Source organism: Diabrotica virgifera, chromosome 6 (assembly GCF_917563875.1).
Source record: "Diabrotica virgifera virgifera chromosome 6, PGI_DIABVI_V3a".
NCBI classification, from domain to species: domain Eukaryota; kingdom Metazoa; phylum Arthropoda; class Insecta; order Coleoptera; family Chrysomelidae; genus Diabrotica; species Diabrotica virgifera.
In genome coordinates, this window is record NC_065448.1 from 220,472,585 (window position 1) to 220,584,740 (window position 112,156).

The 112,156-nt window shown below is 33.3% G+C and overlaps 4 protein-coding genes across 4 annotated transcripts; 2 read left to right on the forward strand and 2 right to left on the reverse strand.

Moving 5' to 3' along the window:
• The first annotated feature begins 3,206 nt into the window (after window positions 1–3,206).
• LOC126886713 (abscission/NoCut checkpoint regulator) lies at window positions 3,207–26,986 on the forward strand. Its single transcript, XM_050653716.1, has 5 exons — window positions 3,207–3,352; window positions 3,404–3,573; window positions 5,108–5,342; window positions 12,396–12,620; window positions 18,415–26,986. The coding sequence occupies exons 1-5, from the start codon at window positions 3,305–3,307 to the stop codon at window positions 18,673–18,675; spliced, it is 939 nt and encodes a 312-aa protein (XP_050509673.1). The 5' UTR covers window positions 3,207–3,304; the 3' UTR covers window positions 18,676–26,986.
• Window positions 26,987–31,289: 4,303 nt separating this feature from the next.
• LOC126886714 (ubiquitin thioesterase OTU1) lies at window positions 31,290–46,732 on the reverse strand. Its single transcript, XM_050653717.1, has 4 exons — window positions 46,219–46,732; window positions 40,495–40,818; window positions 38,239–38,411; window positions 31,290–35,453 (listed from the first exon to the last, which is right to left on the reverse strand). The coding sequence occupies exons 1-4, from the start codon at window positions 46,430–46,432 to the stop codon at window positions 35,241–35,243; spliced, it is 924 nt and encodes a 307-aa protein (XP_050509674.1). The 5' UTR covers window positions 46,433–46,732; the 3' UTR covers window positions 31,290–35,240.
• A 9,133-nt stretch (window positions 46,733–55,865) lies between these two features.
• Window positions 55,866–89,285, forward strand: LOC126886715 (uncharacterized). Its single transcript, XM_050653718.1, has 5 exons — window positions 55,866–57,961; window positions 70,266–70,547; window positions 76,158–76,423; window positions 78,491–78,822; window positions 88,799–89,285. The coding sequence occupies exons 1-5, from the start codon at window positions 56,007–56,009 to the stop codon at window positions 89,198–89,200; spliced, it is 3,237 nt and encodes a 1,078-aa protein (XP_050509675.1). The 5' UTR covers window positions 55,866–56,006; the 3' UTR covers window positions 89,201–89,285.
• A 4,455-nt stretch (window positions 89,286–93,740) lies between these two features.
• On the reverse strand, window positions 93,741–94,185 carry LOC126886716 (drosomycin-like). The gene has a single exon (XM_050653720.1). The coding sequence runs from the start codon at window positions 93,974–93,976 to the stop codon at window positions 93,776–93,778; it is 201 nt and encodes a 66-aa protein (XP_050509677.1). The 5' UTR covers window positions 93,977–94,185; the 3' UTR covers window positions 93,741–93,775.
• Between the last annotated feature and the right edge of the window lie 17,971 nt (window positions 94,186–112,156).

Below are 112,156 nucleotides of genomic sequence, written 5' to 3' on the forward strand. Positions count from 1 at the left end.
TCCCATATATCAAAGTTTAGATTCAGATTCGTTTATTCATGTCAATAACACAAGTGTTTAACACATGTCAAATAAAATTACACAAAGATTTGGACGCAATACAAATTAAAAAGATGCACAATACGACTAAGAGTATTAATAACATTAAATACTAACATTAAAATCACATTAAATTTGATTACATTAACAATGGACATTGCTTAAAGTCATAAAATCCTAAAATTTAAATGCAAGAAATTCCTCATTACTATAAAAAACATTTTCTAACAAAATATCTTTAATTGTACTCTTAAATTGATTTAATGGAAGACACTTTAAACTATCTGGAAGTTTGTTGAAAAATTTAATAGCCCAGTATCCTGGCCCAGTTTGACACCTCCTCAATCTCCAGTAGGCTGGCACGAGATGGTGTTTATATCAGGTGTCATGTTGGTGTATGTTCTCATGGGTTTCAAAGTGCGCCCCTCCCCTCTTGATAAACATTAGGTTGTCAAGTATATATAGAGATGGAACAGTGAGAATTCTTAGGGACCTATATGCTTGCCAACAATCATCCCTATACCAAAGACCAGCAAGAACTCTAACTGCCTTACGCTGCCAACCAAAGACTGTCAACATTTCTGCTGAATGACCCCAGACTAAAATGGCATAGGCTAGATGAGACTGAAAAATTGCATGGTACACTGTTATTAAGACTTTATGTGAAACATTAGATGCCAGATTCCTGAGTACAAACAGATTTTTTGCTAGCTTTTTACTTAGACTGTTGATATGTTCACCCCATTGAAGCTTGGGATCTAATAATACACCCAGAAATCTGACACTGCTCATACCATCATTTACATTCTGTGTGTCTCTGAGAGAAAAAACAACTCTGTTGGTTTTTGCTGCATTGAGCAGTAATCGGTTTACGCAAAACCATTCATTGGTCACTGACTGTGCAGACATAGAACCCTCAAGCGACTCCCCAAGTGTATCAGTTGTAAAAGACACTGTGGTGTCATCGGCGAAGAGTGTGTACTTTGCATTTGTGTTAATGCTCGTAAGGTCATTAATATAAATTAGAAAGAGAATGGGTCCCAGAACAGAGCCCTGGGGAACCCCAATATTAACAACACTCTTTTCCGATAACACCCCAGAGACCCTCACAACCTGTGTTCTGTTTTCTAAGTAAGATTGAACTAGTTTTACACTGTAAGGACAGAAGTTGTATTTTTTGAGTTTTTGCAAGAGCATTCCATGATCTACACAGTCAAATGCCTTGCTCAAGTCACAAAACAGAACAGTATTAAACTGCAACCTATGAAAGGAGTTTATCCGACTAGACACCCTTAAGCTATTAACAAATTTTCAGCTTGCTATTAATCAACTTTTTTTTCATATGCGGAATCCAGACCTATATGGTATACAGCCAGCTACTGGGATTTTCCCACTGATTTTATAGTAATTACTTTATTCCTATGCACATAAAAATTATTGAACATGCTTTTGTAATAAAAATTTTATTACCACATACATTTTTTATACAGTTTTAACATCCCACCACACATATTAACTATTAACACAACACACAGATATATCTACAATAATATGGAATTCTACAACTTCTATTAACTGATTACCTAAGAGAAAAACAAATAAAACCAATGGAACTTTTTTTTATTACAAAATAAGATTTTATACTAACTTTGCTCTGAGGGGAATTCTTTAGTAGGTACATAAACAGGAGGTCTTTTGGACGACGTCCTGTTGTTATTATCGACTTGGAATTTGGTAAAATTGTTCTCATTATATGAAGGTAAACCTTCTAAAAATTGGGATACAGACTGAAAATAAATTAATTAAAATGTGTTTAGTATAAAATGAAAAATAGCTTACCATATTGAACGAGTAGATAAGGATATTAATTCTAAACTAGTTTACAATTAACTTAATAACAATAAATTATTTATTTATGATAGAGGATCCTAATCAAAATCAACAAATATTTGGGTTACAGCCCCTCTCACAACCAAAACTAGTGAATGACTGAGACAGTTGGTTATTACAATGAATTTCTTAATGTTGGCTACAGGATATAGTCCTTTTAATTCGATATGGCAACACTGTCGAACTGTCAAATAGATCATTTTAGTGGTCCTGTAATTGGAAGAATACAATTTTAATTTACATATTTGATTGAAATAACACAAGATTAAAGACACAGTCATTAGTAACCAAAATAAACTTATTATAAATGTGATACAACAAAATATTTTAAAGGAAATAGTAGCTGTTCATAAACTGGTTAATATTAAAAAATGTCTGGCACTTTGAAGTTTAGATATTTTTCTTTTTATCATTTTTATCTCTGAGAAAAATCTCAATTTGAGGTTGATAAGATGAACATATTATATCTCTCATAAATTTTATCTTTGTTTTGATTTAAATATTATTTGATGATTTTAATTATAATTAAATTTTATAAATTGTTTTCCACAGTCTTCAGAAATAATATTAGTGTTTTTATAGTGTTTGCAATGTATAGTAGTTTGAACACCCCTATTTAAAATTTCAAAATAACTTTGTTTTTCTAAACCTTAACCAACTTAACCGGTCAACAAAAATTACAGTGTGGTTCATTAAAACTAAAGATTATAGACTATACTAGATTGTGTGAATCATCCTGTATATTTATGTTTGTGAAGCGCACAGCGCACGTTTGAATTTAAAAGTTGACGGGTCCCAGTATTTTTTATTATAATTTTCCAAAATAAGGACACAAACAATTTTTTTTGTAAGTGCTTTTTTATAATTTCAAAATTTCACCTCGTATTATTCATAATACACCCTACACCCTACATTATATTTCGTTGACATCCGGATGTTAAGAAGCTTTTAAAAATGTAAAAATATGCAGGGTGTTCCATTAAAAATAAAGCTTATGGACTCTCTTAAGGCTTGTGTGAATCGCCCTGTACATTTAAATTTATATTTAAAAAATGCACATATGGGTTTCAAATTTTTATATTTTTTTTAAACAAGGATAGAAATAATTTATTCCATATAAATGCCTTACACACTGACCACACTGTATGTAAACAAACATAAAAAGATATTTTTATAGGACCTCTATTCACTGATGCCAAATTTCAATGTTCTGGATTTGTGTTAGGAAGCTATGTCGACTTAAATTACAGTTGGTAGTTAATTGACACCAATGGCATTTTGACTTTGACACATATGACATTTACAGGTTAACAATAAATGTTTTTATTATAGTCTACCACAAAATATAGGTCTTTAAAATTACTAATAAACAAAAATGTCGTGCAATCAGTGTAATACGAAATTCAACTTTTTCCACAAAGAAGTAAGTTTACCAACTCGTCACTCTGATATACTATTGATTTAAACATTTCAGATGGGTTGTGGCTGCTGTGGTTTGGCCTTTTGTAGTAAATGTATCAAGCAAAAATCCAAAGTTCCTTCGAAAGGCGACGAAGAATTAAATGTTTGTAAGAAGTGTTATCTGAGAATAAACTCAGGAGCAACTCAAACTGTGAACAGGCCGCCACCTGATGTATTTATTAAGTAAGGACACAATTTTATATCCATGCAAATATTTAAACAAATTCATTATAGTGAATAGCTGATATTCTTGTAGTTTTTATATTATTTTAGTTGAGAAAATTATACAGTGGAACCTCGATAAGTCGGATTAATCGAGACCGCGGCCGATCCGGGTTAGCCAGAGAATATGGTATAACTGAATAAAATACAGTATACTTACAGATAAACTCCATTATAATTGCAAAAACATGAAATACATATGTACAATACATCTAAATTACGTAAAGTTGTACATATACAGTATTAGTAATTATTTATTTCTTGGTAAAAAACTCAGTTAAAGTGAAAAAAGAATGTGTGTGTACTTTGTACGCACGTAAGAAGTTATACTTCTATTATAATATAATTTCAACGAAATAAATATACCTACTTAACAGTTACAATACAAAAAATTAACAATAATTACCAAAAATGAACCAAAATTAATGCGAAAGTTATGCCAAATATTAAAAAAAAGAAAAAATATGAATCGTCCGGGATTTGAACCCGCAATCTCGCGATTTTTTGATCTCTGGTCCAATGCTCTACCAACAAGGCCATCAAGCCGCATGCTACTTACCTTTCAGTTATACCTAATTATACATCACGGTGACAAGTGAAATATAAAAATAGATGTTTTATTATTTTACGCCCAAGGAAGACAAATCCAAAGACACAAAATTATAATAAAAAACCTTTTAAACCACCTTTTTCAAATTGCGCAAGTTGTATTATTAATATTAATGTTAATAAATGAAATATAAATATTTTGAAAACCACCTTTTTCAAATTGCGCAAGTTGTATTATTAATATTAATGTTAATAAATGAAATATAAATATTTTGACGTTTCACAATTTGACAATTCACTTTTAACTGCAGTGCCTTAAAAATCTTAAAGCACTAGTGCCTTAAAGTAGCATTTTTAACGCTCCTATGGAGTCCTAAAAATTGCATTTTTAACACGTTTGTAGAAAAATATATTTAAAAACACTAATATATTCTTTCCACACCTTTTCTGGACTGATACATACATAAATTAAAACATTTTGAAGTATAACTTCAAAAATATAATATGAAAACTATTTAAAAAGGCAGTATAACTATTAACTAACCTTTGTTGTTTCTCTTCCCACAAATTTTAAAACGCAACAACCATACATAACCAAACCGTCAACCGTCCAAACCACAGCTGCGCTACAGCTGCCATATTGGATACTTTTTGACATGTCATTTGAACATCCAATCAGAACAAAGTTATAATGCGCATGCGCCGGGATCGTAGGTTTTAACATATAAAAATTCACTGTCATATCGCGCGAAAAGAAGTATAACTTCAAAAATGTTTACTTTGTATGATGAAAATCATTCCTGGTTAGCCGGACTTCCGGGTTATCGAAGGCCGACTTATTGGGGTTCCACTGTACTTGGTTGGTTTTCATATAGGTATCAGTGAAGTCTTAAAATTTACAGAATTATAAAAAAATATCTCACAATTTACAACTTTATGTTTCCAGGAGACTAGAAACTTTGGAAAACCCAGCTGCACCTCCTATAACTGTATATAAAAAAGCAGATCCAAAAATGGAATCATTACGTAGTGGCCTCTCCGCTGCTGATCAGAAGCTGTTGGAAAGATTGGAGAAACTGAAGGATGATGGAAAAGGACCGCCGCCAACCGAATCTGAGATTAGGGAGAGATTAAGGAATCTTAAAGGAGAAAATGAGTATGTAGAGGGACCTAGTAAAGCAGTAAGTATCTGAAGAGGAAAAGTATTTATTTTCTAATATGAGTAATGGTTTTCATACTTGAATCTTCTAATTTCGTCATTCATCAATTAACCTATATTTTTTGTCCACTGTTGAATGTAGGCCTCCCGTAAAATTTTCCACCTATTTCTGTCTTAAGCTTCTTGCATCCAATTTGTGGTGATGAGCTTTAGATCATCTGTCCATCTAGTTGGTGGTCATCCTCTGCTTCGATATGCCTCTGGTCTTTTGTTGCCATCTATCATCCGTCAATCTGGCAGCCTGTCTGCAATATGCCATTTAGGCATGGCTATTTTATTTCTATGTTTGGAACTTGATGGTAAAGCCTTTGATCTTTTCATAGCATGTTGGGTAACTCATATTTTATTTATTGTTCTTTTGTCAGAGTTAGTGTTTCTACACCATCAGGGCCGCGTTTAGGTCAATTGATGCCCTAGGCAATTCTCTAGTAGCTGCCCTTCAAACATACCATTTTTGCGAAAAAAAAAATTGCAGAAATTTTTAATTAAATAACAATACACTAAAAATGGATTTAAACTACGATGTTTATATACCTATAATAGAAAAAATTGTCATTCCAGTCCAATCACATCAGAGACTTCTTTTCAAAAAAAGACTTTTCAAAAAAAAATTGTTCTTGACAAAATCGACAAATTGTTAACAAGTTCTTGCGTCATACTTGATGGGAAATTATTTTTAATTCTTGACATTTTCGAAAATGACCTTTCAGCGGACACGTTGGTTGGCAACTGGGAAGCACAAATAAATTTACAAACCAAAGTCAAAATTAAGGAAAAATTCCTTTCAATCCAGTTAGCGCAGTCACTGAAGGTTTTCACCTCCGATTCCGTTGAACCTCCATCGATTTTCATGAAAATTGGTGAGTAGTAAGAGAATATGTCAAGCAACAAAGGTGACATGATGCTAACTTGCGCTTTTACCCTGGAGGTAGATGCCACCCCTTTTCGGGGGTGAAAAATTATTTTATTAAAAATAATACCAGAAATCCATAGAGGGACAAATTCTAAGCAAAATTTGTTATATTAAGTTATTAATATAAATCAATACTTTTTGAGTTATTAAAGATCAAAGGTTTTATTTTTTTCGTAAAAAATGCATGTTTTAAAGCTGTTTTTCAGGTATAACTCGAAAACTGTAAGCTTTTACAAGAAAGTTATTATTACCAAAATTGAAGATAATAAAAAGCTGAATACACTCCTCACTTAAAGAACTAAACTAATGTTAATTCAAAGTGAGTTATGGGTAATTAAATGTATATTTTTTCGACAAGTACCCAAATCTAAGTATTCAAGCTTAAATAACGGGAAAACAAGGCATTTTATAAAATATACCTGCAAAGCACTTGTCAAAGTACTTCGGAGTACCTATCAAATGAGCTCCAGTAGAAGTTAATAGCATCACAATTAAGCAAGTTATGATAAAAATAAAAGAACCCTTTAGAACTTTTTAGGAAAAAGTGAAAAATAAAACATACGCCATTTCCACAAAAATCAAAATTTTTAGTAATCCTTAGAAGACTTTCTTTATATTAGCATAAGTAATGATTTGAACAATTTTGACCAGTTTAGAATGCATATTTTTGAAAAAAGATGTAATTTAAAAAAATCAGAATTTTTAAAATTATCTTAATTTTCATTTTCTTTTGATAATAACTCCAAAAATACTCAGTATACGTAAAAAGTGATATATGTATAACCAAATTTTAGTTTTTTCTGAATCAAATATTTTACGTTTTTGCTATTTCTGTAGGGTAAAAAATAACCGAGATAGAAACGTTTAAAGCTTAAATTTTGCTGCGAGAACCATGTAACCGGGACCATTTAACCTTTTATTTTTAAAAAAGTATGGGGTTTAAAAGATTAAATTAAACTTAATTTAATATCCATTAAAATTAACTTTCAAATGGTTTTTAGGCAAACCTGATATCGTAAAAATTAACGGAGTTATTTAAAAAAAACAATAACTTTTTTGGAAAAATTTTTAAAAGATAAATTTTAAACAATATTTGGTGCAATAATTTTAATGCTATCAACTTGTTCGGGGGCTCATTTGATAGATATTTCTAAGTACTTTGACAAATAAGGTTATGTTATAAAATGCATCATTTTCACGTTATTTAAGCTTGAATACATACTTAGATTTGGGTGCTCGCAGAAAAAATATACATTCAGGTAAGTACCTATAACTCACTTTTAGTTAACATTAAAAGGTTTTTCCAGTAAGGAGTTTATATTGTTTTATAATAGCTTCAATTTTGGTAAACTTTTATAACGTTTTAACTTTTTTGTAAAATCTTATAGTTTTTGAGTTATTTATGAAAAATCGGTAAAAAACATGCATTTTTCTCACGAAAAATTAAAATTTTTGATCTTTAATAACTCAAAAAGTATTGATTTATTTTAATAACTTTATGCAACAAATTTTGCTTAGAAGGTCTCTCTATCGAATACTGGGATATTTCTAATAAAATAATTTTCAGCCCCGAGAAGGGGTGGCATCCACCCCCAGGGTAAAAGCGCAAGTTGACACCATGTCACCTTTGTTCCTTGAGATATCCTCTAACCACTCACCAATTTTCATGCAAATCAATGGAGATTCAACGAAATCGGAGGTAATAGCTCATATCCATCTTCGGTGACTGCACTAACTCTTCTTTAAATATTAAGATATGTCAATTGGTGATTTTATTGTGGTATCCAAATGACCCTTTAAGTGAATGCATTCATGTATGAAAGATGTATCTTGGTCGTCTTTATTTTGTATCAGATTTTCAGCTTCTTTAAAATTTCTTCATTGCTTAATTTTGGCTAATCTGTTAATAACACGAAAACGTTGATAAATAAGTCGATAAGATTCCAGACGTCTATTCAGGTCTCTTATCAGAGTGTCGATTATAACATAGAATGTGTGGATTTTCATCTCATCACTAGCTGAAAAGTTTAGTTCATCATCGGCCCCCTCGTCAAATTGAATTTCTCTTTCTTATTTCTTTACTTGTTTTATTTGGGCACAATTTTTTTGCTTCCTTGCGGTAAAGTCATTTGAAAGAGCTTCATATTCTTTAATGACAGAACCTAGATCCATAATTTTTATATACAAATATTTTTTGTACAGTATTTTTGCCGCTCTCTCATAATGTACCGCCCTAGGCAACTGCCTATATTGCCTAATGGATAAAGCGGTCCTGTGCACCATATGTAAGAACCGGTAAACCACATTGGTCATAATCCTTCCTTTTCAAACAAACTGGAATATTAGACTTAAAAATGTTGTTCAATCTACTAAAGGCAGCCCATGTGAGACATATGCTTCTTTGTATTTCAGTTGTCTGATTATCTCAGCCTAAGCGAATCCCATGCCCTATATATGTAGGCTATTACTTGGTTGATGCTATAGTTTTCAATTTGAATTTTATGGCTGACTACAAGGTTGATCATAAATGGTCTTTAATCAATTGGTCTTTTAAGACCAATTGTTTTTGACGCTTCATACAGCGTTTTCAGCATTAGTGTAGCTTTATCAACTCTATCAGATGTTAAAACGATGTCATTAGCAAATCTTAGGTGGTTCAGATCCTCCCCATTTATATCAATTCCCATAGTATTCTCTTGTTCCTTTCGTTTAAACATGTATTCGAGTACAGCTGTAAATAATTTCGGGGAGATAGTATCACCCTGTCTAATTCCACATTAAATTCGGAACTTTTTGGTATCTTCTTGAAGTCGAGACACAATATGTAGCAGCATATATCAGTAGTCATTGGGGCAGTCAGCCATGCTCGAAGCATTTTATGATGATCTATAGTGTCAAACGTGATGATCTATAGTCTATGAATACAGGAAAGAGGTTTGTTGTATTCTGTGCACTTTTGTATTAGCGTTTTAATAACTTGTGATGATCATTTGTTCCGTATCTGGAGCGGAACCTAGTTTGTTCACAAGGTTGTTAACTATCCAGTTTGTTCACAAGCCTTTTTGTTATTATCCTAATGAATAGTTTTTATGTATAGTCTTGTCTCAACATAGGGGGTCCCGTGTACACTTTAGGTCGCCGTGATTTGATGGTGGTATTATAGGTTTTTTGGGTCGCTGAATTCCATGGAAGTGGTATGGAAGCCCAAATGTGGTGCGTTTAATTGTTATTAACAAATTATGGTAAAATTAGGTATTTTTCAGGAATTATTAGAAGTCCTGTAAATAAATTGATAGTGTTAAGGTCTTCTCTGGTGTATTTTTGGCCGCTGAATTGAATGCGACTAGTCGCGATTACTCAAAATGTGTTCTTATTTTGTTAATAACAAAATAATTGTTTATTCGCCGAAAAGCTCGAAATGCGTTATCTACAGCAAGTTTGTAGTCTTTTTCATAGTATTTTTATAAGCTAAATCGATTGTCACTAGTCGTAATAGCTTAAACCACGTTCCGACTTTGTTATTAATAAATTATTGCAATAATAACGGTTTATAGTACGTTTACTCACGGTTTTTGCTTTAAATTTTAAAAAACCACTTGGAATGACATGAAATTTGACATGCACGTAGCTAACATGTTAAACAAAATAAGTGATATTATGCCGATGTGTGCTTTTACTCTGGGGGTGAGTGTCACCCCGTTTCGGGGGCGAAATAAGAAACCTTTCAAATAAGTCCGGAATTGGATAAACTGATTAATTCTAAGCAACTTTTATTCCATACAGTTTTTTCACTAAGTCAATACTTTTTGAGTTATTTGCGAGTGAATATGTTCATTTTTCGACAAAAAAAACCAATTAACTCGAAAAGTATTAACTTAGTGAAAAAACTGTGTAGAACAAGAGTTGCTTAGAATTAATCAGTTTATCCACTTCCGGACTTATTTTAAAGGTTTCTTTTTTCACCCCCGAAAAGGGGTGAAACTCACCCCCAGGGTAAAAGCAGACATCGGCACAACATCACTTGTTTTGTTTGACATGTTAGCTACGTGTATGCCCAATTTCATGTCAATCCAAGTGATTTTTTAAAATTTAGAGCAAAAACCGTGAGTGAACGTACTATAAACTGTTATTTTTGCAATAATTTATTAATAATAAAGTCGTAACGTGGTTTAAACTATCAGTACTAGTGGCAATCGATTTAGGGTATAAAAATACTATGAAAAAGACTACAAACTTGCTGTAGATAGCACATTTCGAGCTTTTTGGCGAATAAACAATTATTTTGTTATTAATGAAATAATAACATATTTTGAGTAATCGCGACTAGTCGCATTAGATTCAGCGACCAAAAATACACCAGAGAAGACCTTAACACTATCAATTTATTTACAGGGCTTTAATTAATTCCTGAAAAATACCTAATGTTACCATAATTTGTTAATAACAATTAAACGCACCATATTTGGGCTTCCAGGCCACTTTCATTGGATTCAGCGACCCAAAAAACCTATAAGACCACTATCAAATCGCGGCGACCTAAAAGTGTGCACGGGACCCCCTATGTTGCGACTAGACTAGTATGGGAGAGCAAATTAATAGGTCTGTAGTTTTTTAAATCTGAAATGTCACCTTTTTTGTGCATTATGGTTAGGATCCTCTTCCATCTCGTCAGCTTCCAGCTCGTCAGAGGAGGCAAGGGAGGCTTAGCCTCCCCATAATTTTTTTACACACGCTACACTGTTTTGTTTATCTTGAATCGCGAAAAACAACAAGCACTCTCACTATTATACAACGTGTAAATTCCATATTATCACTAAATATCCATTCGCACGGAGCATTAGCATTAGAACGCATGATTGCGTCCAGTTTTTTTTATTATTATTGTAGGCAGGACTCTGGGTTATCCCGAGATGCATGAATGGAGCCGAAAATCCGGCCAGCCTCCGTTGCTAATGCTCCGCGCAGCGCAGCAGGCGTTTAAGGAGACCCGGTCTCCTAACAGTGGCATCTACGGTGCCACCACACGCTGCCCGGAGATTTACCAACTGAGGCTAACTAACTTCTCGGCTCCGTTGCCGTTGCGTACATCTCGGGAAAACGAATTTTAGGGTCCTGACTCCTAACTAAAAATAATGAAAAAACTAAAAGTGCGAATTTTGTTATGAAATTTGGTATTTGGGGTTAGAATAATATTTGGAACAACTTGTTCAAATAACTTTTTCCGATATTTGTAACTCAAAGCAAAATATCGGTAATTTATCATGTTTTTGGATTCGCAGTAGGCCGCGTTTAGAATTAAAAAAATTCAGTTGAGTATCTTAAAAAATGTGAACCGTCAACCTGTATGGACTGCAAAACTTCTAATCTGTAGGTATTTATTTTGATATGCATATCTACTTACAAAGATGGAATTGTTAACAAATAAACGACACACACTTTGGTATTAAACTTTTACAATTAGACTAATTATTTTTAAAATGATGTGATATTATGAAATTATGAATTATGATGATATTATGAAATGTAAATAAAAAATGGTCAAAAAATGAGGCCTTACATTACATTTTTTGGCGCATTTTTTTGTTAGTGCAAATTTTTCTAAATATTTTAGAGTTAGGTATAGCCTCCCCTATTGTAAAAATCACGAGCCGCCACTGGTGGTGTCATGTAATTTGTTTGACTATTTCAGTCCAATTATCTCTCTCCTGTGCGTATTGTTTTGCTTCGGAGAATAAGTAACCAGTCATGTTCTTTATTTGGTCCGACCATTGTGCTGGAGATCTTCCTCTGGATCATTTACCTGCTACACTTCCCTCAACTATCATTCGCTCCATGCCTTCTCTTCTTGTTCTTATATTATGGTTATTATCTTTTTTTTAATGGCATGGACTTTATGCCATTCAGCCAGTCACAACATGAGGTATCTAGTGTCGTGTGTAGTGTGTGTGTTGAGTAAGTGTCTTGTTACTTTGCAAACTCGACGTCATTGTCGTTGCAAAGAGACGCTAATGGTTATTATCTTCTAATTTGATTTAATCTAATTATTAGTGCTAGTCACTTTTCTTGATTTTTTAACACACATTATCTCATTTTAAAATTTAGGTTTACACAGTGGACACACGAACAGACCAAGAAAAAACTGATTCTCTGCTGGAGCAATTTATGAATGAGCGAGATATCGAACTGTCTCACCAAAACCTTGATGGCATAGAAGCCAGAGTGGCAGCCTTAAGGGAACAAGGGGTAAGGCCAAACGAGGGACCATATATGCAGAATTTACATGATTCCAGTGGATCTGAAGAAGAAGTTGATAAAGTTACAAAAAAGGTTAGTAACATTATTTTTCTACTTGTATATTAGAAAGGACTATATTGGAACTGCTTTATTATTATGATAGTTAAAAGTTACTATAGAATCAAAATTTATATCCAAATCGTTAATATTATTATGTGCCCCTAAATGTACATTATTTATATAATAACAATAATTTACAAACTCCACAAAAATTGCAAAATACGATTTTTTTAACTCCATAATCCTAACCTCTGATGAACAAAGACCAGAACAATAAGTATCTTTGTGAACTGGTTGCGCACAGCTATCTTAATAAAGCATTTCTTTTTCAGATTAACCAATTATTACACAATCAAAGACACTTTGACAAACTATTGCTTTTCACAATCATTTCACCATCCAAAGATACCATTTTATTTGTAGTAACTCCATCTTTAAATGAACATTCCAAATTCCAAATACTCTGTTTTTATCCTACTAAGTTTTAAACCTTTTTCCTCCAGAGCTTGTTTCCACTCCACTGTTCCAGTTTTTGTTCTAAGTCTCTTTCACTATGTCCTATTAACACTACATCATCAGCATACATTAGGCACCATGGAATGCTACCCTGTAGTTTTGCTGTTATCTGGTCCAAAACTAATGAGAATAAATAAGGACTAAGCACCGAGCCTTGGTGCAATCTTACTTTCAACAGAAATTTATCAGTCTCTCCCACACCTGTCCTAACACTAGTCGTTACTCCCACATACATATCTCTCACAATCTTTACATATTCGACAGGGACCCCTTTCTTATTGAGTGCCCACCACAGAATCTCTCGAGGAACTCTATCATATGCTTTCTCAAGATCAATGAATACCATATGAGCGTTGGTCTCTTTATTCCTGTATTTTCCATCAGTTGCCTTACAATGAAAATTGCATCTGTTGTTGATCTGCCCTGCATAAAGCCAAATTGATTATCGGATATTTCGGTTTCTTCACGTATCCGTCTATCAATTGCTCTCTCCCATATTTTCATGGTGTGGCTAAATAGTTTTATAGCTCTGTAGTTTGTACATTGTTGTATGTCTCCCTTGTTTTTGTAGACAGGTACTAATATACTGCTTTTCCATTCGTCTGACATTTGTCCAACTTCTATAATTCTATTAATGAGCGTATATAGTTTTGAAGCTCTATGTCCGATCTGGTTTCTTGCCACTTTTTATATATAATTTTCCCTTCTCTTTTATTTTTCCTTGTACTTCATTTGACCACCACCAAGTCTCTTTATCCTCAAAATTCTTTCCTGACGTTTTCCCAAGTATTTCAATAGCCGTCTAATAATATTGGCAATTTTTCTCCAAATTGTGTTAGGGCTTCCTTTCATGTTCCAACATATTTTTTCTACTATTCTTTCCTTGAATATACCTTCTTTCTAATCTTTTAGCATCCACCACTTGATTTTTTGTGGTCCTCTCCGATATTTTTGTTTAGTTTCGCTTTTTACTTCGATGTCCAGAACAAGCAGCTTATGTTGTTGGCTTACTGTCTCACTATTACCTTGCAGTCCTTGCATTCACATATGTCTTCTTTCCTTATCATGAAGTAGTCTATTTGGGATTGATGTTCTCCACTTTTGTAGGCAATAAGTTTAGTTTCTCTCTTTTTAAAGAATGTGTTAACAATCGCCATATCCAATGCTGTTGCTAATTCAAGCATGTCATCTCCAGCTTCATTTCTAGTTCCATAAAGCCTAACCCCCCATGTATTGTTTCATATCCTGTCTTGGCTTGGCCCCATATGTGCATTGAAATCCCTCCTATTATAACTTTCTCCTCTGCTGGGATATCACTCAGTACATCTCCTAATTGGTCATAGAAAGCTCTTCTTTCATTCTCACCCAGACCTGTTTGAGGAGCATACACACCCACAGGGCCGTAGCTAGGTGTTTTCCATAGGGGGGGTTTAGGTAGTACGAACATTTTTTGCCAGAATAAGTTAAGAAGGACCGCTTAAAGCAAAAATTTTTTGGAGCCACGCCCAATTTTTTTCATCAATTAAACCAAGAATCGTTAAGCAAGTTTACAAAACTTATCTGCAACTGTCCACAATGTTTTAGCAATGCATTTTGTTCAAGAACTAGTTCAGAGAGGAAACCTCTTCGCTTCAGACCATTTTTTATTTTAAAACAGTAGATATGTAGGTAACAGGTATACTTACTTGAATAAAAGAAATTGTTATTTATTTATTTATTTATTAATTATAAAGGTATGTTGCGGTTTTTAAGACAAAATCTTTCTATTACGTTTTCAGAACTTATTCGAATATCTCTATGTACCGACATTAGTGCTAATCCGTTTAATCTTTCATTAAGGGTGGAATTTCTTAACCAAGATTTTAAACGTCTTAGCGTTGAAAATGTCCTTTCTGGAGTTGCCGTAGAGCAAGGCAAAGTTGCCAGTATTTGTAGTAGGTCCTTAATATTGGGGAAAAACGAGCCATCTGCATTAAGAAAAGCCTCAATGGCAGTTCTCGGGAGATTATCATTATTACAATTGGCATTAATCCACTTGTTCTGCCACACATGAAATTCTGCCGAGAATGAACAAAAATTTTTGTCATATAATTCACAAATTTGTTTAAAAGTTTCGAGTTTAGCTTTAGCGATTACACATTTTTCTGGTATAAGTAACTGCAAGTGGGAAATTAATTTGTGATGTTCAGAAAAACGATCTTTTAGTTCAACTAAAATGTGATCGATAAATGGAATATACAGATTTCTAAGATAGTATTGCTCAGCATCTTCAGCCGGAATGTTTCCACGCTGAGTTTGACGACTTACAGTTCTTGGTTTTGCAATCTGGCCACCAATATTCAAAACAAGCTTTTCTGCTTCTTTATAAATATTATTAAAAGATCTGTCGCAAGTGTCTCTAGATGACTGGATCGACTGTACTAATAAATCGACGTATTCAACACACGCTACCAAATCTACATTAATTTTCTGAAGATTTTTTGTTAAGTTTACGGTAAAAGAGAATAAGTTATTCAGTGTTAAAAGAGTGATAATAAATTCTGAATTCATAATAGTGGAAGATAGTTGTAAAGCCTGAACTGAAGTCTCTCTGTTAGGTTTCTCTTGAAGAACCTCAAGAGCTTCAACTATGTATTCATAGAGCTCTACAAATCGAGCAATCGATTCATGTTTTTCGATCCAGCGTGTTTCGCACAGACCAAGTAAAGTTTTGTGGTGTTTGCTCTTACATCGATTTTTTATAATACCGTCTAATACATCTGTTCGCAACGATGATATTTTAAAAAAAAATTACAACGGATTTGACGGTTCCTATACAATTTCTAATCATCGGAATTTCACATGAATGTGCAATGACTAAATTTAATGTATGAGCACTACAATGAACAAATTGTGCTCGTGGATACTTTTCAGAAATAAGGCTTCGTACCCCTTTGTACTGGCCACTCATGACGGCGGCACCGTCATATCCTTGACCTACAAGACAATCTAAATTTAAGTCAAATTTTTTTAAAATAGACAAAATGGTATTGGTTAAACCCACTGCTGTTACATCATTAACTATGACAAAACATAAAAAATCTTCCCTAACTACTTCTTTTCTGCTGTCCACATATCTAACGCACAATGAAAGCTGTTGCTTTCGAGATATGTCCTGGGTTTCATCGACTAAAATTGAAAAATACCCAGCCAATTTTATTCGTGATAAGATTTCGTGTTGGACTAAGTCACCACATATTTGAATCAGTTCATTTTGAATGGTGGGACTTGTGTACATACTCCTAGAACCACAAGACTGTGACTGTAGATGGTTTAAAAGAATGACATCGCCACTTTTTGCCCTATATCTTAACAGAGACCTAAAATTTCCATCATTATGTTCAGGCTCCTCCAGCTCAATGGGACCAGCATCATTTGTACCTCGTAAAGCCAGTTCTTGCCGTCCACACAACAAAATTGTTTCAACTATAGGTTTAAGTTTTTTACGATTTTCTTTTGCTTGTTGTTCCTGCTTTGAGTCCAGCATGTTGACAATATCTGTGGCCCTTCCTTTCATTACAGACGAAAAATTTTCAGCTTTAACTGCTGCGTTTTTATGGTAATCCTTTGTCTGATGTGCCTCATAAGTCTCCTTCGCTTTTTTCCAGTTAGAAAACGGTTTAACCACTAAAGTTCCAAGGTCTTGCCTGCCTTTTCCACCCACGCGTTGACCAAATAAAACACAAACTTTACATAAAGCACCTTCTACTTTTTCAGAATATGTCAACCAACTATAAAGTTTTAACCAACTTCTTTGAAAAGATAGGTGTCTCTTTTCAGAAAGGGGAAATACATAATTTTCCGGGGGAGTCCAACAGTTGGCCAAAGCTTCTAATTTTAAAAAATCATCTGAAGAAGCACTGTCTATAAAATTTCCAATATCCAGTAAACTATAATCGTTTTTCTTTAACGAAGACTCAAGCTCAGCCTCAGGTTCAGCCAATTTAGGTGTATCAATGTTAAAGGTCGAACTACAAGCTGGTGCTGAAGGTGGATCATTACTTGTTGATTCTGGAATACTACTTTCATTGATAACACTTGACTTACTTTTTTTGTTGACGGTCCCGATAAAACTGTCAATAGAAGTCTGCTGAAGTCGCTTCATATTTTTGCTGTAATAAAAAAATGCAGACGTTTTACCGAGCGTAATGCCGAAGCAGCCGAAGCTGAATAATAAAAAAATTATAGATTGTCGAAAAAACTGTAAAAAAAGGTAAATCTGACGTGGCAATGTGGCATAGAAGTTTTTATTTAATTAGTATAGAAATGTTAACGAAACTACACAAATCAAATACTATTCGCTGTAAAGGTTTAAACCACAACGTCCATGATTTGACAGCTTATTGGGTTTATTTTTACTATAAATTAATCATTCGAACATATTTACATAGGTACTCAACCTAAACTTTTTAACCACCATGTAATAGCCACATATACTTTATAAAATAAAAAAATCTATTCCACCAAATTAGCTAACGTCACCAAACTGTTTTAACAAATATGAAGAAAATAACCGCATTTTGGTATTTTTATTTATCGGAAATAAAAATATATACATAAACCTGTATTCTATATATTAAAAACTTAATAGCACATAGCACTTACCTAAATATTATGTTTTTAGTATTTTCGTAATCGTAACCCGTTTTGTCGATTAAATAACACTCACACTCACAAACAAATTGCAACTGCAAACTGCAAGCAAATTACGCATGCCAGCGGCGCGATCGGCAAGCGTCGACATAGCGTCGGATCAGCTCGCCAGGCGACTGCAGCCAGGACACGACACGTCAGCAGTGCAGAATAATATTTAATCTCAATGCATAATAAGCATAACTTTTATCTTTGTTCTATGCATAAAAGTGGTAAATATTTAGCCGCACCGTCGCACAGCGTTGAGCTTTAATATCAGCACGTTTATTAGACAATTCGTAATTCGTACAAACAATCTCTGGAATTTAAATAGGTACCTGTAACTTATTTGAATTTTTATTAGCACGGTATGTTGAGTTTAGTATGTACTTTTTGTCTCGTCCTCGTCTCATGGGGGAGGGGGGGGGGGTTTGAACCCCCTAAACCCCCCCCTTATCTACGGCCCTGCACACACACACACACACACACAAAATTCAATACCTCTTTATCAATTACAAATTTCACTGTGTAAATCCTTAGTATAATATTAAAAGTTTAACTCAGGATATTTTTATTTCTTTGCTGAAAAGTTAATTAACATCTATGTGCTTTGAATAATGTAGCTTCTGATTTATTTCAGATAATGGACGAAGTAGCCTTAGACGAACGCCTACCCTCAAGTATACTTTCCAAAACCAAATCTTCTTCAAGAGAATCCAAAGAGGAAGAAGAAGTAGAGGACGGCTCGCCCGAGTTGCCGTGGTGCGTTCTGTGCAACAATGACGCCAAGTACAGGTGCATGGACTGTAGTGGCGATTTGTACTGTAGTTCCTGCAATACCGAAGTCCACAAAAATTGGGGCGACACCGATCACCACGTTGTTCCATACAAACCGCGCTAAGTTGTAGAAATGTTTTATTTATAGGTTTATTAATAGCACGGGATCAGAATCTAGGTCGATCTTCATCCATTTATTTATGTGATGAAACATTTTGAAGTGAATACTTCTTATCGCTCGGTATGGAATTTTGACGGGACTAAAATCGTATTTGGCGTCATTCAAAAATCGTGAAGCAAGTGGTAGCCTTGCGGTATAGCATGATATAAATTATACACTTATACAGTATTGCCCAAAATAAACAGTACTGAAACTGAAACACAGATGTCTCTTTGTGCGCGCTGTCATATTCAAATTAACTAGTATAGACCTGTCAAGTAATCCTTAAACAATTAATTATTAAGGCCTAATTGTTAAACATGGTGTTAAGTACAGAGGCGAAAGTGTTTCTTGTGGAGCATTATTTTCTCTCATACGGAACGTAATAGTGCAAGTCTGCAATAAGTGTGTGATCAATTCACACAACGGTTTAATAAGCATTCTCCAAGTAATGCTGTAACTTTCAACAACCTTCAAAATTACAGCATTACTTGGAAAACGTTTATTAAACCGTCGGTCGTGTGAATTGATCACACACGTATTGTAGACTTGCACTATTACGTCGGCCGCTCCCGTATGAGCGAAAATAATGCTCCACAAGAAACACTTTATCCTCTGTACTTAACACCATTTTTAACAATTAGGCCTTAATAATTAATTGTTTAAGGATTACTTGACAGGTCTATACTAGTTAATTTGAATATGACAGCGCGCACAAAGAGACATCTGTGTTTCAGTTTCAGTACTGTTTATTTTGGGCAATACTGTATTAACTTTTTTAGTAATTTAAGTACAGATCCCGAATTTTAAATTATTGACTGACTTTGGGTTGGTTTCAAACCTACAGTGGTGATTTGCTTAATTTTCTCAAAAAAAAATGTGTTACATGTTTTTTCGGTAAAACTAAGTATGGATCCCGAATTTGATATTATTGACTGGGTTCGGGGTGGTTTCAACCCTATAGGGTTGATTTGTTCAGTTTTTCGAAAAAAGGAGCAGCACATGTTTTTATACTAAACCTAAATATAGATTCCGAATTATTGACTGGCTTCGGGTAGTTTCAACCCTATAGGTGTTGATTAAACAAAATTAAATAAAATCAAATAAAATTAGTAAAATTAAATAAAAATAATAAAAAATTAAATTTAAAAAAATCAACAAAATTAAATAAAAAAAAATAAAGTTAATGAAAAATAAATACAATTATTAGTAAAATTAAATAAAATTATATAAAGTAAAATAAAAATAAATAAAATTATTTAAAATTACATAAGAATAATAAAATTAAATAAAATTGTATAAAATAAAATATGTAAAATAAATCGAATCTATAAGAATTATTCACCTCTGTCGGCACACCGCAAGGGCCGCGCTCTTTTTTTTATTAAATTTCATACATAGACAAAGACGATTTGCATGGGTTGCTATCGAAAATATGGTCATAGCTTTGCTTAAGGGGGGCGTAGGGTTTGAAATCAACATTTCAAGCACATTTTTGCGAATTTTTTTAAAGTATAGTAGAATTATTTTATTTTTAAACTAAATAAACATATTCAGTATAATTCATAGAATATTCGAAAAAAAATTCATGGAAAAATATTGAAAAATAAGCCAATGGTGGCAAATTTTTAAAGACACCTCAAAAAACTTGAGTTGAGTTTTTTTAGTAGTCTTAGAATTGTACTGAATATGCATATTTAATTTAAAAATAAAATAGTTCTACAATACGTTCAAAAAAAATTCACAAAAATATGCTTGAAATGTTGATTTCAAACTCTACGCCCCCAAGGATAACTATGAAAATATTTTGATAGGCAACCCATGCAAGTCGTATTTGTCTATGTATGAAATTTAATAAAAAAAAATGTTTCATCCTGCAAACAGATGGGTGAAGGTCGGCCTAAATTCGGGCCTTAGACTATAAATAGTTCCAAGAAATTAATGCACTATGGAGAAATTTATCAGGGTAAACAAAAGTACATTGAATATTGATTTAATAAAAGAGATTTCTAAAAGAGGTACATAGTTTTCTCATGGTCTAAGTTTCTTCTTAAATAAGAATCTTCAGAGCTCTTTCCATAATAGAATTTGGATATCTTATCTAATTTGGTTTGCTATTAAATAATGCATTGTTACAATATTACTAAATATAGATTTCATCATGCAAGCTAGTGGTAGAGGGAGAGGGGAAACCCATAGAACAGCTAAACCAGTTCAAATATCTAGGTGTAGAGTTATCAGTTATCATGACCCAGCCAGAGACCTAAGAGGACAAATTAACAAGGCCGCTGTCTTGTCCGGATGTTTGAGAGATGTGGTCTGGAATAACCCATATATGAGAATGGACAGCAAAGTTAGAATTTATAAAACTTGCATCGGACCTGTTATGACCTATGGCATTGAATCAAATGAAGACACCAATAAAACCAAAAGCATGCTACGAACAGCCGAAATGAAGACACTAAGAGCAATAGCAGGGAAGACAAAAAGAGATAGAATACGAAACAACATCATCAGGGAACAATGTGACGTGCAAGATGTAGTCAGATGGGGCAGGCAAAGACGAAGAGCATGGATCAGTCATGTAAAAAGAATGGAAGCACAGACTACCAAGAATTGCGCTAGAAGGAAAACCAGCAGGCAAGCGTCCACCGGGGAGACCACCAAAAAGATGGAGAGATAGCTGGCAGTCTACCTCTCAAGAAATACTTCAACGTCGGAAAGATCGATCTATCATTCTCATGTTACTTTTCTTCAGGTCTTCGTACACACTGTCTTTCCATCTTTTTCTTGGCCTACCCTTCCTTCTCTTTTGTATTTGCTTTCGTGAGAGTACTATTTTTGGCATTCTTTTACTTCTCATTAGGGAGTTTTTGTTGCTACGTAACGTAACGCATCTCCGTATACGTAAAGCGATAACGTGTCGTAGAGGAAGAACGTTAAAATAGGTAGTTTTTGTAACTGCCTTAACGTAACGTAAAGCAAATCGTAAAGTCATTTTTAAATTCCGTTGACATTAAAAAAATAAAACAATGTTCACACAATATACAGTTAATATACAAATGCAAAAAAAGATAAATGAATGATGAAATTGTATGGTTTTAATTGCTTCTATTTAAATATAAAAATATTATTTTTCCTTAGGTTAAAATTTTTTTATTTTTTGTTTATACCTACTTTTTAGTTGTAAATTATTGTACTACATCAGAATTCCAGTATAATGTAAATAGTTTGTTCATATTTATTTGAAAATTTTACTGAAATTGGGTCATTTGTTTATCAAGTTATTAATTGTGGTGATCACTGTATTTCTTACATTAATACAAGATTTGTTTGTTTTGCTTTATGCATTATGAATTATCTATTATTATTGATTATCTATTATGAAGTTCCAATTTCCAATTACAAATACAGAATAATTTTACTCAAATAGATTAAACCAATAACCAATATAACCTTAAATGTTTATAAACGGGTAGTACGCTGATGAAATGTTCATTTGGTAGGTAATCGGGCAAGATCCTCGTGTGCATTCGGTGACTTTCGGCTCGATAGGGATGCGTATGAACCTAACGTACCAGCCCGTAACCTTAGGTAATACGTATCGCGATACGGGAGTTCAACCATTAATGCGCAAGCATATATGTCAAAAAGATGCGTTACGTTTACGTATTTGTGTGCACAAAAACTCCCTATTCTCTCGATGTGCCCCAAATATCGTATTCTCTATGCTTTGATCGTTGGCTCTTTATACAGGGTGTCCCGAAAAGATTGGTCATAGTGTGACCAACTAGCCCGAAAAATCCGGGACATGGCCCGAATTACGAAGTCGTGTCCCGACGTCCCGGACAAGGCTTCCGGGCCATCCGAATTTTCAACGTTTTGGTAAAATTCTGTTTTGAAATTTTGAATACATTATTCTTGTAGGAATTCAAACGACATCAAATTGAATTGGTTGGACGAAAAAAAGTCAACAATTTCTAGAGTGTAATACTAATACCACATTTTATATCGTGGTACTATAGTTCTACGAAAACTCAAACTCTGGACTTTTTCCCGTTTCTGTATTTTAATTATCGTTTTCTGAAAAGGAGATTCAAAAAGATGAATATCAAATAATGATAATTATATTTTTTATATTAACCTAAGGTTCTATTTACATGGAAATTCAACATCAGTTGGTTTTCTAAATTTGTCCTTTTTGAGAACAATTTCCGTGTTGCAGTCGAAACGTCAAAAATTAACAAAAATGTAATTATCATTACAACCCATCCTGTCATCCTGTTAAAAAAAATTTAATGTTGTTTAAAAATAATAATTATAAAAATGTTAAATAATATAATCAATAAAATGATGATATCAATCAGTACTATCAATGGAAAGTCCCGGATTTTAGGTATTTTTTTTTTCAGCATTGTCCCGAATTCGACTGAATTGGAGTTGGTCACACTAGTCATAAATTATACCAGACATTCTGGAGTCAAAAATAATTCGACTGAACCTAACTTACCTTAGTACAAATGTGCTCATAAAAAGTTACAGCCCTTTGAAGTTACAAAATGAAAGATTTTTTTTCAATATATCGAAAACTATCAGATTTTTTATTGAAAATGGACATGTATCATTCTCATGAGAGGAGCGTCTTAAAACAAAATTATAGTGAGATTTGTCCACCCCACAAAAATTTTATGGGGGTTTTGTTCCCTTAAACCCCCCAAACTTTTGTGTACGTTCCAATTAATTCATTATTGTGGTACCATTAGTTAAACACAACGTTTTTAAAACTGTTTTGCTTCTTAGTATTTTTTCTATAAGCGAGTTTTTATCGAGATGCGGCTTCTTTTTTAATATATTTACATACAAATTTTATGGGGGTTTTGTTCATTTAAACCCCACTAATGTTTGTGTACGTTCCAATTAAACTGTTATTGTGGTACCATTAGTTAAACACAGTGTTTTTAAAACTTTTTTGCCTTTTAGTCTTTTTTTTTTGATGTCACTTTTTATCGAGATATGGCTTCTTTTTAAAAATATCCCCAAAAATGTACATTATAAATAAATTTTCAGATTATAACAGGTCTCTATAATCGTACTTAACCATATGTGGTGGATTCGACAAAGATTCAAAATATCTCGATAAACACTGGCTTATCGAAAAAGTACTAAGAGGCAAAAAAGTTTTAAAAACACTGTGTTTAACTAATGGTGCCACAATAATAATTTAATTGGAACGTACACAAAAGTTTGGGGGGGTTTAAGGGAACAAAACCCCCATAAAATTTTTATGGGGTGCACAAATTTCACTTTAATTTTTTTTAAGATATTGCTGTCATGAGAATGCCACATGTGCATTTTCAATAAAAAATCTCTAAGAGTTTTCGATATATGAAAAAAAAATCGATTTTCATTTTCTAACTTCAAAGGACTGCAACTTTTTTTGTGTGCACTATTGTATATAGGTAAGTGAGGTTCAATCAACCTATTTTTGACTCCAGAATCTGTGGTATAATGTATGACCAATCTTTTCGGGACACCCTGTATATTTCTTCCAATTCTTTATTGATTCTTCTTCACTGACCTTCTATTTTCACACCTCCATATATTGCTCTTTGCATGTTTCTCTCCCACCTTTCTAAAAGATCTGTTTCTGACTTTTTCAGCACCCATGTTTCGCATGCGTATGTTACTGTAGGTCTGATAACAGTGTAATAAATTCTGATTTTGGTTTTTCTTGATACGTATTTGGATTTGATTAATGTGTGTAATGCTTCATACTTTTTATTTCCTTTAGCTATTCTTGCCTTTATCTCCCCTTCCTCATAACCATTTCATCTATTTTGGCTCCCAGGTAATTAACTTCTTTGGCTCTTTTGAACGAGTATGTTTTTTGTCCTTCTATTTGTATTACGATGTTATTTTCTTTTTGGATCTCTCCCATTATCATAATACTTTGTCTTTTCTTCATTTATTTTAGGTCCCAATTTTTTGGCTTCTGTTATTATGTTTTTCAACTTTTGTAGTTCTTTCTTGCTTGTTGCTAATAGTGTCAGATCGTCTGCAAATGCTAGTGGCCGTTTTTAAATATCGTTTCTTGTACGTTTATTCTGCTTTTCCTGATTATTCTTTCCAATACGGCTTTTCATTGGCAGTCATTTGTTTCGAGCTTCTGTCATATGTCGTATAATCCGTGTATATTAATATTATACACAGATTATACAACATATGACAGAAGCTCGAAACAAATGACAATCGATGAAAAGCCCTATGCCTGCGATATCGTAAGTAATAAAAGCATCAAGATTGAGATTGTTGAGACATTTAGAAAGAATGAAAGAATACTAAAAACATTGGTCAATAAACTGACGACAAAAGAAGAGTAGGTCGACCAAGAAAGACATGGTAAGATGAAGCAGAAAAGTACCTTAAAGAGAAAGGTGTTGAAATTTGAGGGGGAAAATTAACTTATCTCCTTTTTGAATAGTAGAATTAGTTCGCTAATTCTCCATCATTCGTATTTTGTTCTTTTATAATTTGTTAATTGTTCTGTCATTGCTGCTCCAGTCTGGAAGATATTATGTAGTAATGAAATTGTATGATTTCCTGTCATCGCTTACTTATGACTTTTGGATACGTAGTGTATAATGGAAATATTGCAATAAATTACTTTTAATGGGAAATAAGCCACAATTTTACATAAAAAAAATTATTTTATTAACGTTTCGAAGCCCAAATCGGGTTTCGTTGTCAAAATACAAAACACTACTAAAATAAACAAAAATGTTGTTACTAAGTAAAAAAATTCTTCTAATAATTTATTTAATCTGACTCATTTATATTGGCAATTCATACGTATATTATACATTTTAAAGTAGAAGACTTTAAAATTATATCGCCAATATTTATGAGTTGCGTTCCAAGGACGACTTTACTAAAAGATAGTTCATTCGATTACATGAAATCAATCCCAACTCAAGAATATCCGTCACAAAAAAATATAGCATTTGATCTGTCTTTAAAAAGACAACCAAATGCAACGATGACAGTAAAATTCTCGCGTTAGAGATTCCATAGTAAATCACGAGGGAAAACCAGGAAAAAACCTCGTGATACTATCCCGACATCGTAAGTATTTGGTCTTACATTTAATTTACTTTCAAAAAACTAATACCAAATTCTGACTTTAATATGTTTAAATTATAAATAATATTAATAATACATAGATATACAATAAGTAATACTAAAATATAAAATTTGTACTAACTCGATATGTTATTGGCTTACTAATCTTATATAATATTAGTTTTTTGAAAGTAAATTAAATGTAAGACCAAATACTTACGATGTCGGGATAGTATCACGAGGTTTTTTTCCTGGTTTTCCCTCGTGATTTACTATGGAATCTCTAACGCGAGAATTTTACTGTCATCGTTGCATTTGGTTGTCTTTTTTAAGACAGATCAAATGTTACGATTTTTTTTGTGACGGATATTCTTGAGTTGGAATTGATTTCATGTAATCGAATGAACTGTCTTTTAGTAAAGTCGTCCCAGGAACGCAACTCATAAATATTGGCGATATTATTTTAAAGTCTTCTACTTTAAAATGTAATATATACGTATGAATTGCCAATATAAATGAGTCATATCAAATAAATTATTACAAGAATTTTTTTACTTAGCAACAACATTTTTGTTTATTTTAGTAGTGTTTTGTATTTTGACAACGAAACCCGATTTGGGCTTCGAAACGTTAATAAAATCATTTTTTTTTGGTAAAATTGTGGCTTATTTCCCATTAAAAGTAATTTATTATAAAAATGCCACAAGAAAATAGCTTCAGAACAACATTAGGAAATATTGCATTTCAGTTTTAACAGTATTGCAACAAAACTTTCTATTAGTGTTACTTTGTTCTTTATTTTCTTTTCTATAACTTCTTGTATTTCCGTTTTTCTGTCGTCTTAATTCCTTTTATTAGAACTCAATTAATCAATAAATTAAAGTAAGGGTCAAAACATGAAAAACTAAACTACCGACATCGAAGTAATTCCGTCAGCCATCTGAACCACCAATCCGACTCTTTTAACTTCTAGTGAACTAAAAAAATGTGCACTGGGCAGTAATCTAATCTCCAATACTTTTGGAGTGTAATAATTTTTTGGAGTACACTAGTTGAGGTTATGAGGTTTATATAGTTTAAATAATAATGTATATACTTGTACAGATGTATTTTTAGTTTAATTGACATTAAATAATAAACGATTTTGTTATTCTAATGGTTTTATTATTGTTGAACGAGGGAGCGCAGCGTTCAAGTATTACGTAACGCAGCTTGGGGGGAAGGGAGTCTTGTAAAACGTTACGGCGCATTACATGGGGGGGGAGGGGGGCTCGAACAGCGCGTTACGTAACATTGTTTTTTAACTTATGTAAATAAAAAAGACTACGGAATCAAAATCTCCCAGCTTTGCAACTTTCATTTATATTTTACGTAGAACCCCTAGATTGTATTATATCGCCCCTTATGATCCGCTCATGTTTCGGCCCTTCTACAACCACAATAGGACAATATAGTATCTATTCAAGTGAAAAATCTTCAAATTTGTCACCAGATCAAGAACAGTAACACATGTTTGCAATAATTAGCTCGACCTTTTTGGAGAACAAAAGCTGAAAAGATACAGATTACAGATGGGATTCAGACCAAAGAAATTTTAAGAGAGAGTCATAAATCGTTTGTCTACTCGTTTCTGAAGTCCATATGCAGTCTAGTTTTCTCAGTGTTCTGCAGTATTCATTAGTGTTTTAAATACGTAATACAGAGAAACGTATTGCTCTTGTCAGTGTTGTTAAAGTGAATTAATTCATACTTTAATTAATTAAATGTCGTTTTTATCATTACCGCAAAAAGTCTAAAAAGTTTTTATTACCGCAAATGCGGTTAAATTATTTAAAAATGTCTTTAAATAAAAAGCATTAAATACAAAACCCACTATATTGATACTTAGTTTAGAAAATTGATAGATATTTAAAAAAATAATACCCTTACTTTAAGGTGTAATTCCTGAATTATTAATTTCAAAGTTTTATGTGAAATATCTTGACGAAAATTATACATTTCAAAATTTCACTTGCATTATTCATAATATACCTTACGTAATACACACTTTTGAGATGAGGTTGTTAAGCAGCTTCTAAAAACAAAAATATACAGGGTGTTTAATTACAATTAAAGATAATGGACTATGCTAGACTTGAGTGAATCACCCTGTATATTCAAATTTATGTTTAAATAGTCCATAGTTGAATTTAAAAGTTGACGTATCCTAGCGTTTTTATGAGTTTCTAAAATAATGACACAAGCAATTTTATTCCATAAGTGGTTTCCATACATTATAATTTTAAATGATCACCCTGTATTATTCATAAAAACCATGAAATCAGATTGTTAAGCAGCTTTTAAAAATATAAAACTATACAGGGTGTTCCATTAAAAATAAAGCTTATGAACTACGGTAGGCTTGTGTGAATCACCCTGTACATTTAAATTTATGTTTAAAAAGCACACATTTTGATATATGAAAATCTGCGGGTCTCAGCGTTTTTTAAAATTGTTTAAAACAAGTACAGAAATAATTTTATTCCATAACTGCCTTCTTATATATACAGGGCGTTTCAGAAAAAGGTAACACGATCTCCAGGATAAGTGAAAAATTAAAAAATAATTGGGGTTTGCTTACTAATTCATTTTTATAACGGTATGCTTTTTCACGATACAGGGCGTTGAACAACAAAAAGTTTTACACATTTTTTTCACTATTTTTCCGAAACTACTGGCAACATCGTATATTATTCGTTATACAAAAATTTTTACTAAGCAAAATAAAATGTTGAAATAATAAATATGTTATTTTATTTTACGCTTTTATTAAAAAAGATAAAATAGAAAAATGCATGAGAAGAACAATAAAGGATGAAGCCAAAAATGTATGTAAGGATGGGGCCAAGTAGGGAAAATGTAAATGTAAAATTAGTAATAAAAGATTAGTATTGTAAGTTTTGGACATGTTTCATGTCATGGAACATGAAATTACGATTAGCAGGGATAACCAGACACATGAACTGAATAGAAGAATCGTTCTTGAGTGGGCAGCATTTGGAAAACAGAGAAACTTTTAAAAGTGAGTGAGTTGTCCACATGCCTAAAGAGAAAGGTATTGGATCAGTGCGTCCGTGCGTCCTCCCAGTCTTGACGTACGGATCAGAAACACTTACTTAACTAAAGCCTCGGCTACCAAACTAAGAGTAACGCAGAGAAGAATGGAGCGGTCAATGTTAGGAATAACTCTGCAAGACAAAATCAAAAACGAAGAAATCAGGAAAAGAACAAAGGTGACTGACGTCATCGAAAGAATAGCCAGGTTGAAGTGGAGATGGGCAGGACACATAGCCAGAATGACAGATGGGCGATGGACAAAAAGATTATTGGAATGGAGGTTAAGAGAAGACAAGCGAAGCGTTGGTCGACCGCCTACAAGATGGACTGACGACGTAAGAAAGCTAAATAAAAACTGGATGAGAGCGGCGCAGGATAGACGTGGTTGGAAACAAGGGAAGGAAGCCTATGTTCAGCAGTGGACATTTGAGGCTGGATGATGATTGTAATTAGTTAACGATAAGTTTTTATTATTACCTCAAATGCGATTAAAATAATAAAGAAAGTTTTTTTACCGAGTTTCCGGTACTTTTCGCAACCTAGTTTTTTATTTAGGTTCAAATGGTCACTTGGCTGTTACGTAACATTTAGGTAGGGGGAGGGGGGTACAGAAAAACGTTACGGTGCGTTACATGGGGGAGGGTCAAAAATCTTCAAAAATTGCGTTACGTAATACTTGAATGCTCCCTGATCTCGTTTTGGGGTATTTTGCTCATCAGAACGTACAATCTAAGTATAACGAGCCATAATAAACGAATACAACAGCTAGAAATATCGCTTATTTTTGGAAAATGGACCTTGATCAAGATATGTATAAAAAAAATCCGGTTCGAAGGACCAATTCTTCGAAAATACTCCTACTATAGAAGCTGTATTTTTTAAACGCTTTTATTTCGTTCAATCGTTCGCGTCAAATCTTTAAACGTTAATTTGACTGCATTTTCTTCAATGGAAATGAATGAAATTTTGCAGACATGGATTCGCGGGAACAATACACGAATAGTCTATCAAATATTTTTTTATGTTTATGAATTGTTTAAATAAAAAAAAAACGATTTTAATGGAAAATGCTTAAATTCTCTTGTTTTTTACAATGTAGAAACTTGAAACTTTTACAGATTGTAGCTAATTATATGAACTATACATAATTTCACTTTTTACGTTATGCTTCATATATAAACAATAAAGTTTCAAATTTATCCAGTTTCTGTCCGATTTCTATCCAGTTTTCAGCGAAAAAAAGTTATGGCACCGCAGTTATGGCTGCAAAAAGTTATGGATGCCCTTAGTATTGTCGTGGGCTTCGACTGTCCATAAAACGCAAGGTTCGACTGTTGACTACGCTGCGCTGTCGTGAACTTGGGCCCGAAAGTGATTGCATAAGGACATGCTTAAAAGCCTGCAAAGCTTACGTTTCATTGAGCCGAGTGCGATCATTAAGGTACGTATCCATACAAGGGTGAACCCCGCTCGGTGTAGCTGGTCAAATGGATACAGCATGCGCTCCCTTACATATAAACCCTAAACCGGTTGAAACGAAGAGTGTAAGCGTCAAGCGGCGATCACCGACGTATCCACTAAGTGGAGCTACTACACCGAGCGAGGTTTACCCTTGTATGGATACGTACAATAGACGGCTTGCGCATCGAAGAACTGCATTGCGAGAAATTAACAGCGTCTACACCGTGCAATAGTAAAGTATTACAAGAGATGGAAATACTGCGAAAACTATAATAGTCGTAAATAATGATTTTGATTTAAGAAGTGTATGAAGAAATTACAGAAAATGTACAATGTATGTATCAAAAGTTAAAATAAATGCAAAAAAGGTATCTGTCATATACCTACATCCTTTTTTTTTAACATGACGATATATATTAATGTTTAAAAAGTGTAAGACTAAAAAGTGAAAAATAAAACAATATGAAAAAAATTTTTAAGAAACTCTTTTATTTAGTTATGAGTGACTAAAAGTTAAAATATAAAAAAATCAACTAAAAAGCAAAAAATAAAAAAAATCAAACTTGACGGATTATTCGAAAAAAACGTTCGTTAAAAAAATGAAAAAATGTAACACATTCATTAAAGAAAAGCGTGGGGCGCGTCTTCATCGAATAAACGGTTTTCGCCCCACGCTTTTCTTTAACGAATGTGTTAGATTTTTTCATTTTTTTCGAATAATCCGTCGAGTTTGATTTTTTTTTATTTTTTGCTTTTTAGTTGATTTTTTTATATGTTAACTTTTAGTCACTCATAACTAAATAAAAGCGTTTCTTTAAAAAATTTTTTTCATATTGTTTTATTTGAATTTTCATTTCGAGTATTCGAGAGTTGTCTTCCAGGTATGAATTAAAACACAATAGAACTATTAACTCTTTAATTGATTCAAAAAAGTCGGCGTTATTTCTTTGTTACAAATTTTTATCATTAACTTGTGAGGTAGAGGGCAGAATTTGAAAACACCAAAATAGAAAAATTGATATTGTCCTATTAAAAATCTAGCTACAAATTATATAAAAAATTCTTTTAAAAATATCTACGACCCATTAATCATGTAAAAAAGTGACTTATGGAAAAAATTACAACAAAAACAATAGATAATATACACGACAGTAGTACGAAAGGTAAGAAACATGTATAGTATACTGTGTGTATAAAAAGTATGGAACAATCCCAATTAATATTTTTATTTTAAAACATGAAGAGAAGTATCCATACTTACTCAAATGTGGTCTCGAGGTAAACCAATTACAAAAAACTCGAAGATGTACCACAAGGTTATTTATTATTGTTAAAAAACATATGAAAGGACGCGTTTCGGCTTTACACAAGCCATCATCAGCTTAAATACAGGACAAAAACAATGGACTGACCAGAAAAACAGGAAGGAGGAAGAATCAGCTAGTTTACATTATAAAATATATAGATGTACACATTTCTTCATTAATAATTAGCTATTAATAGCATTAATAATTAGCTATTAATAACAAAATGCTATTAATAGCTAATTATTAATGAAGAAATGTGTACATCTATATATTTTATAATGTAAACTAGCTGATTCTTCCTCCTTCCTGTTTTTCTGGTCAGTCCATTGTTTTTGTCCTGTATTTAAGCTGATGATGGCTTGTGTAAAGCCGAAACGCGTCCTTTCATATGTTTTTTAACAATAATAAATAACCTTGTGGTACATCTTCGAGTTTTTTGTAATTGATTTTTATTTTACATATGTCAATCAAAATAATACAGACTGTTTTATTACTTCAATGCATTGTAGATATATGATTGAGCATTTGCTCAATCGTCTGCGTTTTGCCGAGGATGTAGTACTTCTCACCGAATATTTGGGCGAAGCACAACAAATGCTACAAGAATTAGAAAACGTATGTTCAACAATAAGTCTAAAAATGAACCTCAGTAAGACCAAATCTATGACAAATTTAATTCCCAGCGAACACCTAACCATCCAAAATCAAGAGTCGAATTGACAGAACAGTACATATATCTCGTTCATGAAATCAGAATAAGCAAGGATTATTCAATGAAATCAGACCTGAGAATTTCAACGACGAGTAACACTTGCATGGGCGCCGTATGGTTCACTAAGAGACATCTTTAAGAGCAACATCCCGATAGCTATGAAACGGAAGACATTTGACCAATGCGTTCTTCCTATTATGCCATACGTAGCAGAAACTCTCACGCTCACAAGAACAACACTAAAAATGTGAGTGGCACAAAGGCGCATGGAAAAATCAAGAATTTTGATAGCCCAAAATGAAGACAGCCCTCAAGACTAGTTCACAGATATATAAGAGCAAAAGGATTTAACACGACACATAACTATTTCAGCTCAAAAACCAGAACAATAGTAATCAGTACAGGACCAATAAGTTGTAAACTGGAAATCAAGTCGATGGAGTTAGCATTGCATGGGAATAAAGTAACTAGGGATTACACCGTCCAGCAAGAACATCTCTATATCTGACCACCGCTGGTTGACCTATCCGATTAGTCTGGAAAAAGCCGTATCAAATCTCGGAACCCTTGGAGGACGGATATAGAACTCTACAACCAACTCTTCGAAGGTGCTCTGAGGAATGAATTACAACCAACTCTTAGAAGATGCTCTGAGAAATGAAAAGGCTTTAACTCCGGGAACTAATTCACAATTGGAAAGGTACTATACGTTATCTATCCAAACCAAAATAAGCTACGCTTATAAAAAATCCTGTCTGATAAGGATGGTTTAAGAAAGTCGCAAAATCAACTCTTGGTGGTGCACTGAACAGGAAGACAGGAGGAACAGCTTTTAATAGAGCAATACGCACCAAACTCAGAGAGGGTTGGGATTCTTATCAATCAAACCTCACAGAGTTTAAGAAAGTCTGCAGACAAAAACAAAGAGCTGCTTGGAGAGCCTACTCTGAGGGAACCGAAGATTTCCCGCAATCTTCTAGCAACAAGCATATTAACACATTGCGAGCCACGCTTTAAGGTACTAGTACACTTTAAAAGACCAAAAATAAGCATTTTTTCAAGATTTTTTTTCTCAGAACCTTTATTAAAAATGAACATAAAACTTTTTAAATATTAATATCTAACTCTTGCACGTACACTAATATTGTAGAGGGCGCTAAAGTCGAGGCCTCGAAAAAAAGTAGTTCCGATGGCGGACAGTTAACCTCAGAATTCGGATCTCTGAAACAAAAAAATCGTACGGCATTTGAAAAAGGAAGGTTTCATACGTGACAATTTACCACCGTTAGTAAAAAATTTCGCAAAAAAAAGATTTAACGGAAATTTAAAAAAAATTTGTGAGAAAATCGCATTTTTCTTCAGTTTTTCATGGTTAAAACATATTTATTTTTTATTTTTTGGTCAAATTGTGGTAAATTGTCACGTAAGAAACCTTCTCTTTCAAATGCAGTACGTTTTTTTTGTTTCAGATATCCCAATCCTGAGATTAACTGTCAGCCATCAGATTAACATAGCCAAAGGCTATGTGAAAATCGATAAAAACCAGAACTAGAGGTTTATTGTATTCCACTACTTTATTGTAACTGTCGAGCATGTTCCTGTGAATATCCAGAGTTATCGTCAATACGAGAGTACTCGTTCGGTGAGTCCTGGCCTACCCCTACCCCCATAAGAGACATATCCCCTCGCGACTTGTCCATCCTCCTGGAAATGGCAGGATGGACAATGAGGTAAAGACACAGCTCCCTGGGAGGATCCACAATGGGTCAAATGTGGCCTAAGTACTGTGGTATTTGACTCGCCCTCCCTACTGTACAGACACAGAAGAATTGCCCAATCACATTAGTAAAATGGTGGACACAAGAGTCATTGAAATAGAAAGGGACAAATCAGCAGTGCTAGGAGTAACGGCCAACCGCGCAAGAGATGGAGTGACAATTTTTTATAGAGGCAACATCCCCCAATGAACAAGCAAAATTGTGGAAAATTTTTTGTATCCCACAATGAAAAATTATGGAAAAATGTAAAGTAAATTTAATTCACTAATTTAATTAAATTGATTAAAAATTTGACATTGAAAATGAAAGAACCACTTGATGCTTATGTGGATCTATTCACAAAGCAGATTCAAGAAGCAGTATGGCATAATATGCTTCTTTTCATGAGCATTTTTCAGTGCGTCACAAATGATAGAAAAAAAGGTAAGTCCGTGATAATATACATTTTAGTGACATGACATTTTAGTTAAATCTGACAGTTGTCACATTTTATTTGCAATTCGGCGTAAAATCAAATCAATTGTGTTTATTGCATTTATAAAATGGTATTTTCTTTGATTTGTATAGTCTTATAAATTGAACAGATTATATTCGTAGATATATTATATAATTCGTAAATAATTTATTTTTTTTTCGATTATTGCGCCATCTATTGACAACTTGAATAAATGTTATAAATATCACCGACGAAATGTAATCACCGACGTGCGTTTTTTACTGTCACATGCAATTTAATGCGTTAGAAAGAAATCGAAAAACTGTGACGCACTGAAAGATCCTCGTGAGAAAAAGCATACTCATGTGATTAATCAGAATAAAAAGAAAAATAAATAAAAAATACATTTTCAGAAAATAAAAAGTTATCGCAAGACAGAAGACCCATAAAGATATTTTGAACTATTCGAGAAATGTTTTATAATAGATTTTTTACTAATAAAAGTAACTTAAGTAATAACAGACCCTGACTATAAGAAAACAATCTTAACATAGGTCACTTTTTTATATTCCAAGTTTTATATTCCTTATTTTCGTAGTTAAAATTATTTTCTCTAAAAATTAAACTTCTCCGAAATTTGCGTGCCCGGTAGTCTGCGCATGCTGTTGTGCCGCTACTTGCCCCGTCAGCATTATGTTGCAAATCATACATTTCAAGGTGAATTTATTTACGTCTGTAAATTGCCTACTGGATTTGGCTTCTCTGGCTAATTCCTCGGCCTGTTTGAGCAGTCTATCGTCGTCTGTCATGAAGATCGTTTGAATTTTACCTCCCTAGAAAGAGAAATTTATTTATTTTTAATCCATGATTTCAGAATTCATCATTATTTCACTATTAGAGAAGTCAAACAAACATTTATGGAAGAAATTAACATAAAAAAGCTCCTGGTTTCGGTTTGGTATCTGGAAAAATTCTTCAAGAACTATCCGAAAAGTGCTAGACTTACGACTTACTTACATTTTTAATTCTATACTACGACTAAATTATTTCCCTAGCATCTGGGCCCAGATCGTTATGATAGCCAAGCCCGGGAAGAAAACAGAAGAGTTGTCTTCCTACAGACCGATAAGTCTACTGCCAATTCTTTCCAAGGTTTCTGAGAAGCTATATGTTAAAAGGCTAAAAACTATAATAGACGAAAAGAAGATAATTCCAGATTACCAATTCGGATTCCGCAATAAACACGGGACAATAGAACAAGTTCATAGAGTGGTAAATCAAATCAATAAGGACCTGAATAGTAAAAGATATTGTTAAGCAGCTTTCCTCGATATATCTCAGGCTTTCGACAAGATGTGGCATGAAGGATTGCAAGTTAAACTAAAGAAGCTACTGCCCCATCCCCACTTTCAACTTCTAAAATCATACCTGACAGATAGGCACTTCCAAATAAAACATGGAAGTGAATATACATAGCTGCATCCAATAAATTCAGGAGTTCCACAAGGTAGCGTACTTGGACCGATGCTGTACTTATGGTATACTGCAGACGTGCCATCAACACGACTTACCATTGTTGCGACATTTGCCGACGACACAGCCATTTTGGCGTCCCACACTGACCCAACATCAGCCTCTAGGAACCTGCAAACTAGTCTAAGCGACGTCCAAAACTGGCTAAAAAGATGGCGTATTAAAGCAAATGGATTGAAATCAACACATGTGACGTTTACCCTCCGCAGAGAAACGTGCCCACCTGTTCAATTTATTGATTGTCAACTTCCACAATCTGATAGCGCCAAATACCTCGGAATGCACCTGGATCGAGAACTGACTTGGACAAAACACATATTCACTAAGCGCAAGCAACTTGGCCTCAAATTAAGCAACATGTATGGGGTCATCGGTCGCAGATCAAAACTCTCCATAGACAATAAAATATTATACAAAACAATCTTAAAACCTGTGCGGACCTATGGCATCCAGCTGTGGGGAACTGCTAGCAACTCCAACATATCCATCTTGCAGAGTTTCCACAATAAAGTACTACGAACTATTGTTGATGCTCCCTACTACGTCAGTAACGAAATCATTCAGCATGATATCTCTTTAGAATCCATCAAAGATGCCATACATCATTTTAGTGTCAACTATAGTCAAAAAGTGTCAGTGCACCCGAATCGGTTAGCGGACCAACTAAACGTGCGCGATGCCAATGAAATCCGAAGGCTAAAACGTCTACTGCCATCCGATCTATCACACATACTTTAGTTTAGTTTTTTTAAGGCAAATTATTGTAAATTCATACCAACAATGTTTAACTTGGGTTTAGATATATTTAAAAGAGATTATTCATTGGAAAAATACTCTACATGTCATCAGCTTCATTGTCAGAAGAAACGCTTATTGTTAGTTAATAAAAAAAATCATTATTTAAACATTCAACAGCAACATAATTCTGCAAAGCATCTTATTAATCAGTAACAATATTAACATGTCAGGTTCGAGAAGGAAGCACAGAAAAGGGGGGCTCCTAATCAATGACAATAAAATTAAATACATGTACAGTGTGTCAATTTGAAAAGTTGCCACCCCCTATAATTTGTTCCCTATAGAAATCTAAAAATATGCAAAAACACGTCAAATTTATTTGTGAGGGGAACATTTTGTAGACCAGTTTTCAACTAAATTACATCAATCCTCTAGCGGGGGAGGACACAACCCCCAAAAACTTTAATGGAAAGGGGGGTTGAGTGATACCTCATTTTGAAGGTCATTCAATTACCTTTTCAAAAATACCACATACCTTATATTTCTTTTTAGTACTTTTGAAAAAATCTTGGACACAATACTCTAAAAAATTTTGGAGTCCTGAACTCGATACTTAATATCTTTACGGTTTTACTTGATTTTTCCAAAAATACTTCAAAAAAATCCTCTAAATACTCCAACACCCAAAAAAAATTCAATTTGGAGTTCAATACCCCAAAAAAAATTTGGAGTTCTGAACTCGATAGTTAATATCTGTACGGTTTCACTTGATTTTTCCAAATGTACTGAAAACAAATATAATGTATGTGGTATTTTTGAAAAGGTAATCGAACGATCTTTAAAATGAGGTATCACTCAACCCCCCTTTCCATTAAAGATTTTGGGGGTTGTGTCCGCCCCCGCTCGAGGGTTAATGGAATTTAGTTGAAAACTGGTGTTTAAAATGTCCCCCTCACAAATAAATTTATCTTATACGATAAGAACTAACAAATAGTTAGACGAACTATACCCATATGGCAACATAATAAAAGAAATAAAGTCCATAAGACTCCAATGGGCAAGACACCTCGGAAGACATACTGGCAAAAAAGAACAATAAGAGTGGTATGGGAAGAAGTCCCAACTGGAAGAAGGAAGAAGAACACGTTGACGCCCTCGACTCCGGTGGTGAGATAATATAGCAGGAGACCTGAAAGCTATGGACGTCGAGAACTGGATAGACTGCTCAAGACAGAAAAGAGTGGAGGCAAGTTGTTGAGTCGGCTAAAACCAACGAAGGGTTGTAATGCCACGGAGTAAGTAAGTAATATTAACACAATTTTTAACTTCCTAAAAAATCATACTTACATCTAATGGTTCTAAAAAGATAGGATCATAGTGTATACCATCGAATAGGAGAAAAACTCTTAGAGGATATTGCCGGTCTTCTCCAAATTTATTGATAATGGCATTAATGGTGTCAATCACAGCTATTTCGATGCCATAGTGGTTGGCTAATATCGATAGTTCTATTGCTCCACCTAAAATAAAAAGAGATACCACCTAAGATATCACAATTTTACTAAAAAAATGATTTTATTAACGTTTCATTAAAATCATTTAAAAATAATTTTATTTTTAAATGATTTTATTAATTTTATTTTATTAATTATTTTATTTTAATGTTATAAATTTTTTTATTTTTACTTTTTTTATTTTATTATTTATTTTGATTTTTAACAATGTTCTTGAGAGCTAACCAACCATTCTTTCCAATGGCTGGCATTGATCTAGCAGAACAATGCCAGAAATTGTTTCATTTAAGAAGCTGCCGAATCTGAGGACCATCAAAAACACTGGCCTTTATTTTTTTAAAAATGACAGGCTAGTTATATGTGGATGTGGACGTTGAAATATAATGTTCTCTTAGTTAAAAAATTGTTGATGTACAATCATGCCTATTCTGTAACTCATTTCGATGATAGAAGTAAGGAAAATCGAATAGAAGTGGCCAAGTCGAATAGAAATAGGCAAAATCGGTATTCCATAACTCCCTCGGAATCTCTACAATCGGAATAGTGAATAGAAATGACTTCGACAACATTTACCCTGTCGAAATTAGATTTCGATAATCGGAATTGTGCTTGACGCAAGCGCATTGTATTTTGTTTTGATGTTTATATTTTATATCTACTAAAAATAGTTTATTACTACTTATTTACAGTATTTTTACATTTTGTATCTGCTTAATTTTTTAGTCTGTATGTGGAGTTATTTACTTAGGAAATTGTATATTTAATTTTAGTCATGTTGTACGAGTATGCATTGAACCTAACCCTATTTTCTCTGGCATCTGAATCTGAATGCTGAATGTTTGCCAGTCATAGTTCACAGTGTTGCCATATATTTTTTGTATATTTCTTGTACAATTTCAATCAATGGTATAATGATTGTTGTACAAGACCGTTTAAAATTATAAAGATAGACTTATAGCGTTGATTGATAAATAATATATTATACAAGTTTACTTGTATTTTTATCAATCAACGCTTATAGAAAAGAAAATAATTATAAAAAAGACGCCATTTTTGGGAAAAGTTGTTTATCAGTTATTTTAGCTGGAATCAAATCTTAAGATTGTATATTATTAGTAATATTTTACATCATACATCTTATCTTCATTTATCTTTTTTATTTATCAGTTGATCTTTTTTTTATAACAATTTTAATTAACTTTGATTTAAAACCATTTATCACCTTTTGAGTTTTTTGTGTAGAATATTTACACTAATATTTTGTTTACTTTTCAACAGTAACAAGCAGGCCACAGAACACTAATTTCGCTTGACAATGCGGGGTTGCCACCCCCTCCTTACCACGTGAAATAGAAATTGCCGATTTCGATTTACCTTTATTTCGATGTGAGTTACAGAATGCCAATCCACACACGAAAATGACGCGATAGATATCAAACATTCCGATTTTGGGTAATTACGATTCGACTTGGTCATTTCTATTCGATTTGTTAAAAGTTACAGAATAGGGCTGAATGTTTAGAGCACTAGGTTTCAGGTCAAATCTTGGTAGCCAATTCGAGACTGCATCTGATGTTTCTCATGAGTCCTGCTGTTCCGCATACACAAAAAGCAGGGATATTGTAATTAAATCAAATAAAGTATGACAATATACAAATCTACCATTATTTAGATACAAAAAAATAGTGTTGTAGAAACACACATTCTCTCAATCCAAAATAGCTCCCTTTTCAATCAAAATTCTCTCACGCTGTCTCAATGCTAGAGGCTCAAAAGCCCCTAGCTTTTTTAGATAGCCCTAAATCTAGTACTAAATCATTCAACACTTGCTAATTAAATCCTATCTATTGGCGAAGATTAGTGGCAGCCAATAGGAGAGCAATAATGCTTCCTATGATCCATGCTAGATTCTGGGGTAGAGAAAAAAGTTGATGTGGTAGAGAAAAAATTATTACAGTTTTGAAACCAATATGCCTCAATACCTGAAATGGTTCCCCAATGTAGTGAATACTGATCACCCAATCAAATAAAGACATTCACTTATTCAATGCTATTACTGAGTGGAAATTTTATTAAAAACAATACTGACCCCATGATTTTTCATCCTGAATCCAGGCACAATAGTCATCTATTGGCTTTCCAAGTACAGCTTCATTGTAGTTATCCTTATCACTCCGTATAGACTCTGCTACCAGCTTCCTCAAATATGGATTGACTGTACCGCTTTTATCAATTTTGCCATTTAGTACAAATTGAAAACTGGTGAACAAGCAGGAATTATCTGAAGGCACAACATGTTTTAAGAGGATATCAGGTGTATGGAATGGAATTTCTGCATCATTTTCTGCCATGGCTACATCTTGATCTTGGGTTTCCTCTACCATGGGTTTTTCTTCTAATATTAGAGTATCACCTGAAAAATGACTTCCACATTTAAATTTGAACAATAATAAAGCAGCTGACGATTATAGATAATACCCTGATCATGCTAAGTTGTTATTTTTTCCTTTGACCCCTTTTCCAATTGTTTATATTAACTTCATTTGAACACATCTTTGTAGTTTCAACTGTCTCTTCTAACACTTTTATTTTCTATATTATATTCATTATAAGTTATACCTAGTTAACACATAAGCCAGACATATTTTATTTATTTATTTATTATGGTCCCCATTTTACAAAAATAAAGTATCCTAACCATAACACAAATACTAAACTAAGTATTAAATAATTATTAAATATTGTTAAACAAATGATTATAATTTAAGTAACTTAAATTACCTGAAAATATTATTAAAATGTAAATCTCTGACAATTAAAATCAAATGAAATGAAGACTTTAAGGTAAAGGTCACTCATCTTCGATTCCTAACATACTCAGTCAGGCAGTGCCTAAATCTTACAGATTTTATATGCACCAGATCATAATATTGACTAGTCATTTCCCAGTGTCTGAATCCTGTTAATTGGAGAGAATTTGTCATAGTTTGTGTGATAGTGTTTTATAGAAAATATGGGCATGTCTCTAAGAATTCTAGTGCTACATCTAAAGTTGATAAGACTTAATAAATCAGAACAGTCGGTGGTATGGTCAAGTAGTTTATAGAGAAAAATTAAATCACATTTAGTTCTGTACTCTTCTAAGGACCTTCTACTCTTGACCTTAGTTCCACCAAAGACATGTTCTTTAAGTTTAATCTATAAGCACAAATCCAGAGAAACTTATTTTGAATTTTTTCAAGGGTGTAAATATGGTTAAAATAGTATGGTGATCATACTATAGAAGCATAAGACAGGATGGTATGGACAAAAGTAAAATATACAATTCTATATGTGGGTACTGAAAGATCTCGAGAGTTTCTTGTGATAAAACCTAGATTACGGCATGGTTTATTTGACAAATTGTTAATGTGTGGGATAAATGACAAGGAACTGTCAAATAACACCCCCAAATCTTTTATTTCAGTCACTCTTGATAGAAGACTTTGAAGATTTTGTAACATGTGTCTCCTACGTCAAATATACAGATATGGAAAAAGTTTATTGTTAGTGTTTCAAAACTAGCCAGAGATAATAGAATTATGTTCCCACTTAATACATAAAGATATTTCCTCCTAGTCTGCCTATTGAAACCCAATTGTTTTCGATTGAATTTAACACTGCTTAAAATATTTCCTGCATTGCCAGGTATATGATAATTATTGTTTTATATGATAATTTTAATGTTGTCAGTAACAAACATATAATATGTATCTTGTGCAACATACACAAACATTGAAATACAAACATTTCTCGGAAGCTAAACTCAAATAATATTAATAAAATTAAAATTATTGGAAGAATTAGAACGAGAATTTTTTTATCTGCTTGTAGAATGGGTTTTGCCAAAATGTGCGGAGTTTAATAAATTTTTCCATAGTGATAAAGAGGATACTACAAATTTGGACAGCGAAATGATCACAATGTGTAAAGATCTATTGCTTACTTACATAAATCCACAACATGTGGGACAAACTAATGTTGAAACAATTGATCAACCAGAGATTTCAAAATTTATCAACATTAACAACATGAGAATCTAGGAAATGAGGTGAAGCAAAATATTATTGATTAAGACAATGAATTGAAACAGGATTTTTACGAAAGGTGCAGGCATTGTTTAAAAAAGAATAGTTGGTCAATGCAATGAATAAAGGGCCTAGCCGGGTAAGATGGTGAAAAGTGCCCCCAACTCAATTTAAATTCAATATAGGTCACTTTTTAGCACATATAGAGGAACTCACTTTCTGAAATTTTTAGCCCCCTAGGTGGTCACGTGACCCCCCTAGAGCCTAATTAGGCTTTTTATGTTTTTATTTTTTATCTCAGCCGCGTGAAGAGCTAGCCAAAAACTTTATTTAAAAAAGTTGTAAGTTTCAAAAAGATCTATATGAATTTTTTTTTTTATTTTTTGGCGGGAAATTCGAATTTTTAGAACAATTTTAAACTTTTAAATAACTCTGAAAAAAAACTAAGACACTCGTTTTTACGAAAATCAACTATAACGTGTATTTTTGCACAATCTTTCACCCTGAATTTTTTCAAATTTTTAAAATTGGTGAAACGTACCTTTAAAAATAAAAAACCGCATTTTTTCGGTTTTTTTTTTCGTTTTTTGATACAATTTTATACATATTTTTCAAAAAAGGTAACACCGTCACTAGAATAGGTAAAAAAATGAAAAATAATTGGGGTTTGCTTAATAAAATTTTTTTGTAACGCCATCCATTTTCAAGATATAGGGCGTTGAAGAAAACAAAATTTTACACATTTTTTACGATTTTGCCGAAACTACCGGCAACATTGCAATAAAATTTGGCAGGTTTTAAGAGGCAGTTATTGTGAATTTTTTGACATACAATTAAGAATTTTATATTCATCATTGGCGCGCATACGGGTAATGGTCTGAACTTTTTAAAGAAAAAAAGATGGTACGCCACTGACATATTTCAAATTAACAATCATTTTTGAATTCCTCGTTCTATTTGTGACAAAAAATCTTTCTTCCCATTTTTTCATACGACGCGCCGTTTTGTTGCAAAAAATAAAATATCTTAACGCTTCCAAAGTATTCGAATTAATTTTTATAATGGATGTACGAGTTTATGTATGTAGATGTAGAAACTACTAGAAGTTCGAATGCTTTGTAAGGATTAAGATCTTTTATATTTTGAATAAAAATGGCGCGTCGTATGAAAAAATAAGAAGATAGATTTTTTGTCACAAATTGAACGAGGAATTCAAAAACGATTGTTAATTTGAAATATGTCAGTGGTGTACTATCTTTATTCTTTAAAAAGTTCAGACCATTACCCCTATGCGTGCCAATGATGAATATCAAATCCTTAATTGTATGTCAAAACTTGCACAATAACTACCTCTTAAAACCCGCCAAATTTTATTACAATGTTGCCAGTAGTTTCAGCAAAATCGTAAAAAATGTGTAAAATTTTGTTTTCTTCAACGTCCTGTATCTTGAAAATGGATGGCGTTACAAAAAAATTTTATAAAGCAAACCCCAATTATTTTTCAGTTTTTTACCTATTCTAGTGACGGTGTTACCTTTTTTGAAAAATATGTAGAAAATTGTATCAAAAAACGAAAAAAAAAAACCGAAAAAATGCGGTTTTTTATTTTTAAAGGTACGTTTCACCAATTTTAAAAATCTGAAAAAATTCAGGGTGAAAGATTGTGCAAAAATACACGTTATAGTTGATTTTCGTAAAAACGAGTGTCTTAGTTTCTTTTTCAGAGTTATTTAAAAGTTTAAAATTGTTCTAAAAATTCGAATTTCCCGCCAAAAAATAAAAAAAAAAATTTCATATAGATCTTTTTGAAACTTACAACTTTTTTAAATAAAGTTTTTGGCTAGCTCTTGATGCGGCTGAGATAAAAAATAAAAACATAAAAAGCCTAATTAGGCTCTAGGGGGGTCACGTGACCACCTAGGGGGCTAAAAATTTCAGAAAGTGAGTTCCTCTATATGTGCTAAAAAGTGGCCTACATGGAATTTAAATCGAGTTGGGGGCACTTTTCACCATCTTACCCGGCTAGGCCCTTTGTTTGATTCTAATTGAGACAGTCACCATCCTTTCTGTCAGACTCACAACGTCATGCGTAACTACAATAAATCCAAAATGCATAGACACAAAGTTGGATATGATCCTATTCATAACACACCAACTCGCATACATATTAAGAAAAATAAATATATATACGGAAGAATATATTTAGAAATTGAATTAATGATGTCATGCTATTATATTATGTAGGTATAATGTATAGTAGCATGACATCATTAATTAATTTCTAAATTACATTCCTCCATATATTTATTTTTCTTATTTTCTTAATATGTACCTATGCGAGTTGGTGTGTTATGAATAGGGTCGTATTCAACTTGGAGTCTATGCATTTTGGATTTATCATAGTTACACGTGACATTGCAACCCTGACAGAAATGGTGGTGACTGTCTCAATTAGAATCAAACAAATTTATTCATTACGTTGACAAACTACAGTCAAAAAAATGAAAGAATATCCATGAACGAACATATAAAACACACTTTATTTTCCTGTCACTGTGTCACAAAGAAAATTGTCCAGTGCAAGTACATGTAACAGTAATTATTACATGTACTTGCGCTGGCCAATTTTTTGTGTGATATGGTGACAGGAAAATACAGAGTGTTTTATGTGTTTGTTCATGGGTATTCTTTCAGTTTTCCTACTGTATTCTTTTTTAAACGATGGTGCAGGTGTTTCTTAATTACAGTTTATACGACAAATAAAAAAAGAAATGACTGCAGATTCAGTCCTGGGTAAGATGCACCTTTAAATAAAAGTAGTTTTAACTACTTAACAAACATGTTTATTTGTTATATGAAGTTTATTTTAAAACCAGAACCCTTCTTGTATTATGTTTTTATAGAGATCATGTTCTAATAGGTACCACATTTCTCATTATGAAAAAATCTAAGAAATTGTATGTGCCACATATAGCTTCTAGGCCATGTTGGTCCATTTCTACAATCATACATAGTTAAATATCCTCCAATGGTCCAGCAACTATTAGAAAATGTATTGACCCCATGAGATCAACATAGCCTGGCAAAGCAAAATATATGTTGGCCCCATAGGATCAATGTGGCCTGCTGACCCAGCATCAGTATTGAAACAGATATAGGACCAATGTGGCAGTGAACATGTTAACCATTCAGAACGGGTGCAGTATCAGTTGTGCACATCTTGTAAACCGTCTTGGGAAAATTTTGCACTCTGAGATTGAAACAGTTGCTCAGTAGTTTATCAGGTTGACTGCCACGGCAGGCGTATACGCCTGCTTCCTAATTCTCCCAATATGCCCCGGCGGGCGTATACTCCCGCTATGCCCTTGACTAATATGTGCTTGGGCATATGGGCCAATTTTTTTTATTTATATATGGGCATTCAACCTGTTATAGTAGTTCTAAGTTTGAAATTTTTGAATAAATGTTTAGTTATTCTGTACAATGTATTGCTTTTCTTTTCCTTATTGCAAAAAAAACTTGAACGATGGAGATTAATTTGCGTAATAGTATGGTGCTTGTTCATCACAGCTGCAAACGAAAATCGTACTTGTATGGCAACTGCATTGAAAATGTTAACAAATAAACCTCATTTATTATAAGTATTATTCAAGATGTTTATGATATTTTACCTGCTACATAAAATTCACATTTAAAACTCAGTTAATAATCTGTACACTTCCACAATAATAACAAATTCTTATCACCTGAAGATATTCCTTTACTTCCAATAGCTTCATTGTCTTGACTTATGTCTAATATTTTAGGAGGAAACCCTGAAAGCACTTGCAATCTGTTTGCAGGTATGTTAGATAAAGTTGAAAGAACCAGTTTTAAATCCTTTATGGTGCTTTCTCTAGTTAATGAGTTTACTACTTGCTGTCCCGATTTGGTTTTTACTCTCAAGGCAAATCCAGCCATTTCGCTCAGTATCTCCTTTAATTGATATTTTCTAAATAAGGGTCCAAGATTGAATTTTGCTCTCCAAAAGTCTGGAATTATGCAATATTCAGGTTCATTGAAGGTTATTGATCTTGCGATTCATTGTATAGCATCACTTGTGCATGGGATTTAAAGAATATTATTTTTAACTGTTGAGATATTAAAGAAGTTTCTTTAAGTAAATAATATAGTCATGTATTCTTTAAATAAACCTGAATGAAATTCAAATATATGTTGACATTATTATTTGACACCTATGTGGCTTTGGCTTTGACAAATTTATTCTTCTTCTTCTAAGTTTTATGCACAATCAGCCTAATATTGCGAACTTCGGAACGTAGATAATAGTCCAGGAGCCAGGGCTGTTTCGTGGCTGATTAATATCCACGGAGTTTCAGAGTGTACTCTAGGGCCGGACTGGCTCCTAAAAAAGGCGTAAACCCAAACTCTAAACAAATGTGTCAGACGCCCTCTTAAGCTTTTTACATCAAACTGTTTTAAAATCCTAATGTTTCTGTTTGTTCTTAGCGGATTGATACCTTTATGGAAGGTTGTCACTCTTTTTTTCTGGGCGGCCGTCCTTATTCTGCCGATTTGGGATTTATCTCTTGCTATTTTGACCACACCGGTTTCCTCCATTCTGCTTATGTGGTTATTTCAATCCTTTTTTGTATTTAGTGTCAATTCGTTTATACACTTTACGTTACATTGCAGTGGCGGATCCAGTAAATTTTTATGAAAAATAAATGAATAAATAAATGTATTTATAATCTTTATATACAGCTTGGTTTGATAGGGGGGCCGATCGCCCCCATCGCCCTCCTCTGGATCCGCCACTATTATATTGTCTTATAATGTCTACTTTTTCGTTCTCTCAGCGTATTTCTTGTAATTCTTCCCAGTACTCTCACCTCTGCCGTTTCCAGTAGTCTTTGTGTTGTGGCTGTGTCCGGTCTTAATTCTGATACATATTATGTAATTATTATTAGTCTTTATACACACTGACTTTATAAATTCTTGACTTCATCTCGTTGTTAATATGTCGGTTTCGCTATCTAGTGTTATTAAGGCATCATACCAGTTTATTTTCATTTTGCACTTGATCTCTCACTTTTTTGTCCAGGTCTCCATAGCTGCCCAGTGTAATTCCAAGTTATTTAATTTCCATTACACTTGTTCAATCTGACGTCATCAATTTCTATTTTACATCCGATTGGTTCTTTGCTGATTACTTTTTAGTTTCTGAGATGAAATTGTCTTATTAAATTCTTTTGCTTATGTTAAAAAATCTTATGTTAAATCTTGCACTAGTATTTGCAAACTATATTCATCTACGAGTATAGGGCGTCACCTGCGTAACAGAGTATATTTACTTCTTTGTTTCCCATTCTGTATCCTATTCCTTTGTTGACATCCATAATTAAATTTGAGAGCATACTTCGCAGCCTGGTTCTGGTTCTGCAAGTTGTCCATCTATTCTGGCTTCCATTTTGTTGGTTTGGTAGATGTTTTCAATAATTTTTATGATATTTAGGATTTAGGGGAATTTCTCTATTATACAGAAGATGGATTACATCTTTGAGTCTTACTTTGTCAAATGCTTTCTTGAAATCAATCAGACACAGAAATGCTGGTTCTTTGATCTCTTATAAAGCGTCATATATCCTTTTGCAGGCCATAAAAATCATGTTCCATTTTTTTTAAACATTCACCATCAAATAATTTGATCAAACTGGTTTGAGCAAACTGAAAGTGACCGTTAGTGACGTCACATCCTGAGTGTTCATTGTGGATAATAATGAAAAATTTTAATTTTAAATAAAGTACAAACAAGTTAGACAACTCAATACAAAAAATTTGATCAAACTAGACTGATAGTGAGAGCACAGATTTTTATAATTAAAAAAAAAACTGCAATTGTGACGTCACTTTGACGTACTTCCTCAAGTACGTCAAGTTTGCTCAAACTGTTTGATCAAATTATTTGATGGTGAGACGCGGCCTTGTTGTCTCTCCCCGTTCTGTGCAATACCATTTCGTTCATAAATGATAGATCCATGGTATTTTCCAAAATTCTCCTAATAAAAGCCACATCTCAAAAGCTTTCAGTTTCCTTATTAAGTCAACATTAAAGACCGCGTCCCACCATCAAATAATTTGATCAAACTGGTGAAAGTGACAGTTAGTGACGTCACATCCTGAGTGTTCACTGTGGATAATAATGAAAAATTTTAATTTTAAATAAAGTACAAACAAGTTAGACAACTCAATCCAAAAAATTTGATCAAACTAGACTGATAGTGAGAGCACAGATTTTTAGAATTTCAAAAAAACTGCAATTGTAACGTCACTTTGACGTACTTCCTTAAGTATGTCAAGTTTGCTCAAACTGTTTGACCAAATTATTTGATGGTGAGACGGAGCCTTAAAGGCCGCGTCCCACGATCAAATAATTTGATCAAACTGGTTTGAGCAAACTGAAAGTGACAGTTAGTGACGTCACATCCTGAGTGTTCATTGTGGATAATAAAGAAAAATTTTAATTTTAAATAAAGTACAAACAAGTTAGACAACTCAATACAAAAAATTTGATCAAACTAAACTGATAGTGAGAGCACAGATTTTTAGAATTTCAAAAAAACTGCAATTGTGACGTCACTTTGACGTACTTCCTCAAGTACGTCAAGTTTGCTCAAACTGTTTGATCAAATTATTTGATGGTGAGACGCGGCCTTAACAGTCCCAGCTTCGGCACCATAAAGAAGAATAGAGTGGACATAACATTTTACCATTGGATATCGAATTAATGGCCGATCTTTATCGATTAATAATTGCCTGCATAAATATATCGGATGAAAAACAAGTATTTAGAAGTGGAAGATCATGAAACGATACAGTTTTTGTGATAAGGCAAATAGCGAAGAAATCATTAGAATATAACAAACCAGCCTTTTTCTGTTTCATAGACCTAGAGAAAGCGTTTGATAGAATCCAATTAAAAGATGTGATACAGCTACTATATGACAAAAATTTACCACTGGATATCATAAAACTGATAGAAAACATATACAGGGTGTAACAAAAATACAGGTCATAAATTTAATCACATATTCTGGGACCAAAAATAATTCGATTGAACCTAACTTACCTTAGTACAAATATGCACGTAAAAAAAGTTACAGCTCTTTGAAGTTACAAAATGAAAATCGATTTTTTCCAATATATCGAAAACTATTAGAGATTTTTTATTGAAAATGGACATGTGGTATTCTTATGGCAGTAGTATCTTAAGAAAAAATTATAGTGAAATTTGGACACCCCATAAAAATTTTATGGGGGTTTTGTTCCTTTAAACCCCCCCAAACTTTTGTGTACGTTCCAATTAAATTATTTTTGAGGCACCATTAGTTGAAATAAATATTTTTAAAACTTTTTTGCCTCCTAGTATTTTTTCGATAAGGCGGCTTTTATCGAGTTGCAGCTTCTTTTTTAATATGTTTACATAAAAATTTTATGGGGGTTTTGTTCCTTTAAACCCCCCAGATGTTTGTGTACGTTCCAATTAAACTATTGCTGCGATACCATTAGTTAAACACAGTGTTTTTAAAACTTTTTTGCCTCTTTGTATTTTTTGATAAGGCATCTTTTATCGAGGTGTGGATCCTTTTTTAATATGGTTCAAAACATACCTAAAAATGTAAATCAAAAATAAATGTTCATATTATTACCAAGTTTCCATAATCGTACTTAACCATATACAAATATGTGGTGGATTTGACAAATATTCAAAATATCTCGATATAAACTGATTTTTCGAAAAAGTACTGAGAGGCAAAATTTTTTTTAAAATATTGTGTTTAACTAATGGTACTACAATATTAATTAAATTGGAACGTACACAAAAGTTTGGGTGGGTTTAAAGGAACAAGACCCCCATAAAATTTTTATGGGGTGTCCAAATTTAACTATAATTTTTTCTTAAGATACTACTGCCATAAAAATACCACATGTCCATTTTCAATAAAAAATCTTTAATAGTTTTCGATATATTGGAAAAAATCGATTTTCATTTTGTAACTTCAAAGGGCTGTAACTTTTTTTATGTGCATATTTGTATTAAGGTCAGTTAGGTTCAATCGAATTATTTTTGGTCCCAGAATATGTGATTAAATTTATGACCTGTATTTTTGTTACACCCTGTATGTAAGAAATAAAATAGAAATGAAAGTCAACGGAATAATAACAGAACCCATAGAAACAAACACAGGAATCAGGCAAGGAGATTCACTAAGCTCTCTACTGTCTAACATAATTTTGGATGCAATAATAAAATAAGTGAAGAAAAAAAGAGGGTACAAAATGGGCGATAGAGAGATAAAAATACTCTGTTACGCCGATGACACCGTGTTAGTAGTAGAGTGCGAAGACGACCTACAAAGATTACTGCACGAATTCAACATTAACGCAAAAGAAATGAATATGAAAATATCAGCGCAAAAAACAAAAAGCTTAGTAATAGCCAAAGAACCTATAAGATGCAAATTGGAGTTAGACAATCAAATTATACAACAAGTAAGACTTTCAAATACCTGGGAATTAATCTATCAGCCGACAAAAATATCGAATAAGAGGTAAAAGACTATATAATTAAATTGAAACAGACTGTATGACTTGTACACACTTCTAAATAGGTCAAACCGGCAAACAGGTGTATGTTCTCAAAGAAATTGAAAGTGTGTAAAAAAATTTTAATAATCAGCTAAGTACTTTCAACACATAACGTGCCATCATCAGAGCTTCGTCCTCTTATAAATCCTTCATAGAAGAGCAATTGTTAAAATTCACATGGTAAATCATGGATACTGGGCAAAAGCCACAGATATCGGGTATAAAACCCTTAAAATTAAAAGTTTATCACATCTAAATTCTATTTTAGTTTAAAATTACAACATGGCTGCGTCAAACCATTGTGAGTTCACGTGAACAGCTAAAAAGCTTCTATTTTAAACTAAAATAGAATTTAGATGTGATAAACTTTTAATTTTAAGGGTTTTATACCCGATATGTGAATTTTAACAATTGCTCTTCTATGAAGGATTTATAAGAGGACGAAGCTCTGATGATGGCACGTTATGTGTTGAAAGTACTTAGCTGATTATTAAATATTTTTTTACACACTTTCAATTTCTTTGAGAACATACACCTGTTTGCCGGTTTGACCCATATAAATAAAGCCAGTAGAACGGCCGGATGCCTAAACGACACAATTTGGAAAAACAAACACCTAAGATTGGAAACAAAGGCCGGAATATATAAGTCAGTTATTAGGCCAGTTATAACTTACACGGCGAAACAAGACCAGATACAAGCAAAACACGAAGACATCTGGAGACCAACGAAATACGAAATGAAGATCTTAAGAAGGATTGCTGGAAAAGTACTACAGGATAGGGTAAGAGTAAGCAGTGAGGAAATCAGACGCATATGTGGGGTAGATAATATAAATACCTGAACAAAGAACAGAAAAAAGAGTAGGATAAACAAAAAGCAGGATCTCTGAATCAAGGATAGTAAGAATAGCCAGGGACAAGTCACCGTTAGGCAGAAGAAGTCAAGGAAAATATGGAATGACAACTTAGGGGCAGAAGAAAAGGCACCGTTGAAGAAAAACAGGCAGTACTGCCTATATAAAAGAAGACGATATCGAATTTGTAGATTTGAGCTTTTTGTTACTCAGAAGTTTTCTTATATTCAAAAAGACTGCTCTTGATTGCTCATCTATTCTTGATCGAATTTCTTAGCTTTTCTTTCCTTTCTGAATAAAACCATGGAGTTCTTTGCCGTGTGAATGATTTATTTTTATTTATATTTCTTTCACCAAGAATTTCATATCGTGGGAGTACTGGAAAAATCCACTAACTCACAAAAGTAAAGTTTTGAGAAAAACGCATTTAAACATTAATATACCTTATGGCTTACCTCTTAAAAATGGGGTACACTCCACTGACTGTTCAAGTTTTTGTACCTGGATATGATTTTAAAGAATGTTAACCACAGGTGGTGTGCACATACATATACAGCGTGTCCCTTTAAGGTATGGAGAGAATACACAATTTGGAACAAAAAAGTCCTATACCATTTTTTTCTAAAGTTAACCGTTTCCAAAAAAAAGTTAACATTGTTTTCCATATACCTGTATTTTAATGTTTGGAAATTTTAATAAACTGGCAACATCGTACGCACTACGGAATAATAACAGATAATAAGAACTCGTTTGTAGGAAATGTCGTGTTAGTAGGAAATAGTGAAAGAGACTTAGAACAAAAACTGGAACAGTGGAGACAAGCTCTGGAGGAAAAAGGTTTAAAACTTAGTAGGACAAAAACAGAGTATTTGGAATGTTCATTTAAAGATGGAGCTACTACAAATAAAATGGTATCTTTAGATGGTGAAATGATTGTGAAAAGCAATAGTTTTAAGTACCTAGGATCGGTATTACAGAGTAATGGAGAAATAGATGGAGATGCATGCAGTAGAATTAGGGCTGGATGGATGAAGTGGAAAGAAGCGAGTGGTGTGTTGTGTGACAGAAAAATTCCAATGAAGCTGAAGGGAAAATTCTATAAAACAGCCATAAGACCGGCTATGATGTACGGAACTGAATGTTGGGCAGTGAAAAAGAAAGAGGAACAACGAATGCATGTGGCGGAAATGAGAATGCTTAGATGGATGAGTGGAGTGACAAAGAAGGATAAAATTAGAAATGAGTATATTAGGGGAAGTCTAGGTGTGGCACCAATTGATGCCAAAATGAGAGAGCATAGGTTAAGATGGTTCGGTCATGTTCAACGTCGAGACGTTAATCACCCAATACGAAGAATAGCTGAAGTGCAGATTCCTGGAAGGAGAAGGAGAGGAAGACCAAAGAAGACCTGGGGGGAGGCGATAAGACAGGACATGTTGGTAAAGGGGATTAACATTGATATGACCCAAGACAGAATTGTGTGGAGAAATGCAATTAGGGAAGCCGACCCCGCATAGGGATAAGGCAAAGAGAAAGAAAAATAAGAACTCGTTTGTGATTGTGATTCAGTATTTAAAATTAAAATAATCCAACCTAATAGTAGGTAATACAGTCGAACCCGCTTATTAGAGTACCGCTTATAGGAATATCCCGGTTTAAGGAATAGAATTTTGAGATCCCGGAACATTTCCATTTACTCCTTAATAAATTTAACCGTTTATAGTGATACGTTTTAGTAAAAGAATCCCGCTTTATCTAATAATCCAAGTTACCAAAAACTTTTTAGGTACAATTTCCCACAAATTTTTATGTTTTCTGGTTTTATAGGACCTGTCGATAATATTTTATTTCTTACTTTATTATGGGTACCAATTCTACCTTCCGCCAAACATTTACCGATCTTAAAGTAGGTAGGTCCTAATTTTTCAATTCTGTAAGCATTCTTATTGCTCACTCACCGCCACGTCGTTGTCTGTTTAGATTTTTAACAGTTGGAAGTCATAAATAACCCCTTGTAATATAATAACCGCTGAAATTTTCTGGAGGGTAAAACCAATGTCAATTTTTTATTTATTATAATTTTAGAGCAACAAGTGACTAATATATCGTTGATTGAGGTATTGGACCCATATTAATATTTCAATCAACGCTAATATCTTATGTAACAAAACAAATAGTCTCAGATTACCGATTATTTTTCCAGAAAAAAAGTAAGTCTGTTGGACATATTATGTTAATAAGAAAATATATATGTATACGTATATCTACATATTGCATACATTTCATACTTATTTGTGTAGGTATGCATGCACAGATAATGTAGTTTGGTGTTTTAATAAAATAAGTAATAGTTACACTAGGTACTGTATTATTGACATAAAAAAATAGAACCATATACATAATATATGTACATAACGTATGTATGTACATGTAAATACATACTATGTACATGTACATACAGTATGTACCTCTACAAAGTGTGTTGTACTATTACGACGTATATTCGGTACATATATTTCTGCTAGCCACCACTGATCGGTTATTAGAATATCCCGGTTATAGGAATATTTTTGCTTGGCACGAAGGCTATTCTAATAAGCGGGTTCGACTGTACTTATGTATTTACTATTTGTTTACTAAAATTATTTTCTTTTGAAATGTATTGGAAATACCTATTGCATAATTTTAAACGAATTACACATCTTTTAACATAAAAACACATCTTTTAACTGAACTAGTATTATGTATTTAGTAAGGTTTAAATGGGTTGAATGCTGAGTATTGCTGAGGGCTTTAACTGAATTACATAGTTTTAATAGTTTACAGTGGAACTTAAATACACCAGATAATGTCTCAGTAATTTGTTTACTTGTGAACTGAAATAACTAAGTTGTACTTACTTGAAAATAATTATTATACCGAATAGATGTTTCAAGTAACCTTTCACAAACACCATTCATAGGACGAGAAATACCGGCAAAACATTTTGAAAGAAATTAATTGTAGTATGCCTCTCCATTTAGTGATCTGCCATAAATAATCAACGTAATAACATAATAGGTAATACACTCACGATTCGAAAACATTTTCGGCATTGACACTAAACAGGATTCTTTAAAACTATCTGTTTACTATCGATCTTCTATCTATTTATATGGGACTGTCTATGCTTAAATTTGCGTACCGCACATAGTTGTCAGATTTAAATTTGCATACCAAAATGTATTTTAATTTTTTGGTCAAACGGTTGCATTTAGAAAAAAATGTTTTAAGAGTTTTTTGTTCTACATGGTGCCTTCTACTTATACCTTTAAGGAACGCACTATTTTCCGGGACACCCTGTATATGTATTATACATACAAATATTTGGAAAAACAATATTTTATTTATGAAAACTTAAAAAAAAGATGGATTTAGTTAATTTTCTTTATCATTGAATATACCGATTTAACCACGGTGGATGACGAATTTGGAGATAAATGGTTTTTCCTGTTAACATATTGATGCTGTGGATTTAATGGTATTAAAATGTCAAAATTGAAAAAAATAGAGTTAGTGGATTTTCCCAGTACGCCCACGTTAAATAAGTACCTACTCAGCTTTTTTCAACTCATTACTTTTTGTCGTATAATATGGTTTTGCCTCTTCCTGTTATTCTTTCTTGGAATAGTTATGTTTGTTAGTTTACGAATTATAATCATTAAAACAATTAAATCGTTTATAACAAATTTTCGACTCAAAAGCAAGTTTGAAATTCGAATTGAACGGGTTAAAATAAATAAGAATACCTCTGAAACTCCGTGGACATTGATCGCCCACGAAACAGTCCTGGCTCCTGGACTATAATATATATCAGTTGGATTTTGACACATGACATGACAACGTCACAAAAAAAAGTTAAACCAAAACAAGGCAAGTGGAGTTTTCCGCCGTTGATGTTCGCGCTTGCTAGAATTGTGTTAAAAAGGATTGTTTATTTACAGGAATGTAACAATTCCTGGAGTTTTTGTGTACATTTTGCAACTAAGTATGGAACATATTTCATCCAGTGCATTTAAAAGTAGTGAAGATACTTCAAAATCTGGAAATTTACACTTTAGTATGGACTATGATAGTGGCTACATTTCTCACCACCATGAATCAAATTTAGACTCCTCATTAGATTCTAATGACAAAATAATAAATACCATGAATAGAAGACCGATATATTTAAGCGAGGATGCCTTATTGGAGACACCACAAGTTCATAAGTATTCCAATATTAGCTTAGAAATCGAAAAAGAAGATTTCGAGGAAACAAGACATGTTTTTAGTTCTCCTTTTCTTAATAACTCTTCAAATGAGATATCTACTTCGGTTGCAAGTAGAGATATAAGTTATTCTGGATTCGAAACAGACCAAACGAATGTGTCTGCTGAGGTTCCAGTTTGTAAAAAAATAGTAGTAGATAAGGCTAGTGTTCAAAACACGAAAACTATGTACAGTTCACCCGATCTTAACGATATAAAAAGAGAAATGATAAGAGATATGCACCATACAAAAAATTCAGCATTTAATAACATTACGAATACGTTATCCAGCGAGCAAAAGAAAAAACTAACCTTAGTCTTCTCAAAAGATGGCAAAGAGAACTTCTTTAGTGTTAAGAGAAAGTATCCTAGTTTAACTCCAGACAAAAGTATAAACGATAGCACTGGCTCATTTCTTTTACCAACTCCAAAAAAATTCGACAACAATTCAAAAATTGAATCCGAACATGAATCTATAAATGAAACTACCTCGTTTACATCAAGTTCTGAGTTATCAGAGTCTGTAAGAAGCGAAAGTTTCTCCCAAGGCAATGAATTAGCTGAAAGTTATATGCAAGAAAGTTTAAGTGTGATTTTGGAAAATGAAAGTAACTTTACTCAGGATATTTCATCTAATAACGTTACAGAAAGTGAATCTGTCTGCTTCGACTATTCAATGAGTGAAAGTAAAAGTGAGAAATTGGTAGAAAATGTTAAAAGTGGAATAATTGAAGAAGGAAATAATGTTAGGGACAATGTGACTGAAAATGTGGGTTTACAGACATGTGAACCTATATCTAGTGAACAGGTAGAGCAGCCTACAGCTGAATTTGGAGAACCTGTTCCGGTAGACACACAATGTGAAGTAGATAAAAGCAGAAATAGTCCTCGGAATGATCTAGGTAGTGATAGCAGTACAGAATTTGCAGGTTTCGACAGCGAAAATAAACTAATATCTTCAAAAGGCAATAATTGTTCAAAAGAAGAAAGTGACAATGCTAACAATGAGTCATCTAAGAATGAAAATAAAGATCTATCAGAAACTACTTGTAGTATGACTGAAGATTCAATCAACTTAATAACATCTGTGGTAACGGAAACTTTGGAACATGTACTGAAGGATGTGGACCATTCGGATATTAAAGATTTAATCTTCAAAAAGGTCAATGAGGCACTGGAAATATCAAAGAATGAAACTCCCAGCTCCTCTAAGAGTATCAGAGAAAGTCCTGTTGTATATAAAGAACCAAAATCGTGGAGGAAACTTAGTACTAGTACTATCCAATCAGTAGCCTCCACGCCAGATAAATCTGGTACAAATCCAATCAATTCGAGCCTTAGTCCTGATTTGTTTTCTGAAGATATAGTTGAAGAGAAATCGCAAGAACCTAGTCAGCCTGTTGTGTCCCCTCCTAGAGAGAAGAATGTGGTCAAAAAGGATTATATGCTGTTAAGAAGAACTCAGAATAACTTGAAGGGAGTCTTGCCTCCAAGAAGTGTAACTGTTACTCAGTTTTCTGTTGCTGATATGTTAGAAAAACTTAAAACGAATAAGAAGTATTTTTGGAACAATTCTACTGCAGTAGCATCAAAACCAGCTAGTCAGTCACATTCATTGCTTATTACATGCTCTGAGGAAGAGGCCAAGACAAAGGAGTTTAAAGATGTTTTAATGGATAGATGTTTAGGATTGCAGTAAGTACTGATTTATTTATATTGAACAATATAACTTTTCATATTTTCTAAATACTGTAGAACCCCAATTATCCGTGCTCCTCAAGACCCGATGTGGCACCGATAATTGAAAAGCACAGAAAAACATTTATTTCATATATAATACAATACATATAGTCCGTCCGCTATAACTTTTCCCATGCGGTACGATTCATTTTCAATCAAATTAAGTCAAAACAGAAAGTGAAACATATGCCAATGTATGTAGTATATAGTATACAGTATACAAAATGTATATACACATTGACGTTCGTTTCAATTTATGTTTTGACTTAATTTGCTTGAAAATGAATCGTACCACATGGAAAAAGTTATAGCGGATGGACTATATATACATATATCTACATATTTATTTATTTATTTATTATTTTTACGGGCAAGCCCAATTTTATAAAAATACATTACATTTTTTAACCCTCCATTACACGCGCTATGAGGAAATCCCTCACCATATTTGTTTATAACCAATGAAATTGTGTAAACTAATACGATAACCTTAAGCACCCAGGAATGCCTTTAGCATGGTTTATGAGAATGTATGAAAAAGTTATAGAATATTTCAGCCGGCCAGTGTGCTGTGTGATAGTTGAAAGAAGAGACATCCCTCTTGAAGTGAGGGAATTCCTCACTGCGCGTGCAGTCACAGTGAAATCACGTTTCTATTATCTCAAAGAAACTTTTAGGTTTTTATTTAATATTTAGGTAGGTTTAATTAAAATATTATTGTTTGGATTAGGTTAGGAACAGTGGCACACCGAGGGGGTGTTAGAAATATATATATAAAAGAAAGTAGGAAAATGTAACTTGTCTTTCACAAATAATACAAAAAACTTTCGGTGCCCAAGCAAACCCCCCCCCAGAGGAAAATTCTAGGTGCGCCACTGGTTAAGAACCCATTTTTAAATTTACCTATAATAGGTAAATTTAAAAATGGGTAAAAGTTAAAATAATATAGATCAAAAGCAAGTTTTCTTAACCCCTCAAGCGGGCTGGACGACTTTAGTCGTCCGCTCTAGATGCATAGCAGAGTGGGCTGACCGACAATTTCCGTTTTTGGTTTATGGCGCCTATATTACTTAACTTATAAAGTTATGGTTTTCACTAATAGATAGCGTTGACTGCCCTGAACCTAAAATTATTTTTAAATTTATTTTATTTAAATCGGTTCCAGAGATATGGAGCAGTTTCCTGTAAGGCGAGCGAACACAGGAGCGCGCGAGAATTGTCACAATCTGCAATAGGGTACGCGCTAAAGAAAAATTTCTGCTATGTGAAATAAGGATTATCTAGGAATATAATTTACTTTGAAATTTAAAGATGACACTGTGTGTACTAAATGCTCGTTTTATAAATGTTGGGTTCGTTTTTGAAATGTAAGCTTGTCTTCAAGTGGATATAAAATTTATTGCTTTTCGGAATAGAGACCTTTTGTATTCTTCTTCTTCTTCTTCTTCTTAACTCAGGCGAGACTCGTTAGTCTCTGGCACTTGGTCATAAGACCTTTGTACCAAACCCTGTTCTTCTCCTTAAACTTTAATAAGTCCTGTGGCCTCAACGAAGGCCAACAGTTTTCTTATTGGTAGTTTTAAGATCTCTTCTGGTTCAAACCTCATTTGACCAGTGAAGTTCTGCCTTACATCACCTAGCACACTGCAATAGCATAGTATGTGTATGGCAGTTTCTTCTTCCATTTCGCACTTTCTGCACCATGGTTCATTCACCTTACCTAGTTTGTATAGGTGATTTCTTAAACGACAATGTCCAGTCACCATTTCAGTGACCGTTTTGATCTCTCGTTTATTGAGGTTCATCAAACTGTTCGAGAGTATTTTATCAATATTCTTGATTATTTTTTTAGTCTGGATTTGCCCTTGAGTGGTTCTCCATTTATTTTGATGATTCTTTATCAGCCATTTCTGAACCTCGTTTTTCATAGCATCTTTAGTGATGCCACAGAAAGGTTCTGGGCCTTCAAAAGTTTTTCTCGAGCCTTGTTTCGCTAACATATCTGCTCGTTCGTTCCCATGCACCCCTTCATGACCCGGCACCCATATTAAAGACACTTTGTTGTCTTTTGCCAGGTTATTGAGGAGATCTTTGCAGTTTCTCACCAGTTTTGATTTGGTGAGAGGGTTCTTTACAGCCAGAATAGCCGATTGGCTATCTGTGTAAATGTTGATTCTCTTAGATTTAGGGTCCTCATCAATTATTTCATCAATGCAGGCCACCAAAGCAAAAACTTCAGCCTGGAACACCGTTGTATGTTGACCTAGGCTGTAAGATTTATTATAGTTACATGTTTGCCCAAAGACTCCTGATCCAGTACCATGGGCAGTTTTAGATCCATCAGTGAACCATATTAAGTCTCCATTAATGTTTGGGACTTTTTGTTCTCTAGATGGTATAATTGTGTTAATCTTCTCAGTGAAGATTAGTTCTGGTGTCATCATATCTAAGTTCATCATAAAGATGTATTCCTCAAGTATAGTCCCAGTAATGTATGTGTGGCTATTCAATACATAATTTGGCCTCCAAGTATTGTTTGCTTTGAGCCTCAGGATGGTCATAAAGGCTACCGCCGAAATATACAATTCCAGCGGAGGGAGACCTGTGATAGCCTCTAATGAAGCCGTTCCTGTACTATTCAAGGCTCCTGTTATATTTAGAAGCGCTTGTCTTTGTAGGGTGGTGAGAGTGGTCACACAAGATTGCAAAGCCGTCTTTCTCCACCAGAGTACTGACCCATAAGTAACTGTCGGTCGTATCACTGATGTGTACAACCAACATATCACCTTTGGTTTCAATCCCCAGGTTTTACCTACAACTCGTCTGCAGTTCCAGAAGAGTCGCTTAGCCCTATTGGTTATATTGGTAATATGAGTATTCCAATTGAGTTTCGAATCCAGGGTTACCCCTAGATACTTAACCTCATTGGTTCTTTCCAGTACCTCTCCAAATAATTTCAGCTCACTCAGTCCAGTAAGCTTCCTCTTATTTGTAAAGGCTACCAGTTTAGTTTTAGAAGGGTTCACGGAGAGGTTCTCTTTCAGACACCAGTTCTCTATGTAGTGAAGGGCATATCGCATCTGATACGCAACAGTGCTGGGAAATTTTCCCCTAGTTACTATCACGATATCATCTGCGAAACCCTGGACCCAGATTCCTTGGGCGCTTAGCCCATGAATCAGATCATCGACAACTATGTTCCATAATGACGGTGACAATACACCGCCTTGAGGGCATCCCTTAGTTGCCCTCAGATTTATGGTATCTTCATGCGTATCTGTGGATATTATTCTGCTCTGAAGCATCTGAATAATCCACTTGCATGTTGTGTTGTTGATTTTCTTCCTCACCAGTGCGCTTTGTATAGACTCGATTGAGGTATTATCAAATGCACCTTCTATATCTAAAAATGCAGCAAGGGCGACTTCTTTCTGATGCAGACTCCTTTCGAGTTCCGACACTAGATTGTGCAGGGCGGCTTCACCTGATTTCCCTGCCTGATACGCCCATTGCCGTTGGTGCAGTGGATTTTCATTTAAATTGTTTTTCTTGATGTGTTCGTTCAAGATTTTTTCCATGGTTTTTAACATGAATGAGGTCAGACTTATAGGCCTGTAAGATTTTGCTAAGGTGTAATCTGTTTTTCCTGGTTTGGGAATAAACGCCACCCTTGCCCTTCTCCAAGCTTTGGGAATGTATCCCAGAGCATGGCTAGCTCTAAATATTGTGATCAGGGGACCCATGATTATTTCCAGACCCTCCTGGAGAAGCTTAGGAAATATACCATCCGGTCCCGCAGTTTTATAAGGTTCAAAAGTTTCAATAGCCCATCTGACCTTGTGAGAACCAAAGATCTCGTCAGAGGTCAGCCAGTCCCTTTTGGTTGGGCTATTGTTTGCTTGATGATTATTATTAGCAGTCAATTGCGTCGACCCTGGAAAGTGAACACCTAAAAGATGCTCTACAGCCTCCTTCTCTGTGTCCGTATATTTCCCATTGGGCAATTTCATTGACTTGGGTTTGTTAATGTTATCTCTTTTGAGGATTCTGTTAACCCTGGCGCTTTCAGGTACACTTTCAATGTTTTCACAGAATTCTCTCCAGGATCTTTCCTTAGCGGATTGGATTTTCTTATTATAGGTTTTCAGTTTAGCCTTATATGCTTCCCAATCACCTGTATTTTTGTATTTTATTTTTAGCTAAATATTTAGTTTCATTTTATGGTGACTGAAATAAACACGTGTGTCTTGTTGTTTTTAAAAAGTGATATTATTTTTCTAGCAGGTACTCCGCAAATTCAATTATTATAGTGATTTAGTTTTATTTATGTAATTATACAAACTTTTTACGAGTGTTCCTACTCCGCAAATTCAATTATTATAGCGATCTAGTTTTATTTATGTAATTATAAAAACTTTTTACGAGTGTTCTGTTTCCCACAAATTAGACTTTATAATCATAAAAATGAAGCGAGCATTTCGTTTTGATGATGCTAAGGACATCCAACTTTTACAGCAAATGGCTGAAGCTAGCGATGAAGAAAGAGACGTGGATTATATGTCTTCTGAATCAGAGGATATTGATGAATTGGAAGACCCTCCACATTCAGTCCCTAGCACTAGTAGAAAAGGGTTGATTGAAGAGCTACATCGATGTAGAACGGCTACAGTTACTAGCTCAGAAGATGAATCATCTGAAGATGAGCAAGATTTGATTCCCCCTATCATGCAAAATGATACATGGACTGAAACTGGAAATGAAAGGGAAAGGTTTGTATTTAATGAAAATGTGGGGGTACACCACGATCTGGTATCAGCCGCAGAACCAATAGAATTTTATGAATATTTTATTGATGACGAATTTGCAGAAATGATTGCAACGGAGACTAATAGGTATGCACAAAATAAAATTCGAGAAAAAACTGACTAAGGACAAATGAAAAGAAGGGCTAGAGACAGAGATTGGATTCCTACTAGCGCTTTTGAAATAAAACTGTTGTTAGGAATTTTATTTCTTCAGGGCATTATCCAAAAGCCCAAAAGCAGTATGTTTTTTTCAAGAAAGAAACTTATAGAAACACCTATATTTTATCAAATGATGACAGAGAAACGATTTTTTTTGCTACTTAAATTCCTCCATTTTAGCGACAACGAAACATTTGATCCTACAATAAATATTCACCCTAGACTGTATAAAATAAAGCCAGTAATGGATTATTTGGTCAACAAATTTTCAACAGCTTGTGATCTTGAACAGGATGTCTCTATAGATGAAAGCCTACTTCTGTGGAAGGGTCGATTAAGCTGGAAAATATATATCCCCAAGAAAAGAGCTAGGTTTGGTATGGAGTCATACAGGCTTTGCGAGGCAAGTTCGGGGTATGTTTACAAAATTGTTATGTATACAGGAAATGATACTGACCTGCTCTCAGAAATCCACTGACGTGATATATCACGTTTGACGAAACCTACAAAAATTGTGTTATCTTTAGCCAATGATATACTAGGAAAAGGTCACAGGATCGTTACAGACAATTATTATTCCTCACCCGAATTATTCGACATTTTGTGTGATTTCAACACCGATGCCCTAGGAACTGTACGCATAAATAGAAAAAATCTTCCGACGCAAGTGACAAAAAAAAGTTTAAAAAAGGAGAAAATGCTGCTGCGTATAAAAAAAACTTATGTGTCTTAAATGGAGCGATAAGAAAGATATAACCATGCTAAGTACAACACATGACGCTAGTATGATACAAATACAAAATAAAAGAGGGCAAGTATTACAAAAACCAGAGGTCATAGTAGACTACAATAAAGGGATGGGGGGAGTCGACCTATCAGATCAATATTTAGTCACATATAGCATGGCAAGGAAAAGGCTAAAAAAATATTATCAAAAAATATTCAGGCATTTAGTAGATGTAGCAATGTTCAATGCCTTTGTACTATACAAAAAACGAGGTGGGCCATTATCGCATTTGAATTTTAGACTAGATGTCGTTAACAGAATTTTTGAGAAATATGGTGCATCGACAGCAGTTTCCACGAGCAGAATGTTAAACCCTGATACTCCCGCTCGACTTACTGGACGACATTTTCCAGAATTCACTCCTCCCAGTGGAGCAAGACAACATGGCTCTAGAAGATGTGTAGTGTGTAACTCACACAAAATTAGAAAGGAAACAAATGTGATGTGTACTTCTTGTGAAGCCCCACTTTGTGCTGTTCCGTGCTTTGGTAAATACCATACGTTGTTAAATTATTAGACATTAAACTTATAAACCATGTACATTTCGCGAGTGTTCCAGTTCAAAAACATTTTAAATGTCCATCAGGATTTGTATACCTATATTGCAGTTTATCTTTTAGGTAAGTTTTTTCAACTTCTATTCAATGTAAACATAAATGAGCGGTTTTTGTAATGCCACTGGTTCTATGTTTTTACTATGAAATTAGTAAATCATTTTTTACATTCTAACAAAAAATGAAACAATTTTATTATAGTAACAATTATTTTTTATTATTTTTTTATTCTTTCTATTACCCTATACTCAAACATATTACCCGCCTATGAACATTGAAAATTTATATAATCTTTTGTCGCATTTTGAGAAATGTAACAATGATAGTAATAATTATTTTTTATTAAATTTTATTTTTCCGATTACCCTATACGCACACATATTACCCGCCTATGAACAATGAAAATTTATATTACTATAATCCGTTGTCACATTTTAACAAATGTAACAATAATTATACTAGGTAATAATTATTTTTATTATTTTTTATCCTTTTTATTATACCCTATACGAAAACATTCTACCCGCCTATGAACAATAAAAATTTATATATAGTCCGTTCGCTAAACTCAGACGCAACTGGCTAGATATTTTAGTCGATAATTTTTTTGTTTTTTGCCAATTTTGCAAAAATTGGCAAAATTACTAACTATTTAGTGATTATTAACTATTTAGTAATTATTTTTTGCCAATTTTACTAAAATTGTCAAAATTACCGACTAAAATATCTAGAAAGTTGCGTCTGAGTTTAGCGAATAGACTATAGCTAAATCTTGAAAAAACTTGTATAATATTGCCGTATGTACCTTTCTCAATGATCAATTACAAAAATTTAACACATATACAGAAAAAAAAATTTTCCCCACCGCACGGTACATCTCTGCAAATATTCTTGCCCACTTAAGAGGTTAATTTTCAGTTTCAGCAAGTCACTGAAGAAATTAACGTTCTTTACGCGAATTCATTTTACTAAAAATACAAATTAAAATTAAAAACTGTTCTGAAGCTATTTCTTTGTAAGGAAAAATTGATTTTATTGACGTTTCGAATTCCACCTCGGACGTCGTTATCAAAATACAAAATATTAATAGTTAATTACATAAATGCCACGAAGAAATAGCTTCAGAACAGTTTTTAATTTTAATTTGTATTTTTAGTAAAATGAATTCGTGTAAAGAACGTTAATTTCTTCAGTGGCTTGCTGAAATTGAAAATTAAGAAAATTTGCTTTTGATCTATATTATTTTTACTTTTGTTTTGTTAAATTAATAAAAAAAAAATTGGTTTACGAGACTTTCTGTAATATGTGAGTACAACCCATTTTATATTTATATTTGTTGACATTCATTCTTCCTCGAAATAAGTCGAATTTGTGTAGGTGAGGGCGACGCTCATATGCGTGCAACCACGTCACTATAGAAGACGCATGTAACGGCGGGTTAATTGAACATAAAGTGTTACATAAATACACAGTGCACAGATAAAAACAATAACATAATATAATATAAAAAACAGAAATACAGAAATATAAATATAATATAGAAGTAAATATGTAATAGGAAATAATAACATAAAAACAAGTTAACAAATTACGGATGTTTCACTCAAATATTGATCCCATGTAAATTTCTTTTAAAACGACTGATGGAGTTCTCAAACAGTTGTAAATTGTAAAGGGAGTTTGCTAAATTCAAGACTCTGGGTACGAACGAAAAAAGTGAATAATTAAACCTATGGAATAGTACATAAAATGTTCGCACTTGTTGTCTAGTGGTGCGAGGTGGTACAAACAGTGTGATCTTATTAAGTAGTTGATAACAACTGCATATACCATTTAAGATCTTGAATAATAGCAAAAGGTCCCTTTGTTTTCTCCAGCTTGCAAGAGGGGACCTGCAGTTGATGCTGCCATACAGTGTAATCTTGATAGGTATGAAGCTTAAAAGCAATGTAACGGAAGAAACTATTTTGGACTTGTTTAAGTTTCCTAATGTAGACCAAGTAGTGTGGGGACCACACTGAAGAACAATATTCGAGGTGAAACCTGACCAAGGAGAAGTAAAGAACTCTAATACTGGATACGTTTATAAAATCACGAGTTGTTCTTTCTACAAAACCCAGCATTTTCATAGATGTTTGAATGACATTGATGATGTGAGTACTGAAACAAAGAGAATTTTCCAGTGTAATCCTTAAGTCCTTGATTTTATTTACAGTGTTGAGCAATTGGCCATCAATGTAATAGTTTGATAATATTGGGTGGTGAGTACGGTTAAAGTTAATTACATGACATTTGCTGGAATTAAGGTTCATACCGTTAAGTGAACACCATACAGAGAGGTTAGTCAGTTCTAATTGCAATATGGCAGCATCATAATGATTTTTTATAACTTTAAAGCACTTCAAGTCATCAGCAAATAGCAAGGCGTTACAATCGTGAAAATAGTTGGTAATATGTATGTTATATACATGGTATATATATGTTGGTAATATGTATGGTAATATGGTAATAAATATATTAAAGAGTAATGGACCCAAATGAGATCCCTGTGGTACACCTGACTTAACTGAAAAAGTTTGTGAGTAAAAGTGGTTCACTCGGACCTGTTGAAATCTTTCAGTTAAATAACTCTGCAACCACTGCAACAAAGGTCCACTTATGCCATAGGAGCTAAGCTTTCGAATCAGTAGTTTATGATTTACTCTGTCAAAGGCCTTGGAAAAGTCAGTATAAATTGAATCAACTTGAAGTGCCTGTTCCAAGGCTTCAGACAGAAAATCAACATAGATCAACAAACTCAGTTCAGCAGGCTTACCTGTAGTAAAACCAAATGCTGAGAGTTTAGGATCCTGTAGCTATCGAAGGTGAGGAAATCACTAATAATACTCTCAAAAACCTTTGGTACAGCACTAAGAATAGATATAGGGCGGTAATTACTAATATTAGATTTATTACCAGCTTTATATATTGGTCTGATATAAGAAAGTTTTCAAAAGTCTGGAAACTGACCTACATCCAAAGATTTATTAAATATATCAAACAAAGGTCGCGATAGTATAAAACTGAATTCCCTAAGAAAATTAGGTGGTATACCATCAGGCCCAGGACCCTTGTTGACACTTAATGATGAAAGCTTTTCGTAAATTTTGAAAATCTGGATACAATATGATGAGATATTGAGTTTAGAATGAATATGGTCAACATTGCAATTTAAAGTAATATCACTATAAACTGATGAAAAGTGATCTGCAAATAAGTTGGCAATATCATTGCCACATGAATACAATTGTTTTCACGCTTGCTATCTACAAATTTCCAAAAATGTCTTGCGTTATTTTATATAGAAAATTCGGTGAAACATACGTAATTGTGATAACAACATTTAGATAGATTCTTATAATTTGTTCTCAGATGACAAAATGCAGCATAGCTTGCAGGAGTCTTTAAGGTTTTATAAATTTTATGAGCTTTTATTTTTTCATTTAACAATTGCTTAAGCTCAGAAGAATACCAACAAGGAAATTTTTTAGTACTAAAATTTAGACTGATTTGTCAACTACTGTTATTGTCTTTGTTCTAGGATAAGTTGTATTTGTCAATTTCAAAATGTTCTAGCTCTCAATTGTTAAATGAGAGCAAGTAATTTTATTCTTTATTATTGTTTGTTATGTATTTACCAATTTTGTACCTACTAGATCTTATTTTTCTAATTTGTGTGACATTTTAATTTAATTGTATCATGTACTAATGGACTTCGGTCCGTAAATAAATAATAAATAAATAAAATGGACAATATTTAACTGGAGTGAAACGTTCAATAAGAAAGTATCAATACAGTGGAACCCCGCTAGTCAGAACGTTCGGCAAATCCGAACCAACAGAAAGTGAAAAAAAAAATTAAAAATTCAAGACAAAAACTTAAAAACATGATTATTATACAGAGTAAAACCAGAAAATTTAACAATCTAGGATTAATAGGTCTGTGACTTGCTCACTTTTATCAGATGCATGGAGGTGGAGGGAATCGACACAGTGATGGTAAACCATTTACACATAAACATTACATCGACCAGTAACGCAGCAGAGTTCTGCTCCACATAATGTAGAGCCACAACCAGACTTCAGTGGCATCCACGTGTGCCACTCGATATGACAGGGAAACTTCTTCCTAGCTTTCTTCATCTTCATTAGGGTTGCCTTCAGGTTAAACCAAGTCTGCAATGTCTTCATCCGTAAATTCTTGTTGCCCATTGTCGTCAGCTTCAATCCATTCTGTAATTACACATTCTTCTTCATTTTTTCATGTTGTACGACTTCTAGGTCATCTTGTAATGGAGCGTGGAAAAATGGAGCTTCTTCAAATTGTAAATCTAGCCAGAGAGTTCGACTAAACACAAACAATGACACTGGCTCTGCATCAGTGACATCAATATGAGGTAGGTGAAAGAGAGAGAGAGAGTGAGACAGGTGTAGCGACTCAAAATCAATTATTCAAAGTGACGAAAGCTTTGAATTATTAGTTAGGCTAACTTTCGGATAATCCTAACTTTTCGGAATCCGAACAGACTGTTCCCCCAATTAGTTCGGATTTGCGGGGTTCTACTGTAATGTCATAAAACATAGCAATCATGTCGGAAAGATCTCTACCACGAAACAGGTTATCCCATTCTATATATTCTAGACATTCGTGAATGGCTGGAAAGTTTGCGTTACGGAAATCATAATAATATTCGTTACCAGAAATTGACCTATCAAAAACATTAAGCTGCAATGATGTTAACAGAGGAGGATGATGAGAGTCAGGTGAAACCAGAGCATCATCAGCTTCAGAAATGACAAGCTCTTCTGGGGCCAGGATAAGATCCAGAATAACACCCCTACTACTAAATATAAAATTACATTGAAAAAGATTATGATAAGCACACAGATTTGAAACAACTTCAATGGCATCAACTACAGCTAGCAGTGATGAAGTTTGTGAGGTTGCAGAAGACCAATAATCTTCAACTCTCTTGAGATTCTTACTATCTCAGCTATCTTGTGCACCTTCAGTCGGTGGTCTGTCAATACGAGATAGTAGACTTTTGTCATGTTTTCCTCCAAGTTAGCCATTTTCGGGGCACCTGGGCGTGACTTATCAAAAACCGACGTGTGACAACATTGAAACTCGTTATACAAATTTTTTATGGTTGCCAGTCACGGGATTTCCCTTTTGAAAAGTCGAATCACAGACTGACATTGCTCTTTTTTTATTTTTCTAAAATCCGCGGACACAGAAGAATGTATTACATGATAGTAGGTTTCTCTTGAAACAGTGGCGCCATCGGGTGGAGAGGGTAAGTACTTATCGGACCACCCATGTAGACTTCATCTAACGGGCTGTTTTTGGGCATTTTTTGAGGGAATATTAACTATATTTGGAAACAAAAGCGTCGGAACTAAATTGGTAGCGTTTAGGTGAACAACTACACAAAGAACAATAAAGGTTCAAACGAGAATCATGTATTATAGCACCTGAGCAGATTTTTTTTTGAAAAGATTTTATTAAATACATTTATATTTAACTTAATGTTCTAATTTCAAGACTGATTTGTCAATTGCAAAATGTTTTAGATATTTAGATTTTTTACTTTATATTATAGGACTAGCTCTCAATTGTTAAATGAGAGCAAGTAATTTAATATTTTTGTTGTTGTTTATTATGTATTTACCAATTTTGTACCTACTAGCACTAGTTCTTATTTTGAATTGTTTTTATAATTTGTGTGACATTTTAATTGTATCATATACTAATGGACTTCGGTCCGTCAATAAATAATAAATAAATTAAGGTAAGCATGGATGGACCTAAATTTGGACAAGACGATTATCGGAATTTTGACACGTTACAACTTTACATTATCATTAACAATTTATTTTCTTCTCTGTATTTTTACCAATGTCTCTTTTTACAGCCACAATCGCAGCAGATTCTCCGAAAAGTTCGAGGACCTCTGCGGAAGATATGGTTCAAGATACGTCGGTGCTGAAACGCAATCATCATGTACAGTTTTCGAAACACACGTAACCAGTCCGATGAAACGACGAAATATCAAACCGCAATGGAACACCAAATCTCCAGGAAAACGACTGAGCCACTTGGCCAGGAGGAAAATCACCTTTTCCAGTGCCAACCTTCAGTCAGGAAATTCGTTTTTGGCCGGATCTAGGGCCCGGCAAATTTTGGTCGATGCTAAGTAAGTAAACAAATGAAAGAAAATAATCTTTTGAGTCTGTTGACGATTCTGTTGGTGTATTTTGTAGTTTATAGATTGTTCAAACCAAATTAAAGATGGTTGCTACATCAAACTGCTTCATTTTTGTGATTTTTCACATTTTAACATTCCAAAATTACTTTTGGATTTTACAGTCATTTTACATACAATGTGAGGAAGTCCAATTATTACACATTTGTCACAAGATATATGAAAAAAATTGTTAACATAAAAGTTGGGGATAGATAGAAACATACTTTAAAAATAATATTTTCAAATATACAGGGACGCCTATATTTGCAGGTTGGATCAAATTTATCTTTTTGTTTTAATGTAACACCCTATATATTTTTAGTTTTTGAACTCTCCTCAATGTTTTCGTTTATTTTAATATAGGGTTTTGTAATGTTATACGAGGTAGTTTAAAATAATTACGTTTTTTTTATTAATTTCTTATTCTATTAATCTATTCATATTCAAACAATTTTTAATAGTCTCCCATTGTCAAAAATTATTAACATACCAAAATATTTAATATTGATATACAGGGTTGCGGTTTAAACTTGAAGTAAGTATTTTCTTAGACTACCATCATACAAGTACGGTATGCGCCAAAACAAAGGACACTGAAATCAGGAAGCCTGTGAAATATAATCGCGTCATATGAAACAAGTGACAATAGTTGTCATGGTATTTTTAAACATTGTTATCGTCGGTATACTGCGAAAACCAGATAAATGACAAATTTTAAAATCTTGAGTTAAGTATACCAAAATTCTCAGCTTTTTACGCTCTACATACAGGTAAAACTCAATAAATGATACGACTTACTATTTAGCAGATAATTTGTGTAATAAACAAATAAGTTACACCTAACCAACTTTTCATTTTCAAATAAAACAATATATCGCTACTTACTTCCATAAAATCAAAGTTCTGTTGTATGTAAAACCAACTAAGCGCACATTTATATTTGCCGCACAACAGTATATTTCTACTGCTGTATATCTACCATATTCAGTAAAAAGGTGATAAGTGTCTTTAATACATTGTAATTTATTTTGATTTACAGGTAAAACCGGGTAAGTGATTCCACCTGGATCGTAAATTTAGATTTAATCAGCTAGGTCTCTTAACTTTTTCAAACTAATGATAGAATATTATTTCTGATATATGCATCTTTCACTAGCATATCGAATATCAAACACAACTGGTCCGCTTAATTCAAAATAAAGCACTAAACTTTAAAAACGTTTTTTCTAGATTTCGGTATTTCGACATTTACCTGGTTTTCGTAGTATACCGACGGTTTATTCTAGCAAACTGTCAAAAAGATTCGAAATGGGGCTTACGACGCAAGAAAAAATATTTATTATTGAGTATTATTTCCGCTCATACGGGAATGGACGATCAAATGGACCTAGTTTGTTAATAGTTGCCAATCAATTTCGGGAAGAGTTTCAGAAGCCTGCACCGACTAATGAGGACTTGTTAAGAGTCGTTGCAAATTTTCGACGAACGAAAATTTCGTTCTAACTCAACGCAAAAGCTGTACTGGTCGTCCAGTTACCGTGACAACAAATGCGAATCAAGGAAGGCTATTTCAACAGGTGTTAGAATCACCAAAAAGAAGTCTCCGCAGAACATCTCTAAAAATGAATTTGAGTGAAACGTCTACCCGAATAATGTTTAAGAAGATTGGTGGTTTTCCCTATAAAATACAGATTGGGCAATACTTGACAAGACATCAAGAGTTGTTTATTGTACTTTAGTCTTGGCAATGGTTTATGAACAACCCCTATTTTTTTCTAATGTGTGATTTATAGACGAATGTCACATCCATCTGAATGGATTTATCAATCGAAAGACAAATCGTTTTCTTGGTTTTGAATGACCAGCCATCATCGTAGAGAAACCTCTTCATAGTGACTGTGTAACGATTTGGTGCGCAGTGTCAGGTAATGGATTATTGGGCCCTTACTTCGTGGAAGACGAGCGTAGAAGACCCGTTACACTAAATCTAATGCGATATAGAGAAAAACTTTTGACACCAGTTTTTATTGATCTCGGACAATTATGTTGTGCCAGAAACATACAGTTGAATACCCAATGATTCCAACAGGATGGGGCTACTTGTCATACCACGAGAGCATCCTTAGATCTGATTCGAGAAAATTTTGAAGACCGCGTAATTTCCCGTAACACGAATTTTCCTTACCCTTTTCATTCACCTGATGTAATAACTCTTGATGCTTACGTATGGGGTATGCTGAAACAAGCCGTTTTTACAGAAAACCCACCGGCAACTATTGATGAACTCCGTGAAAAAATTTTGACCTTTTTCAGAAGAATGCAGCAGCTTATTTTTAATAACATGCTAAGCAATCTTGTTAAGCGTTATGAGTACTGCTTGAAACGCAATGGCGAGCACTTTGGACACATTTTGTACAGAAGCAAAACTTAAAATTCGCATTATTTGAAATGTTGTTATTTAATTTTTCATGTTTAATAAAGCTTTAGTTTTTCAGTGTCGTTTGTTTTGGCGCATACTGTATTATTGTAATACTTTGTCAAAAAATACTTTGTCATATGAATTTACTATTTTAGTTGGAAATAAGCCATAACATTGGATTGTACATGTTATACACCGCATCCCTCGGTAGACCGCAAGATATAGAACGCGATGGCACCGAAACTTTATTTAGGCTGCCTGTGAAAATATTAAATTAAAAATACTTTTGTCTACGAGCGTGCAAAAATGTCTACTTTCGCGCACGCATTTTAGTTTAGAAAGTTTCACTTTTCCGCACGCGTGTTACTTTTACGCACGCGTGTTACTTTTCCGCACGCGTGTTACTTTTCCGCACGCGGTTTTTACTTTTCCGCACGCGGTTTTTACTTTTCCGCACGCGTGTTAATTTAGATATGTTAATATGGCCTTAAAGTAATTATAATACATGCAATAAACTAATATTTAGATATTATTTACTAATTTATTTCAAATATATCTCATTGTGTTCCTGTTTTAATGAAATTAACGCGACAATTCGATGAAATAAAATTATTTTGACATAATATTCGAAAGTCAAATCGTTAGACAATAACAGTCGTTTTGAATCATCGTCATGGAAACCAAGATCGTCGTCATGCTAACTAATTATATTGAAAGTTTGGTTTTGACAACCTTGTCAAAGAATTAATTTGTGTATGTATTTTCATATTAATTAAATTAATTGATTAAGATTTGGTAATTTTTTAAAGACTCTTGGAAAAAATATTGTTCCTAACTCTTGCAGAAAGTCTCTTTTCCGCACTTGACTGCTTGCCGAACTCGGCAAACTGCAGTCGCGTGCGGAAAAGAATGACTTTCTGCACTTGTTAGGAAAATAACTATTAAAATAAAAATACATAATAATCTAAACTCTAATAATTTGTTAGTATTGAATGAGGTATCAAGTAATTAAAATAAATAGTAATTAACTAAGTAGTTAAGATTGTCGGTCGTTGGTATGTCAAATATTAATAAAACACCATTAACTAAGACTTTTTCAATTAGACTGTGGTGTTTAATATACAAATAAAAGTATAATTATGTATTTACTTCATTTATTATGTATTTATACTGTCATATTTACGAAAAATGACAAGAAAATGGTTGAGTTTATAATAAATGCTCCAAATGGCTTCCGTCGATGTCAATACATAATTGAAGACCTTGGGACCAGAAGGGAGTATGCCACCAAACAATATTTTGGAGAAAACATAATTTTAAACTTATTTTCAAATCCTAAAATCCAATTTTTAAATTTTTCTTGGAAGTAAGGCCCATAATCGTTTGGAAATATGATATTAAATACACAATAAAAGTAACACAAATGTTAAATTAAAATGTTAAATTAAATGTTAAATGTTAAATTTAACGGGTTTTGGGTTCTTGAACATTTTTTGAAAAAATATGAGGCTTATCCCCTTTTGTATAAAAAAGTATATTCTAAATACAGTAAAACCTGCCATATCCGGATCAATGTGGCGACAGACCGATCCGGATATGAAAAAACCCGGATATCAAGACCAACGTTTTCTCCTTCATACATTCCAGTAATCAACGCCGTCGATAACTTTCGTCGATAGACACGTTTTATAGATTCTATAATACATTATTTCGCCATCTTTTAGTTCTTCTTTTAGTCCGTTGTTCAACAGCAGGACTTCCTTTCTCGGTAGATTTCGGTAGATCCGGACGGCGATGAACCGTCCGGATATGGGGAGGTCCGGATATGACAGGTCCGGATATGGTAGGTTGTACTGTATGAACATAAAATGCAACAATAAAATAATTCAGTTGTAAATATTTTCAATATCTGAAAAGTTGTCTAAATTTTCAATGTCTTCCAGTGGTTCATTATTTTCAGTATCTGGTAGAATCTGTTGGCAAGCACCAATTTCTGCCTACACTGTTTTTTGCAACCGCAAGGTGCACCTAATTTTTTTGGTTTTATTTTCTTCCCTTTTGGATTTTTATACATATTCGTAACCCAGATTTTTTTATGTCTTTGGGTATCCTTGTGTCTCCATCTAAAAGGCGCCTTCTTTTCTGGAGTTAGCAAGAGAAGTCTGCGGGGTATAAACCTATTCCTTTTCCTACAATAAAGTAGGTATTTTACTAAAAAGGGATAAGCCACAAAAACCTTTAGAACAATCCTAATATTTTTAGGTTCGAAAAATATAACATAAGGGGACAAGCCACACATTTAATAAACTTACTGTTCCTATTTTCCGAATCGCTGCTACTTCCGGATACTGTATAGTCATTGTCATCTTAGCTTTTATTTAAAAACGGATCTTGGTCACTGTGTTCAGAATCAAACTCAGAAAAGTCTATTTTCCGTTTACATGCACGGGAATGTTCCGCCGCTATGTTGGTTACTACTGTGGCTTGTCTCCTTCTGTTGCAATATAAAGTAATGGTGACACAACGGGACTTACTACAGCGGCGCCATCTAGGAGAAAACTGCTGAAATTTTCTGTTTGGGACCTATGGTCTTTAAAGTGTGCGATTTCTACTTTAACTCATTTTTGTCGAAATTGTACCTTGTCCCTTTCTGGTCCCAAGATCTTCAATTGCAAGCAATCTTAAAAAGAGCAACTTACACTAGTTACTACATTTCTGTTTAATTTCATACATTCGTTTTTAATTCTCTCCTTCATATTCATATCTATCATGTTTCGTTGTAGCTGGTCTTTTATACACCTTATCTTTTGTATAGCCCCAGAAAAAGAGTCTAGCTTGTTTAACTCTGGAGATCGTGGATGCCACTTCTTTTGACACTACTACCCCTAATTTCAAAAGCGTTTACAATTATTTCTCTCGCACTAATATGCGGATAATACGAACGACGGATTTTGTTATTTGATGGTTGTTAAGGGGACTTGATTATAATCAACTTCTTGATTAGCGTTCGAACAACCGCCCTTAATGCACCCTGTACCTGTAGATCCTAAATGGGGATATGTCGAAAATAATAAATCCTGTTTCTCTCTTTTTTACCTTTTGTAAAAACTTAAAACACAGTTCTGGTATAATGTTTCCAGAAAAATGGATTTGCTGAGCCGAAGGAAAAGTCCAAGGAAATCGCCGAGAAAAACTCCTAGAAAGACACCCGGAAAAAGTCCCAGGATCAAAACTCGTACGCCAAGCAGTTCAGCTAAAAAGAAGCTCGCGATGAGGTTCAGGAAAGTTACAGGAGAAATTGAAAAATCAAGTACTAAAACTTCTTCAGACGGGTCTTTATGTGCAAAACGAACGCTTTTTCATAGTCCAGATGAAGATAAGAAGTTGTTGACCAGGCTGTTACCTAGTGAGTATATTATTTTGTCATTTCTTAAACTATGGGTTTGTTCTAAATACTTTTTCTTTACCAATGTACCGAAACTAATGTAACCGGCCATATAAATACCGAAACAGTATAAATTACTGCATATGCAGATAATGTAGCTGTCATTAACAGGAGCAAGCATCAACTAATGGAAGCATTCAAGGAAATTGATCCTGAAGCACGAAAAAGAGGGCTGAAAATATCTGAAACAAAAACAAAGTACATGATCGTCAAAAAGAACACCTGCTAATGAAAATAGTATCGCAATAAACAACTATACCAATGAACTTGTGAATGCCTTTACATATCTGGGCGCAAAAATCCATCAGAAGAATTCCGTAAGTAGCGAGATTAATGTATGTATTTCCAGTGGGAATCATACATAGGTATCATGCTAATAAAATATTATGACATCTTAGTATGATACAATTGATCCAAATAATGGTATAACCCAGACATCCAAAGTGAAAGTTCTCCTCCAACACCAAATTGTTCTCTATGGTCCACATAATGTTCAGAAAAAAGTCACACCATTTTGAGCGTCGGGTTTGGGGGGGAGAGGGGGGGAGAAATCGGTAAATTCGTAGTTTTTACGTTTTTCGTCAATATTTCTAAAACTATGCGGTTTAGCATGAACAACCTTCTATACAAAATGTTCCACAATAAATTTCAAATAAAAAAGGCCCGTGCATAATCCTTCTAAGATGAACGGTTCCAAAGTTACGGAGGTAGTATAGTATAATTGGTCCAAAAAAGGCCTAACCCAGACATCCAAAGTAAAAGTTTTCCTCCAACACCAAACTGTTCTATATGGTCCACATATTGTTCAGTAAAAAGTTACACCATTTTGAGCGTCCGGTTTGGGGAGGGGGGAGATGGGGGAGAAATCGGTAAATTAGTAGTTTTTTACGTTTTTCGTCAATATTTCTAAAACTATGCTTTAGCGTAAACAATGTTCTATACAAAAATGTTCTACATAAAATTTAAAACCAAAAAAGTATCGAAAACCTCCACTTTTCACCTTCCGTAACTCTGGAACCGTTGATTTGTAACAATATATCGGACCTTTTTGGTTTTAAATTTTATGTAGAACATTTTTGTATAGAACATTGTTTACGCTAAAGCATAGTTTTAGAAATATTGACGAAAAACGTAAAAAACTACTAATTTACCAACTTCTCCACCATCTCCCCCCCCCCCAACCGGACGCTCAAAATGGTGTAATTCTTTACTGAACAGTATGTGGACCATATAGAACAATTTGGTGTTGGAGGAAAACTTTTACTTTGGATGTCTGGGTTAGGCCTTTTTTTGGACCAATTATACTATACTACCTCTGTAACTTTGGAACCGTCCATTTTATAAAGATTATGCATAGGGCCTTTTTTATTTCAAATTTAATGTAGAACATTTTTGTATAGAAGGTTGTTCATGTTAAACCGCATAGTTTTAAGAATATTGACGAAAAACGTAAAAAAACTACGAATTTACAGATTTCTCCCCCTCTCCCTCCCAAAACCGACGCTCAGAATGGTGTGACTGAACATTATGTGGACCATATAGAACAATTTGGTGTTGGAGGATAACTTTCACTTTGGATGTCTGGCTTTGGGTCTAGTTATACCATACTATCTACAGAACTTTGATTAGCCCCGTATTAACTTATGGTTGTGAAACCTGGGTAATGAAAAAAGATAAAGCCCAACTTAAGACATTCGAGAGAAAGATACTGAGAGAAGGATATGGCCCAGTACAAGAGGAAGACAACACATGGAGAATCAGGAGAAACGACGAGTGTAATGAATTTAATAAAGGGAATTGTATTATAAGAGTTGTGAAAAATTAAGCTGGGATATGTCATAGAGACAAGAAGATGCAAAAACAGTGAAGAAAATATTACATAGAAGATGAAAAAAAAGGAAGACCCTGACCGAGATGGTTGGAAGACGATCTGACAAGCATGAATTTAAGACAATGCAGAATTCATAATATTCTTCTTTTCTTTACGAGTTGAGGTATTATCTCATGTCTTAACGTATCTTTTTCCAGGTACATCCGGATCATCTTTAGCCAACGAAATCAAAAGATCCACCACAAAACGGGCACTTTTCATGTCCCCTAGTAAAAGTTCTCCCTTGAAAAATATGGGATTCAAACGTTCGCCGATTAAACGACTTGATTTTGGCCACGAAAAGAAGAGGAAACGCGACGATTCCATCGACGGGGAGCCGTCCAAATTCGCCAGACGCGACTCCAGTTATTCTGAAAATATGCCCTTGTCGACTCTGGCCGATGTTAGAACGTTAAGCACCCGTACTAAAAGTGATTTGAACGTATCTCAGAATAGACAGATTAGGGAGTTAACTACTAACCACAAGAAGGTAAGTCGGATAAGAACTGATAGTCCACATAGACAAGGCGAAAACGGCGGGTTCGAAGGGAAAAATATTCCCATGAGATTTTTTTGCATAATCACATTCGTGAGACATCCCAGAATAAGGTTCAAGAAGTCGCCCACGTGAAAAGTGGGCCAATTTTTTTTTAATCAAATTGCAAGAGTCAATATTTTTGGCCCGAACAATTTTTTCTTTAATTTTTTGGACCATTCTGGACAAAAAAGGTCTCTTATAATTTTTCTCTAAAGTTGATCGTTTTCGACTTATAAACAATTTAAAATTGAAAAAAACGAAAAATGGCGATTTTCAAGGCTTAATAAGTCGGTTAAAAGTTATTATTATGAAAGTCAATATATGATTAAATCAAAGTTTAAAGCCCCCCTACAAGATCCTGAAGAAATTTTTGTCATTATTTTATTACTAAGCTGTTATTTTTAAGTCATAATAATAAGCGCCATGCACGTGTGCGGCTGCTGTAAATGCTGAGTGCGAGAGAGAAGCCATTCCAGCAGTCCAATTGTGCATCTTACTCGCACTCACATTTACAGCCGAATCAATACGATCTAACTGCTCATTGTTATTAATTAAAAATAACAGCTTAGTAGTAAATTAATGACACAGATTTCTTCAGGATCATGTAGTGACGACTTTAAACTTTGATTTAGTCACTTTCTGACTTTCATAATAAGAATTTTTAACCGAGTTATTAAGTCTTAAAAATGGCCATTTTCGCGTTTTTCAAATTTTAAATTGCTTATAACTCGAAAAAGATCAACTTTAGAGAAAAATTGTAAGAAACCTTTTTTGTCCAGAATGGTCCAAAAAAAACAAAAAAAAAATTGGCCCACTTTTCACGTGGGCGACTTCTTGAACCTTATTTTGGGATGTCTCACGAATGTGATTATGCAAAAATATCTCATGGGAACATTTTTCCCAACGAACCCGCCGTTTCCGCCTTGTCTAACAGTACATCGTTCTTTTTCAAAAATGATTACAAAAGTCTTAAAAATAGTTTTAATTGCTTCGTTTGAGCGAGTCTACCACTTTCTGAAAAATTTCAAAAATTTTAATCAAAAGATTATTAGGGGAGTGCATATAGATTTTCACTTCGGAAAAAATTAAACAAGATAAAACTTTTTGTAATTTCATTAAGAAATGTTTAATAAACAACATTAGGCCAGGAACCGAAGCTTTTCACCTCGCAATTTTTACAGAATGGATCGATTTGCTTGAAAATTTGAGAATAAGTAGTGGATAGTCCAAGGATCAAAATCTATATGATTCCGAAAGGCGCTTTTACCATGGGGGTGGTTGCCACCCCATCTTGGGGGTGGAAATTTTTTATTATATTTTTACCGCAAAAGTTGATAAAAACGTTCATTCTAAGCAAAAATACCCTATACATTTTTTTGATAAAATTAACAGTTTTCGATTTATTCGCTATCGAAAGTGTTAGTTTTGTATAGTAAAAATCAATGTTTTTTGATGTACTTAGTCATTTACGATTCACTCAATTTTTGCTGTAGAAAAAATATTTTTAAACAAAGTTCTTGAGAATTAAATTAGCTACAATTTCATATTAATTTAAACATTTTTTCGTATCTCTGATGCTAATCTTTCTATTCTGAAGAAAATGGCATTTTTTACCAAATTTCAAACATTCGTTATTCGCTTTAAACTTCAGTTTTTTAAAAACTAATCATTATAAGCCAGCCAAACTTCTAGAATCTATTATTAATACATATTATATAAATAAGAATGAATAAGGCCAATGACTAAAAACACCGCTAACTTAGATTAATATGCTTCAAATTGGATTTCTCCTTTTTTTTTTCAAAAAAATATATTGATTTTTTAGCCATAACTTTTTATTTTTTATCTTAGAAAGTTTGCTAAAAAATAATTTTGTAGGTTTTTACAAGATCTATATGCCAATTAGTATTAAATCTTTTGAAAATCCTCAGTCGCAAGAAGAGGTGACTTTGAAAGGGTTGGTAAAGGTGGTTTTTGCATGTTATTACAAGTTTTAATTGTGAATAGCTCACTCAATTTTTGCCGTAGAAAAAATGTTTGTAAAAAAGGTTCTTGGGAATTAATAAGCTACAATTTCATATTTTAACATTTTTTTCGTATCTCTGATGCTAATTTTGCTATTCTGAAGAAAAGGCCATTTTTTTCCAAACTACAGAAATTCGGTATTTGTTTTAACTCCATTTTTTTAAAAACTAATCATTCTAAGCCGGTCAAACTTCTAGAACCTATTAATAATACATAAATAAAAAAGACCAAATAAGGTCAATGACTAATTTTAATTAGGGTGGTGATTAGGGGGTTGCTTGCGATCACTTTTTCGCTGAAAAAAACAGGGACTGGCATTCTTTTCATTGTAAGTCACGTAATTTTTGAGCTAGAGACTTTTTTTATTTCTGGAGATAGATATTTTTAAGTACTTTAAATTAGTTTGAACAAGTTGTCCTCGAAAAATGCATAGTTTTCCCGTCTTTTGACTTTGAAACTACAATATTTAGCATTTGACGAAGAAGAGCCAATATATAATACAGTATAGCTCGATTACTATTGGTCTTAAAGAAAATTTTAAAAAACGGTTTTGTTTATTTTTTCAAAAGGAACATTTTTGTTAAATAAAGTTGTTTTGATAAAACGAAAACTTTTGGAGTTATTAGCAGAAAACATATTAAAAACATTGATTTTTTCGATATAAAACTAATACTTTCGATAGCGAATAAATCGAAAACTATCAATTTTATCAAAAAAATGTATGGAACGTTTTTTGCTTAGAATGAACGTTTTTACCAACTGTTGTGATTGAAATATAAGAAAGAATTTGCACCCCCAAGATGGGGTGGCAACCACCCCCATGGTAAAAGCGCCTTTTGGCATGATATAGATTTTGATCCTTGGACTATCCACTACTTATTCTTAAATTTTCAAGTAAATCGATCCATTCTGTAAAAATTGCGAGGTTTTGTCCTATTTTAAGCTTCATTACTTGGACTAAATATCAAAAAGTTCTACTCGAGAAGTGGGTGCTTCATTTTTTATTAAACAAATGAACTACGAAATTAGGTGTTTTTTAAATAACTCCAAAAATATAAATTTTAGAAAAAAACTGACCATTGAAAAATTCAGAAAATTTTACAAAAAAAACCTTATATAAAGAATTTTCTAAAATTAAATCTGAATCTTCTATAATTTTTTATTTATAACGCTAAAGTCACCCTTCTCACAAACATTGGCGCACTGTAAACTAGCGTACGGCGAAGTGCATGGTTGAATTATTTTAATGTAATGCTTTAACTAATGGATCAAATGAAATTTTACAAATTGAACATGAAAGAAGAATAATTAAGCTATTTTATGGTTATAATAGAAAGAAATAAAATGTATGGTCATAATTACGATGTGGGCGGAAAGTGAGTCTTACATGAATTTTGTTTAAAAATGATTTAAAAATGTGTAACTAATACAATTTTTCTTGTATAACTCATAATTTTGCACAACTTACCTTTCAAGCATCTTACTAAATGATGTTGCATTCAAAAAATATCTCAAAAATTTAATTCGAATGATATGAAAATAAACTATTTCTTTTTGAGAAAATTAAGAAAGATAACAAAAATGTAATACAAAAACGGAAAATTACCAGCTAAAAAAATGTTTATATAAAGTGATTAAAACTTTTTTCTGTAGAACTTACCTAAAATACATTTAATAAGCTTCAACAATAATAAATGTTCAGCAAAAAAAAAATTTTTAGCTCATAAGTATGTCTGCATAACTTGGAACCTATTGATAACTTTTTTATTATCAGTTTTACGAAAAAAAGTTATTCTTTATAAAATACTCTGCATTGTATATAATCTAAGATGCTATCATCAAATATCAAATTTAATTAATTTTATACGAGGTATGTCAAAAATATGAATTTCACTCAAGAGTAAAGTACCTTTACATTTCACAATATCGAAAAGTGTTATTAAGAAAAGTTGTTTGGAATTAAAAAAATTGTTTTAGTGTTCAATTACATCCTTCTAATTAAAATATTGTGAATAATAAAGGCATTTAACTCTTAAGAAAAATTCATATTTTTTACATACCTCGTATAAAATTAAAAAAGTTCGATATCTGATGGTTGTATCTTAGATTTTAGACCAGGGAGAGCATTTTATGAAGAATAACTTTTTTTCGTAAAAGTGATAATAAAATAGTTATCATAATTGAAATAAAATTATGATAAGTATCCGTAATTTGAGACAAAATTGATTTTTTTTCAATTAGAATGATGGAATTGTATATTTAAACATAGTTTTTAATTTCAAACAACTTTTCATAATATTATTTTTTTTTTATATATATACTGGAATATAAAGGTACTTTACTCTTTAACGAAATTCATATTTTTGACATAACTCGTATAAAATTAATAAAAATTGATATCTGATGGTTTAAGTTTTAGATTTTTAATTATCCAGAGGATTTTATGAAGAATAACTTTTTTTCGTAAAATTGATAATAAAAAAGTTTTCCAGGTGGTTCCTAGCTACGCTGGCTACGCATACATACTCTATAAGAGCTTCTGTATAAGAATTTTCAAATTGCAATGCCATATTCGGATTCAGCATAATCAAAAACCAAATAGAAACATATTTGATCAAAGTAAAATGATGAATTTAACGATATTTTTAAAATTATTTATACAAAACAATTGCTATTGTTTAAACAATTAATAAACAATTAGCGGCCAAATCTGCGAGTAGAACTTTTTACTTTAACAAGTATATAAACTAACAAAAAAAGAATGTGTGTGTACTTTGTACGCACGTAAGAAGTTATACTTCTATTATATGATTTGAACGAAATCAATATACTTTAAACAGTTTATTTATATTTTATTTAAATATTAAACTACTTTTAATACTTACTACTTTTCAAAAAATTGTAATAAAACAATACCTACCAAAAATTTAAAATATAAAGGAATAAAACACACGCAAACACATTGAAACATGAAACAAAGAAATGATTTCTAACAATTGTTGAGAAAATTTTAACTAAATACGTATTTTCTGAAAAAAATATAATAAATATACTTACAATCATAAAATGTATAAAAAAAATAAAAAAAAATTTGCATTGGGAATTGAACCTGCGTCTATCAGGTTGTTAGATTATTTTGAACTTACCCCACGCAGAATTTAACTACCGAGACACGTGAATGAAGTGGGAAGATATAGCATCTAAACGTTTTAAACAATTTTGACAGTTGCTTATTCTCTTAGTTTAATCAAATAAGTTTGATTCTTGTGGAATTAAAATACAACAAAATATAGACTAAAAAAGCAATATATTAGATGGAGATTTTTGTTGGTAAATCAAAGCATTACCTAGGTAGGTAAGTAGCTAGGTTAGCTAGGTAGGTACATTTTCCAATTAGGTATTTAATTTGTAATTTTTTATTACAATACTGAAACATTTACAATAAGGTACGTACCTGTTGCTTTTAAAAACTATTTAAAAAGTCACTACAATAATTATTATAAACTTGCTTTTTGTCTCTGTCCTCACAACAATAAAAACTAATATACACAACATTTGTTTATGCATAATATCCATTTGAACCAATATTGACAGATGATTTTAACACCCAATCAGATCCCGTATAACGGTTGAACGACTAAAACCATACTGTCGGTGTGCGCATGCGCCCGGCAAAATAAAAATTCACCCTCGTGCCTAAAGAAGTATAACTTCAAAAAGTTTTAGAAAAATATAAGCTTGTTTGAATTTTTCCGAAACAATGCATGTTTTCGTTCTAATTGCACTCCCCTATATGCGTTAGAATAAAATAAATTATTTTTGTCTGAAAAAACACCATATTAATACACTAGACTAGAACACACAGACCAACCTATATAACTTAGAGTAACTCTGGACCGGTCCCTCACCTACAGACAACATTGCATAAAAACGAGAGGGAAAGTAACAACTATGACACCCACAAGATGACACTCTAGCGCGGTACAGTTTTGTTATTACAAAACTCTTAATTTTGTCAAAATTGAAAAGTCTCAGATGCAGAATTCACTACTATAATAAGATTAAAATGGTAAATACAGTCGAACCCGCTTATTCGAATAGCCTTCGTGCCAAGCAAAAATATTCCTATAACCGGGATATTCTAATAACCGATCAGTAGTGGCTAGCAGAAATAAATGTAAAGAATATACGTCATAATAGTATAACACACTTTGTATATGTACATACTGTATGTATGTGTACATATACAGGGTGGTTCATCTTATTCGCCTCGGTCTCCGTACAGAAAACCACTTGATATTTTAAAAAAATTTCTTCGCAGAAATATATAGGGCCTTTAATACTACAACCTAAAAAGAACGTAAATTATACAGGGTGCTCCAAAAAAGAGTGGTATATCAAAGTTATATTTTTTCTTATGGAATGCCCTATATCTGATGACATTATTGAACTGACCTTAAAAAATAAGCTATACTTTCATAAGGGTTCCCTTTACTTAAATACAGTGTGTTTTGATTTATTTAGATTTTTATAAAAATGTAAGGTTTTAGAAAAAAAATAAAGAATCAGTAACAAATTATTTCTTGGATCTTAATAACATACTGTCTAGCATACTTAAACAGATGCTTATTGCAACAAAATTTCTTACAGGGTGGTCAAAATATGAGATTGTTCTTTTAACAAATTCAAGCTGTAATAAGTTACTTATTTTAAATGGGACACCCTGTATCTTACTAGTTTATCGCGTAGAAAATTTACTTAGCTTTCAATCTGCAGTAGAGTTTCCTATACCTATCTTTTACAGGGTGGTCAAAATATTAGATTGTTCTATTAACAAATTCAAGCTGTTATAACTTACTTATTTTAAATGGAACACCCTGTATCTTACTAGTCTATCGCGTAGAAAATTTACTTAGCTTTCAATTCTTATTAGGGTTTCCTATACCTATCTCCCTTCATTTTTTAAATATTTAAAGATTTCCGAATTTGTAAGCTTTAAAAATTAGAATGAAGTACCTATGTCGTGGTTATGTACAACACATCACCAACACCGGCAATATACTTAGAAATCTTAGTCAAGATACTTTCATTAATAAAATTCACATTTTTATCATTTAATCACACAGAGTGTTCTTATTTTAAATGGCATACTAGATATTATATTCTTTATAATGGAAGATATTTAAAATCTCTTCAGTTCCATGTAAACATTCTCAATACACATGTTATTCTGTAAATATAAGTTCCCATGTTATTTTGTAAATACCTATTTTTACATATTTTTGTACAATAGGCTCGTTTTTGTCAAAGTAGCCATTGCATTTAATTGTTTGTAATTGCGATTCAAAGATTAAAACACAAAGTGGTGTTCTTAAATTTACTTAATAAACGTTGGGTTAAGATATGGAAAATGCTTATACAGAATGAAATATAATTTAAATATCTTCCAGAATACGGCATCTAATATAGGGTATGCAGTTTAATATAAACATATTATGCAATGTCACATGTCGGCCAAAATCAACTAAAATAATATAACACTCTGTGTGATTACATGATAACAATGAAAATTTTATTAATGACAGTATCTTGTGTAAGTATATTGCCGGTGTTGGTGGTGTGTTGTACATAACCACGACATAGGTACTTAATTCTAATTTTTAAAGCTTACAAATTAGGAAATCTTTAAATATTTAAAAAATAAAAGGATTTATGTATAGGAAACCCTAATAAGAATTGAAAGCTGAGTGAATTTTCTACGCGATAGACTAGTAAGATACAGGGTGTTCTATTTAAAATAAGTAAGTTATTACAGCTTGAATTTGTTAATAAAACAATATAATATTTTAATCACCCTGTAAAAAGATAGGTATAGGAAACTCTAATACAAGTTGAAAGCTAACTAAATTTTCTACGCGATAGACTAGTAAGATACAAAGTGTTCCATTTAAAATAAGTAAGTTATTAAAGCTTGAATTTGTTAATAGAACAATCTCATATTTTGACCACCCTGTAAGAAATTTTGTTGCAATAAGCATCTGTTTAAGCATGCTAAATAGTCTATTATTAAGATCCAAGAAAAAATTTGTTACTGATTCTTAGATTCGTAGATATTTATTTTTTTCTAAAACGTTATATTTTTATATAAATCGAAATAAATCAAAACACACTGTATTTAAGTATAGGGAACCCTTATGAAAGTATAGCTTATTTTTTAAGGTCAATTTAATAATGTCATCAGATATAGGGCATTCCATAAGAAAAAATATAACTTTGATATACCACTCTTTTTTGGAGCACCCTGTATAATTAACGCTATTTTTAGAGTGTAGTATTAATGGCCCTGTATATTTCTGTGAAGATTTTTTTTAAATATCAAGTGGTTTTCCGTACAGACACCGAGGCGAATAAGATGAACCACCCTGTATATTATGTATATGGTTTTATTTCTTTTTATGTCAATAATACAGTGCCTAGTGTAACTATTACTTATTTTATTGAAACACCAAACTACATACCTACACAAATAAGTATGAAATATATGCAATATGTAGATATAGGTATATGTATATATATATTTTCTTATTAACATACAAACAACAGACTTACTTTTTTTCTGGAAAAACAATCGGTAATCTGAGACTATTTGTTTTGTTACATAAGATATTAGTCACTTGTTGCTCTAAAATATAATAAATAAAAAATTAATATTGGTTTTTTTACCCTCCAAAAAATTTCTTACATATTATAAAGCGGTTATTATATTACAAGAGATTATATATGATTTCCAACTGTTTCTAAAAATCTAAACAGACAACGACGTGGGTGGTGGGTGAGCAATAAGAAAATTGACACAATTGAAAAAGTAGGTACCTACTTTATGATCGGTAAATGTTTGGCGGAAGGTAGAATTGGTAGCCATAATAAAGTAAGTAATAAAATACATTATCGACAGGTCCTATAAACCAGAAAACATATAAATTTGTGGGAAATTGTACGTAAAAAGTTTTTGGTAACTTAGAATTATTCGATAAAGCGGTATTCTTTTACTAAAACGTATTCCTATATGCGATTAAATTTATTAAGGAGTAAATGGAAATATTTCGGGACCTCACAATTCTATTCCTTAAACCGGGATATTCCTATAAGCGGTACTCTAATAAGCGGGTTCGACTGTAGTTATTTAAATCTGAAACTTTTCGTGTTGAAAGTTCTTTCTGGTACATCCTTAATCTGCGACTTTTACAATTTATAAGACAGCAGACGACGAATATAGAAAACAAAAAGGACTATGCAATCACATTCCGTTTTCATTCGTCTAAGAAAAGGACAGAAAGAAACTTTCTAGTAATCAAATCGGAGTAAAGATAGAAAAGTAAAAGACGTTTTTGCTTGCTTTCGATTCAGAGGGATGCACAATCGCTGGACAGCTGTTTCCACCATTTCAGGCTTCCTCAACAGACATTCCTTGCGGACACGCTGTCGAGATATTTTTTATTTTATGCTTATTATTTGTTTAACAATAAAAAATATGTTGATTTTCACCCTTTTTGCAAAAAATTCTTTGTTTAGACTTCCGAGTGATATCAAAAAGTCAAAATTAGATAAAACTAAAAAAACTCGACAGCGTTACCTCGAGAAACTCATAAGCTAATAAATTTTTTTTGAATTTTTTGTTTACTATGATCCAATGACGAGTTCTGATGTCGTTCGCCGAGAATTGTAACCTATAAACTAATAACTAACCGCGCCAGAACCCTAATTGGTCCGAAACTGGTCGAAAACTAGTCAGGGACTACCTCTGTGAACAAAGCTATTGCATCTTAGAGCCGAAACTCTTTTCCGTTCTGTATTTTTTATTTATTTTATTTGCTAAACACTAATATGAACTACCGTTTTACAGAAACTTCAATTAGCGATATACGAAGCTCTTCGCTCCCAGAACGTACTGCCTACACACCCGCAATTCAAAGTTTTTGCCGCAAATTTGGGTAGATTGACGAAACAACTCTTCCTAATGACCACAACCGATTGCATCGGCGTCACAGAGAAGATGTTGCGAATTGCCCGCCACCACGTCATCGCCGTGGTGAAGGGCAGGAGCCCAGAAGAAATCTACGAGGAGTTCATGAAGAACAAAGCGAGAAATTTGAAGCCCCAAGGGTACGTCGCCCCCGAGAAACCTCAGACAGAGAAGAAGGAGGCAGAACGGAGGCCGTTTCCGGGGAAAAGTAATTTTAATAGTGAAAGTAAGGTCGATCGTATCAGGAAAGCTTTTAACTTTGGAGATGACGACAATAGATAAATCGATCAGCAGCTCAGGTAATAATAAGTTAAATATAAAAGAGTGTAATTTATAATATATTGTTCAATAAACGTTAGAAAAGCAATTTTGCTATTATTTAGTACCATTCATTCCTCTATCATCGACTTGACACTATATTTGTAAATGTATGTATACATATGCCTTTCGCTCGGCGTGCGCGCCGCTTGCGCCTAGCATGTTTGTTATGGTAGGGGAGCAAAGTATGCTAAATTTGCAGTCACTCCAGCGCTTTGGGGGCCTATTGGGTTGTGAAGAGTAGGTCCTAAAACCAAAAAAAGTTAAGTAAAGTTTTCCATTTTAGTGGGGACTTGTCCATTTTTAATTTAATTCTTCATTTCGAACAATTGTTTTTTCAGATTAAGGAATCTAAATCTGCAATAAAAAATGGGGGCTCCTATTTAAAAGATTTTAAAGTAACCCCCCACCCCACATCTGTGGGGGTCGTGTTTGGTGCCATTCGAAAAATTTTTCAAAAATATCGAATAAATGTATTTTTCAGTTTTTCGATCTGATGTTCATTTCGCGAAATATCGCGGGATTCCTATTTAAAATATTAAATTTACCCCCCCCCCTCCTCTCCCTGGGAAGTCGTGTTTGGTATCATTCGATAGATTTTTGAAATATATTGAGTACGTATTTTTTAGTTTTTTGATCTGTCATTAATTTCCCGAAATATTCGCTTTTTTCTTGTGGAACTTTGGGACTCACCCATTTCCTTACGGCCCGCTCAAATCGTTAGATTTTTGAAATATACATTGTTTTGCATGTACTTAACTTACCTTATCTTAATCTGACGATTTCGAGTTATTCTAAGACTAGATTTTTTTTCGGCCCCTCAACGAACTTCCCTGCATTAAGAGCTAATATATGGTAGAAGTACATTTTCAGGGTACAAGGTTTCTCCCCATGTCCCATGTAATAATCTGACGCGCTCGAGTAACTGCAAAAATCCCCGCTTGGGCTCCCCTACCATTAGATTAGTAGGTACGTGTTTTCAAGAGGAGCACAAACGGAGCTCTTCTTGAAAACACGTACTAATCTAACGAACATGTTGCTCGGGCCGAGCGGAACGCCTATGTATACGACTTTTATTCTGTATAAAATGATGTGTGTTCGTTGGAGAATTAAGTAACGAAACTACTGAAGGAAATGCACAAGTTTATTGAAATGTTAACAGCTTAAAACGATACTGAATTCTAAATTAATGAATAACTATTTCTTAAAATCTTTCATAGTCCTGGCACATATCATTGACACCTCGAAATTATCAGCGTGGGTGTTTCTCATCTCCGATGTAGTCTGGGGTGTCCAAGAAGGGCTTCTTTTGCAGCTTCGAAGTTTTAAGCTTGTAGTGTAGACCCTCTCTGGATATGCTCCGGACAGGGCAGGTAGGACCACATGAAACAAAAAAACCAACCGGCAATAACTCATTCTACTTTTGTTGTTATGATGAAGCCGTATATTGTTAAGAAGATTTCACGAAGTTGCTACTTACGCCTCCCCGGAACTTCCGAATTACTTTGTGGCTTTACACAACAAGTGGCCTTACACTTGGAATTCTTCAAAGTTGTTTACGGGTTCCTTCAGTTGTCCTTCCTCGTGGCCTTACACTCGGAACTCAAATACTAAGCCACTAATTTTCCAATTAACGATCAAAATCGATTAAAAAAGCCTTTACTTTTTCTAATTGGAAATTCTACTGACTGCGCTACTTTAATTCTGTATAAAATGATGTGTGTTCGTTGGAGAATTAAGTAACGAAACTACTGAAGGAAATGCACAAGTTTATTGAGATGTTAACAGCTTAGGGTACAAAACGATACTGAATTCTAAATTAATGAATACAAACTATTTCTTAAAATTTTTCATAGTCCTGGCACATATCATTGACACCTCGAAATTATCAGTGTGGGTGTTTCTCATCTCCGATGTAGTCTAGATATTGGAATAAAAACGCACACAGTGGCGTGCTCGCCATAACATACGTACCTTAATGTTGTTTAATGTACTTGGTTTGAACTCCAACGTGTAACAAATAAACCTTACAACAGTACAAAATATTCAATTAGGCCAAAGGTTAACTGATTTGAGTAGGTACTAGAACAGTGATCAACTTGGCAACAGTGTGTGTGTGAGTAATAATACGTGAAAATTATTTCTCACGAAAAATCGAAAAACAATTAATAATAGTTATTAATCAGAAAAAATAGACAACAAAACAACATCGGGACAGGAAAGTGCAGTGAACAGAAAATCACGAGCAAAACTCCAAAACTATAAGCCGACATACTTAAATAGTGCAAACAACAGTAAAAAGGGGACATTTCAACTTGACAATTGATGTATTGACAGAGACAGGCCCAGAGCACAATTTGAAGATCAGCACCACCCTGTATATATATACCTATAGTTTACGAGAGGTCAAGAATAGCACCCCTGGTGGAAGACGAGTTATGAGTGTTAACGAGTACGAAATTGGAAGACTACGGAGAAGGATAGGAAGGAATGGAAGAGGATCCTGGAATATGCCAAGACTCACTATGGGTTGTAGGGCCAATGATGATGATGAATTGACAGATAAGGAACGGTAAGGTCACGAAATACAAAAATACAGAATCGACAGTGTTCTACTCTGGAGGAAACAAGCAAAGAAAAAATGGTGTACATCATTTCTGATTAACAATAAGACAAGGGACAAAGTTATAGAGTTCAAAGCTATAAATAGAAGAATGTCATAATAAAAAATAGAAAACAGACAAGACCATAATATGACAAGTATAAACAGTATGCGCCTACTGGAAAACGGCAATAAAATTGGACTATGTCTACATTCTTAGAAGTCCGAAATATCAGGAAAAACTTTTCAAAATCTATTGTTTCACTTTACCTCAAACAATAAATTAGTTTTGTCTAACAAGATTCAGGCAAATTTGTTTGATGAACATAATCCTTTGTTGCAATGCATAATCCCAATGCAGAAATCTGCAAAAATTTTGTTAATACACACACCGGCAAAATTAGCCGAACACCTTAAAAATGGGACATGTTTGATGTCTCGAATTTCCTAAACCTGTTATCGGATTTTAGTGATTCTTTTAGTATGTTATAGCCTTATTATTTAAGAATATCAGTGTAATAATATTACGCACTGCTCGCTGCAGTGCGTAATATTTTATTATAAACTTTTTTATTATCCCACATAATTAAATAAATCGAAAAGGAAAATGTTAAGAAAGCCTAAGTCTATAACCGAGTTTTAATTTTAATATTTTACATGTGCTAGAATATTCCACAGGGGATTCCAAACTTTAAGAAAAAAAAACACAGTATGATTGGTACACCCGGTATAAAATGATATTTACCTGTCTATCAACAATATTATCACAACGATATTCTTAAATAATAAGGCTATAACATACTAAAAGAATCACTCAAATCGGACCACTGGTTTAGGAAATTCGAGACATCAAACATGTCCCATTTTTTAAGTGTTCGGCTAATTTTGCCGGTGTGTGTAACTTTACAAAATTCGGTATACAATATAGGTATAAACTTTGTATTTTGTAAATAACCTGTAGAATGCAAAGAACTAACAATCAGCCCTGTGATATATCACCGAAGTGAAATATAACGTAAACTTATCCTGTAGTTATGTTATAATAGCGCAAAAGATGGAAAACATAATACATTGCGTAACAAAAAAAGATGAAACTAGTGGAGATGGAAATGATCGTTATAAACGTATAAATTAACATTACATTACATATTAGTTTCCCACCTTTAGACGTATCAGAGGAGTATGACAACTGTCATTGTGACAGTAGAATTTGATAAAATATTCCTGTCACAGACATCTAAAGGTGGGAAACTATGTAATGTAATGTTAATTTATACATTTATAACCATCATTTCCACCTCCACTAGTTTCATCTCTTTTTGTTTCGCAATTTATTATGTTTTCCATCTTTTGCGCTATTTTGCCGGTTATTAGAGCGCTCATCACTGCGTATAGAGTGATGAGCGCACTAATAACCTGTAAAATAACGCAAAAGATGGAAAACATATAAAGTTGTGAGATAAAAAGAGATAAACCTAGTGGAGGTGTTAAATTTAGCGAACTTATAGATTGACATTATATTGACTGTTTCTCACCTTTAGACGTATCGAACGAATTTGAGAAATGCCACTGTCACAGTGACAGTTTTAGTTGACATACTCCTCTGATACGTCTAAAGGTGGGAAACAATGAATATGATGCCAATTTATATGTTACTATCGCTAAATTTAACAACTCTACTAGTTTCATTTCTTTTTATCTCACAATTTAATATGTTTTTCATCTTTTGCGCTATTTTGCCGGTTATTACCACTCTCATCACTATATACAAAATAATTTATCAGTTGATGTAGACGCATGTCTACATGGTGACCAAGGGGTTAATATGATAAACTGTAGGTATGAAGTGTTTATAATTTATTTATTTTATTGCAAATAAAACAACATTTGAAATAGCTCCTGTAGTCTTTATTATTGTATAAAACACTTAATCTTAATTAACATCCTTCGCACCAACATTTAAGACTTGGACTGCAATGCCCGGTCCTACGTCCTTCTTCACCGCATATTCTACGACAAGTTTCATTATCCCATACTGCGCAAGGTCCACGATATTTTCCAGACAAGCAGTCACCTAGAGCATATTCGGTACTGATAGCGAGAACGAAGAGGAGAGTCAAGAAGTAGAAGGCCTTCATTTTAGAGGTTGGAAGAACAAGGTATGTTTTCTGAAACAAAAAAAAAGAAAAGTTAGCTTGGGCGTCCTTACCAATAATTTGAACTTGCACACTCCTAACAATAAGAAAAATTTCAAAATGTGGTTTAAGCTTGTAGTATTGCAAGATGTGTTCGTTTCTGTTATTTATTCATTTCTTGGAGTTGCAACAGTGCATTGAATAAATAATTTCTTTGTTAGAATTATTAGCATAGATACACATTGAATATTAAAAAAACATAGGAAGACAAATATGAACCATAATTATATCTTTTTCATTAATAACACACTTAAAAAACAAGAAAACAACAAAAAGGAAAAAAAGCAAAATGATAATATGAAAATAATTGAAATATATGAAACAAAATAACAGGATACTGAAGAATTATGATAGAAACTGAGAAGATACAATAATAATGATATGGAAAAGGAATGGAATAAAATAAAAACAGCACAATAGAAATTGCAGAACAAATAATAGGTCTTGGTTTGATGAAGAATGTCACAAAAAAATTCGAATTAAAAACTTTGTGAGAAATAAATGACTAGAGAATGGAAACAACAACTGAATCAATATGGAAGAGAAAATGAAGAACAATATAGTAATAAATATAAACAAAAAAATATTGACAGAACAAGGAAAATATAGAAGATTGACGAACCATGAAATAATAAATATAACCGAAAGGGAAGACATATAGTAAAATTTATTAAAGCACAAATACTGAGATGGCTTAGACACATACAAAGAAGAGAAGAAGACGCACTAATTAGGAAGATTACAAATTGGAAAACTGTAACATACAGACTAAGGGAAGACCAAAAATAAGATGGAAATATCAACTGCTAGACGATACATATATATATATATATATATATATATATATATATATATATATATATATATATATATATATATATATCAAAGATGGAAATTGCAAATTGGAGAGAAAAGAGAGGGAGGACCGAAGAGAGTAGAAAAAGATAGTAGATAAAGCAAAAAACATCATATTCTTTGAAAAATAGCCTAAAAGATATATGTGAACTAATCCACTGCGTTAAATGGATTAAAGAGCTCAAGAAATATTGAGCGACCGATACTCTATTAAGGGTCATCGGTCTCTGTTATAATATAAAAGAAATAATAAAAATAAAAAAAATATGAAAAAAACAATTTTAAGAAACGCTTTTCTTTAGTTACGAGTGACTAAAATTAAAAATATTATAAAAAAATCAACTAAACAGCAAAAAATAAAAAAAATTGAAAAAATCTAACACATTCGTCAAAGAAAAGCGTGGCGCGTGTTCATCGAATAAACGGTTTTCGCCCCACGCTTTTCTTTAACGAATGTGTTAGATTTTTTCAATTTTTTTTTATTTTTTGCTTTTTAGTTGATTTTTTTTTATAATATTTTTAATTTTAGTATCTCGTAACTAAAGAAAAGCGTTTCTTAAAAATTTTTTTTCATATTTTTTTATTTTTTACTTTTTAGTCTTACACTTTTCAAACATTAAAATATATCGTCATGTTTCTTAAAATATGTATAAAACATAATATGATGTACTAACATGAAAAGTAGTCGGAATCGGCAAAAAATTTGAAACTATTGTTTATTTATGAAGCATAACGTAAACAATTAACGTAAAAAGTGAAATTATGTATAGTTCATATCATTAGCTACAACACGTAAAATTTTCAAATTTTTACATTGTAAAAAACAAGAGAATTTAAGCATTTTCCATTAAAATCGTTTTTTTTATTTAAACAATTAATAAACATAAAAAAATTGTTATTGATTATTCGTGTATTGTTCCCGCGAATGGGTATGTCTGCAAATTTTCATTCATTTGCATTGGAGAAAAGGCACTCAAATTAACGTCTAAAGATTTGACGGAAAACTATTGAATTAAGCAAAAGCGTTTAATAATATTTTTGATTTAAACTATATTAACAGAAGATGGAAAAACGGACCTGGCAATAAGTAATAAAAATAAACTGAAGATGGCTACTGACGTGCATTACTTCTTAAATAATACAATTTTTGGGAAATCAGAAATAGACAACAAAACTAAACTCAGAGTATATAACAGCATAGTAAATCTAATAATGAAGTATGGGGCGGAAACATGGATTGTGCAAAAGAAACATGCATCAATGATAAATGTGGCCGAGATGAAATACATACATAAGAAGAATACCTGGAGTTACGAAGTTTGAAAGATTCAGAAATGGAGATACAAGGAGAGAGCGGGAGCAAGAACAAGATAATGAGGAAGATCGAAAACAAGCAATTGAGCTGGTTTGGTCACAAAGAACGAATGTAGCAAAAGCCACTAACAAAGAAGGTATATCAAGCCAATCTGGGAAGCAAAAGAAGTAAGGGAAGGCCGAAAAAGACATGGATGGACCAGATCCAGGATGTAGGTGAAAGGAGAGACATTAATAAAAGCGTTATGAAGAATCTGACCATCAATAGGCGAAACTCTACATCCGACGTCCTGAAAGGCACTAAGTATTATGAGAAAGAAGAAGATTTAAACTATAAACAATTTCCAATTCACTTACCACGAAATAAAGTAGAAGATGATTATACTTTCACTGCACATCTGCAGTTTATATAGTCACATATTTCTTACGTCAGTTATGTAAAATGTAAAATAATGCTAATCTTGAGATATTGAATCATTTTTTAACTACTGTTCTTCGAATGTTGCGTTTATTTAATTACGATAATAATGTTAATATGTGTTATATGGCATTCGTTAAGTGTTAATACCGAAAAAAAAAACAGATTACCTAAATGGTATGGGAAATATTTTGTTTTCAATTTTCTTAATATAAATGTTGCGATGAAACTAACAAAAATGCAGTATGTTGTTAGTGAATTAACTATTTAGAATAATTTAGATGGGAAATGAGCCACAATTAACTTGAAAAAAAAAAATAATTTTATTAACGTTTCGACGCCCAAATCGGGTGTCGTTGTCAAAATACAAATACTAAAAAAAAATGTTGCTTATTAAAAATTCTTCTAATAATTTATTTAATCTGACACATTTATATCGGCAATTCCGACATATATTATTAGTCGAGGAAATGAAGAATTTTGGCTCGCAATTTTTTCGTCCAGCATGGATTTACTTAAAATTTTCACAGAAGGTGGGGAAATAGTCCAAGGATCATTTTCTATATAATGCTGCTGTACGCTAAAACCTTGGGTGTGGTTGCCACCCCATCTCAGGGGTGGGAATTTTTCGGTACATTTTAACCAGGGAAATCAATGTAAAAAGTAATTCTAAGAAAAAAATGTTTTTTTACATTTTCTTCGTAAAATTTTTCGAGATATTAGCGCTTGACAGTAACAGTTTTTCGACGAAATAATCGACTTTTTTTAAAGGGTTTTTTGAGAATACCTCGAAAAATATGCATTTAATCAAAAAAACTGTCGATATCAAAATTGTATCTTTTAGTAACAAAAACCAAATTCTTTTTCTGTAATATTTTTAAGACCAATACAAACCGAGATACGGCATGTCAAAAAGTTAGCTTTTTTCGTCAAATGCATAATTTGAAATATTAAAAGCCAAATAACGGAAAAACTTTGCATTTTTCGAGGAAAACTTAAATAATATTTTTTCAAGCATATAGCTAGAGCATTCAAAAAATAATAATGAAAAGTTTTTAGCATGAAACTTAAGCGACTTATGATCAAAAAAAGGTCGGTACCTGCTTTTCTCTATAAAAAATCAGTGAAAACAACCCCCTAACTACCCTCCTAATTAAAATTGGTCTTCACCTTTCTGCAATTCCTTTTATATTTGTATTATCAATACACCCAACAAGTTTGATCTATTTAAAAGGCCTAATCTTAGAAAAATTGGAGTTTAAAAAAAATTGATTTTTTGGAATTTCCTATTTTTCACCTTTTATTTCAAAATATCTCCGAAAACACTGGAGATACGAAAAAAATGATTGATTACTAAATTATAGATTTTTTAATAACTAAAATTTCCTTTTGCATAGATTTTCATTATAGTGAATAGTTAGCGAGATATAGCTGTTTAAAACCTCTATTTACGAGCAAACATCCCCTTATTCGAGCCCTTTAAACCCACCCCAATTAAAAACTAAGGGATATTACGGAATTTAGTTTACACAGTCTTATATCTCTTCAAAAATCCTACAAAATCGTTTTTGAAAAAACATTTTATCGCCAAAAATGAAGGAGCCATGTTAATAAATCCAATTTTTTTTTTCGAAAAATTCGAATAATCTGCTTATGGATCATTTTCATTGTATGTATAATACCACAGAACCGGTTCTGGAAAAACACTTAAAAACTATTTGTATTTGTACATATTTGTAAATTCGTATTTTTGTGTAAATAAATGTTTTTGTAATTCTTTAATTCTACTTTTTTTCTGTATAGATCTATTAAATTATCTACTTATAAAAATTGTAATGTTATTAAGGGTGGTTTTTAAGGGTTGAAATATTATATTATATCCTAAAGCATAAAGCAATCATTATTTAACCAATCAAAACCAAATTTTACCCATATTAAAGTTTTTATATAATTTTTGACAATAAGGGGTAGTTTATACCCCTAAAAATAATCAACCCCCTTAAGCATGATATAGAATATGAAGTACAGGTTGAGATGATCCTAATCCCAAATTTTTATGCAAATCGATGCAAGCCGAAACAAGGGTGGTTTTAAGGGTTGAAATATTATGATAGTATATCTTAAAGCATAAAACCAATCTTATGTAACTAATAAAAACCAAATGTTGACAATATTAAAGTTTAAAATGTTATTTTATAATTTTTTACAATTAGGGGTAGTTTTCACCCTTAAAAAACCAAAAGCTGTACGCTTTTGAGCCGCTGTACGGCTCAGTATAGAAAATAAACTAGAGGGTGTAATGAGCCTATCCCAAATTTTTGTACAAATCGATGCTGGACGAAAAAAATTCCGAGGTTTTGCCATTTTTTCAGTTTCATTTCCTCGACTATAATATACATTTTAAAGTAGAAGACTTTAAAAATGATATTGCCAATATTATGAGTTGCTTTTTGTTAAATTTCCAAGTTAATTTTGTCTCTTTTCCCATCTAAATAGTTAATTACAAAAATGCCACAAGGAAATAGCTTCAGAACAACATTGTTAGTGAATAGTTATATCTTATTTTTTTATTCTAGTCTTCCTCTTGGTCTGTTTATTACGGATTTCCAGTTCGTTATCTGCCTAATTAGTGCGCCTTGTTCTCTTCTACGTATTTTGTTCAAACTATCTCAGTTTGTGTGTTCTAATAAATTTTACTATCTCTTCCTCTTCGGTTATATTTATTATTTCATAGTTCATCAGTCTTTTATATTCTCCTGGTTCTGTCTTTACTGGACCGTGTATTCTTCTCATCTTTCTCATTCTTCATTCTCATTTTTCATGTCTATTAAGCTAGAATAGCCATTTCATAAATGAGCCATGAGACTTACCCATATTTTTTTGCTATTTTATTGCTAATTTATTACGCAAATTAAAAATTTATTGCTTCAACCCCTTCAGAGAAACAGGTGGCTATTCCAGCTTAATATTAAGCTGAATAGCCAACATTCATATTTCCGGAACGAAATTAGATAGAGGGTCGCTTCCGGCGGCATATTTTATTGCTAATTAATTGCTGAAAGATTGGGTATACAAGAATTTACAAACTCAACCCCTACCGTTATCATCATTTACACCGGAATCCACAAAAAGTGAAAATACCCAGTTTAAAAACCTAAAACTTACTGGGTACTTTTTTGCTAATTAGTTACTATAGGTCTACGCCTAAAATGACTTTGTTGCTTCATCCCCTAACGAGCAACAATGGCTACTGCGGTTGAATACTTAAGTTACAATACCCAACACTGCTATTTCAGGAACGAAAGCAGATAGAGGGTCGCTTATATTTTATTGCTAAATAATTGCTGAAAGATGGGGTATACAAGAATTTAAAAACTCACCCCACCAACCCCTACCGTTTTCATGGTTCCCCGGATCTCACAAAGAGTCAAAATAACCAGTTTAAAGACTTAATACCAAGTGGGTATTGTGTGCTAATTAATTGCTGCAGGTCTACGCCAAAAAGAAATTGTTTGCTTCATCCCCTACCGAGCAACAATGGCTATTACGTTTTAATCTACGTTTTAAGCTACAATACCCAACACTCCTATTTCAGGAAGGAAAGCAGATAGAGGGCCGCTTCCGGCGGCATATTTTATTGCTTATTAATTGCTGAAAGATGAGGTATAGCAGAATTTACAAACTCATCCCCTCCAACCCCAACCGTTATTTTCGTAACCTGCTTTTCACAAAAAGTCAAAATAACCAGTTTAAAGACCTAATACCAAGTGGGTATTGTTTGCTAATTAACTGCTACAGGTCTACACCAAAAATAAATTTTTTGTTTCATCCCCTAACGAGCAACAATGGCTAATACGTTTTAATGCATAAGCTACAATACCCAAGACTCATATTTCAGGAAGGAAAATAGATAAAGGGTCGCTTCTGGAGGTATGTTTTATTGGAAATTAATTGCTGAAATATGGGGTATACAAGAATAAACTCACCCCCCTCAAACCCCTACCGTTATCATCATTCCCTGCATTTCACAAAAAGTGAAGATAACCAGTTTAAAAACCTAAAAAGGGTATTCTTTTGCTAATAAATTGTTGCAGGTCTACGCCAAAAATGAATTTTTTGCTTCATCTCCTAACGAGCAACTAATTAATTGGCAATAAAATATAGCGCCGGAAGCGACCCTTTATCTACTACTTTCATTCCTGACATATTAGTGCTGGGTATTGTAGCTTAAGTATTAAATGGCAGTAGCCATCGTTGCTCGTTAGGGGATGAACGAAACAATTCATTTTTGGCGTAGACCTGGAGCAATTAATTAGCAAAAAATACCCACTTGGTTTTAGGTTTTTAAACTGGTTATTTTCACTTTTTGTGAAATCCGGGGAATGATAATAACGGTAGGGGTTGGAGGGGGTGAGTTTGTAAATTGTTGTATACCCATCTTTCAGCAATTAATTGGCAATAAAATATGCCGCTGGAAGCGACCCTCTATCTGCTTTCGTTCCTAAAATAGGAGTGTTGGGTATTTTAGCTTAAGTATTCAACCGCAATAGCCATTGTTGCTCGTTAAGGGATGAAGCAAAAAATTCGTTTTTGGCGTAGACCTGCAGAAATGAATTAGCAAAAACTAGCCACTTGGTTTTAAGTCTTTAAACTGGTTATTTTCACTCTTTGTGAAATCCGGGGAACGATGATAACGGTAGGGGTTGGAGGGGATGAGTTTGTAAATTCGGGTTTACCCCATCTTTCAAAAATTAATTAGAAATTATATATACCACCGGAAGCGACCCTCTATCTGCTTTCCTTCCTGAAATAGGAGTGTTGGGTATTGTAATTTAAGTACTTATTACACCGCAGTAGCCATTGTTGCTCGTTAGGGGATGAAGCAAAACATTCATTTTTGGCGTAGACCTGTAGCAATGAACCCAGGCTATTTTTTTTATTTGAAAAGTCGTGTTAAAATACTAGCTTTTCCAATATATAAAAAGATTGTTCCTACGGACAACATTTGTAAAGTTATTCTAAATGTTTATAAACTACAAAATTTCAAAAATTTGGCATTAGAATTTTTGATTATATTGATTAATTTTTTATCTTTTTTTAATACATTTTGATACTATTACTCTTCTGCTTTCATTTGGCATACTCAGAATTGCCCTATCTTCATTATTTTCTGAAACAAATTGAATAAAATTTAAACTAATTAATGGATCGGTCTCAAATTTTAAAGGTTTGTTAAGTACCCCAATACTCAACTTTGGGCGAAACTCTAAAGTTCTAAAGTATTTTGAGTAATAGTTATTGTTATTAACAAATAACGCTTTTCACTTATTTTGCAGTTTGCGTAGCAACAAATTAACTTTTTAACTTTCAAATATCGTCATTTTGGAGGCTTTTCAATGTTCCAAAAAATTTAATTTTGTAATTTTATGTCAACTATTTAGCTTTTAAATGTGGTGCAAAAAATTGACAATATCGCGATTTTTGCACTAAATTGTTAATAATTAAAAAACGGACGCGAACTCTAGGCAGGAAACTTACCTACCCTCAACTACCTAGATCTTTGAGTGTCCCGAGAAAATCCTTATTACTCTGGACTAAGGGGATTTTTGAGAGTGGATGTATAAAGAAGACCCATATTGTAAAGAGTTGTTGTGGTGCTTGTTTCATTAGCATTTAAAAACAAATTCCACTTCGTTAAGTATGTAAATATTTCCTATTGCATTGGTTGCGACTTTTGTCACATACTAATAGTAGGGGAGGAAAGTATGCTAAATGTGCAGTCACTCGAGCGTTTTGGGAACCTATTGGATTGTGAAGAGTAGGTTCTAAAACCAAAAAAAGTTCCATTATTAATTTAATTTTCCATTTCCAACAATCGTTTCTTCCGCGCCATTTATCCATAATTCGAAAAAATGTTTCAAATAAAAGTTACTTATTTTTACGTAAGGAATCCGAATCTGCAATAAAAAAGGGGCTCCTATTTAAAATTTTAAAGTAACCCCCTACCCCATCTCCTTGGGGGTCGTGTTTGCTGCCATTCGATAGATTTTTCAAACATATTGAATAAGTGTATTTTTCAATTTTTTGATCTGATGTTCATTTCTCGAAATATCGCGGGATTCGTATTTAAAATTTTAAATTTACCCCCCACCCCTCTCCGTGGGGAGTCGTGTTTGGTATCATTCGTTTTTGACAACTATTGAGCACGTATTTTTTAGTTTTTAGATATATCGTTCATTTCGCGTAATATTCGCTTTTTTTGTGAAACTTTTTGACTCACCCATTTCCTTACGCCCCGCTCAAATCGTCAGATTTTTGAAATATACACTGTTCTGCACGTACTTAACTTACCTTATCTTAATCTGACAATTTTGAGTTTTTCTAAGGATAGATTTTCTTTTCGGGCCTCCCTTTTATCGAACTCCCCTGTGTTTAGAGCCAATATATGGTAGAGGTACATCTACAGGGTACCAGGTTTCTCCCCATATGATAATCTGACGCGCTCGAGTTACTGCAAAAATCCCCGCTTGGGCTCCCCTACCATAATTAAGTAGGTGTTTTGTAATTTTTTACATCCGCTAATGAAAAAATGGTAATTTTGTGATAAAAGCGTAATTAAATTTATCATAAAAAATTTAAATTAAAAAATAATTTTTATGCATTTTCATATTTTGCTTTTATCTAAAGTTATGCGTAAGGTCTAAAAAATCGAAAAAGTTTATTACATTAATTTTACTTTCTCGCATTTTTTAAACCTATAGACCTTACAGAACCTATAAACTTAAGCAGCGGAATATGACTGGGGACTCACTGAGCCCTTTTCTCTTCAATTGACTTATGTATGAAATCTTCAAAAGCTTCAACAAAGGAAGAGGATGCAGATTGGGAAACATAGAATTATACTCTTACGAGCGGCCGTGGAGTAACGGCATATTCGCTGGCCTCATACGCCAGTGCACGTGGGTTCGAGCCCTGTCAAAGACAAACCATTTTCATTTCCAATAATGACACGAGCCGTCTCACCGTGCCTCGGAGAGCACGTAAAGCCTTCGGTCCCCCTGGGCTAGTGTACATCGGCACTAGTTACTTGAAACAGGGTTAAAGATGTAAATGGCGCCGGAACTGTCCGAAAGGATCTCCCCGGCAAAAATGCCATACGATATTATTATTATATACTCTGTTACGCAGATGACGCACGCGACGTAATACTGATAGCCCAATATGAAGACGGTCTGAAAATATTAATCCACAATTTTAACATAAGAGCAAAACAATTAAATATGACAATTTCATCTCAGAAAACTAAAACAATAGTAATCAGTAAAGAACCAATCAGATGTAAAGAAGTGTCCAAGAATGAGACTTGGACAAAGAAGTGAGAAATCAAGTACAAAAAGCAAGTAGTCTCTATTAAAATTGGAGATAGTCTTACTTACTGAAAAACCAATCGTGGAGTACGTAAGGTTGGGTTTTGTCACCCAGTCTTTTTAATCTACATATATTCGAAGAAATCTTTAGGGAGGCTTTGAATGACAAGGAAAGGGGGAGTAATGTTGTCACTGGAAATCAGTTTTATGCAACAGAAACCTGTCGGTGCACATTCGCAAGAAAGTCCTGAAATGTTCTGTGTGGTCTATCCTATTACATGGTTGTGTATAAGGAAAGAGAATGATTGGCCGAAAGAAAGTTTCATGGATGCGTAAGACAGTAGATAGATAGTAGACAATGGTGTGGTTCCACAGTAGAAGAATCAGTTCGCGTAGAAGAGGATAGAGAAAGGTTTCAGGAAATTTTAAACATTTTGCTTTACGAAAATGTTTGCTTATCCCATCGCCTAAATCTCGTCCTTTACCCGGGCTTGGGTCCGGCAGTGAACTATTCAATCCAGCCACAAATACTACAGGTGAAGTTACGAAATAATTTACAGATTTTTATATATTCGCCATTTATTATTTTTATTCATAGTTAAAAATTTTAATATAAGTCATAAATTGGTATTTAAAATCCTGCGCACCAACATTTAAGACATTGCTGAATAGAAGAGAATTAAATAACCTTTCAAATGAGCTATAACATGATTCTAATTCTCATTTAAAAAAATCATTGATTATGGTAGGAGAGCCCAAGCGGGGATTTTTGCAGTTACTCGAGCGCGTCAGATTATTACATGGAGAGAAACCTTGTACCCTGAAAATGTACCTCTACCATATATTGGTTCCTAACACAGGGGAGTTCGTTAAGGGGGTCCCGAAAAAAAAATCTATCCTTAGAAAAACTCGAAATCGGCAGATTAAGATAAAGTAAGTTAAGTACATGCAAAAAGTGTATATTTAAAAAATCTGACGATTTGAGTAAGGGAATGTACTCTGAAAATGTACCTCTACCATATATTAGCTCTTAACACAGGGGAGTTCGTTAAGGGGGGCCCGAAAAAAAAATATATCCTTAGAAAAACTCGAAATCGTCAGATTAAGATAAGGTAAGTTAAGTAAATGCAAAACAGTGTATATTTAAAAAATCTGACGATTTGAGTAAGGAAATGGGTAAGTCCCAAAGTTTCACAAGAAAAAATCGAATATTTAAGCGAATATTTCGCGAAATGAATGACAGATCAAAAAACTAAAAAATACGTGCTCAATATTTTTCAAAAATCTATCGAATGATACCAAACACGACTTCTCACGGAGAGGGGTGGTGGGTAAATTTAATATTTTAAATACGAATCCCGTGATATTTCGTAAAATGAACATCCGATTGAAAAACTGAAAAATACAAAAATTCAACAAGAAAATGTTTTCCTGTACGAGTAGTTGACTGTATACCATGTAATACAAAAAACAGTAAATCCTTTATAAAAGGTATATTTACAATCCCTAAAAAGGGCTACATCACAATCAGAACTAGTTTTCGACTGGTTTACCAGTCATCATCAGTGCTTCCGTGAAGTTTACATGCTAACCACCAAGATATAATTTTACAAAAATATGTGGGTCAAAGCCATATACGTGGTCCGTTAAGGAAACATCGGTTAAAGATGCCAATTAAAACATGGATGTTAGAAATATTTTACCATTATACCCTAGGTAACATCTGAGCTGTAGTGTGACTTGATTACATGGTGGAAGTCACTTGCTACCTGTTTAGGTCGTCGTTCATAGGTTGTGATGTTTTTTTGCCTTCTCTACTATCTTCTTCCACTCACCCCGGTCCTGAATCTTTTCTCTCCAGGTTGCAAGTTCCATCTTTGATATATCGTCTAGCAGTTCATCTTCCCATCTTATTTTTGGTCTTCCTCTTGGTCTATTTGTTACTGGTCTCCAGTTCATTATCTTCCTGATCAGTTCTTCTACCCCTCTTCTGTGTGTGTGCCCAAACCATCTGAGCCTTTGTGCTTTAATAGATTTTACTATATGTGTTTCTGTCTTCACTGGGCCATGTATTCTTCTCATAATTTTTCTCTCAATTATTCTTAACTTTTCTTCGTCTTTTTTCGTAAGGCACATTACTTCTGCTCCATAGGCTATCACTAGTCTAATTGCTGCTGTATATATTTTTGATTGCCTTTCTATTATTACGTTAATATTTCGTATATTTTTGTTGCTGACTTCTTCTGTTAGTCTGCGATTTGGTGTATGCGCCATAAGAATTAACACGGGCGCCTTCACCAAAATCTGAGGTCCATTCTGCTAATTTTTTGCTCGTTTTGTGGTGGGGGTAGAACGGCTCGTCAGATTGTGACGTACGAGGGGTCTTTGGAAAGAGGGCAGCTTAAGAAGTAATGAATGAAGGGTTTGCGGCTATAGGATGGATTGCAAAGAGGTCTTTAGCGGCCAAAACAGCCTAACGTATAGGAACCTGTGAGGGGTCGTTGGAAAGAGGGCAGCTCAAGAAATAAGGAATGAAGTGTTTGACGATGGATTGCTATTGCTAGAGAGGTCTGTAGCAGCCAAACGGCGTCAGAGACGTGTGAGGTGTCGTGTGATATAATCATCATCATCATCTTGGTGCTACAGCCCTTAGAGGGCCTCGACCTTCTCAAGCCTTCTACGCCATTCTGTTCTGTCTCTTGCTTCAATTTTCCAGTTGCCGACTCCGATCTTATCGGCATCTTGTGTTACCCCGTCCATCCACCTCAACTTTGGTCTACGCCGTCTTCTCATTCCCACGGGTTGAGCTGTTAGAATCTTTTTTATCATGTTCGATTCAGGGACCCGGGCTACATGTCCTGCCCACTGCAGGCGGTTTCGCTTAATTACAATGATAATATCTTTTCCACCAAACGTGTGCTTGTAGATATTCTGCAGTTCAAAATTATATCTACGCCTCCATATTCCGTTCTCACAGACTGCTCCGAATATCTTGCGTAGCACTTTTCTTTCAAAAATCGATAGAGCGGTTTCATCTGTTTTAGTTAGCGTCCATGCCTCTGATCCATATGTGAGAACGGGGACTATCAATGTTCTCTACAGCCTTATACGAGTTTTTTGAGACAGACGTTTGTTAGATAAGTACTTCGATAGACCATGATAACACCTGTTAACCGATGTCCCTAGATATATGAACTCTTTGACCGCTTCGAAGTTTTGGTCATTGATGATTAGATCTGAGTCAACATTTCCAGATCTTGTGTTTGTGTTAGTCGCCATGAATTTGGTTTTATTTTGATTTATATGTAACCCCATTTGTTCTGCTGGTGGTACTAGATTGGTTAGGATTTCCACAGTTCTCGTCCTGGTTCTTGTTATAATGTCCACGTCGTCTGCATATGCTAGAATTTGGACTGATTTATTAAATATTGTTCCCCTGCTATCTAAATTAGCGCCTCGTACAACTTTTTCTAAGGCTACATTAAAAAGCTGACACGCCAGCGCATCTCCCTGCCTTAACCCCCTATGTATTTCAAATGGGGTTGACGAGTCGTTTTGAATTTTTACTGCTGATCGCATCTTCGCCATTGTCACTTTTATCAAACATATGAGTTTTTTTGGAATTCCTAACACATTCATAGCGTTGTAAAGACTTGGTCTTAAGACACAGTCATATGCCGCTTTAAAGTCGGCAAAGATATGGTACATACCTATGTTACATTCTTGCGCTTTTTCGAGGATCTGTCGTAGTGTAAAGATATGGTTAATGGTTGAACGTGGACGCCTGAATCCTGCCTGATATTCTCCTAGAAACGTTTCGGTATAAGGCTTCAACCTCTCGTGTAAAATGTTTGAGAATATCTTGTATGCTGTATTTAGGAGAGTTATTCCGAGGTAATTATTGTATTCCAGTTGGTTTCCCTTTTTGTGTAACAGGCATATAATACAAATAGAATATGAGTTGATGAAAAAGACAACGCCATTCCAAAGCGGCCCATCATAATTGTTCTTGCATTGTGCTGATGGGTTTGCTACACACGTTTGTTCATTAAGTTGGATGAGAGCTACTTCTTCAAATTTTTCTTTTCCATATCTGTTTATTTCACGATTATTGATGCATATTTCCATTGTATTCTTTGTTCGTTTTCCCAAGCATTTTTGCATATCTGTGATTTGTCGAAGTCTCTCAAAGTATCAAACGAAACCAATAAAATAAACCAAAGACTAAGAGAAGACTGTGTGCTGCAAGTTATACTATTTATTTAGTATTTTGTGAGTTGATTCAGCAGAAATGTTTAAGCTTCCTCTTTTTTAGTGTCAGACCGATCAATATACCAAATGCATTATCTATATTTTTTTACTTGTATAATCGACGACAAGACTAATCTATCTGAGGCTTATTTAAAGGTATTTTTATATATCCTAACCCTCGTCCTTTACCGGACTTGGGTCCGCCAGTGACACCAGGATCTAAGTTACGAAATAATTAACAGATTTTTATACATTCATAATTTATTATTTTTATTCATAGCAAAAAAATTAAAGTATAAGTAATAAATTGGTATTTAACATCCTTCGCACCAACATTTGAGACTAGGACTGCAGTGACCAGTTTGACGTCCTTCTTCGCCGCATATTCTACGGCAAGTTTCATTATCCCATACTGCACATGGTCCACGATATTTTCCAGATAAGCAGTCACCTAGAGCATATTCAGTACTGATAGCAAGAACGAAGAGGAGAGCCAAGAAGTAGAAGGCCTTCATTTTAGAGGTTGATCAAAGTGGTATCTGCAGGCTAAAAAAATATAATTAGTTTATCTAAGTTTCTAATTCACTCTACATTGATATTAGTTACACAAATATTGCTGGCACCATATTTCAGCACCTAAATATAGTACATTCTTTCACGGTTTTTGATGTAAATTTTAAAGAACCGATTGGATTGACATGAAATTTGGCATACGCATAGCTAACATGTCAAAGAAAAAAGTGATATGGTGCCGATGTGTGCTTTTGCCCTAGGGGTTAGTTTCACCCCCGAGATGGGGGTGAAAAAATATATGTCCAAGATAAGTCCCGAAATTGATAAACTGACTAATTTTAGGTAACTTTTGTTCTATAGAGTTTTTTCACCAAATCAATACTTTTTGAGTTATTTGCAAGTGAATATGTTCATTTTTGAACAAAATAACCACGTTTTTAGACGGTTTTTCGCAAATAACTCAAAACGTAGGCATTTTGTCGAAAAAAATATTCTTACCAAAACTATAGCCTCTAAAAAAGTGAAAAAACGGTGTATATATTAGGTCTCTATACCTAGCAAAAGCAGAGTTATAGCTAATGAAAAATAGGTTCATATTCGAAAAATTCCAAATAGAATAATTCAATGTGAAATATCCAAATAATGAAGCATTCTTGGGGAAAACACATTACAACTTTTTAAAAGTGTTTAAAAAAAGCTTTATTTCTGTTTTTATAAAAAAAATTTCTAGCATCAAATGTAACCAAGTTACGCTCAAAATGAAGCTGGATCCTTTTGTTTTGGCAAAAAAAATCAGGAAGATCACCCCCCCCCCTTAGCAACTTAAATGAAATTAATCGTTACCGCTTCACAGGTTACTTTACTTATGTTATGTTTATATGATCTGTAAGTTTCATCGATTCAAAGTGCTTATTTTTGAAACAATTTAGTTTTAAAGTAAAATTTTCAAAAAATTTAATTTTGAAAAAAAATGCTTTTTTCAAAATAACTTAAAAATTGTTAGAGATACCAAAAATCTTAAAGAATAAAAAAAGTTGACTTTACTTTTCTGAATATTTTGTATTTTTTTGTTTTTCTGTAAGACAAAAATTGGTTAAGATTCGGTGTTTCTAAATTTACATACACTCGTGATAAGTGACTCGTTCAAGCCCTTTTAACTACAGCTCTTTCAAAAATAAGGACTTTGAACCGATGAAATTTACAGATCATAATATGATCAATACATACGCGAGTAAAAAAACTTGTGAAGTGGTACCAATTAAGTTCATTTGAAATGCTAATTAGTTGGTGATTTTCCCGATTTCTTACCAAAAAAAAGGGACCAACTTTATTTTGAGCGTAACTTGTTTACTTTTGATGCTAAAAATTTTTTTTAAAAAACAAAAATACACATTTTTTAAACACTTTAAAAAAGTTAAAATGAGTTTTGCCCAAAAAATTGCTTAGTTTTTTGGTTATGGCACGTTAAAATATTCGATTTAGAATTTGACGAATATGAACCTATTTTTCATTAGCTATAACTCTGCTTCTACTAGGTATAGTGACCTAATAATATATACACCTTGTTTTTCACTTTTTTACGTGCTATATTTTTGATAAGAATTTTTTTCGACCAAATACTTATTTTTAGAGTTATTTGCGAAAAACCGTCTGAAAACGTGGTTATTTTGTAAAAAAATTAACATATTCACTCGCAAATAACTCGAAAAGTATTAACTTGGTGAAAAAACTTTATAGAACAAAAGTTGCTTGGAATTAGTCATTTTATCCATTTCCGGACTTAGTTTGAACATATATTTTTCACCCCGAAAAGGGGGTGAAACTCACCCCTAGGGCAAAAGCACACATCAGCACAATATCACTTTTTTCTTTGACTTATTAGCTATGTGTATTAATAGGTATAATTTCTAAAAACCGTTTACTGTCCACTTTCCAGGAAGGGACAAATGGGAGTTGAATACAACGAATCTTATAATAGCAGATCAATGCTGGTCATAGAGAGCATTGTAGACACCTGTAAAAATTATTTCTCAGAATTACACAAAAATACTCAGAAAGATGTAACAGTCTAACAACACAGGAAACATGCAATCAAAGAGGCAGGATCAATCATTTTATGAGTAGAAGTAAAGTGAAGGAGCAACAAACAAAACTCAAAGATACATTGCAAAGAGTCCTTCTCCTCCTCTATCCTTTATCCTTGGTAAGGATGTGGTAATGTTCTCAGCATCTTCTGGAGGTGGTGTGCTGCCTCAGATAGAAAGTAACCAGTGGTCCTCTTTATTTGGTATAACCATTACAGTGGAGATCTTCTTCGGGTTCTTTTACCATCTAAGCAAAGAGTATATTTCTCAAAATGGAACTGGGCTGGACATATGACTAAAAGTCAAGAAAGCTGGAGTGAATATGGACTAAATGGAGAGCATGGGGAAAAAGAAGAAGCGTACGTATATGATTTTTTGGATATGGTACGTATGGAAAAGATAAAGGCCGAAGAAAAAGAAGAAATGTAATTAATTCAATTAATGGAAAGTTCAGTTATTTAAAGGTAAAGTACAGGGCAAAAGATCAGTAGGAAAATGCCAAAACTCCTAGCTGAAGGACCTGAGAAGATGTTTTGACCGCTCATCAGCAGAAATTCTTCGTGCAGCAGTTTACAAGGCTACAGTTGCCATTTGGATCGCCAACCTTCGAACACGGCGCAATAAGAAGAAGAAGTTAATGGGATCTTAAGAAATGTACTAAACCTCGTGAAAGACCGCCAATTGTATTAAAAAGTTTAAATGTAATAATTTGTGTAAAAGTGTGCAAATTATATGTATAATTCTGTATGATAGTTAAAAAATGCTTCGGATGATTTACCAGTTTTTAAAAAAACTGTAGCAGAATTAGATGTTAAAAGTGGGTTGTTAAGAGGCACAAATTTTCAATTACTTACCAACTGAGTTATTGATGTGTATGTAACGTATCTTTCCACTGCAATTTTTGGTTTATATAATATATAATATAATAAATATGTAGTATCATATTATGGAAAAATCGTTACGTCAACCAATTAAACTGTTGATAATACTTTTATCAAATCAAGAATTAATTTGCATATTTATAAGCTTTTTGTCGGTATTCGAACGAAGAGGTACAGTTATGAGTTATATCACAAAATACAAACAGATATCTGGTGGTTAAGAGGTAATATTTTCTTCTTGTTATGGTGCCTATCCGTTCCGGATGTTGACGATCAGGATGGCTATCCGAACTTTGTTTGCTGCTATTCGGAATGGTCCGATTTTCGGTGTATTGAACCGCTTTCTCAGGTTTTTAAGCCAAGATATTCTTCTTTTCCCTAGCCCTCTCTTTCCAAATACCTTCTCCTGAAGAATGAGTTGCAACAAGTCATATCTATGT

Excerpts from the sequence above, each read along its gene's own strand:
- LOC126886715 (XM_050653718.1), top strand. The coding sequence starts at position 56,007 with ATGGAACATATTTCATCCAGTGCATTTAAAAGTAGTGAAGATACTTCA. Across the intron at positions 57,962-70,265 it reads GATAGATGTTTAGGATTGCA|CCACAATCGCAGCAGATTCT; the intron begins GTAAGTACTGAT and ends CTCTTTTTACAG. Across the intron at positions 76,424-78,490 it reads GTTGACCAGGCTGTTACCTA|GTACATCCGGATCATCTTTA; the intron begins GTGAGTATATTA and ends ATCTTTTTCCAG.
- LOC126886716 (XM_050653720.1), bottom strand. The coding sequence starts at position 93,976 with ATGAAGGCCTTCTACTTCTTGACTCTCCTCTTCGTTCTCGCTATCAGT.
- LOC126886714 (XM_050653717.1), bottom strand. The coding sequence starts at position 46,432 with ATGGCTGGATTTGCCTTGAGAGTAAAAACCAAATCGGGACAGCAAGTA. Across the intron at positions 38,412-40,494 it reads TCAGGATGAAAAATCATGGG|GTGGAGCAATAGAACTATCG; the intron begins GTCAGTATTGTT and ends TTTTTATTTTAG. Across the intron at positions 35,454-38,238 it reads TCTTTTTAGAACCATTAGAT|GGAGGTAAAATTCAAACGAT; the intron begins GTAAGTATGATT and ends TTCTCTTTCTAG.
- LOC126886713 (XM_050653716.1), top strand. The coding sequence starts at position 3,305 with ATGTCGTGCAATCAGTGTAATACGAAATTCAACTTTTTCCACAAAGAA. Across the intron at positions 3,353-3,403 it reads TCAACTTTTTCCACAAAGAA|ATGGGTTGTGGCTGCTGTGG; the intron begins GTAAGTTTACCA and ends TAAACATTTCAG. Across the intron at positions 3,574-5,107 it reads CCACCTGATGTATTTATTAA|GAGACTAGAAACTTTGGAAA; the intron begins GTAAGGACACAA and ends TTATGTTTCCAG.